The sequence below is a fragment of the Equus przewalskii genome, chromosome 1, assembly GCF_037783145.1.
Source record: "Equus przewalskii isolate Varuska chromosome 1, EquPr2, whole genome shotgun sequence".
NCBI classification, from domain to species: Eukaryota; Metazoa; Chordata; class Mammalia; order Perissodactyla; family Equidae; genus Equus; species Equus przewalskii.
Genome location: NC_091831.1, coordinates 52890158 through 53011582, shown reverse-complemented (window position 1 = coordinate 53011582; position 121425 = coordinate 52890158). Strand labels below are relative to the sequence as shown.

Below are 121425 nucleotides of genomic sequence, written 5' to 3'. Positions count from 1 at the left end.
TTTGTTTTTTAATCTACTTTAAAATTTGTACTGAGTAAATCTTAAATAGCAAAATCTCAGAGAAAGAAGAGAAGTCATTTACATTCAAGGAGACAGAACTGGTTAATTAGAACTAAAAAATTACAGCTCTACTGAGTATGCATTTTAATTTAGTCAGCCATCTAGGGCATTGTTATTCTGAAAAATCACAGAATGAACCAGTAGACAGGAAGTCATCATCTGTGGAGGGTTTCCTGTAGGTTGAGTGTCCATTAATAATAGTCTTCCTTTTCACCCTCTGGCCATCCTAACAGCATAAGAAATTAAAGACAGTTTTTTTGGAACTTAGTAAACATCTTGTGATTTTGGCAGTGGTGAAATCCACAAAAATTGAAGATAATAGTTGGATCTGCCAGTAGGGGGAGTACAAGCCAAATTAGCAATAGAGAGCTTCAGCAATGGGAGTTCAGGGGAGGATTCTAGGAAGAAGAGGCTTATTAATTAGGGCCTATAACAAAGTGCAGGGTAAAGTCAAATTATTCACGGTAGGGCTTATGTTAGTGCAATTGCATGAGCCAAAGTGCCCAGAGAGAAGCATCAGTAGCCTGTGGAAGTGGCACTTGGGTGTGGGGTACAACAGATTCCATTTAATGCGCATATCATAATTTATTTAACCCTTTATTTGCATGCCCTCCTCATTTTTTGTTTGTTTGGTTTTGTGTGTATGTGATTTTGTTTGTTTTGCTAGCACACTTAATACTGGGATGTTTGTCCAAAATAAAAATTTCAATTAAGTTGATTATTCATTTCTCCCACAGTCCCGTGTTTTGTAAATAATAGAACTCCTTGGCCTATAATTCTCACCCATTATAGTATCTGATGAACACTTGCAGATCTCAATAAGGATCTTTTGCTACCCAAATTATCGAAGTCTCACTTTAACACTCACACAGTGATTTACTCTAATTCATCAAGTATCGTTCCCTTTCCCTGGGGCTACACTCAGGCTTATTTCCAAAAAACCTTCCCCCTCTCTCTCCACAAGATTATAGATCCACCTATTTGCAAGAGAGCCCTTCAGAAATCTATACCAGCTTTCTCCCAATAAACTCAAGTCTTGATCTCTTAAAATAGTATTGTACATGAGGGAAGATGAGAATTATGCCAAACGCTACTTTTGAAAACACTCTCTTTTGCATAATTGAGAAAACAGCTAAGAAAAAAAAATGAGCCTTCTTGAAATGTTGCAGTATTTATTCTTCTTTTGTCAAACCCCACAGAGAAGCCCTTCAGAAGCAATGGCTTGGAGCCTCCAACGGTCCTAGGCTCAAATTCTAGTTTTGAATATACTGACTAGGAGACTTTGGAGGAGTTATCTTAACTCTCTGAGCCTATTTCATTATAAAATGAAGTCACAGTAACTACTTTTCAGAGTTGTTTGAGAGAAAGAGATAATATACGTCATATTCTGGCATGTAGAAAATGCTCAATAAATGCTTGCTATTCTTAGTAAAAAGGTGGCTAAATTTTATGATCTTCACAGACGTAGATCCCGAACTCCTTCTAAGGAAGAAGTCTAAGATAACATTTTCCCATGGTGAAACAGATAACATGTCTTCTCTATGAAGAGTTAGGCTGCTAGGAAGGTGAGAATTGAAGGTTATACCACTTTTCCCTGAGTATACAGAAAGCTAGCTTCAGCAATGCTACTCTGCTAGAGACCTGAACAGCTGCTTTCTAAACAAGGTAAAAGATTAGGCCAGGGAGAGCACATTATGTAGGTGCTGGGGCTGGAGAAAGAACAAAGGCTGAGAATATGAATGAGAAAGACCTACAGGAACCAAGAGAAGAACCAATCCCAGAGGAGACAGAAGTAATACAAGGACAAGAAGACTTCTTTAATGCTTATGGGTAGCCACAGAGAAATTAGAATGAGCACACACACGCACACAAACCAGTTTCTGCGAAAAAGGAGCAATCAGAAAAAAACAACAAATCCAATAGAGGAACTGAAGTTATTCAATTCTATGAAGAATGTATATGATCTGAAAGATATAGTGGGGCTCTTTCGCAGAACGCAGAACAAAAATTAAAAAATTAAATCTCTGAGATCAAATGGAGGATCAACCCAGAAGGTCCACATCTGGGCAAAAAGATTACAGAATGAGAGAACATGAAGCCATAGAGGCTGGACTGAGGAAGGCTCTAGTTCTAGGATTTAAAGGGCCCACCAGGAGCCACACAGGGTTAGTAGAAGAAAACCCACACCCAGACACTCCAAAGATTGAAATATTCAAGAATTTTTAAAAATTGTACAGGCTCCCATAGAGGGTTACCTTCAAAAGAAGAGGAATTCCATTCATGTTAGACTTCTTAGCAACATCACTAGATTTTAGAAGACAGTGGGAAAGGTTTTTGAAGGACTAAGGAAAATCTTTTTGGATCTAGAATTCTATACTAAACCAAACTATCAATCAAATGTGAGAGCAAAATAAAGACCCTTTCAGTCATGAAAGAACTCATAAAGTTTACTTCCCATGAACCCATTCAAAAAAATCCATGTGAAGACATACCACAACAAAACGCTAAAGGGATCTAAAAGCGAGAAGAAACAAGTGGAACGAGCTGGCTCAAAAGAACTACTAAAGAAATACTGCACATCAGGTTGGGAAATAAATTGCTCCAGATTAGAACGGAAAGTCAGAGTTCTGTGAAGAATGTCATTAGGCTGAAGGAGAATTCCATTACACAAAGCTATGATTAAGAATCGGAAAGTTCTTAGAGATAAAATGAAAGCATTACATCTCTGTTATAAAGCAGAAGAAGAAAAGCAATTAGAAATATAAGGAAAAATAAAATATTACTAGAGAAAGCCATGGTGCAAACTAAAATGTGACATATTTTGAGAAATCACTTGGCTTTGGGAAAAAAAAGAATCCGTTTGCCCTTAGCACTTGGAACATTCTCCTTCTGAGTGCCTTTATTAATGGTTCAACTGCCTCAATTTGCAGTAGGCATTGACTCCAGATACTTACATACTCATAAGTGCTGTTTCAGGGCTTTAAAATTTTAGAGTCAATCTTCATCAAAGAATGAAAAGCAAGTATACCTACAGAACAGAATGTAAACATTACTAACTTCCATAAGATTACAGGAATGCTACAGCTGGCAAAGGATATAGAAGCCAAAAGTGTGGAGAGCAAGTAGAGTGAAGTGTTACTAAGTTCTCATCTTCTATAGTGAAGTCAAAGATGATGTTTACATATCGTGGATCAAAACCAGATTTTAAGTACATGCTTTAAACCGCTAAGGCTACCAGTAGAAGAATTAAAAATAATTACACAACTAATACATTTGGGAGATAGAAAGGTAACAGAAGTGGGAGGTGTGTAAGGGAACAAAATCTCTGACAAATTAAGAAATTTGTATCCTACTTATGCTTATTAAACACAGAGAGGATTGAGAATTATCTATGAGGATTAAATCAGCAAAGTTGTTCAACACTAGGAGGGAAAAAACCTAAACAGTTAATAGTGATTATCCATGAAGACCGGATCTGAGAATAGGACATTAGGAAGAGTTTTACTCTTCATTTAAATTCTTCTGTAGGGGCCAGTCCCCTGGCCAAGTGGTTACGTTCACGCGCTCTGCTTTGGTGGCCTGGGGTTTTGTCAGTTCGGATCCTGGGTGAGGACATGGCGCTGCTCATGAAGCCATGCCAAGGCAGCATCCCACATAGCACAACCAGAAGGACCTACAACTATGTACTGGGGGGCTTTGAGGAAAAGAAGAAGAAAAACAACAGATTAGCAACAGATGCTAGCTCAGGTGCCAATAAAAAAAAATTTTAATAAATTCTTCTATAATGTTTGTTTTTCTTACTATGTGCATACTTTGCTCGTAAAATAAAATAAATACCTGTTTAAAAGAAGAAAATGAAAAGACTGTGGGTTGCCATGCTCCACGATGGCCGCTGGTGATCCCTTCTTCCCACTATTCACAGCCTTGTGTATTCTTCCTCCCAGATTGTACCAAGGTTGTCTGTGTGACCAACAGTATACGTCAGAAGTGATGGTAGGTCACTTCCAAGTTTAATAAAAGCCTATGGCTTCTGGGTGTTCTGTCTGGCTTTTGGGTGCTCTCTCTCTTGATAGATGTGCCTCTCAGATCACTCACTGTGTGGGAAGCTGGGCTGTGAACAGCGCTATGGAGAGGCCCACATGTGAGGAACTGCAGCCTCCTTTGAAGAGCAGCATGTGTGAGCTGGAAGCAGACCTCCCGACTTTCATACACAGAATCCCCAGCCCCCAGCCTCACTGCAACCTCAGGAGTGACTGAGCCAGAACCACCCAGCTAAGCCATTCCAAATTCCTGACCCTCAGAAACTGTTTGAGATCATAGTTGTTTGTTGTTTTAAGCTTCTATGTTTTTGAGTAATTTGTTATGAAGCAATAGATAACTAACACAGACGGCTACCCCTAGAGAAATAAAAGCAACCGAAGAACCGTCAATGCATGGGTCAGAAGCTACAATTGGGAGCTGAGAAACCTGGGTTCTAATCTCAGAAAAGCTCTAATTAGCAACATCATTGATATGCTAACTGGGCTTCTGTGACCAGAGTCCCATCTGCTGCCTCAAACTCAGTGTAACTCAAACTGAACTCATCAGCTTGCCTCTCATCCATGGTTTTCTATTTACCGGGTTTATCCCAAAAGAAGAGCCAGAGACAATGGCTTACATTCAAATACAGTCATGTACCACATAATGATGTGTCAGTCAATTATGGACCACATATACGATGGTGGTCCCATAAGATTAGTACCACAGAGCCTACGTGTGTAGTAGGCTATACCATCTAGGTTTGTACTCTTTAGGATGTTCCCACAACGACAAAATCACCTAAGGACACGTTTCTCAGAACATATCCCCATCATTAAGTGACAGACGACTATAGTTTGCTTGGTAGTGAAGGAGAACCACTACAAGGATGTGATATGGAATTGGCCAATACTATAGGCTACTGGGTGCTCAATCACCTTATGAAATGCATCTCCAGGATCCCTGCAAGGAAACAGGAAAAGAAGCATGCATCTATCAGCTCTCAGCTCCGTTGGTCAAGGGTTGCCCCACGTGGCAGTAACTCCCCAATATTCCACTATTACGAATACTGAGTGCCAGGTAGTTCCTCAAAGGCACAGAAGCCCCAGGGCAGGAAGCAAGAAGCACATGGTTCCAGCCAGAGAGTGTTATCAGGTTGAAACTGCATGAAGATGCTCAAAACCTGAGAGGAGATCTCTGCCCAGGCTCTGACTGGAATAAGGTAAGGGCAATGGAATTTGAAGCACTGTACAAGACAGGTCCAGTACAACCCACCTCCAAATATTGCCAAATCCTTTCTATTTTACAAACATCTCTTCTCCCATCTCCTCCCCTTTTCTGCATTTTCACAGCCACTCACTTAATTCAGACTCTCATTATCTCTTGCAACAGCCACCCAACTAGGGTTTTACTAAGGACAGACACCAAAATGGAATAACTCCCAATGTTGCTTGTCTTTCATCAAACAAACCCAGTCACCGGCCGGGCAAAGCTCTGTGTCAGAAAGTAATTATTTCTGTGCCTCCCAGCTCATTCCTGTGAAGCAACCCAGAGACGGGCTGGGCTAGTCACCCAGAGACCTCGGCAAGGAGAAGTCTCTGCTGGACCAGCCTGTCAAGCAACTGCACAGAATCCCAACCTGGAATTAAGAGGCATTTTCAGCCTCTTTTGTGGCAAAGAGGGTGAAGTTGTTACATAGTCTGGAGTCAGAAAAGGAGGCTACGGTGAATTCAGGGAAATTGGAGAATATCTTTCAATATTATTCACTATGACTTTTAAAAGCATTTCAACACTTCCAAAAAATAATCTATTCCATAACTTAGCTAATTGAATCCTCTGTATGTCATACCCTGCCTGGGGAAATTCATCCCCTTACATATTTTATGAATTAAAATATTAAGCAACATTCCATGATGTAACTTTTTGAAAAGTTGATGACAGATTATTTTTTTTAATTTTCCCTGGCAGATTTCTTGACTTGATTCCTGCTTATATTACAAACATGTTCATTGAATCTGAGGAAACTCGATTCTGGTTTCAAAGGTAGTTGTTCTATGCGCACTGCAAACTTAGTGTACCTTAATTGCTTGTGATTAGTTATATTTTAAACTCAAATCTGTTTGATTAGTTTTAATCAGCTTCATCATAAACAAAACAGTCTATTGTTACAGGTTGTCTTGTTACACTGATGAACACCTGAAATGGATAATTAGTTCCTCCAACAACAAATTAACTTAGACTACAAACTGTCATTAATGATTATTTAACCCCTTTCCTGGGAGAAGCCAGAGATTAAGATTATAACACAGAGTCAGAATAAAGTCAAACTGACTCTTCAAAATAGTAAAATAATAGTAACATGGTACTTTTTGTCTGTCTTAGTGCAACTCCTTTCCTAAAAGAGTATGTGCCTCTGTGTGTGTGTGTGTGCATGTGTGTGTGTATGTAAATATAAACATCTAGTCATATATACATATATCTCTCCACACATCTCCACACACATGACGTATCCATGTACATATAAACACACACATTTTAGATACTTTATTTACTCCAGCCATTATCTTTATGGAAACCAAACTAGGGCAAAAAGCAGTTTACTTGCCCATTTAATATAGAGTTACTTAGGGACAGCCTAAACCACCAAAGAGGCGTTTTTCCCATAACCTTGTGAAGAACAGAATTTTTTCCTTTCTGAGAATGAGCTTCCTTGGAGACACAGACTTCCTTTCTGGGTAAATTTGGCCACTAAAAGTCCATAGAGGGAAAGCTACATTATAATGTTAAGTGGAAAATGCAGGGTACAAAACTGGATCAACAGCACAAGCCCAACTATGTAAACATGGTGGGAAATAAATTGGAAAGAAATGTGCCAAAATGATAACAGTGTTTGTTTCTGGGTGAGGTTTTTTTCTTTCTGCATTTACAATTTCCAAACTCTTATATAACAATCTTGTACTAATTTTATAGTTGGAAAAACTCAACTTGAAAAAAAGTCCATGGAAATCTTGATTATAGAGAAACTCACACACACACAAAAACAGCCGCATTGACCGGGCAGCAAATGCCAAGGTTATTGCAAGGAACTATTTTTTACCTCAGGATGGAAAATTGAAAACTGAATTTGTTTTGCAAGACTTTGGTTTGGGAAACTTCAGCTGTGGAATCTGAAAACCTATTTGAAAGATAAGCCGAAAGAACAAGTGAGCTTTGAGCTACTGAAAAAGGTACTTTTTAGCGATGATGATGCTATTTCATGTTGGTGAAAGTTTTTGGAGTTTATAAAAAACTTTCACAGCATAAGGTACTGCAATGAGCCTTGGTTCAGGACCTAGTGTGAGTCTGGTCTCCATTACTAGGATACTATAATGGACTTAAAAGCATTTTGTAAATTAGAAAATGCTCTAAAAATGTCATTATATGGAAATACTGTGACATAGACAAGGAAAATGTTTTGATTTTATTTTATAAATGAGACAGAGGCACACAGAAGCTACTGTGATCGCAGCATTAATTGTAGAAAAAAATATGAAACAACCTTAATATTCATCAAGAGAATGAGTAAATAAGTTATGAAAATGAAACGAACTAGAGCTACACAGATCAGCAAGGATGAACCTCATGAACATAATTTTGAAGCAAAAATGAAGTTATAAAATAATACATAGAGTGTGTTATCATGTTTAAAAACATCCAAACAATATTCTATCCATCACTTTCAGTAAAAATACAAAGACATTCATAGGAATGTAAGCACCAGGAGAGGACTGTGGTTACCTATAGGGGGAGGGGCAGAGAGAAGAATACAGTCAGGGTTTCATGTTTTATTAATTACGCTCAGAGGTGAGTGCACTGGTGTTCACTGTATTATTCTATATACCTTCCTTATACGTGTAATGTTACATAACTATAATTGTTATTGATAGCCTGCTATGTACTTACCATTATGTAGTTTTCCATACTTTGTCTTATTTAGTCATCAAAAAAACCCCACAAAGAAGAGGTTGCTTTCCCATTGTAACAGGTGAGGATGCCAGCTCAGTTCCCTTCAATCATGTGCCCAAGGTCACTCAACTAGCACGTGGCAGAGAAGGGCCTAAGATTTGTCTCCATCCCGTAGCACTGCCCCTAAGAATCTTAAACACCAAGGATCCAATAATCCAGGGACTAGGTTTGAGAAGAGGCATTACAACAGAACTGCAACCATTCCTATAGTATGCATTCAATTCTGGTTTTCCCTCCCAAGCACAGGCATTTTGTTTGTTGGAAATACCATCTTAGAAGGAGTTACAGCTGTTTTTCCCAGTTAATGAACTTTCATCTTCTCAATGAAGAAGAAAGAAAACTTAATGCCACAGCTACCCTTTTCACACCCAAGTTCCCATCATGCCAAGCAGGGCCTCTCCCCTAAAGAACACACAGCATAGCCGGGTCTCTCTTCAGGAAGGGAATGCTTCTGCATGTTGTCATAGCCTCCTCACTTCTTGGTCAAGACTTTTTCACACTGTTTCCTGCCTGTGGTTTTATTTTTTGTTGTTGTTTGAATGGGAGGAATAAATAATTGGCATTGAGCAGGGAACATGCAGATTATGTGACACAAATCCTGAATTCTGGGTTCAGTTCATGGTCTCAGCCTGACTTTGTTGTACTTCCAAGGAAAAGAGAGTTGAGTGGGCTGTCATCACAGTCATACTTTCTGGAGGTTGGGAAAATTCTTATTTTCCGCCATCAATGGACTTACATCTTAGCGCCAGCAATAGGCTACCACTTGTAAGACACAGAGAGTGGGGTCTATAGTTTACTGTTCTTACAATACCACAGCCCAGAGTGAGTGTGATGTAGAGAAAAGGAATCTGTCCTGGAAACTAGGAGACCTGAGTTCTAGCTCTAGACATGTCTTCTAACCACATCTACCTCAGTTTCCACACTGCTGAAATGACAGAGATGGGCTAAATGAACTTCAAAGCTCTTTCCAGCTCCAATTCTATACCTCCAAGATACCATGTTGAAAGGATATGTATCTCACTACAACCCAGATCTCCTGTAGCAATGCTCCTGGCTTTCTCTCCTATGGTTATATGATTGCAAAGATGGTGGCCTGGAGATAGGTAAAGTTAGACCCAGGTATCACTGAGCATATGGGTCTTTGGGATCCTTGTTATGAGTCAGGCACCAGGCTGAGAACATCTGACCTTCTGAAACACAGAAAGTGTGGTCAAAATGCGTGAGATTGGTGCAGAGAGCTGGCACGGGAGACACACTGAACATTAGACAAGACTTAGGTTGGGATAGACTTCTCATACAAGTAGCCTTTGGAGGACAAAGTTCAAAGCATGGAGAGAGAAGGAGCTTCCATTTCTTAAGCACTTGTGGAATGACACTACTCAGTATTTTTATATGCTATTTCTAATCCCCTCAGCACTTGCATTGTTCCCCAAGATAGATATTATTAACATTGTTTGACAGAAGAGAAAACTGAATCTCAGAGAATAAATAAATCTTTGACCCCTCCCCTGATCTCTGTGACTCTGCTCAAAATTATCTTTCCATCCCACCTCTGGTCCTACTCTTCTTTGAAACTAAAGTTATCTCTGGACGACCTCCTTCACTCCTGCAGGGAATTCACCTTTTCCTCCTGTGTGCTCCCACATCACTTCCAGACCGCCCTTACAGCTAGTCTGTGTGTTCTAAACTCCTCCTCTTCACCAAACCATTTATCCAAGTCACTGTAAAAAACTTTTAACACACCCCAAAATGTACATTATTAAATTATACATAGATTACTGTACTACCATATAACATGGAGTAAAAAACATATACAGAAAAAAATATTTAAAAGATAGAAGATGTCATAAACAATACATTTCAAAAGATTTTTATTAAATAGTGCCAAGATTCTTTCATCATTAGTAACTTGTTTTAAATTAGTAATTATTAAAATAAATAATTACATAATCAAATTAAACTTAAAATGTGTAGTACTATTTATTTTATAGTGAGAGCAGTGAGACTGTACATGCTTCATCACTGGAACCCTAGGATAAAATTTTTAGTGATGAAGTAAATGGACGCTCTGGTTCTAGATTCAGTTAATTTCAATATTTGGTTTTAATATCAGTCATAGATGGAAAAAATACCCCACAAAAATTCATAGAGTCAAATGGAAGACGTGTATCATTGGCTATACTTACTGAATCATCATATTCAATTTTCAATTCCATGCATCAAACTTGAAAAATACCCTTGTTGAGATTTTCCTAGTAAATTTTCATCTTCTTGAAGTTTCTGAGTCATTTCCAAACTAATTGGGAAATGGTGCAATACGTATTTTTAACAAATGGGCTCAATACTTTCTGAAGTTCTTCCTTTGAAAGATTAAGACACAGGTTAGAAGATTTTGTTTCCAAGTTTAAGTGCACGGCTGTGAGAGTCTTTAATAGGTAAAAGTCACTACATTAATTCTGGCCACAAAATTGCTTAATGATGGATACATATTCAAATTCAAAATGCTCTCTCCTTAGCATGAGTTTCCTTTGCAAAGCAGTTTATTTCTCATTATTTTAAAACAATTTAGTGGTTTCCCTAAGGAAGGGAAAAATGTTCTTCCACCTTTTTTCTAAGTGTTCATCTATAGTTTTGATTCTGAAAAAATGTTAAGCATTTATATGAGGTAAAAATAAAAACTAATTTCATACTTTAAAAAAAACAGCTTTTAACTTGAAAGGATGCATTAAGCCTGTTTAATTTTTTTTAATCTCTTGAATAGAGTATACATGATAGCCACTTGACTTCACAAAAAAGAAAAAAAAGAAAATTTTGAGCACTTGTGTGTTTCATAAAAAGAAAAATGCCATAATGTCTTTAAGATTAGTTTTGAATCTCAAGTTTTTATTTCATTACATTTAAAGGTATTGTTTTTATAGTATGTATGACATGTAGCAGCACAAAACTTTGCAATTTGGCACAATGTGCCAAAAGCAAACAAAAGTGAGAACAATCTCTCAACATCTCTCTGCTGGGGAACTTCCCCTTCTCACCCTTCAGAATTGTTCTCTGTTCTAGATTATTATTGAGACCAAACATCTTAATCTCGAGTTTGTTTGCCTGATGCACAGCAAGCCAAACACTGAGACATCGTCGGTGCTTGGAGATGGAGAAAGGCCCCATTCGAGTTGGCCAAGATGAGAAGGTGGGAGCATGAGTTCACTCAAATCCACCTTAACCAGAGCAAAAAACAGGGGGTTTTATAGAGCTAAGGGGCTTGGCAGGAGGAGCATCAGAGAAACAAAGGGGTCACTCCCGATAAGCTCCAGGGCAATCTGCAAGGGCTGCTGGGGCAGACCATGGGGTGATCTGGACCTCCCCGAAGGCATGTTTTTTTTCTTATGCAAAACAAACTCACAAATCCCTGAGTCATTCCTCAAGTTAAGAAAGCAGCAAATTGACAAGATTCATCCATGTCTGTGTTGGGAACAAGGTCAAAAGGCAATCATGTTCTCACTGAATATCTCCAGTAACCCTCAGGGACCCTGCTTCATTATCAATACATAGATCGAACTTATTTTGTGTATTCTATGTAGAAATTTTCTTCCCAGAAACTAAAGATTTCTCTAGAGACCACAGCACTAAACTGTGATTAGCTTAAAAGCAGAGACAGATCTTCGTCTCCTTTGTACCCCTTCTGCTGCCAACACCTAAGGAAGGGTCTGGGACATAGTAGGTACCTTAGGAAGACTTAGGGAGTGAAGATTGTTAAGCCTTTGCTTAAAAGGCTTCAACCTTTTTTTTTAAGCCTTTACTTTGGATGATGTGACTGTAACATCTCAGCAACAACAACAACAAATTTACTCCAGATGTTTCAAATAAAGAAAGATTAATGAAAGGACTTATCATAGAGGTGAAGGCAGGGTTTAGGAAACAGAGGTGGTGAGGCACCCAGAGACTAGCAATACTAGTGGGAAATTGTTACCTCCCGTAGTACCTGGGATTGCTAAACCAGCTAGGGAGAAGGGGCCTAGTGAGAGCTGTCGTTGTGGGGAGACCCAGCTGCTGCCAGGGATGCAATGTAAAAACAGGGAAGAAACAGGAAGAGACTACCCCAACCTCCTTTTCCTGTCCTGCTATTGCCTTCTGTTGGCCAAAGTGACCTGGGAGGCAGCCAGCAGTTGTACAAGGGAGATGTAGTCTGACAGGTTCAGCCCGCTGGGCACAGAGCAGGGCAGAGTCAGGGCAGGGGGAGGCAAAGCAATGGGGCAAATGGAATGCAATGCACCCAGAGGAGAGCTCCAATCCTTTATCATCCACTTGGAGCCTCCAGACCAGCCAGCCCTTGTCCATACCATAGATAACATCCTTTTCCTCCTGAGCAAAGGAGAGGGTGTCCTGTTACTACTAACTCAGAGAATCTCCATCAAACCACTTATTTCCTACATCTGCTGTGATACTCACACTCCAATATATTTTATCTATGGAACCTGACAACATGCACACTATAATGTTTTGGATTTTTTGAAAATCTCTATTTTTTTCCATATTTAAATTTCACCTATCCTAGTGAAAGCAACTCTTTCAGACTGGTTTGCAAAGGTGAATATTTGTTAAAACATGAGAGTTTGTAGTGACATTGAAGTCCTATCAAGTGCTCAGATGTTTTCAGCTCAATACCACAAACACTGAGCAGTCTACTGCCTGCAAGGCATCATGGGGAATTCAAAGATGAATTACAGATGGTCTCCACCCCTCCTCACCAGGGAGAGTTCACTAGTATCTGAAGTGGACAGTGATAAATGTTCTCATAAAGATTGATTCTGGCAGGACTCAGAGATGGCCTCAAGGAAGTGGAACTTATTAGAATCTGGAAAGATAAGCAGAACTTTAACCAGTGAAGTTTTGGGGGGATGGCGAGTTAGAGGGATACTTACAAGTGAAGGAGAAATAATTTTAGTTGAGCTACTTTCTCAGACCAAAGATTTATATAGTCACTGACTTGAACTAGTAAAGACTCTGGTAAAATAAAAATGATGGCAAATACTAACCTCTGAGAAATTTGAAATGGTAAATGCAACATCTAGATTAAATTAATAAATAAACATCTCTCACATCAGAACTGCCACTACAGCTCAGATGTAGAGCCTCTCAGCTACAACATTCTCAGTGTCAAAGGCCTCTATTTGAGAAACAGTTTTGAACTGATTGAAACTTCTCTAAACTCTTCAGACAAGCCTTCTTCGACTTGTCAGGAGGAGGAAGCGGCAGTTTCATTTCAGTTTCAACTCCAGCTCAGCACTGCTCCAGAGAGCAAAACTGGAGAACTAGAGAGTGAGAATTGAATTTTCCTTGATGGTTGTCAATCCTGCTGTAAGAATTTATGAGAGAGTGAGAATCAAAGCCAAAGGGATACACCTAATGTTATAAACCAATATTACTGCAATAAAAAATAAAATAATAAAGCCAAAGGGAGCTATTATGAAGATGGAGTCTCTTGATTTCATTTTGAGATTACATTTTAAAGACAATACCAAATGGAATGCTACATGCAATAGCAGTGAACATTTGATTTTTAAAATGCCTCGGCAATCCTTAAGATTATGGCCTTACCACCAGCAACCTGGCATCAACCAAGTACAACCCCCATCTGAATAATAACAATTATTATAATAATTAACAGAGCACTTACTATGAATTGGTCACTGTTCTAAGGACTTTACATATAATAACCCATTTAACCATCCATTTATTTTATTTTGTTTTGTTTTGTTTGAGGAAGATTAGCCCTGAGCTAACTGCTGCCAATCCTCCTCTTTTTGCTGAGGAAGACTTGCCCTAAGCTAACATCTGTGCCCATCTTCCTCTGCTTTATATGTGGGACGCCTACCACAGCATGGTGTGCCAAGCGGTGCCACGTCCGCACCCGGGATCCAAACAGTGAGCCCCAGGCCACCAAAGTGGAATGTGCACACTTAACCGCTGTGCTACCCGGCCAGCCCCTAATCACCCATTTAACAGATGAGGAAACTGAGACACAGAGAAATTAAGTAACTTACCCAAGGTCATACAACTACTAGTCTACTAGGGCTGCCAGATAAAATACAGGATGCCCAGCTGAATTTGAATTTCAGATAAACAACAAATAACATTCAGTATAATTATGTCTCATGCAATATTTGGGGAATACTTATACTAAAAAGTATTCATTGCTCATCTGAAATTCAAATTTAACTTGGTGTCCTGTATTTTTACAGGATGTCCTGTATTTTGCTAAATCTAGCAACCCTGATAGCTGGTAATAGAGGAGCTCAAAGAACAATCCAATAATGGTGCATCAAGGATTTGCTGAGCCCAAGAACTACCAGATTTGTGGTGTCGATTTCTTCTTGACTATAATAATGACATTAAATTTACTGAGTGCTTTCTTAAGGCTCTATTATAAGCACTTAACATAGATCATCTCATCTAATCTTCACACGAATTCTACTATTATTAGGCCCATTTTGCAAATGAGAAACCTTAAACAGACATGCTAAGGTTCACAAAATTACTAAGCAATGGAGCCTGACTCAAATCGGGGTGTATGAGGGTGCAGAGCCCAGGCCTTGACAATAACTCCATGCTGCCTCGCTAATGAGAATTTGTCTGCTCTCTGCTATGTTGTTGGAATCATGGTAAGTCCAAAGACCTCTCTTTCAGAGTTTCAAAAGATAACTGAATGTTTAACCTTATCCCTCTTCGATTCTAAACCGGAAACATCTACTAAAAGGACTCCCTGACACCAGGGAAGTCACGCTCATTCTCTGCACTCCCTACAGGGTCTAGCACTGCTCTCAGAATACAACCGGAGTGCAATGCGTGTTTGCAGAGCACAACCAAATATTACCTTTCTCAGCATGCATAATGCATCAGAATGTCTGGGTTTTATTTTTGGACAATGACTATCAAGCTCTTGAATTCCAAGGTCCAAATTACCTCCTCTGTGAGGACCTTGCGGGAAGAGAATTAAAAATAGTACCAAAAAACGGTCTGTAAAATATTTTGGCCAGTCCTCATTCGGTTTCCGTGCTGCCAAGTTTACTAAACTTGAACAGCAGTCTAGGTCTTCTGAGGGTGCATCCTATAGATACTCGCAACTTCAACTCTGAAACCACTTTGATTACAGGAGTTTATTCCCAATTATTAAATATGCCTTTGTTATAGATTGAATGTTTGTGTCCCCCTCCCAAAATTCATATGTTGAAACCCTAACCCTCAATGTGATGGTATTTGGAGGCAGACCTTTGGGAGGTAATTAGGTTTGGATGAGGTCATGAGGGTGGGGGCCCCACAATGGGATTAATATCCTTATAAGAAGAGGAAGAGACACCGGAGCTCTCTGTCTCCACCACATAACGATACAGGGAGAAGGCAATCACCTGAAAGCCAGAGGGCCCTCACCAAGAATCAAATCTGCCAATACTTTGATCTTAGACTTCCCAGCCTCCAGAATTGTGAGAAATAAATGTGTGTCATTTAAACCCCCTATCAATGGTATTTTGTTATAGCACCCACGCTAACCAAAACAGCCCTCCACAGGAGGATCATTAGCATTTATTAGGTGTTTACACTAACTCAGAGGAAAATGTGTAACCCAGTCTACTTTATTTTTAGGTCTGACTCTTTGAAAAATTTTTGCTATGATCTTGCTTCCACTACTTGGCTCTTCAAAGAGGAACATCTCTTCAAAGTAGATGTTAAGGAGAAGAGAGAGAGAATCAGAGGAGCAGATGCAGAAGTGAGAGTAAGGACTGTCAAAGAGGGGAGAGAAGGGGAAAGAAACGAACTCTGACTGTGCCCCGTCACCCACACTGGACTGCAAGTTCACTTCCTGGAGCCATGGCTGCTGGAGGCCAGGCAGTGCCCAGTGTCAGGCTTTCACCTGATTCCAGCCCCACACAGAAGCCTTCAGGAATGAGATGCAAAGACTAGATCCATCTCACATATGGCATAGTGGAGCTTGGGCATAGACCAAGAGCCGGCCTTTCTGGGTTCAAGTCCTGGCACTGATGTTACTCTGTAGCAGTAGGCAAGTCACTTAACCTTCCTGTGCCTCAGTTTTCTCATGAGTACACGCAGCTAAGAATAGCACCTATTTTAGGGAGTTATTGAAAGTATTCAATGAGATAACGTATGTAAAGCACTTACAACAGCACCTGGCATATAGTGAACCTCAATAAGTTTTGGCACTTAGTATTACTATTATTATAATCCAAATGCTATGGTCTGCCCTCTACTCAGGACTCTCACAGATTCTGTAACTCTCCTGTGCTTACTGCAGACGTTCTGCAGAGCAGCCTCTTCTTTCTTCCTCATAAGCTTTAGCAAATAACATCACATACGTGTCAGAAAAGATTGAGAGACTGTATTAGTTTCCTATTGTGCTGTAACAACTTACCACAACTTAGCAGCTTAAAACCAGTCAAATTTATGATAGTACAGTTATAGAGGTCAAAATTCCTAAAATCGACATGTAAGTAGGGCTGCATTCCTGCTGGAGGTTCTCCAGGGGAATCTGTTTCCTTTCCTTTTTTAGCTTCTGGAGGCCATCCACAATCCTTCGCTCATGGCCCCTTCCTCCATCTTCAAAGCCAGCAGCATAACATCTTCAAATTCTCTCCCTCTCTCTCTCTTCCTCCCTCTCTCCCTTCCTCTCTCTGACATCTGCTTCCATTATCACATCTCTTCTTCTGACTCTGCTGCTCCTGCCTCCCTGCTCTAAGGACCCTTGTAATTACATGGGGCCCACACAGGCAATCCAAGATAACCTCCCCATCTCAAGATCCTTATTCACATCTGCAAAGTCCCTTTGCCACGTAATGTAACATATTCCCAGTTGCTGAGGATTAGGATATAGACATCTTTGGGGGCCATTATTCTGTCTATCACAGATATCTAATTGGTGCCTCTTGCTTTCCCTTTTCTTCACATCAACATACCGCTGTTTTTTCATCTTCTCCCCAGCACCAGAGTAAAAATTTCCTCTCCTCTCCTGGAAGTTAGCCCCTTTACTTGTTCGCTAGAATCCATATAATCTTACCTTCTCTGGGACTCCCAATTACCTCCTTTTTTTAAGCCATCCCTCTGTAAGGATCCTATCTCTCCTGCCCTTAAGCATATTCATTTCTTTCCACCCTAAACATGTGTATTTGATGCTGCTTCCCCTTTGCCACTCCTCAGCTGCTCTTCCTTTTGCTATCTAAGTCTTCAGTTGTAGTGAACACCCCTTTCCCAGAGAACTGCCTCCCCACCCATCGGCTGGACCCCAGCATTCTCATTTTTATTTTAAGACCCTTTGGCCCTGGCCATAGCTTATTAGACCATGGCTGGACATCTGAACCAAGTTGAGCTAATCAGATTCTTTCCCCATGAATTGGATAACTGGAATTGAGTCTAAGCTCCCAACTTGAACTGAGGACATTCAAATCCAGGAGCTGTAGGGTGGCTAGTTTGGCTACGCACACACCAGAGCACTTAAAGTCATCATGTGGAGAGAAAGAAGAATGAAGCAGGTTGATGGCTGCCCAGTTTCTTCCCCAGACTCTCACAGAGCCTGGCTGAACAACCTAACCGCAGGTTCCATGAGATATCCCTCCATGCTTGCAATACATTTCCCTTTTATCAGCAATAGCTAACTAAGAACATAGTTTAAATCAGTTTCCTCTGGTTCCTAGCCATCATCACCTCACAGGCTGGCTTCCACCCTACTAAAGCACGTCCCCCATATTAGGTTCATCCCTGTCCCATCCCAGGTCCTGTTCTATTTTCCCAGTCTGCTATTCGTCATTCTCCACAAGCACTAATAGAATCTGACTACTCAATCTTCTTCAAACTCTGTCCTCTGTTGGTTTCCATGACCTTGTGCTTTCTAGATACAGCCCCTTCCCATATCTTCTCCCAGCCACTTCTCTCTCCTCAGTGGCCAGTCCTTAATTGATCCTTGATCCTTGACTCAGTCCATGGGCTTCTACTCTTCCTTTTTTATAGTATTTCTATAAATTCTTTCTTGTAATGGCCTCACACAACACCAGGACTATGATTTTTAACTCTCTTCTTCAGCTCTTACTTGTCCTCTCAAATTCAATATGTACAAAGCAAACCTATCTCCTCATTCAAATTTTCCTCAGTTATCTATCGTTCATTCCATTTTCTATAGACAAGAGACCTCAGAACTTACTTCTGACTCTACTCTTTATTCCTTGAACTGACTCTGTCCTATAATCTTGCTGTTTTTCTCCTCCAAATACGTCTCAGATTTGTTCCATCCTCCTCATTCCAGTTCCATTGCCCTTGTCCTGGCATAAATTACTTCAACAGACTCTTAAGCGGCCTCTTGGTTTCCACATCCTCATAATCCTATCCACTCTGTACATCACTGCAACATCTCCCCCACCTCCCTGCATTGGACATGTAATTCCCCTGTTCAGAATTAGCAGTGGCCACACTGTCTCTATTATCTGCAAATACTTACTAAATTCTCACTATGGATGCTTATGTGTACAAATTCAAAGCATCATCCTCCTGGAGGAGCCTATAATACAATTATGCAAATTATGTGGGACCTAAGTTTTAAAAAATATAAAACTACACAAGGTAATATAAGGTATCAAATTAACAGTGCAGATAGCCAGAGCCAGAAAAATTCTATGGAGAATATTTTAAAAATCTTCTAATCACAAGATTGTGGTAGTTAGAGGAAGAGAAGATATAAGTAGAGGGGCAGAGGGAAAAAGCATTCTGTAGAGGGACTGGCACAAACAAAGTTCAGAAACTCTCAAGGCATTTTCAGGAAACATGAAGAGGTGGAGCTGGTGAAGACAGAGGGAAGGACATGCCATGTGGAGGAAACAGAATAGTCAGGAAGTCACCTAATATGTTTGGGGAAGTGTGACAAACAGACCCATTAGTCTAGAAAGTGGGACTACACATTCTGTCTCGTGTGAAGGCATTTTGTAGCGTGAATGCCAGAAGACAGGGTTGGAAATTTTGATCGGGAAGCCAGAGTTCATAGGGAGCCACTGAAGGCTTTGAAACAACTAAGGGAGGCCATCAAACAGATATTTCAGGGCCCTGAAAACAAAGACAAGACCCAGCATGCTAACATAGTGCTGAGCACAGCAGAAGTACTGAACACTCATGGATTGATTGATATGATACTGTCAGCGAGGAAAGTGATCCTTCAGGGAAGAGCTGAGATGAGGGTAAGAAGGATCATGACAGAAACAGAAGACTGCACAGGAAATGCCACCAACAAGAAAGAGCTGTGCTGGGCCACACTCCTTATTTATACTCATGACCATTCTTCAGGCACGGTAACAATGAGAGCAAAAGCTTGTGGGTAGGCATATGTATAGTTGCAATCATCATCACTATAATGTTCCTAATTTTTAAATAATAACAGGAACAATAACTTACATTTATTGAATGCTTACTGTATGCCAAACACTGTGCTAATGCTTTCTTCCAGGCTGAAATGCTAGCTATTAAAATACTAAAATGCTATCATATCCATTACCAAATAGCTATCACACTGAGCACCCTCAGGATGCCTCTACTGCCATGATCATCCAAGCTCCTCCCCGAGGATCCCCTGTGGCCCCTGCCCCCAGGAACTAAAAGCACAAAAGGAGGCCTCTAGGATGCATCTCCAATATTATGATGTGCCTCTTCTGACTGATCAATTCCCCTATTAAATATTTTGAAAATCACCCCTGTATTCCATGCATTAGCCAACCCGAATCTTATGTTATTCTTATATTCTTGGAGAGGAGACTAAGGCTCAAAGAGAGAAAATATGATTTCCAGAAACTTCCTGTTTTAGTAGGTCAGACGAATCACCAAACTCTGTTAAGAACATCATGCCCCTTAGTCCACAATCCTCACTAAATGCTAAGCCTGTGGGGTGAGCCTGCACTGCTCAGTTTATACAGACGGTAACATTTCCTTCGTTGGTGACATTTAGAGTGGACCGTTACATCTTTATCTAGCAGAAAATCCCAAATTCTTTTCTTCCATTCTTAAATTTAACTGATCTCATCCCAGATGCTGTGGTTATTTGCCTCTAGCTTCCAAAACAAAAGTAAATGGCAATACCGTCTGTTACAGGCGGCTATGTGAAAAGGTCACCAGCCTCTCCCATTGTCTCTTTACTCCAAGTTAAGAGTTAACAAAACAGAAAGATGTTTATTTAGCATGAACTCTTGAGTTTCTTCTGGTGGTAAAAGGAAGGTCAGAAAACAGAACTTAATTTAGGTTGTCATAATGTATGACTAAGAATTTAACAGAGAATTTAGAAAAAGAGCAACAAAAGCCTAAAGAAAATAAGGACTTAATATAGAAAAAAAGCAGAAATTAAGAAATTCAAAAAGCAGACCGATAAATAAGACCAACAACAGATTATATAGGGAAAAATATACAGATGGATAAATATGTAGACAAATACTTGTTTTCATTATTTCAGTAAGTCAATATGGAAAATGCTCAATACGTCATATGAGCTTTTCAAAGGACTCCAAAAGGCACTTGAGAAAAAGCAGCATTCATTCTTGCCGTTTTTTAGACAGATAATAATATACATACATAAAGAAATATCCAGAAGGATATCCAAAGGATATTCATCAAAATGTGAACAATATTTATCTCTGGGTGACAGAATTCAAAGCAATTTTTCTTTCTTCTTTATATTTCTCTATATTTCTTGAATTGTTTACAATGAGCATTTATCATTTTTACAGTCAGAATAAAAATTCTAAAGCCATTTTCATTTTTCTGACTGTCCCAAACATGATTTAATGTGAAATATAATACATGAAAAAAGCTACATAACATGTGAAACAAATCATAGTCATAGTTGCTTTGTGACAAAGCATGGCACATTTTGTATCACAATGGATAGTAAAAATACAGATCTCATAAAATTACCTACTACTCTCCTGTCGGATTATGTCCCAACACAAGGCGGGCAGTGGGATCCCAATGAGTGAATGAGTCCAATGGTACAAGAGAACCAATCTAGAGGTCAACTTCACCTCTGGGTTGCTAGAACTCATGGTGGACCTTCGTTTTAATGTCACCATGCTAGCACCTAAAACAATGCCTAATGATCACTATCAATTTTATATAAAACAAGTCTAATCAGATTGAAGGCTAGTGGATGAACTTGAGGTAGTCTCAACTACTTTTAAATTAACAAGCAGACTTGGGAAAAACACTCCATCTCAAATTTTTTAATGGATCCTTTTAGTCAATAATGGAAAGTGCTTGAAGCAGACATCTGTAAATTTTTATGCATAAATTCCTTCTTTATTCCGGGTCATAGGAATAGATAGGCATGTGACCCAGATCTGGCAAGTTACCTCATCCAATATGGGGATTGGTCTAAGAAGTGGGCACATAACAACAGGACCAATCAATATCCCACCATTAGACTAGAATATGGAGACTGGGAGACTCTGGGGTCACAAGCTTTAAGGAAAACATATGCCAGTAGCCTCTGGGGCCCATCCTGCCATCACTTGGAAGGCAAGCGCCTAAGAATGAAACCAAGGGGAAACAGAAAGTGTTGAGAAACATGGAGAGACAGGGTCCTAATGATCTCAATGATATTGTCTTAACCCCTAAATCTAGTGCTACCAGTTTGAGTTGTATTTCCTTATTTGCAATTGATAATGCTCAATAAATTAGCTATTAATTTATCAATCCCCAGATGTTCCCTTGGATTCACACTGAAACACTAGATTCTTCACTATTGGGAGGGAGGTATCATATCTGTTCATCTTTATAGTCTTGGTCCCTATCACAATACATGTGTTTTGAATAAATGAATGAATAATACAAACATACTTAAAAAAATCAAGGATAAAGAAGATGTGGTACATATATACAACGGAATACTTAGCCATAAAAAAAGACGAAATCGTGCCATCTGCGACGGCACGGATAGACCTTTAGGGTATTATGCTAAGTGAAATAAGTCAGACAGAGAAAGACAAATACTGTATAATTTCACTCATAACTGGAAGATAAACAAACTGACACATAGATAAAGAGAACAGATTAGTGGTTACCAAAGGAAAAGGGGTGGGGGGAGGGTGAAACGGGTAAAGGGGCACATGTGTATGTTAATGGATAAAAACTAGACTATAGTTGGCGAACATGATACAATCTATACAGAAACTGAAATATAATAATGTACACCTGAAATTTACACAATTTTATAAGCCAATATGACCTCAATAAAAATATATTTTTAAAAAAACCATTGGGTCTATTTCATCAAATATGACAAACAATGTATTCTTTAATTAAGTGATTAAACTGATAAAAGCAATAATGATAATTCCTTCAAGATACAGCACAGGTAAAGAAATGAAAAATTTTGCGAAACTAATGAGTAGAAGCAGTGCAGTGGCTTCCCCGAATCTTTGTCTATGCTTATATTCAAAACACACTGAATTAAGTCTAGGCAACTGGGAGAAGGATCACAGCATCTGGATCAGCTGGGTCTATGCAAACGTTTGTCTTTTTGTTAGGACAAGCCTCTGGTCAGACCAGGCCCGGGAAGAAGGCCTGGAGATGGAGTTAGCGGGTGATGTAGACAGAGCCAAGTATGCTAGACCCAGGAATCTGGAGGAGAAAATCAGAACAGGGTCTAGGGTAAACATGCAACAGGAAAGGAAGAAAGGCAGAAGGTTCTCACTTTAAAGAAGCTAGAAAAAAAGTTTGAATTAGAGGCAAAAGCTGCATGCAGGTCGAGATGCAGGCTGGGGGAGGGGATGGGATCAGGAGCCAACGTTCCGATAAAGCCGGAGGAAGCACACTTAGAGGCAAATTCTGACCAGGAGGCTTGACGAAGTTCTCTGGCCTCAGCTCAGGCATTGCAAATTGGCAGTCCTCAGGCTGAATTTGGCCCATAGAAATATGTTGTTTGGTCTGCACTCTCTTTCTTTAAAGTTTTTTTAGACCTTTGCATTTGAATGTCATGAGCTGGGAATAACACTGGCTGCAGCAGGTACTGTTCTCAGTGCTTTGCATATTTGAATTCATTTAATCTTCATAGGAACATTTGTGGAGTGCTTACAATATGCCAAGCACTATTCCAAGCACTGTATGTGTATTAACTCATGAATGCTTTCAGCAATCTTATCCCCGTATTACCTAGGAGAAAATGGAGGCACAGAGAATTAAGTAATTTGGGCAGCTAGTAAAGAATGGAGCCAGGATTTAGATGTGGGTTTTAGATACAACACTGCAGTTGTCTCCCCAGCTCAGACTTACACTCAGAAAAATCCGCACTATTTCCTGCTTGGCCCTTGTCAGTATTGTGGTATTGAATCCTGGTCTGCACAGTGGTGCAACTGGGTTATTGATCGGAGAACAGCCTATCCGTCTCTGCCAGGTTTTAAGCAGCCTTTGAGAGGGGCAGGTAAGAGGCACTCCCAGGGTGAGGCAGAACCCAGAGCATCCATGGCTGTGACTGCAGCTGTGGAGGGAGAGGCAGCACAATCACTGCATGGCCGACACCACATAGTTCTAACAGTCACCAGCCTACATGACACTCAAAATACAGGCAACAAAAGAAAAAGTAAACTGGACTTCACGAAAATTAAAAACTCTTGTACATCACAGGACACTATCAAGAGAGTGAAAAGCAACCCACAGAATGAGAGAAAATATTTGCAAACTCTATCTGACAAGGGTTTAATATCAAGAATGCACAGGGGCCAGCCCCGCAGCCAAGTGGTTAAGTTCATGCACTCTGCTTCAGCAGCCCAGGGTTTTGCCGGTTCAGATTCCTGGGGTGGACATGGCACTGCTCCTCAGGCCATGCTGAGGCAGTGTCCTACACAGCACAACCAGAAGGAACTGCAACTAGAATAGACAACTGTGTACTGGGGGGTTTTGAGAAGAAGAAAAGAAAAAACAAAAAAAGGATGCACAAAGAACTCCTGTAACTCAACAACAAAAAAACAAGAAACCTGGTCCAGAAAAATGGGCAAGGAATTTGAATGGACATTTCTCCAAAGAAGACATATAAATGGGCAACAAGCACATGAAAAGATGCTCAACATCACTAGTCATTAGGGAAACGTCAATTAAAACCACAATGAGATACCACTTCACACCCGTTAGGATGGCTATTATTAAAAAAATGGGAAATAAGTGTAAACATGTGGAGAAACTGAAACCCTTGTACTTTGCTGTTGGGAATGTAAAATGGTGAAAATGGCTGAAAAACGGCAGTGGCGGAAAACAGTTTGGCAACTCCTCAAAAAGTTAAAATAGAATTATGACCCAGCAATTCCATTTCTCGGTATATATCCAAAGAATCAAAAGCAAGAACTCAGATACTTGAGGTCAATGTCCATAGCAGCATTATTCACAATAGTCAAAAAGTGCAAAAAAGCCAAATGACTATCAATATTTGAATGGATAAACAAAATGTGGTATATACATACAACTGAGGATTACTCAGCCTTAAAAAGGAATAAAATTCTGAAACATGCTACAAAATGAATGAACTTTAAAAACATTGTGCTAAGTGAAATAAGTCAGACACAAAAGGACACATATTGTATGAGTCCAGTGACATGAGGTGCCTAGACTAGTCAAATTCATAGACAGAAAGCAGAGTGGAGTTTACCAAGGACTGAGAGCAGGGGAAACGGGGAGTTGCTATTTAATGGGTACAGAGTTTTTGTTTGGGATGATGAAAAAGTTCTGGAAATGATTAGTGGAGATGGTTGCACAACATTGTATGAATTATGAATCTACTTAATGCCACTGAACTGCACACTTAAAAATGGTTAAAATGGTAAAGTTTATGCTCTGTATATTTTACCACAACAAAAAAAATGCTTTAAGCCTCGAAGAAGTAACAAATCTATCCAGAAAATCTCTGCCCATTCAGAATCAAACAGTAAAGTTGGAAAAGGCTCAGGGGAACAGGGAAAAGAGGATCTATCCGGTTAGCCCAAAGGACAGAAAAAAAACATTTAGGCAACAAATGACCAGCAAAAATTGGTAAACATTCAGGAGACATGAACAAAGACTTCTTTAAAAAAGCAAAAAGCTTTAAAAACTTTCAGAAAGAATTAAATGCAGTAATGTTTACCAATTAGATATATGCTCCCAAAGACATATGCCAGGATAACAGAATAAATGTCCAAATTCTCAGCTACCGAGAAGGGTGGAATAGTGAAGTTAAAATGTCCTTGTTTCACGTGGATCTGAATGCAGACTAGAGCCTGAAAATTTTAATTAGAGCAAAAGCCTCTTTGGGGATACCTGCAATGTCCTTGAGAGCTTTCAATCCTTTCCAAAGGACTAACACAAAGATTTAAAACTCTAAGTCTGCCCTCCAACGATCCATTAGAGACCAGCATACTTTAAATAAAATGAGTTGCAAACTCTACAACTGCAAAGCAAGGTCATGGGATTGTAAATTATTCTGCAGTTCTCCCTCTCTCCAGTTGGAGCATTTTGAATTCCCCCAAACCTTGAACTTGGCCCACATTAAGTTAACAGTGACTAGGAGTCATACCACCACAGGAATATTGGTTTATTGGAGAGGAGACTAGAATCAATCCCAGGAAGTGCCATGAAGTCACTGGGTGATGTTGGGCGAGTAAAGCAACCTCTTTAAGCACCAATTTCCTTTGTGAGAAAGAAAGAGATTGGACAAAATAAACTCTGAAGTCTCTTTAACACACTATGAGTCACATTTTGTTCCATCTTTTCTTTTGGTGACATCTTTTTGCTTTTCTTTTCCAAATACGTCAGTATCCAAATTGAAAGCTGCAGAGTTTCATAAACCTTTCATAAAAAATCTTATTCATTCAATATCTCCAAACTTATTCTCTTATCTTCCAGCTGCCCACACCCAAAGACGATTAGAGAAACTTCTCTTCGTTTTATTTATTTGTACACAGTGCTTCACTCCATAAAAGGTTTGAGCCTATCTAATTTCATTTGCTTCTAAAAAATTTCAAAATTCTCTTGCACAAATACTGTGCATGATCTTATTTTAAGACTAAATCCTTTTCCAAAAAATTTCCATGCTTAAAAATGTTTACTTTTTTTTCTCTCTATTAAAACAGGAAGGTGACATATGTATAAAGAAGGATGCTAAATGAATGCAGATTTGATAAGGATGATTTCCAGCCAACTGCCACCCTTTCTCTCCTGGCTTGACAGCTAATCACCAAAATACATTCCAGAGCTGTTCTCTCTCCTCATACATTTCATTTGAGAATGCATTCATTTCTGTTTCAAGTTGTCCCATTTTGGAAAACCTAGATTCCATCAAAAACAGCTTGAGAATAAAATTGAGAGGAGTAGAAAAGCAAGAAAGAAGTCTTAAAAATCAAAATAATCTTTCTCCTGTCTAAATCCAGAAAAGAAGCTCTGCCTCTCAGTGTATGGTCAGTCTATGCAAGGAAGATTCTATTTTTTTGTATTAAGTAACCAAACAGCTTAATAACATTAATTAGTCAGGAGTGCAACACCAAAACTCCACAGTTGACCTCTTTCCACTAGTACAACCACAAATCCTGGCTGAGCTGTTAGCACATTCCTGGTTTGACATATGCCTAATAGACCTGCCATGCTTTAGTTGGAATTTTCTCAGTATAGACAGGAATTGTGTTTTGCAGAATTTAAAGAATAGGAAGACACCAGGTTTTAATGGGTCTGCATTATACCAGCATCTATTTTCTATATAAAATTTCTTAAATTTATATTACAATAACATTTTAAAGAATGAAGACTGCAAATCTAGCTCTATGGAAATACTATATGTGAACCAATCAGGGCCCGAACCAAAGCAGAACCAAGTACCAAAACAAACCCCATGAGTTTCATTCATTCATTTATTCATCAAACATGGATTGAGCAACATCTCTTTGCAACTATTTTAGGCACTGTAGGGGACCTATGAAGCTTATAATCCTCACACCCATGGCAGAGGATGGAGAGTGCAATTGGAGAGGCACAAAGACAGTGCCCTATTCACCCTGAGAAGCCCATTACAACGATTCTGATGACCTGACAAATAGAAGTGACGTCACAGCTTCCTTTAGCCTCTAACAAGGCTGGGCCAGAGCAGACTTTATAAGACCTTTGACCCAAAGGTGGACAATTGAGAACACTGGCATCCTCCCAGAGTGATACCAACATGGCTATGTGGCTAGAGGAAAAGCTGAGTTTACCTCTGGATGTAGAGCCAGCCCCTCAGCTGTTTGGCCCTCACTTGCCTTGGAATCCCAGAAGTTGGGAGAAATGAGACACCTGAGAAAAGCCATTACTAGAATAGAGAAGAATAGCAAGGCAAGAAAGAAGCCCTACGAATGAAATTTTTCTTTCCTCAGCCTAAGTCAGGAAAGGATGATCTGGCCCTCATGAGATCATTCCATCCAAGAAGCATGGAGAAAGTGAAACACAAACCCTGAACTCAAAGAAAGAGGACTAAGGCTCCCTGAGGGAGAAGAGGAAAGAGTATCAAAGTGAGCCATATTCAGGACCAGAATGAGTAATGAGTGGGTTCCACAAAGTATATTCTCCTGCCTAAACACTCCTTGGTGGGCCTGCTAAACTATGCCCCCCGGTGGCATTCAAAGGACAAATTACTCATCTTTTTGTCTTATTTCCAAGTTTTAAATAATTTTTCTTAAGTCCCTGATGCTTAATTTTGTAATAGAGGGTAGGCAAATCTCATTAATCACAGAAGCTAGAGAACCCCCCGCCTCAAATTTTTTAAAACTGGACTGTCCATATAAAATGTTGGCCTTGGCCTTGACCAATTGGCAAGAGGAAGGGCGTATGGGGAAAAAGAAGAAATTTCTGATTAGAAAGGTCACTCAGATGGCAATCGGAAACAAAGTACCCATGTAACCTTGGCCATCTGCCAGCCTGCCAGACCTCACTGACTGTCACACTGAAGTCTGGGGTACAGAAGGGGAAGTCGTGTTCACCCCTCTCTGAGCTGGATGTACTTGAGTGTGCTTCCCTCGAGATGGAGCCACTAGAATTAGAAATCCAAATGCACCCCCTGCAGAAGCAGCAGCTCCTCAGGTGGATGAGGGTAAAGTCTACCCTTTGAATGTGGCACAAAAAACAGCTTCAGGGGCCCCTCTAAGGGAGCAAGCAGCAGAAACAGCTGGTGTGGCCCTCCAGGAGACACTCATCCAAGAAGATGTTGATGCACCCAGCTCCGCATAGGACCAGGAGCAGTTAACTACCTCACCTAGACCCTACCCCCGAGAGAAGAATCCAATACATTACAGTGACGCTTCACCAAAACCAAACACTTCTCTCCTTTACTCTTAGCTCTCATACCTTCTTTCTGCATATGATTTTTTAAAAAGTATTTTCTGTTAAGAATGAGCAAAGGGTCAGTAAAAGACATTTCCATGCAAAGGCACACAGTTGTACCTTAGGAACAAGGTTGAGCCAGGCATGAAAGTAAGTGGCCAGGTATATAAAACAGGAGACTCAGAACAGCTTGGTGGTTCAAATGAGTTTTACCGAAGGATTTGCTTGGTATCTCTTGGCGTTTGTGTTGGGTTGGAGTGGTGGGAGTATGAAAGGTACCTTGTGACTGCCTAAAAGTAAGCATCAAAACCACAGTGAGGGGCTGGCCCCATGGCCGAATGGTTAAGTTCGCGCGCTCCGCTGCAGGCGGCCCAGTGTTTCGTTGGTTCCAATCCTGGGCGTGGACATGGCACTGCTCATCAAACCAAGCTGAGGCAGCGTCCCACATGCCACAACTAGAAGGACCCACAACGAAGAACATACAACTACGTACCGGGGGGCTTTGGGGAGAAAAAGGAAAAAAAATAATATCTTAAAAAAAATGTAAATGTAAATTAATAAAAATTAAATTTAAAAAATTTAAAAAAAAAAAACCGCAGTGAGGTATCACTTCATATCCACTAGGATGGCTATAATCAACAAAATGGAAAGTAACAAGTGTTGATGAGGATGTGGAGAAATTGGAACCCTCACACATTGCTGGTGGGAACATAAAATGGTGCAGTCATTGTGGAAAATGGGCAGTTTTTCAGAAAGTTAAACAAAGGATTATAATAGCAATTCCACTCCTAGGTACATACCCAAAAAAGTTGAAAACAGGGACTCAAACAGCTGCTTGTACAGTACATTCACAGCAGCACTATTTACAATAGCCAAAAGCAACCCAAATATCTATGGACAGATGACTGGATAGACAAAGTGTGGTTTACAATGGAATGGAATTTCATTCAATCATAAAAAGGAATGAAGTAGTGATATACACAGCAATGTTGATGAACTTCAAAAACGTTCTGCTAAGTGAAAGAAGCCAGTCACAAAATGTCACATACTGTATGATTCCATTTACATGAAATATCTGAAAAAGGTAAATCCGTAAAGACAGAGGGCAGACTGGCGTTTGCCAGGGGCTGAGGAGGGTGGGGCAGGGGAGTAACTAGTTAACGGGTATGGGGTTTTATTTTGGGAAGATGAAAATGTTTTGCAACTACATAAAGGTGTTGTTTGTACGACGCTGTGAATGAACTAAATGCCTCTAAATTGTACCCTTGAAAATGGTTAATTTTATGTTATTTGAATTTCATCTCAATAAAGAAAAAAAGAAGACACAGGAGAAATCAACAATTAGAATAATAGCATAGGTTTCAAACAGTAAAGCCCCAGTTTATACAATGGTCTTCAAAATGTGAAAATATCCAGAGTAAACTAGAGTTTGGACAGAAGAGGGAGCAAGAAACACACAGACATATAGAATTTACATGAAAAAAAAAGATTCAGAAAATACATTGGTTTTTTCCCCTGGATCATATCACTGCTCTTCTCTTTGGAGGAATTATCACCCCCTCTAGAAATAGAAGAGAATTTAACAAATAATAAATTTTTCAATACCAAGAAAGAAATATTGAAGACTCATAGAATTTGCAACATGAGGGGTTGGCCTGAGACATCATTCAGTGGAATCGCCCTTATTTTACAGATGGGAAACCAAGACTCAGAGAGACTAAATGCCTTTCCCAAGGTCACATGGCAGAGCTGGAGAGAGCAGCAGCCCGAGGTTGGTTGGAAACCGCGCTTTCCATGATGGAAGCTCCAGCTGTGTTCTCTGTGGTTTTATTTTTTTTCTCTTGAATCACATATGTAAAATGTTTCCAGGCCTGTAGCAAATCAGTGTCAGTCACCCCCTCCTCAGCTTTTCAGCATTCACATCCAAGGAAAACGAGGTTAAAACTAACATCTCTGGAGCAGCCTTAAATGGAAAAGCCCCAAATGCGCAGCCTAGCATGTGTAAGAAATCAGCAGAGTAAACTGGCACACTGCCCTGTTCCTGGGGAGGGGCATGCGTGGTTAAGAGGCTGTATATACATGCAACCTACATGTCATCTAGCGTCCCCACATCCTTTGAGAGTCAAACCAAAGGGCCTGAACTCGAATCCCAGATGCTGTCTTCCAGATCATTCCTTCCAGCCCTCGCCTTCCACACTGGAGGGCTGATTAAGCAATTTTCCCAAACAAATACCATTCTCTCCTAAGGCCAGCTGTCTAAATAACATATTTTTTTACCCAACTGTATATATGTCTTGGGATTTCTTTTGAACTTGCTGGTGCATTCCTTTCCTTCTGTCCTCCCTACACCAGTTACCAGGATAGTCACTTCTTTGTAGGGACCCTCAAAAGGCAAAGTCTGCATAGACGCCCTACAGATATTTCTCTACATTACAGGTTATGATGCAGATAAGTAGCAGTCGCAGCCAGAACTAAACCTGAAACCTTCCTACTCCAGGAGGGCTACCACAAACCAATACCAGCACCTGATAAACATCGCCATATAATTTCGCTAAAAGGGGCCATTTGTCTTCATTAAATTTTCAAACTCTCAGTTCCTGAAATACAATTTTCTTATTAAATGTGGAATTATGTCTGTGTTTTAGCCATGAGGAGCACCTAACACAGCACAATGTCATGCCAGAAAGGCCTCTCTCCCCAAATTATTTAATTTTGAATAAAATTGGGATCAAGAGTATAGGCTCTGGAGGTTGGCCCCATGGCCGAGTGGTTAAGTTCGCGTGCTCCGCTGCAGGCGGCCCAGTGTTTCGCTGGTTCGAATCCTGGGCGCAGACATGGCACTGCTCATCAGACCACGCTGAGGCAGCGTTCCACATGCCACAACTAGAAGGACCCACAAAGAAGAATATACAACTATGTACCGGGGGGCTTTGGGGAGAAATAAAAAAAAAATTTTTTTTAATTAAAAAAAAAGAGTATAGGCTCTGGAGTTAAAATATTCACGTTCAGATTTTGGCATCATTTACTACCTGTGTGGTCTTAGGCACTGTATTTAACCTCCCTCGTCCTCAGTTTGCTCATCTAGAAAACGAACCCAACAATGAGCACCTACCTCTTAAAGCCATTATGAGAAAAAATGAAATACAACATCTGAAGTACATATATGAGCTCCTGGCACATTCTTAGAGCTCAGTAAATGTTGTCTATTATTATCCTTCGCCAAAGGGGCGTGTTAGGCACTCTTCAATCATGGAGAAGAACCTGTCCCCAGTCAGGAGTAGACCACTGTTGACATATTTGGGCAACTGATCTTCAGGAACAGCTCATTCCCTGACCTGTCTGTTCGGAACTTCCCCAGGCCCAAAAAGGATGCAGGAGTAGGAAGCACCTGATCTAGAGCCCTATCCAGACTCAGTCCTTCTCCAAAACCCCAGAAATTCTCTGTTTGACTATCTCTAGCAACAGGAAATTCACCCCTCCACGCTGTCCATGTCATTTTTGGATGGCCGGTGGCTTCTATACCCACTGGTTCTACCTCTGTCCCTTCAGGCCACCCAGCAGAAGGCCCCCTACTCCTTCCACATGCCTAGCCCTTCAGACAAGTAAAGACACTACCATGTTTCTAGGCTGAATATCCCCACGTTCCTAACCTATAACCCAGGGGCCTGATTTAAGGTCCACCCCACAGGAGCTCCTGCTTGTTAATACACGTCAGAACCACCCAATGCCTGGAAGGGTGTCTGCCCAGCTTCGAGGAGAGGCCAGGCTGAGGAGAGGAATGGAAAGAAGACAAGGGGACCAGGTCTTTTCTTCATCCCTCCATCCATTAACCTCCACCCCTGTCACTCTACATTTTTGAGAATCTTCAGAAACATGGCATTGGCTTTTTTCAAACATTTCCTGAGTTGGATGAAATGTCAGTTATCTTTCAATGGTGCCTAATTAAGCAATTAATGCTTTCCATATAATTTTAGGAAGAGAGGAGAGAGAGTAAACAGAGAGTGTTCAGTTAGTATTAGGTCTCAAGTACCATGCTGTCTATTTTTCATACATTACTTCATTTACTTTTTTTTTAAAGATTTTATTTTTTTCCTTTTTCTCCCCAAAGCCCCCCGGTACGTAGTTGTATATTCTTCGTTGTGGGTCCTTCTAGTTGTGGCATGTGGGATGCTGCCTCAGCGTGGTCTGATGAGCAGTGCCATGTCCGCGCCCAGGATTCAAACCAATGAAACACTGGGCCGCCTGCAGCAGAGCACGTGAACCCAACCACTGGACCACGGGGTCAGCCCCTACATTACTTCATTTAAATAAGCAACAAACACAAGGAGAATTCTAATTATATTCTCTATTTTAAAGACGAGGAAACTGAGACTCAGGAAGGCATAGCACCTTGCCCTCAATCAGAGAGGTCACGCCAGGATATGAACTCAGGCCATCTCTGTGCTTTCCTCTGGACCAGGCATGTCTTCCAGGGTCCATCACAATGTGCTCAAGGTCTCAGCTACTGCAAAAACTATTCACTCACAATGATCCTGCAATCACTGGCCTTGACTCCACCAAGCTACTATAGTGATAAAGTATCCCCTAGACCAGGGCTCAGCAAAGCACAGCCTATGGGCCGTATCTCACCACTGATTATTTTTGTCAACAAAGTTTTATTGGAACACAGCCATACCTATTTGTTTTCATCCTGTCTACGGCTGGTTACACACTGCAATGGCAGAGTTGAGTAGCTGCAACTGAGACTGTATGGTCTGCAAAATCTCAACTCTTCACTAGGTAGCCCTTTACGGAAAAAGCTTGTCAACCCCTGCCCTAGACCTACATTGTGCTGGCAAATATCTCATTACCCCCTGGGCAATCCTAAAACCACTTTGTGAGAGGAACAGTGCAATCATAATCCTTTGAAATATTTCTCTCCAAGGATATTTCTTAAGTACATGTCTATGTGTTGATACTTTTTCCATATTAACCATAATTCACTTTTCTAGGAGAGGCTATACCACCTCAGAATCACTGTAACACCTGTTTCAATTTCCATTTTCATGTGGTAATTCCTTGCCTGCCACAACAATTGGTATGTGGACAGTAGTTTCCATTCTTCTAGCGTCCAGAGACATTGGCTCTCCCATCGTGCGCAGCTTTGGTAGGACTTTCAGTGAAGGTGCCCTGTCCTCCTCCAACCAAAGATGTGCTTGAGGCCCCAGTGGCCCATTAGGACTCCTCCCCCCGCAATTTCACAGCTTGAGTTGAATGACTCAGGGACAGAAATTTAGTGAGAGTTGCTTTGTACCTGCAGCAGCACTCATCCAAGACTCTTGATTCCTGCTGCTCTGCAAATCGCCCTCGTGAGCCTGGTTCTTCAGCTTTTCCTTCTGTCTTGTAAATTCCTTTTTAAGTTAAGTTGGCCAGACTAGTGTCTATCACTTATAACTAGACCCAGTTGACTGGGTAACTGACAAGATAGCAAAGCACAGCTCACCACTTCTGATTCCTGACATTCACATTGCTGGGTGTTGGGGGAACCTAGCAACCAAAATGACCCAGGAGATCAAAGCAAACCACCCAAAGACTCCAGGCCTCAACAAGTGCGCCCACAACCTCTGGTCTCAATGCCAAAAGGTCTGCCAGGCAGTGAGAAAGCAATGAGTTCCCAAAGGACAGAGGAAATGAAAAATATTCCAGCATGAATAGAACTGTAGGAAAGGACTCTCAAGGCCATTTAGTCCACCAACTATCTGATAAAGGAATCCCCTTCAAAAAAAACCCTGACAAATGGATGTCACTAGAGATGTCCAGTTGAATACCATCAGTGATGGTGAACTCATTTTCTTTCAGGCAGCTTGCTTCATGTTTAGACAGCACTAATTGTTCGAAACTTCTAATAACTCTGATTCGAATGAAGCTACACAAATTTCCCTCTTGTGAGATTTGTGCTCTCCCTCTTCCTTGTGGCCATCCTTCACATCTATCTTAACTTAGTCATATCCCACCTAAGTCTTCTCCACTCCTAACCTGACACCTCAGATGCTCCAAATCATTTTTCATATGGTGTGGATTTGGTTTTTACTTCCTTGCCTGTAGAGGTCAATCAGGTCTGGCAGGAAAGAGATGGCACACTCAGATTTAGTAACTTGAGGTCAGTTAATAAAGAGACCACTTACAAAGGTGTGAGCAGAGTGGAGGGAAACTAAAAGGGATTGTGCAATACCCCAGGAGGGTTACCACTCTGGGCTTGGAAGAACAAGGAAAGCAGTTAGCAGAACCTGAAGAATAGGCGAGCTAAGTGAGAGGGTCGCCGGACAGGAGTTGTGACCTTCGGTTTCGTAGGGTGGCCTCACAGGAAGGGGCTGGCAGAATAAATAACCTATCCTCCCTCTTCTTGACTCTCATCTCCTGCTGGAGCTCCATTGGCCAAAAGCAATTGGAAGCTTGAAGGAAAGGGATCCCATTGGTGCAATTTATACAAATTAGACTCCTGGAGATCAGAGTAAAGTGGTGAGTGGATCTGAGGGGCAAATGGAAAATGCCCAGCACAGAGGATATCTCACGTTTTGTCTGCCCAGCATGCATTCACTTTTGTTCTGACAACGGCACCCCAGATTTTTTTCTGGGGAACCACTCCCCCTCTCACTGTCTCACCACGTGATTTAAGCCCAGTTGATTGCACCTCTAACTCCAGGAGAGGTCATGTGACTCAGGACTCAGGCCTGCCCAATTATTACAACCTTCTGATCACAGTGATTGGCTCAGAGATAAACGTATAACCCAGTCAGAGACAATTAGAAGCAACCTCTGTACTCCTGCAGAAAAGGCGTGTTCTTTTTCCTCCCAGGATTGGAGGATATTAGCCTGGAGCTGCTGGAAGCCACACTGCCCCCCAAAGGAAGAGCCTCAACAAAGGGAAAGTCCATTCAGAGGAAGGCAGAGCTGAGAGGGAAAGACAAGGCCCTGCCTGAGTTCCTGGATCCAATTGTGCCTGAAATCTAAACTATCCATCTCAGCCTGAAATTTAAATGATTTGAAAAGACAAGATCCTATAGTATAAAGAGCACTGGTGGGACATAAGTTCAAACCCTGGCTCCATTACCTTCTAGCTGGGCAACTTTGGGAGAACACTTTGCTTTATAATCTTCAAGTTCCTTGACTTTAAAAAACAGGGAATTATAATGCCCTCCCAGGCTTATCGTGAGCACTAACCAAGATCACATATTTAAAGGTCCCTTGTGAACTGTAAGGCATTGTACAAATGTCACAGATTCTTCCTCAGGTCATCCCCACCTTCAGATGTACCACCCTCGGGACATTGGTAACACAGTGTTCCATAGTCAGGGGCACACAACGTTCTAAAATTACTTCCAAGGCTGAGTAATGACATATTGGAGAGCAGCTGTCAAGAACAGTGGCAATCTCGGCATTGCCAAATAGAAAAAAAAGAAAGAAATGGACAAAATTGGCCCTATTTTAGAGACAGACTGGAAACAGCAACTAAAAAAAAGAATAATGAGAAAAATTCTGCTGAATTAAAAACTATGTTTAAAACAATGTGAGGGCAGAGGAAGATCAGAAACAGGCAAAACTGAAGAAAAATGGCCCATGCTCCAGGGCGCTGTGATTCAAGCTGCAATAGCTGCAGCTTGAAGCAATGGAGTCAAAATCAAAAACCACGGAATAGACAAGATGGAGTGCTTCCCTGAGGACAAAGAACTGTTGAAAGGGCTTATGTGTCACAACCACGAAATCCCGGGAAGGAACAGAAGCCAAGAGGCCAGCAAGTGGGGCAGTAAACCCAGGCCAGAAAAACAGAAAGATACCAAAGATCTCGCAGCTAAAGCCGACCCTGATGGTAAGCAGGGAATCTGAGAGCGCTTCACCAAGTGGCTAAACCCCATGTGGAAACTTCAAAATTGGAACGGGAAAAATCCAAACACAGCTAGGAAAATGTCTTACCACAGAGCAAAAAAGAAAAACATATGTGCAGAATGCTTCAGAGCACTCGTCAGGAGCTCTCGCCTCACAGATACGAATACCAGGCTTGGATGCAGCACACAGCGTTTTGCTGGTTCAGCAACTCGATTCTACCATAGGCTAAAATCAAAGAGCAAAGGAAAAAGTAACCTGAACTTATCATCAATAAGCCAAATGCACTAGAGTTTCCCAACGGGTTAAAAACTGAACAAAGGGCTTGATAAACTCTAAAGGAAAATGAAATCTGTCCTGTCCAGTTGAAGAAAAAATACATTTCTTACAAAGTGCTCAAAAGAACTGTATTTCAAAAATTATTTTCAGCATCTGCTATGAGCAAAGGACTGTGCTCAGTGCTATGGAGGACAGGAGGTGAAACAACGCAGTCCTTTCCTTCACACAGCTAACAATCCAGCTGGAAAGGAAAGTCCCAGCAGATGAAGGCAGAACGTAGAGTGGAAGGCAGAATGTAGAAGGGATTACTGCAGGTGGGACAGACCAGGCTTAGGTGGCTGCACAGCAGGTGTCTGCTCAGCAAAAATCACACCAGAGACTCTTCCTCCCTCATTTCAGTGGGCAGAGGAAGTGAGTAAATCAATCAGGAAGGATTTGCTGATACCTTCCCCTCTCTCCCAACCCCTCCCCCAAACAGCACCATCAAGTCCGGCCTCTCCTACCTCCAGCCTGGACCTTCAGTCCTTCCTCTTCCCTCAATTCTCACTGCCACCACCCTTGCACTGGCCACTGTCATCTCCTGCCTGCACTACCCTGATTATCTGCTCGTTCTCATTCTCATTCTCTCTCTGTTATAATCAGTCCTCCACCCATCATCCAAAGTAAAGGCTTTACACACAAACTAGATCAAAACCTTCCATGGCTGCCAAGATGAAAATAAAATATCAAATCCTCCAAGATCCTGTAACTTCCGGCCTCTGACCACTCCTCCAGGTTCATCTCATGCCACTCTCCACCTCACTCACCATAGTCCAACTTTGTGACCTTCGCTCTGTTCCGTGAATGCCCCACACTCTCAACCACCAGAAGATATTAGCATATGCTGTTCTGTGTCTGCAATGTTTTTCCCTCCCGCTCTTCACCTGACTCTTATTCAGCCATCAAGTTCCAATTTTAAAGCCATTCTCTCAGAAAAGTCTTTCCGAGCTCCCAATAAAAATTAGGTCTCAGAGCACCCTAAACTTTTCTTTATCATAGTTGGTAATTATATATTTATTCTGTTTAATGTCTGACTCCCCACAATACTAAAGAGTGGGGAACTTTTCAGTTGGTTCCCCACTGCACACCCACCTCCTAGTATAGGTCCTGGCACCCAGCAGGAGATCAGAAAATACTTGCTGAATGAAGGAATATGCTCAGCACTAACATGGTGTACAAAAATAGAAATCACGTCCTCCTTTTAGAAAGTGCGTTCAATCTAATATACACAAAACAATAGGAAACAGAATAAAATAGACAAAAATCACATGTAGAACAGTCCTTACGGTAAGTGCCATAAGTGGTACATAGGTAGTCAGTGTAATTTACAAAATAGAAAGTGCTAAAAAAATTTTTTTTGAGGAAGCTTAGCCCTGAGCTAACATCTGCTGCTAATCCTCTTCTTTTTGCTCAGGAAGACTGGCCCTGAGCTCACATCCATGTCCATCTTCCTTTACTTTATATGTGGGACACCTACCATAGCATGGCGTGCCAAGCAGTGCCATGTCAGCACCTGGGATCCCAACCGGCGAACCCTGGGTCACCGAAGCGCAACGTGGGAACTTAACCGCTGTGCCACCGGGCTGGCCCTAGAAAATACTAAATTTAAAAACAGGTACTCTTATAGATCCTTTCTATCTTCAGGGGAATCCCCAGTGGTAACCACAATTTTCTCCTAATGGAGAACCAAGAATCAGGAAAAACAAATAAACAAAAACTACCTATCTGTCCATAAATCAAAACAGAAGAATCTCTGCTTATTAACCCAGGATTGCAACTGACAGAGAGCCACCTGCCCCAGCGACACTGAAGCTGTGCTGGCTGCCAGTGCGGGTCTCAGATTTGCACCGCCTGAGCAGGGCAGAAATCTGGAAGAAGAAACTAACCCAAAAATCGGTTCCACTTGGAGATATAAGAGAGTCGAGAGCATCACTCCCACACTTACAACAAGGAACAAGTGAACTCATCAGAAAGCTCAAGTCACAGAGCCAACAGCTAATCCAAAATCTGAGGAAGACAGGCGTCCACAGGGAGAAATAGGACCCAGGCCTTGCTTAGCTGGGACAGACACCTCTGGACACCATATTTAGCTAGAAATGTTTAAGAAATTGCCCAAGACCAGATGTAGGCTAGCTAAGGGCTGCAGTAATAGAGGAAGCTTGGCGAAGCATATGAGAACTTCCTGTACCATCTCTGCAATTATTCTATAAGCGTAAAATTATTTAAAACAAAAATTGGTTCAGGACTCATGAGCAGCACTATTGAACGTGGACAGAGGTAAAAAAAAAACCATCCCATGGGAGGCCTCCCATCCCAAGCATGCATGGGACTCTCAAAATAGACAATGGTCGTGAAGACGAGCTCATTCACAAAAAAATATGAAACAAAAAAGGAAATTCCAGCGACTAAATCAATCCACAGATCTAACAAGTACAAGTTTTCACACTTGAAAAACTATAAATATATTTACTTTGCATTTTTAGAAATTATCATTGAGGTTCACCTCACATGAATGAAAATAAATCCAGAAAGAAGGTTGGGGATGCACGGAGCAGTGCAATCACACGTTGGTAAATTTCAGTAAGAATCGACTATAAAAATAATGAGAATAAAAATAATGATGGAGCCACAATTAGAAGGACCTGCAACTAAGATATACAACTATGTACCTGGGGGATTTGGGGAGATAAAGCAGAAAATAAAATAAAATAAAATAATAATGTGGTCAGGGGGTATGTGGGAACTCTCTGTACTTTCTACTCAATTTTACTGTAAACCTAAAACTGCTCTAAAAAATAAAGTCTATTCTTTAAAAATAGATAAATAATGATGATGATAGCTTTTCTGCATTGAAAAACAAAATATAACTAAAATACTATATAAAAATAGGACAGAAGATGAAAAAGCTACTCAAAGGCAGACAGTGGAAAGAAGTTAAAGCATTTGAAGAAAGTTAAAGCATTCTAAAAATACTGGTCTTGTTCAAGAGGGAGATAGAAATATTGATTTACTTTAGACTTTATTTAAAAATATATGGTTAAGACGGCTTCTCTGGTGAATTCTACCAAACACTCAAAGATTAACGCCTATCCTTCCAAACTCTTCCAAAAAATTGAAGAGGAAGGGACACTTCCTAATTTATTTTATGAGGCCAACATTACCCTGATATAAAAACTAGAAAAGGACAACATAAAAAAAGACAATTACAGGTCAATATCACTGATGAACATAGATGCAAAAATCCTCAACAAAATATTAGCAAATCAAATAGAGCAGTACATTAAAAGGATCATACACCACAATCAAGTGAGGTTTATTGCAGGGATGCAAGGATGGTTCAACATTCACAAATCAATCAACATGATACACCACATTAACAGAATGAAGAATAAAATTCACATGATCATCTCAATAGACGCAGAGAAAACGTTTGACAAGATTCAGCATCTATTTATGATAAAAACTCTGAATAAAATGGGTATACAAGGAAAGTACCTCAACATAATAAAGGTCGTATATGACAAACCCACAGCTATCATCATACTCAATGGTGAAAAACTGAAAGCTGTTCCTCTGATAACAGGAACAAGGCAAGGATACCCACTTTCACTGCTCTTATTCAACATAGTATTGGAAGTCCTAGACAGAGCAATTAGGCAAGTAAAAGAAATAAGAGGGATCCAAATTGGAAAGGAAGAAGCAAAATTGTCACTATTTGCAGATGACATGATTTTTTATACGGAATCCACCAAAAATCTATTCAAAATAATAGAAAAAATACAGTAAAGTCTCAGGGTATGAAATTAACTTACAAAAATTAGTTCTGTTTCAGTACACTAACAACAAACCAGCAGAAATAGAAATCAAGAATACAATCCTATTTACAATTGCAACAATAAGAGTAAAATATCAAGGAGTAAATTTAATCAAGGAGGTGAAAGAACTAAACACCGAAAACTATAAAACATTGTTGAAAGAAATCGAAGAAGACACAACGAAATGGAAAGATATTCCATGCTCATGGACTGGAAGGATTAGCATAGTTAAAATGTCCATGTTGGGGCTGGCCCCGTGGCCAAGTGGTTAAGTTCACGCACTCGTTTTGGCAGCCCAAGGTTTCACCGATTCGGATCCTGGGTGCAGACACGGCACTTTTCCTCAGGCCATGTTGAGGTGGTGTCTCACATGCCTCAACTAGAAGGACTCACAACTAAATAAAATATACAACTATACTGGGAGGACATGGGGAGAAAAAGCAGAAAAAAAAGTCCATATTACTTAAAGCAATCTACAGATTCAATGCAATCCATAACAAAATCCTAATGACATTTTTCTCAAAAATAACCCAAGAATCCGAAGATTTATATGGAACAACAAAAGACCAGGCATAGCCAAAGCAATCCTGAGAAAAAAGAACAAAGCTGGAGGCATCACTCTCCCTGATTTCAAAGTATACTCCAAATCTATAGTAATCAAAACAGCATATACTGGCAGAAAAACAGGCACACAGATCAACGGAACCGAATTGAGAGCCCAGAAAAAAACCTGCACATCTATGAACAGCTAATTTTTGACAAAGGAACCAAAAACATACAATGAAGAAAGGAAAGTCTCTTCAATAAATTGTGTTGGGAAAACTGGACAGCCACATGTGAAAGAATGCAAGCGAACCGCTGTCTGACACCATGCACAAAAATTAACTCAAAATGGATTAAAGACTTGGATGTAAGGGGCTGGCCCCGTGGCCGAGTGGTTAAGTTCGTGCACTCCGCTGCAGGCGGCCCAGTGTTTCGTCGGTTCGAATCCTGGGCGCGGACATGGCACTGCTCGTCAGACCACGCTGAGGCAGCGTCCCACATGCCACAACTAGAGGAACCCACAACGAAGAATACACAACTATGTACCGGGGGGCTTTGGGGAGAAAAAGGAAAAAATAAAATCTTTAAAAAAAAAAAAAAAAAAAAAAAAAGACTTGGATGTAAGACCTGAAACCATAAAACTCCTAGAAGAAAACATAGGCAGTACACTCTTTGACTTCAGTCTTAGCAGTATCTTTTTGGATATGTCCCCTTAGGCAAGGGAAACAAAAGAAAAAATAAACAAATAGGACTACATCAGGCTAAAAATCTTCTGCACTGCAAAGAAAACCATCAACAAAACAAAAAGACAACCTACCAATTGGGAGAAGATATTTGCAAATCATATATCCAATAAGGGATTAATATCCAAAATCTATAAGGAACTTATACAATACAACAACAAAAAACAAACAATCCGATTAAAAAATAGAGAGAGGATCTGAACAGACATTTTTCCAAAGATATACAAATGTCCAAGAGGAACATGAAAAGATGCTCAACATCACTAATTATTAGGGAAATGCAGATCAAAACCGCAATGAGATATCACCTCATGCCTGTCAGAATAGCTATTACTAGAAAGACAAGAAATATTGAGTGTTGGAGAAGATGTGGAGAAAAGGGAACCCTCATACAATGCTTGTGGGAATGTAAATTGGTGCAGCCCCTATGGAAAACAGTATGGAGATTTCTCAAAAAATTAAAAATAGAACTACCATAAGATCCAGCTATTCCATTTCTGGGATTTATCCAAAGAACACAAAAACACTAATTCGAAAAGATATACTAACCCTTATGTTCATTGCGTCATTATTTACAATAGTCAAGATATGGAAACAACCTAAGTGCCCATCAACAGATGAATGGATAAAGAAGACGTGGTGTATATATATACATATACATATGTGTGTGTGTGTGTGTGTGTATATATATATGTATATATGTATATACATATATACAACGGAATGCTACTCAGCCATTAAAAAAAAGGTGAAATCTTGCCATTTAGGACAAAATGGACAGACCTTGAGGGTATTATACTAAGCAAAATAAGTAAGAGGAGAAAGCCAAATAACATGATGTCACTCACATGTGTAAGATAAAACAACAACAGCAAACACATGGATACAGAGAACAGATTGGTGGTTCCAGAGGGGAAGTGGGTGGGGGAAGGTGAAAGGGATAAAGGAAGACATTTGTACCGTGATGGATAGAAACCAGACTTTTGGTAGTGAACACCATGAAGTCTATACAGAAGTCAAAATATAACGTATACCTGAAATATATATATATATACATGGCTAAGCACTTACATTTTAAAAATCTGGTCCTGGTTCAAGATGGCAATTTAAGTGGATCCTGAACTCACCTCCTCCCGTGGACACCCTGAATCTACAACTACACGTGAATCAACTTTCTCTGAAAAAAACCTAAAACCTGCCTGAGCAACTCCTATGCATAGGGGTGAACAAGAGAAGGCCCACGCGGAAGAAGGTAGAAGAAATTGGGACAGAATTTCACCATAAACCCCACCCCCAGTGCAGCGACCTGCAGTGAGGTGGAAACTCAAAACATGGAACTTCTCCCTAAGGAGAAAAGGGTGAGAACCTCACGTCGGGCACCCCAAGTTTTAAGACCTGCACCTGAGAGATGAGCCCCCAAAACATCTAGCTTTGAAAATCAAAAGGGCTCATGTCCAGGAGACCTATAAGGCTAAAACCACCTGAGAAATGGCTCTTAACGGCCTCCGGGCTCCCACTCGCCTGCCTAGGTCCCAGCGCTGAAGCAGAGGATAGAAGATGCCCAGGCTTTGGGTGGGAGAGGCTCATTTGTTTGTCTTGGAGCTTTGACCTGAGGGGCAGGTATGGTGTTTGGAGGCTTGCTGGGGTGCTCTCTGGGGAGAGAGACTGGCGGACTCCATCTCTACCCTCATCCTCTGCCTTGCCCAGGCCGGTGGATGCCACCTTCTCCCTCCAGAGCGCCAGTATCTCCCTGGGGGGAGCTTTCACATGGGTCTGGTGCCCCCGTGTTACTTCTGGTGCCTGGGTCTTTGCGGCTGCCACCCAAAGGATGCCCCTTGATCACCTGGTTCTTGTGGTGATTCCCCATTGGCCAATAAAGTAGCCAAAGTTTAGAAAGATACATAATATGCCAAAGTCTCAGAGTTAGTAGTGATGGACAGTGGCAGAAACTCCGGAGGCATACCCGAGAGCTCAGCTTCCAAACGTGAATACAACCTTTCTATATCTGTTAACATTGGCGAAAGAACTTAAAAATGGGCATTTCCTTTAAATTTGCGATTCCCATCTTGGAGTTCATCCTAATTTACTCCAAGGAAATAATCATGGGCATTTTCAAGAATTTAGCTACAAAATATTCATGACAGTTTAGAAGTAGGATTAAAGATGAATTTTTCTCCCCTTTACTTATCTATATGTTCTATAAAAACATGAATTACTTTGGTATTTTAAAAAGAGGTTTTTAATATTGGGAATGGACTTAAGATATTAAATATTCTTTCATGTTCTAGCATTCTGTGATTCTACAGAAGGCAAATATTGAATTTTAAGTGAAATTAAGTTTCAAGCTAACACAAGCCTACTGAAAACATTACAGATTGACATTTTTAAAGCTATTAGACTTCATGGTCATTATTGTCCTGCTATTACTGCGCAAAGGGCACGATCTGCTCACCGCAAGGCAAAAGCCAATTATCAAGAGGTGAGATGGTGGCAGAGAAAGGGCATCTACTAAGCAATAAGCTAGCAAATAGGAAAACTCAGGGCCTAGTGTCCTAAAGAACATCTTAAGGCGGTCACAGAACCTTGAAGCAGCAATATAGGCCACTGGGTTATAGGAGAGGGGTTAGGAAAGTTGGCCTTCTGGTGTTACAGACTGGGAGTGGCCACCCCAGATCTTTCAGTTGTCGTTGATGATGGCTATCAGCATAGACTCTCTTTCCAAGGGTCATCTCATTTCTAAGGAACTCAAAAGAACAAAGTCATTGACTTATCGCAGCTGGGAGGTACATACGCAAGCAGGGGTCATAAAATCTACAGAGCATGTGTATATCCTGGAGGGTGCATATCCACTAGGTTAGTTAATCAGAGGTCATTCAAAGTTGCAACATGGTCTCTTTTCTACAATATGGCTTCCTTATGGCAACCTTGTGTTGAGCCAGTACCATTGTCTGTGTGTTTACAAAAATAAAGACGAGTCACCGATGATGTCCCACCCTACCACCACCACCACCCCTCCCACCCCACCCCCTGCCTGCTTTTTGCTTTGCAAACTTTCCCTCATCTCTCAAGTTTCTCCCCCTTCGGGAAGTGTTCCCTCACCCATCAGTCTGGTTTTTATGGCTATCTTCTGGACTTCCATGGGATCCAAGGCACACCTGAATGTTAGCCTTTAACCACACTGGATGTGTTGCTTTACCAGCTTCCCAATTAAACTAAAACCTCTGAGGGCAGAGACTAATTCTTAACAGACTTTTTATTCCCAGGTCCGAGCACAGGGTGTTTGTGAATGAAAGAGAATTAGACCCTCCTTGAGAATCAACAAAAGATAACTCTATTTCTTAATAGGATTCTGCACTCAGCTCTAATGTGTGGGTTTTTTCCCAAGACCAAGCTGTTCTCTGACACCAGCTGGGTGTCCTACAATTCAACTCAATTCTGACACTATCTACCCAGAGATAGCATCAGGTCCAATAGGCTAAGGGCTCAGTCCTACAAGATTGTCCCTCCTCCCCCTCTTCAGATTTCAGTCACAAGTCCAAGTTGTCACCTGTGCTTCGACCAACGAGCCATAGTCTGGAGGTTCCAATAATCCCCACCTTGGGTTTGATTAATTTGCTAGATCGGCTCACAGAACTCAAAGAAACATTTTACTTACTAGAGTACGGGTGTATAATAAAAGGATATAATTCAAGATCAGCCAGATGAAGAAATGCATAGGACAAGGTATGTGGAAAGGGTGCGGAGCTTCCACACTCTCTCTGAGCATGCCAGTCTCCCCAAATCTCCACGTATTCACCAAGCCAAAAGCTCTCCAAACCCCCTCCTCCTGAGTTTTTATGGAGGCTTCATTACATGCGCCTGATCTAATGATTGATTAAATCATTGGCAATAGGTGATGGAACTCAATCTCCAGTCCCCCTCCCCTCCCGGGAGGTTGGGGGTTGAACTGAAAGTTCCAGCCCCCTAATCACACAGTGGACTCCGCTGGCCACCAGCCTCCATCCTCCATCCTTAGGAGCTTTCCCAAAGTCACCTCCTTAACATAACAAAGGACACTTTAATCACTTTCATCACAGGAAATTCCCAGGGTTTTAGGAGCTCTGTGCCAGGAATGGGACAAAGACCAAATATACATTTCTTATTATAAATCAAAATATCACACTTAATACTTACCATTGCCATGAACAGCAATAAATTAAATATTTTCAGTCTTCATGCTCAAGTTTTTAAAAGCTCTTCTGAATTTCGGATCATTTCTAAATGAATTTCTCTTACATTAAGAGATAGTTTATTGACATTTCCTGTGCACTCTGCAAATTCTAAGAATGTGGGCATCACCATGGTTTTTTACCTGACTGTGATATGGTTTAAAATTGTTTTGAAAAATTTATCCGTATCTGTCCTAGTTGCATTCATTGTGCTAACAGAAATACCCTACATGAATTCTGTTTCCAAAGTTAATTTGGCACACATCTGCTCCAAGAAAATGCTCCAGATGGTTTTTGACATGTAGTGATAATAAATAAGTGGTCCTTTTCACATATTGCATGGTGTTTGCTGTAGTTTTCTATTAAAGGGATGTGGTTTTTAAAGGGGGGAAAAATCACTTAATTTCATGGCCACCCAAGGCACATGGAAACATATGTGACTCGTGTGTCTAAATGCCAGACCACGCTTTATAAATTCAAATGGGTCACATTGCCAGAAACATCTCATATGTTACTGACCCATGTCTCTCTGATATTTTAATATCACTTACCACATGCTTTACATGTATTATCTTACTTAACCTTTTCAACAACTCTATACAGTAGGTATTATCATCTCTATTTCTGGATAAAGAAATAGCCCAAGGTTCTTAGTAACTGGTACAGCATCTGACACCAAAGCCTGTGTTTCGAATATCCACGCAGCCTCCACACCAATGGCTTCAATGCATCCACTAGCAGGTTGCAATCCCAGTGGACACACTCCTGGGTAAGGTTTATTGCCTAGGCTTTCTTCACCTGCAAAATTGCACAAAGATGTCTGAAGCCCGTTGTGAGTCCTCTCCCCTCAGACAGAGCAGCACATTTGTGCCCATCCTCCAAGTTCTCAGGCACAGAAGAACCACACAGGAGTGCAGAGAATGCCCCCTCACCCAATCCAGTGTCCCTCTTTAACATCCAAACAGCAGTTTATCTCAATATCTCACAGAGCGTCTTCTGAAACACCTTCCTCTCTGCCTGAGATCCCTCTCTCCCTACACTGGACCAGGGGACTAAATCTGAGTGGGACACACTGCATTCCCCTCCCCGAAGAGCTAAGGTTTTTATCCTCCTTTGGCCAAAACCCACTAGCAAGCTGATCGCTGCACACTGAGCTGGGCTAAGAGGCAGGCAAGCACTAAGATATTGCAGGAGATGTAACCAAATAGAGAAGGCTGTATTTGCCAAAATTCCTTGCACAAAGAGTGGGATGTGGTTGGAAGGAATAAGCTAACAAGTCACTGGGAGACGGTTAGTAAGATCCCACAGGGGCGTGTAAAGGTGGCGGCTAAGCTGCCTGTCAAGGAGAGGGAGTCTACTTAGCCTCTGAGTTTGACCTGTCGGGGGAGGCGAGCAAGTTTGGGACTACAGTGGAAGTGCCCTTGAAAACAGCGAAAAGGTGAGGGCGCCAGCTCTGCCCCCACACAGAGAGTTTAGACTGAAGAGGTCTTGAACAAACACTTAGAGAACCGGAGTTGAAAGAGGCACTGCGTGAGAGCCTGGGAATGCCACGCAAACCTGCCCGAGAGCCTCCAGCAGTGGGTACGGGCTGCTGCTCTAATTCTTACCTTCCAGATAACTGTTTCTAGAAATGCTTAATTTTCTTAAATTTAACTAATTTTTTACTTTCAGTATTTATGGCACCTGCTTTAAATAAAGCCCCAGGCTATTGTTGTGAAAACACAAGAAAAACATCAGAGTCCAGGAAGCTCTAAAATGAAGAAAGAAAACTGTTACATACAAAACATTTAAATAACCTAAAAGCTTAATTCAAATAACATTAAATAACTTAAATAACAGTAGTGAGCATTTAGTACATCTGACACTGTGCTGAGTGCTTTCTATGCACTTCCTCATGTAATACACACACACACACACACAGCACCCTGAGGGAGGTGCTAGTATTACCTCCATTTTACAAATAAAGCTCCAGAACCCAAACTACAGCCTGCAGGACAAATCCAGCCCACCACCTGGTTTTGTACGTCTTAGTTCTGCAAACTAAGAATAGCTTTTGCCTTTTTAAATGGTTGGACGAGGGGGAACAAAACAAGAATAATATTTTGTGACAAAAAAGTAACAAGAAATTCTAATTTTAGGGTCCAAAAATTTCAGTGTCCAAAGTTTTATGGCACGTAGTCACACCCATTCCTTTACATATTGTCCATGGCTGCTTCCTGCTACAATGGCAGAGTTAAATAGTTGTAACAGAACGTGGCCCCCAAAACCTAAGATATTTATCATCTCACTCTTTGTGGAAAAAATTGGCCAACCCCTGGGCTACAACAGAGATGCCTCTCAAAACCACCCAGTGATGAAATTTTGCCAGTTCACAGGAAAATATAAAATGTAAGTATAAAGAAGATGATTTCTGGGGAGCCAGCCCCATAGCCCAGTGATTGAGTTTGGTGCACTCCGCTTCAGCGGCCCAGGTTTGGTTCTTGGGTGCAGACCTACACCACACATTGGCAGCCATGCTGTGGCAGTGACCCACATACAAAATAGAGGAAGGTTGGCACAGATGTTAGCTCAAGGAGAATTTTCCTCAAACAAAAAGAGGAAGATTGGCAACAGATGTTAGCTCAGGGCAAATCTTCCTCAGCGGAGAAAAAAAAAAAGAAGAAGAAGTAGATTTTTCATAAAATTAAACTTCCTCAATTTAAAGATTTTATTTTTCCTTTTTCTCCCCAAAGCTGCCTGGTGCATAGTTGCATATTTTCAGTTGTGGGTCCTTCTAGTTGTGGCATGTAGGATGCTGCCTCAGCATGTCTTGACAAGTGGTGCCATGTCCGTGCCCAGGATCCAAACTGGCGAAACCCTGGGCCACCAAAGCAGAGTGTGTGAACTTCACCACTTGGCCACAGGGCCAGCCCCTAAACTTCCTCCATTTAAAAGAGAGCCCTTTATTCTGAGGTGACATCCTTCCTACTTTTTGTTGGGGTGAAGAGATTTGCATTCTGTTATTCAGTGATTGTGAATGATAGTCTGATTCCATTTAATCTCTTTCTTTACTCTGGTTAGTGGGGATAGAAGGAGCAATGTCTTCTCTCCTCTCTCTTGCTTTTCCTCAGCTGTTTCTTTTAGCATCTGTCTATTCCACCCACCCACTCTCATTCTTCAAACTCCAACACTGTCCCTCTTCTGCAAGGTTAGTGACCTCAAAAAGAATTCACACTCCACAGAAACAGCAAAGGAGAGATATTACAGGTTATCTGCCATCTGTGTTTAAAGGTAAATGTCTAGTTTCATGTGATTAAGTCCCAAGCAGTTCAACTGCTTTATAAGCCAGTTTTGCTTCTCAGCAAAAGCAGCAGCTCCTTTATCTTATCATCAGAGCGCTGGCTCAGTACCTCTCCCACGTGGCAGGTACTCAATAAATGCCGGTGCTGAGTTTTTAGGGGTTGATTCTAAAAGTCTCAGTTACGGTCTCTTGAGTGATCCTGATGGAAATTTCCATCAAAGCAGATAGAAGGATTTCTTCCCAAAATCAAGCCAGAAATACATTCCTAGGCAAAATGATAATTCCTTTTTTTGAATGTTTTTTTCTCCCCAAAGACCCAGTACATAACTGTATATGCTAGTTGTAAGAAGATTCTAGTTCTTGTCTGTGAGCTGCCACCGCCACACCATGGCAACTGACAGATGGGTGGCACGGTTCCACAACTGGGAAGTGAACCCAGGCTGCCAAAGTTGTAAGTGCAGAACTTTAATCACTAGGCCATCAGGGCCGGCCCAATAATTCTTAAGTACATCTAATTTTTAAAACATACATTGTAGCTTTTTAAAAAACTTTTTATTGGAGTATAATATACAGACAAGTGCACAGATCATAAAAGTACAGCTCAATGAATTTTCACAAATTGAACACACCCTTGTAACCAACATCCAGGACATTTCCATCCTCTAGAATCCCTGTCTGCTTCATTCCAATCACTACCCCAAAAGGGTACTGCTAACAGCCTAGATCAGTTTTGCCTGTTTTTGTACTTTATTAAACAGAATCGTATAGTGTACACTCTTTTGTGGCGAATTCTTTTGCTCCAGTGGTGACGGTGCTGGAGGTGTGGGAAGGAATGGTCTGCCCCTGCAGGAAGGAGTATTTCATCACTAGTATTGTTTAGAAGGAATGCACATGGTGCAAATAAAAAAGAAAAACTGATTTTTAGTCACTTTTATTATTGTTTTTAAATTCTCTACAGACAATGCACACCCTTACTGTCTCCACCTGGGGTGAACGTCTTCTACAACTCACTCATGCCAGTACACCACTGGTTCCCTTACCATTCATTGCCATAATATTTAGAAGATTTATCTGTATGGTTGCACGTAGATGTAGACCATTCCTTTTCATTGCTGCATAAGATTTCATTGAGTGACTATACCACAAATTTATTTATTCACCTATTTTTGACGGGCATTTAGGTAATTTCTACATGGGGGCTATTATGAACAGTGCTGCTCTGAACATTTTTGTCTGTGTCTTTTGGTGAACATATGGCTGCATTTCTGTTGGATAAATACCTAGGAGTAGGCCTTCTGGGTCATCAGGTATGCATGTGTTTAGCTTTGATATGCTGCCCAGGAGTTTGCCAAATGGTTGTACCAATTTACATTTCCACCAGCAGTGTGTGAGCACTCCTGCTGCCCCAAATCCTTGCCACAACTTGGTATTTCTGTCTTTTCATTCTGGCCATTCTGGAAAGTATGTTGCATATACCCAAAATTATGAAATATAAGGGAATACCTGAAAGACCAGGGATATCAATGTCTTCAGAAGAGATCAAGAAGAAAGAGGAAAATATCAAATTCATACAGGCACAAGAAAGCCTAACAGATCAGCTCTAGATTATGTTAAGGGAAAATGACCATCAGAAATAGGGAGACCTATGGAAATGACTGATGTTAATTTAACAAATATTTATTAAAGACATGGTGTTATGGACTGAACTGTCTCCCCCTCAAAATTCATATTGAAGCCCAACCCCCAATGTGAACATATTTGGAGATAAGGCCTTTAAGGAGGCAATTAGGATTAAATAAAGTCATAATCCAATAGGTCTGATGTCATTATAGGAAGAAGCCCCAATCTAATTAAAGTGGTGTCCTTATAAGAAGAGACACCAGAGCTCTCTCTCCACACACACACAGGGGAAAGGCCACATGAGGACACAACAAGAGGGTAGTCATTTGCAAACCAGAAAGAGAGTCCTCACCAGAAAACAACCTTGCTGACACCTTAATCTTGGACTTCTAACCTCCAGAACTATGAGAAAATAGATTTCTTCTGTTTAACCCACTCAGTCTGAGGGATCCTGTTATGGCAGCCCAAGCAGACTAATACACATGCTCTACACCAAGCACTATCCTAGGAACTGGGATATCGTGAGGAATAACATTAGGGTCTGAATTTCAAAAACCTTGGGCTAGCCATCACCTTTTGCAAAAGGGTGTCCTGAACTTCTAGTGTGGACAGAAGAGTACCAGATGGAAGACCTCCTCTTATGATTTGCATTTGCTTCTATCAGTGCTGTCTCCTTTTATTTTCTACCTACGTAGACTTTTTGAAGCCTACAGGCTTAATTCTAAGACACGTTGATCTGTTCTTCCCCAGCAGTAATTGCATTTCATTGTTTCTATGATGCATAGTTGCATATTTTTTCATATTTTAATATCACTGAAATTGAGACATGGTTATTGTTAGTAGTCATATCAATTGCTGTCAGCCTGGATTGAAGTCAAGTTTTTCTAGAAAGGATTCGCATTTGCTTCTGCCAGTCACATGGGTCCATATCAAACTGAGACCACTTTAAATTAAATTCTCTCCTTGTTTTTTGAGCCATATTGGTGGAGTAAATTTAGACCAGAAAGCAGAATGAGAAACTGTTTGTGCTTCCAATTTTCAGGGGTAATTTAGTTTTTCCTCTTCCACCCAGGACAGGGTTGAAATATCCAAAGTTTCTGCCTGATCTTCTGCACAGAAGGTTTTTTTCTTACTTAGCTGTTTAATGAGGATGAGGCCTTTTGGTCTTTCCCACTTTTTGCTATGGAGAGAGGGGACCCCCTCCTAGACTCTGCATGTTGGATTTGTTTCCCTTTCTTAAGAGTGTGTGAAATACGGTGCCTTTCACAACAGAGGGGATTCGATGGCAATAAAACAGGGCAGTTATTCCCTCCTCTGTACTCCCACAGTGCTTTATGACATTGTGTGGTACTTATCCAATAACACATTTCTCTTTCCCAATGGCCTCTGAGCCTACGGGGATGAAAGTGAAGATAAAGAAACATCTGACCCAATTCCATGGCCCCAGTTCCTACCATGGTTCTTGGAACATAACTGACAATGTAAAATGTGCATTGAAGAAATGAACAAGTGACTGAATGAACCCAAAGATGAATCCTCTCCATCAATCTTCAATGCAACTGAGACAATAATACTAAGATATGCTTAAGTTTATACGTGCTAGAATAGGCTTTTTAAAACATGTTTATGAAAATGCTTGTTGGTATAGTAAATGTTAACAGTACAGTATATTGCTAGAGAAGATGTAGGTCAAAACAGTGTATACTGTATATATCACTTTTAAATGATTTCTATACACAACAATGTGCCAAAATATTAATAGATATTTCTAAACCATAGGTTTCTGGATAACTTTTTTTCTTCCTTCTGCTTTCATGTTACTTTGCTTCCTTCCACAACATACTAATACATATTGTGTTTTTTAAGTTTGAAAAACATGAAACAGGAATTTTGTGGTGTTTCTGTCCTCTGAAAGGAAAGTTGTCAGTTTCCTTAATAAAATAAAACTTTGATCCCCCCTATATGGGCAATTATAAAGAGACTCTACATATGGGAAGGAACAACTAGATCATGTTCCCAGTCGGTCATTCTCAAAGGAGAAGGAGCAAAAGTATGTCAGATCTCCAGACTGTTAAGTGTAGTTTGAAAGTTTATTTCATATCAGTGTGACATTAGGTTGGGGGAAGGCAGTGTGGGAGAACATACCATTTGTTTTCATAATTGAAACTAAAGATTGACCAAATCTTCTTAGCTAATGGAGCTTGAATTCTAAAAGGTTGAGAAAATCAACACTAGCATCTCAAGATTCATCTTCTCCTTGGAGATCTCTCACTAATTACTGCAGCCACTACCATGCCATCCTTGGTCACCCCTTCAACACTCGGGCCCAGAGATGATCACATATCACTTCCACAGGCATCCACAAGCTTGGGCCACCAAGATAAACCTTCGCTAATGATGAAAGGATAACAAAAGGGAATTATTCATGGAGCTTGATTAAAGCTTAATAATTAGTTTATAAAATAAGCCTTCTTCTCTGTAAACAGCAGACCCCATCCCATTCTAATGAGAATAGAGGGAACGTAGATGCTTTATTCATAAGTATACATGTGCTTCAAAATGTGCCTGCAAACCGAAATTCCAAAACCATGAAAAACGCTATCTTCTGCTAAGAAACATAGACAAAAATTCTGCAATCCAAAGGTAAATAGTTCCAAAATGAATTAATTTTTGAAAGAGTCTGACAAAATTTAGAAATAAGCGTATTTTTACTAAGTTCAATGAGGAATAAATTTCATCTTTGTGAAGCAAGAATTTGTGAAGCAAGAACAAGCAAAAGGGTAAAACAAAAAGAAAGAAAAACGTTATATCAGAAAGAATTTAATTTTAAATCATGGAAGCAAAAATAGAGTCATTGAAATTAAAAATTCAATAATCAGGAAAACTCTAGTCCAGACATACTAAACAAAAAAACTAGTGAATTGGAAGATATCAGTGTAAAACTTTCCCAGAACACAGCACAGACAGACAGACACACGATTATGAATGATGAAAAGATACTTAAGAGAAATGAGGGATAAATTAAAGGACTTTGACACATATTAGATAAGAGCTTCACAAGGACAAATTGGAGGTAATTTAAGAAAAACAATAGTTAAACAGATAATACTTAAAATTTTTCCAAAATTGAAAATAGATATCAGTCCTCAGAGCAAAACTTGAATTCAAATACCAACCAAAATGTATAAAGATAAATCTATACCTAGACATGCTGTAATTTAACTACATAACGTCAAGGATAAAGAGAAAATTAAAAGCTTCTGAATAGCAAAGACACATTTTTCATAAAGGAATGACAGACTGACAGCAAATTTCTCATCAGCAATAGATATTGCTCTAGAAATTTATTTCCAGTGAATATATCACAGAAAAATAAGAGCAAAATAAAAATATTTTCAGAAAAACACTGAGACAGTTTAATAACCACAGAATCTCGCTAAAACAATAATTAAAGAATACATTTCAGTAAGAATGAAAATGAAGAGGAAGAAAAGCGTAGAATTAAGAAAAAGCAATAAGCAGGAAAAAATGACAAAAAGTGTCAGTAATTTTAATTCATGAGCATGACAAATAATATTTCTTCTGTATGTTAAAAAAGGAACAAACAAAACATGTGCAACCACAACAAGATGGAGGTGGGGTTGATTAACGTGTGGCTAAAATGTGCAAAGGCCCATGTTATGTACAGGAGGGGAACAGAAATAGTGAATGACTTTATATCTGGTTAGAGGAGATAATTAAATATATGTTTTTAAATTAAGTATTAGTACTAAAATTAGAAACAAAATCTATAGTTTATAAAACAGCAAAGGGGGAAAAAAGGAATATGAAAAGCTTTATCAAGGGGCCAGCCCGGTGGCGCAGCGGTTAAATTCACACATTCTGCTTCGGTGGCCGGGGTTTCACCAGTTCAGATCCTGGGTGTGGACCTACACACCACTTGTCAAGTCATGCTGTGGCAGGCATCCCACGTATAAAGTAGAGGAAGATGGGCACAGATATTAGCTCAGGGCCAGTCTTCCTCAGCAAAAAGAGGAGGATTGGCAGCAGATGTTAGCTCAGGGCTAATCTTCCTTAAAAAAAAAAAAAAGAAAGAAAGAAAAGCTTTATCAATTCAATGTAGTAATAATAAGAGCAAACACATATAGTTCTTACCAAGTGTCAGATACCATAGTGGAGGAAAGGGAGGAAAAAGAAAACACAAAATAAGGTGTTAGAAATAATTCCAAATTTATCCATAATCAAATTATAATAACAATTGCAATTATTAGCAAAATGTTATCCTATTTTTCCAAAGGGATAAAAATATCCACTTACATGCTCCTTATAAGAAACATATTTAAAACAAAACTACACTAAAAAGCTGAAAATAAAACCCCAGAAAAGTGTAAAATGTGCAAATACTAAACAAAACAAAGTTACTATAGCAATATTAATATCAAATAGATTTTAAACAAATATATTAATAATGATTATGAAGGAAAATACATAGTATTAAAGGGAAAATCCTTTAAGAAGACACAGCGATCATAAACATGTATGCATCTAAAAACATAATCTCTAAATAGATAAAAGAAGAAATTTAGAAATCCACAATTGATTTGGGATATTTTTAATACATCTCTCTCAAGCAGAAAAGTAAGAGAGAAAGGATATAGACTATTTCAGCAACAAAATATATAAATTTGATCATGTACACAGTCAGCAGAGACTGGGGTGGAGGGAGTTTCCCTTGAGGATAAAGGGTACTGAATCTCATGGGTGTTTGGGCTTTTAACAGCCCTGGAGATTACATCATTAATGTCCAGCTCAACTCTTACAACAAAGTGATGAACTTGGAATGGCCATGTGCAACCGTAACGTCTGAATTCTGTGTTTACGATTTCTAGCTGTGCCATCGAGCCTAGCGATTTGAAATTGACATGAGGGCTTCCTTACATGGCATAAGGCTTTTCCAGCCTAGGGGCTTTCTGAGTGGACTTGCAATGACCTATCCGAAAAGACGTAAAAGGAGACCAGAATAAAGAACATATAAAAAGATGTTCAATCACATGAACAATCAAGAAAATGCATTTACAATTTAAAACAAGGTAATTGGCAAAAATTATTTAATCCAATAATAGCAAATGTTGCTGAGGATTTGGATTTGCTGGTGGTAGTAACATAAATGAGAAATCTGACAACACTAGTAAAGATGTAAATTAGCATAACCTTCAAGCAATTCCTCTATACTTCGTTTAGGTGTATATACTGTGGTACATAAGGAGACAAGTGCAAGGATGATGATTGCTGCATTATCGGCAACAGCAAAAAAAAAAAAAAGAAAAGAAAAGAAAATCGTTTAAATGTCCAATAGAGGAAAAATTTTTTTTTCCTGAAGAATAATCTCCCTGAGCTAACATCTGTGGCAATCTTCCTCTATTTTTTGTATGTGGGCCCACAGCACAGCATGGCCGCTGGCAGAGCAGTGTAGGTCTGCACCTGGGAACTGAACCCAGGCCACCAAAGTGGAGTGCACTGAACCTAACCACTAGGCCACCGGGGCTGGCCCATAAAATTTGAAATAAAATATATTATATTCATAAGTGAAATACTATAAGGTTGTTAAAAGGTAGAATTAGAGTTTCAGGTATCCACATGGATAAATTTCAAAAACACGTTAAGCAGTGTAAGCAAGTTGCAGAATGACGTGTATGCTAAAACATCATTCCCCTAAGCTTGAAAAACTACCTACAATATGTTCTTTATGGGTACACATACATATGGTAATAGTATTGCAATGGTCTGAATGTTTCTGTCCCCCCCAAAATTGATGTTGAAATCCTAATACCCTATGTGATAATAGTAGGAGATGGGGCCTTTAGGAGGTGATTAGGTCATAAGGGCAGAACTTTCATGAATGAGATTAGTGCCCTTTCAAAATAGGCCTGAGAGAGTCCTTTGTCCCTTCCACTAGGTGAGGATGCAACGAGGAGTCTGTGATCCAGCAGAGGGCCCTCACTTGACCATGCTGGCGCTCTGATCTCAGACTTCCAGCCTCCAGAACTGTGAGTAATAAATTTCTGTTGTTTATAAGCCAGCCAGTCAGTGGTATTTTTATTATAGCAGCCCAAATGGACTAAGACAAGTATTAAACATAGATGGCATTGAAAAACATCAAATTCAGGATGATGATTATCCTCTAGGTAGGTAAGGAGCCAGGGAGAATTGAGGACAAGTGCACACAGGGGACTTCAACTAAATCTGCAAATTTCTACATTTTTTAAACTGAGTGAAATTTAATAGGATGTGAAAAGAGATTTTCGTATTATCTTTGAAATTCAGCTAAGGCTCTGAACCCAAAGAAACTTATTAGACACATTTCTGTGAAATTTTATAAAAAATGACCAAGCTGATCCTTCAAATATCAATCCCCATCAGCCATCCCCAGACCTTTTAAGAGAAGGCTGTACATTCATTGTTGTAGTGCTTTGAAGAGGACTTTTTGGCTTTTTCCTCTCTCCCATGGTCGGATGCTTCACACCAATTGGCAAGACAATTGAGGGACCCCAAGCAAATCAGTCATAGGGCCTGGGAGTGCCTAGAAGAGAGAGAACTGGCATCTCCCTTCCTGCCTGGATATTTACAGAGCCCTGACATTGCAGACGCTGGTGCTGCTTTGAGACCAGAGAAGAGAGCAACAAGAGTTCTAAGGAAAGCAATGAGCATCCACAGGCATCTGTTGGCATCTGTACCTGGGATCTTGTGCCCCTCTAGAGAATTCTAAAGGCAGGAGACTGGCTGGAGCAGTACAGAGTTACAGGGTGGGAAGAGGGGGCTAATCAAATGGGTAAGCTTTTGGCAAGAAAAGGACACATGATGTTTTCCCATTGACCAAAATGACCTGTAGGGAGTAGCTAGGCATGAGCCATCTTGAAGAGACCTTGCCACCCAAGAACAACTGTTCCTGAGGCCAAGGGTCCTCGGCAGGAAGACGCTGTGTAGGGTGAAGTCCCAAAGATGTGGGCCAAAGGCTGAGAGTGGATTTCAAAAAGCCAGCTGGAGAATGACTTGAACAGCATGAAGCCCTGTTCACGAGTTCTCCAAATAACCTACATCTCCACCTGAAGAGCCTGTGCTTGGATGCTTAGATTAACGGAGGGAATGAGGTCCGGCCAGCATTAGCCAAGAGAGGACTATATACCTAAGTACAAAGATTTTTTGCTCCTCTTTAAGCCATTTGCTGGACCCTTTGCTAGAACACCTAAAAAGCAGGAAAGAGGCGAGAAAGAGTCAGAAAAATTATTGAAAGAACAACCATGATCTCCTTCCTTACAGAGGCAGCAGTAAGAAGAGTTAAGGAAATAAGGTTTGAGCTGCATATGGGATTGGACTAAGCTTTTTCATATCTGAAAATGGGAGTCTTCTTACAGCTAAATGCGAGTGAAAAGCTATGGGATCTACCAGAGATGTCAGTCACAGACGGAGGAAGGGAGCTTTAGCAGAGTGTGGTTGAAAGCCACTGTGGGAGAAAAGTTGTTTCCCATTTGTCTCTCTCAGAATTTAGCCCTGGGCTAAACTGATTCCCTGAGGCAGTTACACAAATGGGGTAAAATGTTACTATTTGGTAAAGCTTGATGGGAGTATAGTAGACAGCCTTCAAGATGGCCCCAATGATCGCTGCCTGCTGTTATTCACACCCTTGTGTAGTCCCCTGCCACATGGTACCAGGCCCAGTCACACCAGTTTGTGTGTCCAATAACATACGGTAGAAGTGAAACGTTACATCTGAGATTAGGTTCTAAAAAAAGACTATGACTTCCCTCTCTCCCTCCCTTCCTCTCTCCCATCCTCTTTCTCTCTTTCTCTCCCTCACACTCCCTCTCCTCTCTTGCTCTGGGGAAGCAAGTCCTGTGAAGAGGCCCACATGTCAAGGAACTGAGCCTCTGGCCGAAAGCCAGCAAGAAACCGAAACCTGCCAGCAACAAGAGTGAGCTTGGAAGCCAACTGTGCAGCCCCAGCTGGGCTTTGAGATGACTGCAACCCCAGCCCACAGCTTGCCTGAAACCTCTCGAGAGGCCCTGAGCCAGAACCACCCAGCTGAGCCACTCCCTGATTCCTGACCTCAGAAACTGTGTGAGGTCATAGATGTTTGCTGTTTAAGCTGCTGCATTTTGAAGGAATCTGTTACACAGCAATAGAAAACTAATACAGTGAGTACACAAATATTTGGTGTATTATTCTTTATGTTCTTGTGAATGTCTAAAATATTTCATAATAATTTAAATATATATCTTGAAGATTTTTCCCATGTTTAGCATGTTGAAGCTAAAGTAAAGGGATCTTTTAGGGGTGAGCACATGCGGAGGATTTAGACGCTGTCTCTAATTTGGATGAAAATTCTTATGGTCCCCTGAGAGCATGCTCAGAAAATAAACCATGCTTTGGAAGTGAGACATGTCATGAAACGAGTTACTCTGAAATCAAATAATTAAAATAGTCGGCAGAATCAGTGGTCGGTGGTAAACAAATGAAACAGTACCGCCTGGGAGTGCAGGTTAATATTGATACAGATACGGAAGGAAGTTGCCAAAGGAAGAGGGAGAGAAAGGCAAGATTACTGCAGTGTTCCGTCCTGACACTAGATGGTGATCGAGTTTTATCATGCAATTTCAGTTAGACAGTTTGGCCAGGGTAAAAAGACTTTTAACGAGCAGAATTCAAAAAAGCCAACGAAACCCTTAATTATTACTTAGTTAATACTTTTTTTAATTATTATTTCTAAGTGGGAATTAAAATTGAGTTGCTTGTGTTGATTCCTGACCTGAATTCATTTTTGAAAGGGGATAGGTTAAAGTACATGTGTTTATTATTCACTTTATAGAAATCAATAGCTTAACAATTTTAATCACTGTACTATTAGCATTCATTCAGCTATTCCTCAGCACATCTGAAATTCGGGATAATTTAGGCAGAGCTGAGTCATAGTTTACTTGTGAAAGATTGGTACTTGTAAATCAAACTAGGGAAGCACTGCAATAATTACAATACATTTTTCATTCCTTTTCTTCAAATCATTCTCTGTTATAAGAGATTGTCTAACTTAATAACGAAGAGCACAAACCCTGGAACCAGAGTGTGTAGGTTTAAATCCTGGCTCTGCTTTGGGTTATACCTCAGTATCTACCTCATAAATGAGTCATAAATGAATTAGTACGTGTGAAACACTAGGAATAATACCTGGCACTTAGAAATGCTATTCAAATATTTATTATTATTATTCCACGTAAGTTCTCTGTATCTGAGGTACAAAGTGCTATAGAAACATCTCGAAAAAACTGAAGCGTGAAATCTGGGTCAATTTCCCAGTATTGCACAATCAACAGAATCAAAGTCCACAGATAAAAGAGAGAAACTTTTGCGTTTGCACTTTACTATTGACATAGAAGGTACGCTTCCAAAGGGGAAAAAAAACTAGGACCAGAACACAAACCTTTTAAATCTCAAGCCAATGAACTTTCTACTGCACCATGATAAATAATTTTTGTATACTGAAGAATCTCCTAAAAGACAAGTATTTGGCAATATCGGCTGCTCGTTAAATGACAGATGAAGTTTTGCAATATTAACAGACACTTCCCTCCATCTATATTATTCTAGTTATCACCACCCTTCACCTCATGAGATATTCTGCCTTAACTGCCTAGAGAAGGAATGACACAGCAGAATTCGGAAAACAAGATATATTTAAAGCTTAGGCCGAGGCATTAAAGCAAAAGCTTTAGAAGGAAAGCTGACATATTAGGACAAAGCTTCCTCTGCTCTCAAGAATCAGGAAAATTTCTCTGATGAGGAGGAGTAGGTAGATTTGAAAGAAAAGCAAAGCTACCAGTGGGCTCCTGAGAGGGGGCCCCCAGTCTGATCCCGCTCCCATCCTAAGCTGAGCCCTCTGGTTGAGGTCCGAGGGAGGACTAATAAAATGCCCAGATAAGTTTGGGTATTCTAAAGCAGAATATTGTGCCCCTCTCCAGGTGGAATCTGGGAACTATAGGACTCTCTAAATTCTTGTGTCCGGCACATAAAGCAGTAGATGAAAAATCTGTATGTAATGTCTAAGCAGATGGTCCTTTAAGAGTCCCACAGAGTTCCCAAAGCCACAAAGTGGTATGGTGGCAGCAAAATGATGCCAGAAATCTAAGACAAGCACAGAAACAGAATTTCTCACAGTGCAGCTTTCTCATAGAGGAAGAATTAGAATATTATCAACACAGAGTGCTACACTAACGAGGCACCAAGAAGCAGCAGACTGGAAGAGGCTTGGCCCTCAGAAATAAGGGAGCACACAGCAGGAACTACCTTGGAAAGTAGGTGGATCCTTTAAGATATTGGTTCAGCTGCTTTCACAGAGACCAAAATCACAGAGCTTTCAGCAAGATAGAACACTAATTTCCATCACATAGACGTGCAAGGTAGTAGTAGTCCAGGGAGAAAGACCTGCTCTGCTCCACCAGGTCATCCAGAAGCCCAGGTTACCTCTGTCTTGTGGCTCCACACGCACCCCCTCCATTGCCCTCATGCCTTCACAGAAACAAAGCTGGCTCACCATCAGCATATCTTCATTCTAACCTATGAAAAAGAGAAAAAGAACCAGCAGACTTAAGGGCACGACCCAGAAGACACACCATTCCCATTCGCCACCCGTTGGCCAGCACTTAGGCACATGTCCATACCGAGTTTTAAGAGAGCCTGGGAAATGCAGTTACTAGGTGGGTAGCCAAGTGCCCAGATAAAAATAAGGTGGTTCTTTGACTAAAGAAAGAGAAAATGGGTATCTGCAGATTAGTGGTGATCTCTGCCATGGTCAATGTCCCATGAAAACAGTGGGGGTGTACAGAGGGCAAGATTACACACTTTTCAATGCCTTGATGCTACATAAACCTCTTGAATCTTATATGCAATCCTGGGCAGGTGGGGGAGGACTGAAATTTAACAAAATTAAGTTTATGCAACTCCATGGAATGGAGACACAAAATAGGCCTTAAATTCAGCTTCTGAAAATATTAAGAAAGTTACATTTTTGTACACCTTAGTTTGTGGACTGACATATATAAGCTAGTCTTAACTCATACTACTTGAATAAGGTTGAAAAAATAAAGCCTTACTTCTTTACAAAAATTTTGACAAATTTTTATTTTGCAATTATTGTAATGTAGTAACAATTCAATAACAATGAAGACATTGTTAGATGTTCTTTTAAATCATCGCTATTCAAAATGGTTCTGCCAAATTTATTTATTCATTTTATCTCTAAATTCCTAGGCAATTTATTCCCAAACTCCTTTCCACAGATGGCTAAAACAGGTGTGGGCACATAATCAAGAGCAGTCTGTCTATAGACTGGCCAGTGCATTTTAGATAGCTTTAAACAAAGGTTCTGTACAAATAATGATGACAAGCCAATCAGAGTGTCCCTCTTGGGCATCTGAACCAGATAGAGATTGGAGAGAGTATGACAGAGCTAGTGAGAGAAGCAAAGAAGTCACAGAATCAGGCCGTGACTCAGCAGCAAAGGTCTCAAGGCACCATCAGTTCGATAAATGTGTCATGTGAGGTTGAAATCACCATCACTACATGGGCTGCAGACTCACAAAACGATTGATGTGCTCCCCTACATTTTCCACTCTTGCAGTTAGGTTGGAGCATGTGTCTAGTTCTGGCCAGTGAAAGGTAAGCAGAAGCGTCATGTATCACTTGTAGGTCAAGGTGGGTGAGAATCACGGGGAGCCCTCTTCCGTCTCTTGTGCAGTGACTTCGGAATCGATGCACTAATACGGCAGCATCACAAGATGGAGAGGACTGGGGACTCAGAGTGGAAGACAGTCTCTGCTGACATCACCACTTTGTGTGAGCAAGAAAAAAAATTTTAGTTGTGTAAAGCCCCTAACATTTCAGAGTTGGTCTATTGTGGCAGCTAGTCGTTAGTTATCCAGACTAATACAGTACTCAAATGTTTCAGAGCTTCCCATACTATAATTATCCTAATGATAATAATCGCACAGTTGCAACTTGTTAAAAAGAACCAGTAAGTCTGGAATAGTTGTTTACAGCTGGCATTTGTCCTGACCATGTCCAGTGTCCATTCTGATTGTGCCCACGCCATCTCCTTTGGTAAATATTTCACACATTGCCCTGCTTACAGGGAAACCCTATTTACTTGCATCCTTCACCTTATACACACACACACACACACACACACGTTTATATATATATATATATATATATATATATATATAAAATATGGTGTATGTATATATACACACACTATAAGTGAAAGCTTAAAAGTGTAAAACATTTTTAAATTTTAATTCACATGCTATAAATTAATGGATCAAATCCAAGACATTTAGAATACACACAGGCAAAAAGATAAAAAGCTTAAATACAGGAAAAGAAAATGAGTCAAACACTAGAAGAAAAGAGAAGAAATAAAGTCTTTCTGTCTTTCTTTCTTAGGTTACTCAGATCAAAGATAGAAAAATGAAAAGAGAGGATTATTATCTATCCGTGTAAACAGAAATGTTTTTATATTTAGGTACCACTTCAATTATTTTATTCTGTAAAAGTATCATTCTGTCTTGTTTCCTAATAATTACCCATGCCTATTTGATACTCAAACGTCACTTGAATAAATTTAGAACAATTGTGATGTATTTCATATACATTCCTGAAATTAAAATTTGCATTCCTTATATAGATAAAATAGGAAAAGAGGCAATCTAGCCACTAACGTGAATGTTTTAAAGGATTAAGTCCCATTTCATCTGAGTCTCTCTCTCTCAAGATAAAAAGACTATGCCTAATATTTTAGTTTGAAGAGAACAAAACTTCCCTCAATTTGCTTATCTTTTGAAGACTTATTATTGCAATTATTATAGTACTACAGAATACCTATGTACCCAAATGATAGAAATATCAACTAAAATGTGTATTATCTTATATAAATCTTTAACATTCAATCATAAACTAAAATGATATTTTCGTTTAATAAACTAATAATAACAAAAAAAGCCACCATTATTACAAAATGTAAAATAGAGTTCTGAAATTTAAATATATTCTTCATTATAGCCTACTTTCCCCACAATTTTATCATGGAGGTAAATATTAGAAATTATTTTTAACCAATAAAAGAATAGAACCATTAATACCCAGGCCAAGAGTGGATTGGAAACCTGAATATGAGCAAAGTTATTTTCCTAAAACTTAGCCTCTGGAACAGTGGAATATTTCCATACTGAAAATATGATTGAACAACCTATGCATGTTCTACCCTTTGGGTCTATAGTACTTCACTGCAACTTCAACACACTATCAATTCTCTGAACAGCTGTGTGAGATAGAGACAACAGAAATTCTACCTTCTCAAGGTCCATGAACCCAGCAAACTGACCCTCGTCAAGATGAATTCAGACCACAGACCTATTTTTCTGTTTTGTGAAACCCACAAGCTGTTTGTTTTAATTAGTTGCCAATTTTTAAAGTTCAGAACTTTTAAATTTAAAAAAAAGAACTGGCTATCCCAGTGGCGCACATTCCCAAGTGGCAACAGCTAGCCTGACCTGAGTTGGGTAGATACTGCCCCTTTTTTGAGGCCTCTTTCTCTCCAATTCACAATACCCACCACTCTCTATTACTCCCTAAAATTGAGATATGGGCTCAGTGGCCATTGATCACGTTTTACTGGGCCTCCTTCCCTCATAATGTGGCCTTCCTGGCCCTGGGGGTCTGTGGGAAAAGGAACCAAGTCACCCCAGGCACCCCAGGAAGAGTGAGGAGGCATTACTCATAGATGAAGCTTGGGGCATTCATTGGAAATCCATGCAGCTGAATTTTGAGATAACTTAGAATATGGAAAAGACCTTCACAGATCATCTCTAACTCTTCACTGCTTAGAAGAGGAAACTAAGTTCCCGGGGGCAAAGTGACTTGTATCATGCCACATAACGAATTTACAGAAAAGCCCAGCCCAGAGCCTAGGGCTCTTAACTCCAGGCTCCTTCCACTGAAAAAACAGAAACAGGAAAAGAAACAACTACAGAGAGAAAGGAAGGAGAGGAGAGACACACTCTCCCTTCCCCCTCCCCCAGGCTGGGGCAAGCAGCCAACCGCAGCTTGCTGCATATTTAATTTAAACCTTTGTCTGCCCTGGCAAGGACAAAGTACAATCTGTTTTATGTAAAAAGTCTTCCCTGAGGAAAGCCTCGGCCTCCAGCTGCGAAACTGATTGATGTTCTTAAAGCCCCCAGGAACCTCTGCTGGGATCCGAGGTTGGGGTTTCCAAAAAAAGAGTTTGTGAAAAGGGAAGCACTGAAAACATTTTTTTTTTTTCCTTTATTGCGTTTCTCTCAATCTGGGAGAATTAGACTGAAACATGAGGGGGGGAATATGCAAATAAAGACTATATTTTAAAAGCAGATTTCAGAGTTCCACATGGGAAGGGCTCAGGATGGCAGCCTGCTGGGGGAGGAAGATGGGAGACTTGTCTGGGAGCTTTATTTGCATAGCAAGCACTCTGCTTTTACTTAGATTGCCCTTTCCAATCAATAAAGATACCAGAATGTTCCCAAAGATGCTCTAGCCACACGTGGCAGGAGACTGAAAGCATCGATGTTTTTATTTGGAGTGCTTGTGAAATGCTCTAATAGAGATTAAAATCTATCTTATTTTGAGAATTTTATGGTTTTCCTGATAGCCTGTTAGGGAGACCCTGATTTGCGGGTGACACTCTTGCAAAGCCACGAGTTTTGAAATCCAGTCCTTGAGTTGCCTCTGAGTATTCCTGGATTGGTCAGGGTCAGGGTCAGGGTCGGAGTCAGGGGAATCTCCGCCGGGTTTCTGCTCCATCCCTTGTGATCTCTACACCAACGTGGGGCCCATTGCAGGGAGAGCAACACTGAAGTGCTCTCCTGAGGCCGGCAGAAGGCAGAACCACTACAGTAGCTCTGAGAGTGACCATGATTAAACCTGGAGGACTGGCCCATCCCACTGGCCCCTAGCTGTGCTGGAACAGGCTGCGTGTCAGTCTGAGAGGAGGGCATGGGTTAGGGTTCAAGGGCCTGCCTTCGCTTTCTGGCTCAGGGAACCAAACTTCAGCTTGGAGACAGAACAAAGCCACTGCCAGGTCAAGGCTAAGGAGCTTGGGCTGGCCTTGGGATGGAGCCAGGACCCAGAAACCATTGCCATGAGCCACCAGCTGGCTCTGATCCCAGGAACATGTGCAGCTGCCGTGCAAGGCCAGACCGGGCCTGCAGACTGTCGCTGTGCCAACTGCTCCATTAGCCTCCCAGTCTCTGTGCCCGTCAGGCTCACACCCAATGGCCCATGTACTTTGGCATCAGCCTGCCTTTAGGTGTGTCCTGAGATAATTGAATAAACCTTTGGAAAAACCACTCGACCTGCTGGTTCTTATCATTCTGGACATTGATGCGGGGTCAGTGAGCCGAGGAGTCGAAAGAAAGATTTCTTAGACTCTTAAGATCTGGCAGTAGTGCTCTTTTATTTAGAGAATAGAATAGCATGGGGACAGGACCCATGGGCAGTCAGAGCTTCTGCTGCCGCTGCTTCTGCTGCCCCCGCTGGCATGGGGACAGGGCCCATGGGCAGGCAGAGCCATTGCTGCTGCCCCCGCTGGCATGGGGACAGGATCCATGGGCAGGCAGAGCTGGTGCATGGGGACAGGACCCACGGGCAGTCAGAGCTCCTGCTGCTGCCCCGAGTTGAGGGTTAGGGCTAATTTTATAAGGCATGGGTATGTGAGTCATTTCTTTACAAGACAAAGGAAAGAACATGAAAAAAAGTTAAAATGGTATCAGTGCAGGTGGGGTTTGGTCGTTGGGTGATCCCATGACTTTTAGACAAGAATCCAATCGGATTAAGTAAAGGTCAGAAGCCACCACCCTAAATCAGTTACATGAGATTGCCAGACAGCAACCAACTTAAGTTCTTGCCTTCCCCATTAAGAGTTTCTAGGGATAAGGTCATCTCTCTTCTTCCTGGTACAGAGAGGGAGGCACCTTTTACAGATAGAGATTTACCTTACAAATGTAAATGTGTCCCAACAAGGGCAAGTTCCAATCCCCAGAGCCTCCATCCCTGTCCCAGTTTATCAAAAGCAATCAGCCCAAAACAATCCCGATGCCAAAGAGACATATCTTGGGGTGGCCAATTTCAGGTCCCTACAAGGTCATCCCCCCTTCCTTCACAAATGCAAATATCTCTCAAAGAGCAAGCAAATTCCAATCCTAGGAGCTTTCCTCTCATCTGCAGTATTTTAAAATTAACCAGCCTAAAATCCTCATCATAAACCGTTTTAAAATTAACCAGCCTAAAAATCCTCATCATAAACTACACTGTTGTTCTAAAAATCCAGAGAGGTCAAGGTGTGTAGTTGCAAATCTTCTCTGAAGTAAGTTGGCCTGATGAAAATGAAGGACTTAATTATTTGTCTTAACTCTGTGAGATCTAATTTAAGTGCCTGTCATTAGTACGCTAACAAGAACAACCAAGGAGCCACGGCTGCGGAAATAGAAATCTCAGCTCGTATGCCCTACAGTTGGGGCAAATGAATGAATGGCCACATTCACAGCTGTTCTGGGAGTGCTTCCTGGCACCTTGAGTATTAAGCTTCAGTAATAAACTTAACAGCAATGCAATCATATTGAGAAAAGGTCAAAAAAGGGTAAATCTTTATTTTAAAAAAATACACTGTTCGTTTTATATACTAGATTATCTTCTGCTATCAGTGGCTGTTCTCCCAGGCGACTGGTCTCACTGATCCTCTGGGAACTTGTTCTAAAAGATCGAGCTTTTCTCCTAATTTTGTTCCCTCCCGAACTTGTTTGACCCTCTCCAGCTTGGGTACAAATTCCAGCATTTGGATGGGCCACACCTAGTCCATCTTTAGATTCTCTTATTACCAGGGAAAGTCCTGTACAACTTCTCAGTAAACTTTGGCCTTAAGGCATGCTCCCTAAAGAGAATTGAGATCCCACAGTGGGGCCAGTGGGATCAGTCCCATGGAGAACAGCCCAGTAGGGCTTAAGCTATAAAGACAAATAAGACAAGATCCTACGCTCGGGGAAACTCATAATCTAGGGGAGGCCACGGATATGTTGCTTAACAAGGTGATAAGTATAAGCTAGCAGTGTGAACCAAGTGCTATGGGAACTCAAAGGCAGCAATGATTAATTATGCTGGGTATGGGGATTAAAGATCTGGGAATGTTTCCCAGAGAGAGTAACAGTTGAGCTGAAACTTAAAGGATGAGCAGGCTTTGATCATGAGGAAATTTAGCGGGCAGAGTGCTCAGCAAGATGCATTCCAGGAAGAGGCATGGTGCCTTCCAGACACTGAGAAGTGATGATGTATGAAATGTTTGGAGCGTAGAAGGTCATCTGGTATAGCTGGAGTTTATGGTACAATGTAGGGGTGACACAAGAAAGACTGAAGTGTTAGGTTAGGCCAGATGTTGACTGTCTTGGAAAACAAACTCCTTGGACTTTGTTCTGAAGACAGCAGTGAAGCATGTGAAGGATTTTAAGCGACCAGCTAGGTCAAGAGTTTAGGTTGGTGTGAGTGATGAGCAAAACTGTGTAGAAATGATTCTAGCAGGTCACTACGTGGCCTGGACAAGCCAACTGGAACAGAAGCCTTCCCCTTCTCCCAGTGGGATGGGATGCCCCAAATTCAGCTTCCTATAGTACTGGTGGCTTCTTCCCCACTCCAGTCAGACAAGCTACAGACCTCCCAGCAGGCCTCAAATCTCCAGAGCTGCAAAACTGACTTTCCTGGAAAGCTCCCGAGAACATCTAACACCTAACTCAGATTGCCTGGTGCCCCAGTATCTGTTTGTACCCCTACTGACAAGTTCTCTCACTTTCCCTATATGGAAAGCAGCAAGGAGGTAGATTCCTTGCCTGGAACATAAAACTTCCCATATTCTAGTAGATGCCTTTCCTTAGATCCATGAGAGGCGGAGATCACAGACTTCTGCTCCTCCTGCCGACACTTTCTTAGTAAGTTTCTTCAATGGAGCCTGTTTCTAAATCCCTACCATAGGGTGTTGTGGAATGCTTTCTGCTCCTGTTGCTTTCTGAGCATGGTGACCTATGAAGGCATCCACATGGCACCAAAATGAGATGTCCTACAAATGGAATAAGACATTTCCCCATTGTCAGTTAAGACTCTTTATGTTGTAATGGAAAATCCAACTAATATTAAAATTGAAGGGGATTTTGGCTTATGCAACTGTGGGGTAGACATAGAGTAGTTAATCCAATGTTTTGTTGATGTTATCAATGGCCCATTTATTTCTGTCTCTCTGCCTTCCCCACTCTAGTGTCAGCTTCATTCTAAGGCTGACTTGCTAACAGTTGTAGGAAAGCAATCAGTCAGTCAAGTCACAAACATTCACATCCAATAGCAGAGTGGGCTTCCAGATCAGCATTCAAGTCAGTGTCCTGAAATTCATCTTAATTGGATAAGCTCACATCACGTATCTATTGTTCACATCACTTCACATATTCATTTAACACATATTTGTTGTGTATCTACTACCTGCCAGCCACTGTTTTAGATTCTGTAACACTGAAATTACACTGAATACTGACTGGCTTAAAGCCAAGTGGTACCCACCACTAGAGCTGGGAGTATGTTCAGTTCCCACCAAAGCATATGGGCTATATGGGGGCAGGAGTGAATATTTGAATAAAGACCTCGGTGCTATTAGGAAAGGGGGAGGAAGGAATGGATATTAGGTTAGCAGACAAAAACCTCTTCTACAGTCTTACTACTGAAAGTGTGGTCCATGGACTGGCATTATTGGCATCACCTGGGAGCTTACGATAAAAGCAGGATCTCAGATAATACCCCAGTTCTACTGGATCAGAATCTGCATTTTAACCAGATCCCCAGGTGATCCACATGAACATAAAACCTTGAGAAGTACTCATCTACAGCATAGATAAAAACATTGTTATGATTGGGGCTGTAGGGGAAAGAAGTTGGAGAACAAACCAAATGGTCTCTGTCGCAGACACAACTTGGGATGACTGCCAGCTCATAACAGTTCTCCCAGTGGGTATTGTGCAGCAAGCGCCTCTGTCAGAGATGATTCATCCAAGGGGAGATACACCTGCCAAGGTGGGCTAATTAATGGATCATTCTTCTGGGCATTTGAAACATAAATAGTGAGAAACAGATATAGAAGGCTGTTGGAGTAGAGCTGCAAGTTGTCAGAGCCTTAACAGGTCCAGAAATACCTATCTGGGGACCCTTCCAAATGCTCTGAGGCTTGGTTATTTAGCAACTCCTTTGATTCATCCATGCCCTAAAATATCCCCTTTTTACCTTAAGTCAGTCAAAAGGGGTTTCTATTGCTTGCCATTGAAACAACCTTAACTTATAGTGTCTTGACTTTCTCAATGTAGTTATCTACCAAGGCTGAGAGCATTTGGCCTGCCATGAGGGGAAGACCAAAGTTAATCCATTTCACCACACAGTGTCTGAGAGGCATCAGTTGTTTTTCTCCTCAGCTTCCAAACTTGACCCCCAACACAAGCCATGAACACTAAATCTCATTCACAATTAACATAACCATAAAAAGCCATTGTTACAGTATTTTTTTAAAATTCTATATATTCTGAAAACGTTTGTGGGTTCCATAATAAATGTCCCATTTTTGGTTTGCTTTATGTATATAAATTAATGTATCTTTCTAGAAAAGTCAATCCCTGTGTCCTCTTTAATCTGACCATCTATTGTTAAATGTTTTCAAAAGCAGCTGCCTTTTATAAATATATCTACCAACTGATTGAATTGTTGTTATACCAATTTTTCTTGTTTTACATGCAAAATGTTTTCAATCAAATGTTGGCTAATAGCTAGGCTGTTTGGAAATTAACAGTCCTAATAGCTGGGAACAACAATATGGGCATTTAAAGCTTAATTACTCCTTCAAGCTCATTGTGAGAAAATCAGGCTTTATTTATTAGGCTGATTCTGTATTCCTTGGGGTATTTCATCTTATTCTACAATATTCTCATTTTCTTCTTAAAAAAAAAATCCCAACCGTAATACAACAAAACAACGAGGAGGTCAAATCTTACAAGGAACGAACATGACATCACATAGGGAAGTGAGTCACTGTGCATCAGACTGGGAACTGAGTCAGGATTAAACTGACTCACATCTTTCTGGGCCAAGAACCAATTCTAGTTATATCATGCTGGAAAATGACTCATTTACTACCTTTATTAGCTCCCCTTAACATCAAATCAACTGCAAATTGGAATAGGTCTTATGAAACTCAAATGGCTCTGCTTGAGACATGACTGTCTGCTGGTACAAAGAGGATTTCTGTGTATGAAACTAACTGGTTGTGTGGCCGAAGACCTCACAAGCCCAGCCTTGTCAACAGTGTGTTGCACTTATCTGAGCTGACCACATCTAAACAAAACAGTATCCATAATCTTTGTAGTCTCTATACAGTAAGTGCATTTTTTTGATCATCTATTGGTTGATTGCAAATCAATACTCAAGTGTTTTTTTAAATGTTTGTTGCAGAAAATAATCTGAAAAAGCAATTACTCAGTTAGTACTTTTGTCAATAGAAGGTCAAAGTTCAGCAATAGCTAATATCACTCTTTTCTGCCCTGTAGTTACCTCTGCAACTAAACTGAGTATAACAGAAAGTTGCACTAACAAAGTATTTCAGTTAAAATTGGAGAAGAAGACAGGGAAAATTAGAGCTCCAAAATCATGAGATAATTCCCAAAGCATCTTAAATAAGTACCTTTTTAAGAACCATAAATATTATTTACACCTGGAAATCTAAAATGGATTCTTTTTTGATGTATGCATTGTTTTTAGCAGAATTCTCTAACTAGCTAATCTAGCCAGAAACATACAGAAATTCCACACACAAACCCAGAACTTCTGACAACACTGCTGCCACTCCCCCGTGTGACAATTGACTAGGACAGAACGGCAGCTGCTCCCTTTAGAGAGGACGTTTAAAGCTCTCTCCAATAATCTCCAGTTCTCCACAGTCCCCACTATTCCCTATTGTCTTAACCAGGTTCATTTCTCGTTACTTGCTTGATCCCTGGTAGGCATTTGAGTTTGCAACTCCTGATAAGCAAATTCCTAGCGTTGTTTTTACTCCTAAATATAATGAAAAGAAATAGTAAATTTTAAAAGAATATAGACATTTTGAAAGCTTACTCACATTGCAGCTTGGCCAACCTTGTTTTCAATTTTTCAATCAGATCTGTCTTTACTAAACATGTACTGAGCATCTTATTTGTGCAAGACAATGTGCTAGATGCTATACCTCAAGGCATAAAATACTGTCCTTGCCCTCAAATTGCTTGTGATGTAATTGGACTAGTCATAGAAGCATGTTCTTTACTTAAAATTCTATCTTAAAAAATATTAAAATGAGGCTCGGAGACTTTATATAACTTAACGAAAACTGCAGACACTAGAGCTTATCTTTCTCCTTCTAGGGACCTTTATTTTTCAATCAAAACATTGCAAAACCTAATATTTGAGTAGCACTATGTTATGGGGTATAAAATTTTATAGGGCACAGTCTTTATCCTAAAGAAATCTATATTCTATTAGGATTGCAAAGACATTAACCAAGTAATTCAAACATTTGGCAACATGTGATGACACGTGGAGCAAAGAACCCACCACAGCACTCAGAGATCACTTCCTGTGTGGGTGTCTGGAGAAGGCCTGATCCCACCTCTGAGGGTTTAGTCTAATCCTAAACCAAGGCTGTGAGCCAGCTGAAGAAGGGTTGAGGTTTTCCACAGAAAACCTACGTAGTTCTGACTAGTGGCCACAGGGAAGGTTTAAGCCAGGAAGTAGTGGTAGGATGGGAGGGAAGGGAAAGAAAAACAAAAAGGCCCAAAGAGAAACGAGCTTAAGCAGGTACTCCAAGAGCCACAGGCAGGCTCTGGCTAGATAAACTTCAGATTCTATAGTCCCTGCCCCTTGGATTTATAAACCTGCACAAAGATTTTGCCAGTGTTGGGGGTTAAGAGAACTCAGTTAGTCAGACAGTCACCTTCGATTGGGGGTCCTGAGCCTATTCACTATATGTTTCATTCTCCTCTCCCTTCCCCTTGCATCTCCCCTCCCCCATAATACTCTGATCTGTGCTGGGGGCAAAAGGGAGCTGAGCCCCACAGTTTGCTTTTCCTGAGCTCCAGAGTCACTGGCTGCCCTCTGTGACTGGCCAACACTGGCATGAGATTGTGGAGGAGATGGGGAGTGGGGAGAAACCTGAGGCCACAGTTCCCTCCACCTTGGACTGCTTCTCAGACGATGGATGGGTCTCTTCTCTGGCTTTAGCTCCTGCTGCACAGGGCTGTCTTGGTTCCCACCACTGCTAGGTGAGTCCCGGAGCTTTACCCGTAACTCTGCCTCCTTCACTTCGCTCTCTGGCAATAAACCCTTGTTTTGCTCCTGGCTTCTCCATCACCTGTGTAAATAATTCCTGTATTGAATTTCTTCTCTTGTAAATACTTAAAGTGGTTTCTGATTTCCTTGCTAGATCCTGATTGATACATATATATAAAGAATTGATATATTAAAACAGTGACTTGCTGAGTAGTGCAGTTAAGAATATTCAAGAGTAGAACACAGTTACTAAGTCTCTCCCCTTCCCAATATGCGGGACTTGCATAAATAACTATTCAAAGAGAAGATCTGTCTCACTAAGCTTCAGGAAAAACTAGGCCACCAGCTGAGTAGGAGCAATCGTAATATGAATCCATTGTCCTTAAAGTGTGTTCTAAGCAACCAAGTGCTCCACAGTTGCCGTATCATTGGCTTGCGATTTATGAGAAACTATGAGTATGTAATGGGCATGCAGCTCAGCCCAGAAACTTGGGGGTGCCAAGAGCTCTTGCAATTTTTGAGTTCATTTAAATTAACAGAAGAGTTAAAGAGGTAGTGAGAGAAGATAAAAGCAGAAATGTTTCTATTTTGTAAAAAAAGAGGAAGGCAGAGATGAAAGTCAGGAAGAGATGGGGTGAAAGGAGCTAACTCGTGGGGTCTCGAGGTCAGAACAGTGATGTACTCAAATCCCCATCATGGAACCAGGGACAGAAAGGAAATGAGCAAGGAGCCAAATGAGGAAGCAGACAAAGTGCTAGTTCCTCCTTAATTTAGTCTAAATGTCCACATTTTGGAAATATCGATACTCTCAGACAAATGAGAATTCAAGACTGCATTTCACAGTAAACAAAGAATGATTTGCTGATTGACTTTCTTAAAATACAAAAAGTTTCTCTCCTTTAACATATATATAAAGGATGGCTTACACACTAAATTTCTTCTCTCTCAGATTATAATTTAAGAAAAATTATACAAATTACACACACAAAAAAACATATGCATATGTAAAATGTATCTATATATACAAAATTATACAAATTATACAATTTCTAAGTCACTAAACCAGATCTTCTACGTCTCATCTTCCAGAGCCTGTTATTTTTTAGAATACAAACACACAAACCCTCCAAACACTTCTCAAGATATTTTTTAACAAATTCACTTTATTAATATAAATCAGGCTGAGATTCTTTGTATTCTATATTCACCTGCATTGTTCCACTAAAAATGTAATAAAAATGCAGGCACATGCTGCAAATATTAAATTAGAAAAACAGCTGTGCTTTTTACATTGTCTTGCCCTAGAAAAAAGGCACCCAAGACAATCCCAGCAGCTGGCATCCTCTACATGGTGTGCTCATTACCACAAGTAAATAAAGTCAGTAAATTACTGGCAGAGCACAGGGGGCCACGATGAGTCTAGGAAACAACCCTTTCATCAAACTCTCTGCACATTGTACATTGCCTGAGCAAAAAGCAAATAATGATGATCAATGGAGAATTAATATTTTAGTCAAAGAGGAATGGAGATGAATGCATACTATAAATTATTAACCAGCACTTGTACTCTGTCCCCTTGGCACAGCGTGAACTAAGCTTCTAAAGAAACAGGATACAGATCTTCTACTTACCTAGCAATATTTTCCTCAGCCAATGAATAATATTCATAAAGAGGCACACTTCTGAAATATTCAAGAGGGAAATTTATACCTGAATTTCTCTACCTTTCTGCAACAGAATGTAAGCAAAACATAAATATTTCCCTGTGTATAGTTATATAAACATACATGCATGTTGTGTCCCATGTCTATATATATTACTGTGCTGTGCAGGGAAACAATCATTGGGCTGGGAAGCAAGACTCATCAGGACCAGCCATGACACGTTAACCTCTCTGGGCCTCATTTTTCTCAACTGTAGAATAAGGAGTTGGATCACAGATGACATTAAAGGACGTTTTTAGCTTTAAAGCTCTCCATAAGGGCTTCATAATAAGCAAATAGTAGGAAGAACTAGGAGATAGTTGCAACGAGAGCTTCAACATAAAAATTAAAAACAAATATAAAAATTGTTCATTTCTTTAGGCCAATAAAATAGATACTGGCACAGGGGGAAATGAACATGTATATATAAAATCACATGCACATACAATCATATGTTGTTCCCTTAATGAAAAATAATAATAGCTGTTAACTAATAATCATACACTTAAGTGAAGACGTTTTATATTTGCATATCAGTAGCACACCACAAAAGTTACACAAGAAATTGTTAAATACTTAGCATTCAAAATTTGAGGAACAGTAATACTTGAAATATTGAGCAATAATAGACATGCAATTTCCTGGATATGCAATTCTACTAAACAAAAGGCAAGGCAGCATTCACTGTGTGCTGTAGGAGACCCTAAAATGAATGACTTGGAACCTGTTTGCCAACAGCCCACCACAGGAGAGAGGGGAACATGTGCCACTCTTAATACTAGGAATCAGGTCATGATGAGGTGACTTAGAGGAAGGTGTTCATTAGCTAAAGAGAACACAGGGCCAGGGCAGAGCAAGACCATGGAGAGAGACAGCCTTCTGATCCTTTAGGATTTGTTTTGAAAATTAAGGAGAAGCCTCTGAATCACTGCTGTGACACAGGCGAAGTCGATGTCAGAGCTTAGAAAAGTTGAGATCATCTAGTTCTATCCTCCCACCCTAGAGATAAAGAAGTTAAGGTCAGAAAGGATATGCACTCCGTCCTGCACAAGTATTTGGCAGAGTTAGACTAGAAATGAAGTCTTCTAACTTCCTGTCCGGCCTGCTTTCCCTCTCTGCTTCCCTTTTCTCTGTGTGGGTCCAAAACAAATTCTTCCCTGACTGACTTATGGCAAATGGTCCTCCTGGGATGAATAGAATATACTGTTACTTCTCCCTCCCTGAGAAGAGCCTCCCAAGCCATAAAGTTTTTCCCAAGCTGACTAATGCTTTGCTTGGTCAGAATTGTTTTTAAGCCATCATTCTAAATATCATCTCCCAGCTGAGCGATCTGGGAACCAAGCTCTTCATACCCACTGACTTTACTGTGTTGCTCCCAGAGTGGAAGAGCCAGCATGGCCTGTATGATGTAGGTCAGTGACTCACAGACAAAGCATCACACAAGGGAACAGCAGTGCTCTGAAGGACTCGGGGTTTGATGTTAAATGGGCTATAAATCTCTTTGGGTCTCAGTTTTCTTATCTGTTAAACAGGGACAAATATTCATTTAAATTTCCAAGATTACAGAGATAGAAAATAATTGTTAATATTTTTTTAAAATCTAGTTTCATAGGCACAGATTTGATTCTTCAAGTAGGAAGCAGATCTTAAAAATTACCCAGTTTATTCTTCCTTTTATGAGAGAATAAAAGGATCAGAAAGATCTTGATTTGTTCAGCATCACCCAGCTAGATGGTTCTAGAGTTGAGCCTAAAAACTGGGCCTTTTGACACACAGTTCAGCGCTTTGGACTCTATGCCGTATTGCTCACCCTATTCAAAGTGCTTTATAAATGTGACCATATAGAACATGTAAAATAATACACTCAGACTGAGTCTTGGTAAGACACAAGATGGCAGTCTCCTACACTACAAAGTCATAGTTAGCCCCTCCTTCCCCCTAAATTAATTGTGTTTCTCGTAAATTATATGGTAGGCCTTACCATATAATTTCAGATACAGAGACGGACTGGGAGTCAACTCTTACAACCCAACAATTTTGAGATGATCAAGCTGGGTCATGATGAGAGAGGAAGCAAGCAGAGGAAGGGCTGACTGTACAAACAGAGTGCTTTATAAGGCTGGAGGTTCACAGGCCATAGAGGCAGCACTGGCCCCTCCTCTTCCATTCCCTCTCAGCAAGGGGACTGAGTAGGCCTCCCTCTTGCCCATGTCCACACATACCACTTGAACTTTAGAGTACTTTATGGTGATTTAATTCAGGCTCCTAATCACGTGACAATACCTAGATGAAAATCACAGATGTGGAGAAACAGACCCAAAGCTTCAAGGTTTTAACTCTCCCCTGGGCCTGGTCCTTATTTGGTACTTGCCTGCAGGCTGCTCCACTCTAAATCCCTCAACCATAATATTCTCTTGAGGAATAAATTCTACTCTGCTAGTCCCTGCCATTTTCTGCAGAAAAGCGGTTTGAAACAACGTAACCGAAATGGTTTCTGGAGGAAACATCACCCAGAGCTCTGCTATTGGGGGAGGAGAGAGGAAGAGGGTGCGAAGAGGTGACGACAGGGTGAGCTGTCCATGGAGTTTCTGGGAAGACTAGACTAGTATAGGGTGGAAACGCCTGGGAGGAATTGAACTCTTTCCCGGTGTTAGGTTGGGCTCAGAGGCCAGAACGGCCTCTTAGGCCACTCTTCTCTGGACAAAACGACAGCAACATTTTAAAATAAGAAAAGATGGACTCTTCTCAAAGACAGGAGTTATTTCACAGACTTGAAATCAGACCACACGGAAGCTCCGTCTACAAAAATAATGGTTTTTCCTGACATTTTAAACAGCACAATTTAACAGCTCAATGTTTCATTTGACATTTAAGAAGATATCCATCTCCAAGAAGCTTATTGGCAAATCTTCGCAGTTCCCAGAATTAGCAAATGTAGTGTGCGTATGAACACATTCTACAGGAACCCAAAAGACTCTTTGAAAAGGAAGCCGGGGCCACTGAGAACTAGATGTTACCTACCCTGAGCAGGATCCGCCCCTAACCTCAGGCCCTGACAGTCCACCTCTTAAAAACCAGTTACCCTTTCTGTTAATCAGCCTCCTCATGACCAGAAGAAAGAAAAATTATAGTCTCGGATTTGTAAAGTATTGTAGCTGAGGAGATGGCTATACTACATAAAGAGACGTTAAATTACTTGGTGCACCCAAGGGAGAAGCAGATATTGAGGAATGAGATTTCCTCAGTTGGAATTGTGGCTCCTCTGCAGGTTACAAGCTGTACGACCTTGGGCACATTACTAAACCTCTCTGTAATCTGGTTTTCTCACCTCTAAAATGAAGATAATATTAGTATCTATCTCATTGGGTTGTTAAGATGACTAATGGGCTAATATTTGTAAAGTTCTTAGAACCACCTAGCAGAGTAAGTGCTATACAGTTGACTCTCAGTATCTTTCTGCAGGACATTGGTTTCAAGCTCGCCTGCCCCCTAGCCCTGACGCCTCATACCAAAATCCATGGATGCTCAAGTCCCTTGGTTGGCCGACCTTCCTTATCTGTGGGTTCCGCATCCGCAGATTCAACCAACCATGGATCAGAAACAAAGTAGTGCTACACAGTTAGTTGAATCTGCAGTTAGTTGAATCTGCGCTTGCAGAACTCCCGGATATAGGGGCCAACTATATAACAGTTTATTAGAAAATAATAAATGACATGTATGTATTGACTTTTTTCAAATCAGTTGTGTACTGATTCTCACTGTATGTGACCCAAGCCTAAATCAATGTATCACATTTCACCTGGCCTCTGTGATTGCTTGGTAGATGGCACATAGTCCTAATCAGAGCAAATAAGGTGAGAACAGTCTACTTCTGGCACCCCTGGGTCTTTTCTACTGAACTTGAATCTGAGAGGATAGAATCTGGTGCTGCCACCATTTTTCAATTAAAGAAAGAAACTGTTTGAGAATAACAGAGTGAAGCAGATCCATGATGGATAAAATGGGTTCTGTTGACATTGTTTGAGCTGCTGGATCATGGGATGCCTGAAGCTGAACTTTCCCCTAGACTTCTTAATCACATGAGCCAATAATTTTCTCCTTTTCCTTAAACCAGTTTAGGCTAGGTTTTGTTGTTGTTGTTGTTTTTGTTTTTTTAAACACTTGCAACTGAGATAAACCAAACTGGTACAACTCACAATGTATCTCAGGCCCATAGTAAATATCATAGCAAAAAAAATTATAGGCTCACTAGCATTTAAAGTGTCAAGTTCTGGTTATGTGATTTTTAGCAGGTCACTTAAATTTTCCAGGTCTCAGTTTCCTTATCCGAAAATTCAGAAATTTAACTAAACAATCTTTATGGACCCTTCCAACTCTCAAATTTTATGATCATGCCTTAAATTAAGGTCTTCTTGGCTACCTTCAAGATTGCTTTTAAGTTCACTTTTTCCACTCACTACAAAGCCAAGAAGAATAATTCCGAAAGAATGGTGTGTTTGTTTTTTGGTTGTTGGGTATTTTTAGGGCAGAGAGTGGAAGGGAGTGGAGGAGAGTTAATCTAATGATGGCTTACATGAGTTTTCAACAGCTTTGCCTCATTTCATGCATCATAATTGGTATTATGCACCTACTTTCATCTAGGAAAGACACTGGTTAGGTTAAAAAAAAAACTTTTAAGAAAGTTGCTAGTCCAGAATGAAGCAGAGAGGTATGGTAGTTCTCTGCAATTAGCAATAAAGAGCTGAGCCCAGAAGAGATTGTCAAGCCATCATCTACCGTGATATATATCCATTCCTCTTCCCCTTAGCCCAACAAATTCTACGTTATCCCAGAATGATTGCTATTTCATGTACTTATTTGTATAAATGGGGAGGAAAGAGTAAAGAACTGTAATACTCAATGCAGAATATATTTACAGAATAAAAGATAGTATGATAAACCCTGTTAACTACAGAACATTTAGCAATTAAACTCAATTATTCAGAACATAATTGACGATTGGAAGAGGAGAGAAAAGGACCATTTCTGAGCAGCTTAGATAGATATCTTCTCATCCAAGAACTAAAGATCATATGCGTGATTCATAAGAAGGATCTTCAAACTATTCAACTTAATTTTAGACATAACTCTAAGAAGCCAATAGCCTCATTTCCTAGGCCACCACAAATCAGAACATCTACTTAATAAGGGAGGGAGGAGAGGTACTAGAAATGGACTCAACTGGCAGCCAACAGAAAGACAGGAGGCAGAAGAAGTGTAAAACGCTGATATAACTTAAAATGAGAACCACAGCAGTCCAACGTCATTTACATACACCTCAATAACACTTGCTGAAGTGTATTTATTTTTATTTAACAAACATAGAAATAGTGCTTATTATGTGACAGGCACTATTCTAAGCGTTCTACACATATTACCTCATTTAATCCTTATAATAACTCTGTAAAGTTCAAAGGAATTAAATAACTTGCCCAAGGCCATACAATTCATTATTGGTAGAATCAGAATTCAACCCAGGCAATCTAGCTCCTGGGCCCATTCCCTTCACCACCACACCATGCTGCCACACCTACCACCGCCATCCAGCCAGCATCAGAACTGCTTTTCACTATTCATGACAACGGCCATTAACAAATGTAGAATAGATAACCAACATATTCTGTGCAATAAAGCCAAGAAGCGAAAAATTCAGTGTAAAATATTTTCTTCCAAAGTAATGATACTAATACTACTAATATCATAGCATTGGCCTTTGAAAGTAAAAACTTAAGGGGCCGGGCCAGACCAATGGTGTACTGGTTAAGTTTGCACACTCCACTTCAGGGGCCTGGGTTCATGGGTTCGGATCCCAGGTATGGACCTACACCACTCATCAAGCCATGCTGTGGCAGTGACCCACATACAAAATAGAGAATGATTGGCACAGATAGTAGCTCAGGGACAATCTTCCTCAAGCAAAAAGAGGAAGATTGGCAACAGATGTTGGCTCAAGGACAATCTTCCTCACCAAAAATGAATAAATAAATAATAATAATAATAAAACTAAAAATAAAAACTTAAGGTATCTGGAAGTCCATTAACCTGAACCTCCTCATTCCCTGTTAATAACAGGTCAGTAAAATAGCAACGTTAGATTTCAAATTCTTTCCATTCTAAGCAACAAACATTATCTTGAATCTCTATGTTGAAATTTGCTTACCCTACAAAGCCTTTAAATACCAAGGCAAAAAACCACAGTCAAAGGAGAGAAATCATTAATTCGCTGTCACAGAAAAAGTTGTGGGAGGCTTAAAACTCAATCTCCACCTGGTAATGAGATTTATGATCATCAGAAGTGTTTTTCTAGGTAAAATATTAAACCTATCATAACTAGCAATATAATTTAAATACTTAGGTTTAGGCTATGGGAATGAAGAATATGATGGAGAATATGATAAAGGATAAGAAAAAGTTTTGGTCCCAGTCATCTCTTTCTTTATGGAACAAATAACTTCTTGGAATTCTCTGGAACATTTTTGTTCACTCGTCATATTTATACCACCTCTTTTACCCTTGTATTAAATTTCACTTCTAAGCCACTAATTGTAGGGTTGGCCTTATCCAATGTTTTAGGAGTAGCTGTGTGTATGTGTGTCTATGTGTGCATGTCTACACATGAGAGAGAGCGAGTGAGAGAGAAAGAGAGAGTTTACATTGTGTGTGGCCAAAGCAAGAACTATTTACTTGTTTAAAAGAAATATCAACAATGTGCATGCCAAGACAGCAGCCAAAGGAAGAGGAAGCCCAGTACTGGCTATAGAAGCAAGCTAGAGAAAGTAGAGCCAAAACAATCAGGCTGCAAGAAGGAAAGACGACAGAAACAATGAAGCTGGTGAGTGTCCAATGCTGAGAACATTTAACCTTTCATTATTATCGCGTATGGATTTCCTGTAAATTCTTCAAGACCCAAATTCCACCCACAATTCACACATGTGAACTGAGGACCTGATTCTAATATATAAGTACTGAATTCTTCCTTAAATTCACCTCTCCTTACTTTATCCGTAATTTTGAATTTACATGAGAAGCTTTATACTTCATATTTCATACTACTCTCAGTCAGTATTTTTGGAGTTGACTCTTACAAGCCCATAGTCTTTCTTGAGCAGTGACTATTTCAGAAATTTGTGTGAATTAACAGGATTCAGTTAATCACGTCTTTTCAAGCACCTTAGAACCATTGGTTCATGCAAGGCTCTTCTTTCCACCACCACACCCTTTGTTCCTTCATCTCCATGCTCAATACCAGCCCCATCTGTGGCACCTGATGTCTTTAATATATGTATTTGAATATTCACTTATCTTTGTAAAATGTACACTATTTTGTGTTAAAAATAAATGTTTATAATCTATGTAACTGGTATTATTCTATAGAAGTGATTGTTCCTGTTTTTTTCACTATATACTAATTTTTTAGATCTATTTGCACTGCAGGGAGATGTACAAAAATATCCAGAGAAGCATTGTTTGTAATAAGAAAAAAGGCAACAACCTAAAAGTCCAAACAACAAAAGAACATAATAAGTTATAGTATAGTCAAGTAATGGAATACTGTATGGCTGTGAAAATAAATGAACTAGAGCTAAATGTATCAACATGGATAAAGTTCGCAAAAATAATTTTAAATGCAAAAGAGGAATTTACAGAAGGATGCTTACAGTATGATTCTGGGTCATAATTTGGTGCTTGTAGTAGTTAAGTAATATCCCGTGGTAATCATGCACCACAAATTACTTATCCATTCTCCTGGTGTGGTTCCCTAGGTTACTTCCAACTCTTGCCACCGCTATGGATAATGCTGGGATAAACATTTTGATATATCAGTCCTCTATAAAAAAGTTTTCTAAATCACAAACAGTTTCTAACACTTTCTTTCATCACCGAGGACCCTACATTGAAAGAGGTTAAGAATTTTGTAGCCTGCATCTGAAGAAGAGAAATCATCATGTTGCAGAAAAGTAGTTACTAGCAAGGGCAGGACCAAGACTAGTTCTCTCAACTCTCAGACTACATGCTCTGGCGCACTTAACATATTTACCAGGTGTATAAGATACAATCTTTTAAAATTAAGTATTTTTCATCACACAGGTATTTAAAGTGGGTATTGAAGTGGCTTGTCCAGGTAAATTCAATATCCTATATCCTAGAAATCCTAAGTTCTGAATATGTTACTATATTCTACTAACTCATAAAAAGAAGAAAATCACAAGCTAAGAGGAAATATATTGGCATCAGTGTGCGCTGGTACATAGTAGGCTGCAGTTATGTAATGGGTTTAAAACTAAAATGTTGGGAAGTAACCCAAACTCTACTTCCGACCAGCTGTGTGCTTTGTTATTTTTGTTAAAAAAGGTTTCAAAGGGATGTGAGTCTGGTATCTTTGGGGAAACGTTCTGTGCTTCTGAGCTCCACCACCCGGGGAATGGCCTCATTTGTCATTTTGCATCTTCTGCATTAGGCCCTCTACAGAGCAATTGAACAGAGTCATTTTTGGAACTGTCGGTGGGAGGCTGGAGCGATAGAATGCAAATAGCTGCTTCTCCTTACTTCTATGAGCCTCTGTTTCCTCGTCGAAAAACAAGGGAAAGTCTGGTATGTAACAGACAATGAATAAAAGGTATTATTTTTCCTTATCTTTATTTTTAGCTAAAGTCCATGCATTCCACTATACATGATAGCAAACATGCTTTTAGTCTTTTGTTATGACATGAAAATTAAATATAGGTGCCTTTATTTTCTGTATTATATTGCTTCTTACAATTAGTGAAATAATGTGCATGATGTGTGCAGAAGTGGATTTCCCATGAAGCTGATGAAGCCACAAATGCTGATTGTTGCTGGGAGCTACAGAGTGTTCTCTGTGGGGAAGGAAAGGCAGACTGTGCTTGGAAACATCAATACAATAGTCTCCTCTTATCCACAGGGGGTACATTCCAGGACCCCGAGGAGCTGCCTGAAACTGCAGATGATACTGAACCCTACATAGACTATGTTTTTTCCTATACATGCATACCTGTGATAAGGTTTAATTTATAAATTAGGCACAGTGAGAGATTAATAACAATAAATAATAATAAAATAGAACAATTATAACAATAAACTATAATACAAGTTATGTAAATATAGTCTTTCTCAAAATATCTTATTGTGCTGTACTCATCCTTCTTTTGATGATGTGAGCTGATACAATGCCTATGCAACGAGATGAAGTGAGGTGAATGACATAGGCATTGTGACGTAGCGTTAGGCTACTATTGACCTTCTGACAATAGTCAGAAGGAGAATTATGTGCTTCCAGACCATGGTTGACCGAGGGTAACTGAAACAGGGGAAAGTGAAACCATGGATAAGGGGGGAACTACTGTGTGTATGTCACTGGTAAACTGCCTAAAGAGATCTCAGAGGAAAGGGACTGGAATCTCTAAATCTTCAGTAATTTGTTGTGATTTTTTTCTATTCTAAATAAACAGTCCCTTTTATATTTAATTTTATATTTGTGATTCTGTGTGCTTCTTTAAAAAAAAAAGCCCCACCCAACTGAATTACTATAGACTCCATAAAACCTGGACCTGCCCATGAATATTTGTACAATATTTCAATTTAGCAATATGAGAAAAGCGTATAGATAAATCTCAATTCACCTAGAAGAGTTTTCGGGGGCAGAAGGGGTCCTCTTCTTCCAGTAACTTCCAGAAAAAGTTTCTCTTCTGTCTGGACCTTAGCTTTCTCATCTTAAACATGCAGATTTGACTGGCTCCACTAGATCCCTTCCAACTCAGAAAATCCTGACTCATATCTGTCTTGCCATACATAATATTTTCCCATAAATAATATTTTAAAGGCTGTCCATAGCAAATCCTCATTTTAGAAATGTTAAGTCTTCAGTCCTTTGAATAGTTATACCCACCCTCCTAAGTATTTATTTCATAAATGTAAATGAATGAATATAGTTCTTAAAATAAAGCACGCTAGTTAGAGCATGTCACTCTAGAAGGAATTTGCTTTATAAGGGCAGGGACAGTTCTTCCAGCGGTTCTAGTTCAAACTGACCACGACAAAACTAGACGCTGATTGTCGTTTACATCGCTACTCAAAATAATCCATTCTGAAAGAGGAAGAGGGATTTTTACAGTCCCAATGAGACCAACTGAAATCTTTATGTAAACCAAGTTGTTTTAGAAAGTATGAACAAAATAGATGAGACACTTAAGAGAAATCAATCATTATTGTCCCTCTTCTGAGCTTAGATAGTTGACAAAATCTGAGAAGACTTTAAAAGGAAAACAAATTGACAAGCCAATTTAGGCCTCAAACACAAGAATAAAAAAAGTCAGGGGTTGGAGACATTCCTTTTCCAGTGGTGAATTCTACAACATACTGCTGCTTCCTGGGCACACAGGGTAGGTTGTTGGAAATATGGCAAAACAGGTATGATGGAGTCAGGATTTTCTGAGTTGGAAGGGAACTTATGGAATCAGATTTACATGTTTTAAGATGAAAAAGCTGAGACCAAGACAGAAGTGTGACCTGCCCAAAGCCACATACCCAGATAAAGCAAAACTGAGGCTAGACCCTGTGGACCACAAGCCTGGTACAATTTCTCCCTCACCAATCTGAGTTTGCAGAATCATTTGGAGTGCTTTCCTGCCTCGGTACCCAACTGGGAGCTTATGATACAAAACATGGAGCAATTTTTGCTCTACCCAATATTAAATTTTTTCTTTTCTTTTTAGGAAAGTTAGCCCTGAGCTAACTGCTGCCAATCCTCCTCTTTTTGCGAGGAAGGCTGGCCCTGAGGTAACATCCATGTTCATCTTCCTCTACTTTATACGTGGGATGGCTACCACAGCATGGCGTGCCAAGTGGTGCCATGTCCGCACCTGGGATCTGAACCGGTGAACCCCGGGCCGCCCGAGCAGAATGTGCGCACTTAACTGCTGTGCCACCGGGCCGCCCCCCAATATTAAATTTTATGATAAAGTTACAGTAATTAAGATAGTAGATATTGATGCATAGCTAGACAGAGACTCTGGAACACAATGGGGTGCCTAGAAATTAGACCCACACACATATGGAATCTTGATGCATGAAAGTGATGGATACGTAGAGTAGATGGTAACAATGGCCAATCAATAGTGCTTGAACAAATGGTTATCCATATAAAAAAAACTGGATCATTACTTCAAACTCTACACAAAACAACAATTCCAGGCCCATGAAATATAAAAAAATAAAACTACAAATTGTTTAGAAGAAAAATAAGGGAATGTGTTTATGACATTGGGATAGTGAAAGATTTCTTAAACAAATCACAAACCATAAAGGAAGAGATTTGTTAATTAAGCCACATTTTTAAAATGTGTCAAAAGACACATAATATATTTATATAGGTATATTTATTTGTAAAAATTTATTGAACTGTACCTTTAAGATTTGTGTACTCTATTTGTATCTATTCTCCTTCAATTTTTTTAAGTTTACCAAAAACAAGATACTACAATAAAAGTGACGAGGCAGGCCACACTCTGGGTAAAGATATTTACAACACCTGTAATCAACAAAAAATTATTATTCAGAATATATAAATTACTTCCTCAAATCTAGGAAAAAAGATGAATACTCAAATAGAAAAATATGCAAAAGATATGAACAGGCAAGTCATAGAACAGGCATCCTGAATGGTCAATAAACGTGAAAAGATGTTCAGCCTCACAGTCACATATAAACGAAAAGGAAAATCATGAGAAAACATTTTACACACATTTAATTAGCAAACTTTAAAAAGTCTGATAAAACCAAGTATTAGTGAGAATGTAGAGTACCAGAAACTTCTATACATTGCTGGTGGGAGTAAAAACTGGTAAAAATTACTTAGACAATTTTGGAAATATCCATTAAGTTATACACAAACACCATAATCCAGCAATCCCTCTCTAAGTAAATACCAAAGAAACTCTTTTGCATGTTCACAGGGAGATGGGCAAAAATATTCATAGAAGCATCATTTGTAATAACAAAAAAGTAAACAACCTAAAAGTCCAAACAACAAAGGAACAGACTAATAAATTGTAGTCTAGTCAAGCAACAGCATACTGTATGGCTGTGAAAATAAATGAACTAGAGCTATCGTATCAACATGGGTAAATTTCACAAAAATAATGTTAAATGGAAAAGAATAATTTACAGGGCGAGCCCCATGGCCTAGTGGTTGGGTTTGGTGCACTCCACTTTGGCTGCCCAGGTTCACATGTTCAGATCCCGAGTGCAGACCTACACCACTCATCAGCCATCCTGTGGTGGAGACCTATGTATAAAATAGAGGAAGACTGGCATGGGTGTTGGCTCAGGGCTAATCTTCCTCAAGAGAAAAAAAAGAGGAAGATTGGCAACAGATGTTAGCTCAGGGTGAATCTTCCTCAGCAAAAATAAAAATAAAAAAGAAGAATTTACAGAAGGATGCTTACAGTATGATTCTGGGTCATAGTCTAGCTTTATCCTCACGGAGAGTTTACCAAAGCCCTTTGGGGAGGCAGCAGGCCAGGCCGTGAGTGAGTTCTGAGAAACACTGGGCTCACCACAACTGGGACATTTGGCAGGGCATAGCATGGACCAGGTACTGGACATCAGGCAGGAACATGGTCTGTATTTGCTGCTTCTGATCGCACCTTGGCTAACCTCCAGCTCTCAGGAACAGGTCCAAGGAGAACATATATCTGGAAGAAACGAGAGTCCTTAGCTGACCCAAGCAGGAAGAGAAGAGGTGGCACTTCCTCTGCACAGGACCCGAGAAAGCCAAGTACAGATAAGCACAGGGCCAGGCTCACCCAGCCATTTTTAGGTCAGAAAGTCAATGACACACATGCCTCTGAGTCACATTGCTCCAATCTGGACTTTAAGCTTCATGTACAGTTGTCATCCTGGGAACTCCCTGCACCGTCATCCCGGGGAGTCCCTGCCTCTTCCCCCTGAGTTGTGTAGCCTGTGTTTTATATCCTATGTCTTGCTCTTTCTTCATTTACTCATTCATTTCGGTGGAACATCTCATTCCACAATTTTCCAAGGAATTATTTTTGAGAGATAAATGTTTTGAATCTGAAAATGTCTTGCCTTGACACTTGATTAATAGTTTGGCTGAATACAAAATTCTAGCTTAGAAATCATTTCCTTCAGAATTTTGAGAGCATTTCTCCGCTGTCTTCTAGCTTCCAGTGTTGTTCCTTAACGTGAATCTCTTTCAATCCTTTGTGCTGAGAATTCACTGGGCCTTTTCAATTGAGAAAGCTCATGTCTCTCAGTTCTGAGAAATGTTTTTGAATCACCTTGCTGCTAATTTGCTCCCTTCCATTTCCTCTCTTACTGCTACTTCTTTTATTCAGATTTTGGAATTCCACCCCTGGTTCTTTATTTTTCTCAATCTCTCTCTCTCTCATTTTGTTTTTATTTTTTTTTTTGGTCTACTTTCTGGGACAATTCTTCAACTTTATCTTGCACTGCTGTTGAGTTTTCATTTCTTTTATCATATTTTAAATTCCCATGAGATTTTTTGTTTTCTCTTAATGTTGCTTTTTATAGATTTCTATTCTTATTTCATGGACACAACATCTTCTCCTAACTCTCAGAGGATAATAATGATCGTTTTCTTGAAATTATCTTTACTCTGCATGGCTACCATTTCCTTCAAGATGTATTTTTTCATTTGTTTATTTAGTTTCTAGGTTTTACGTTAGACACTCTCCTTGAGTATCTGTAGTCTTTGGTTATCTGCTCATGTTTAAAGGTGAGAGGGGACAAGCTGACTGGAAGTTCTGAGCGTGTGGGTGAAGCTTCACTGTACAGTGGGAAAGGGGGCTTCCATGTCAAGTGATGTGGCTGGACCTTCTGTGGGAAACCTATGATGCAATATCTTTAGGTTTTGCTCCTTCACTCATCAAATTCCCCAGACATGTTTCTTTCACTCTCCTGCCTGCAGAGGAAGGCTTGGCTGCTTGTATTTGGGGAGCTGAGTGGGAGAAAACAGCTAGGGGGGTTCAGCAATTAATACATACATTTATTTAATCAATCTCTTCTTTCAGGTACAGTATCCACACTCTCAATCAGTTGTGCCTGGTTTTCTCCAGTTCGGACACTTGGTGTTATCATCTCCAGAGAACAAATGTTCACAGTTCTGCCGTGGTGGTAATGGGGGGCCTCTGGATCTGAAGGCTTCTTACCAATCCTCTTAAGCCTTCAATCGGTCCTCTTTAGGTTAACCCCTGCTTCTTCTCTCCCCTGCATCCCTGATGCCACCAATTTTGAGGCTTTTCAGGATTGTGTGGTGTAAATCCAATTGGTTCTCGTCTTTTCCCAGTATGGGTTTAGGATCTGGCTTTCTCAGGTTTACTAAGTCAATTCTCACTCATGCATCTGTTTTTCAACTTCGAAAATGCTGTTGCTGTGGATTTCCCTTGGCGTGTGAAACAAAATATAAACTAAGCTTGGATGTAAAAAGATGAGATCAACTAGGAAGCGTCTGCTATGTGTGATTTGTAGGTAGGGTCTCGCTGTTCAGTTTGGGGAGACAGTCATATTCTCAATTTTATGCCCTCTATTAAAAATTCCTCCGTGTGTAGCTCAAGTGGGAGTTCAGGAGGAACTAAAATGATATGTGTGTATTCAAGCCCCCATCCTTACCTGGCAGTTTAAATATTAATATAACTACTGTTTAATTCCTTATATCTTTTATATTTCTTATGTATCACAGAATTAATGAAAAGTTTGAGAAACTACGCTAAAGTCATGAAGTTTAGAGAGAGGCATCATCCTGCCTCTCTATACGCAGATATCTTGAAAATTTCATCTAAGTTTAGACAGGGCAGAATTAAAGAGCTTGAGACCATAAAGTACAACTCTCTTCCCCTTGTTTTCAAGAACAAACTGTCGAGGGAGCTGACGTGATTTGTTCATGAACATTTGTAGCAGAACTAGAATTATTAGTAAAATCTCCTGATTATGGGTCAAAGTTCTTTTGCTAGGTATCGAGAGATCTCACTTTAGTGTTTTTTCGGAATAAACTAAACTGTTTCCCCAAATATTCAGTTATTCTGTTTAGTGTTTTTCCTTCTGATAAGATTCAAATCATTCGAATTTCTTAAAGGTTCCACCAATCACATCATAATCAAGAGGAACTAAATTTACACACATCATTTGAAACAATCAACCAACCAGATATTTTTGTGTGAAAAATCTATTTTTAAATATGTAACAAAATGGGAAAATCTTCATCAGTTTCTCATGGTTGGTTAATCCAGACTAGCTCAGATCTCTTCCTTCACATTATCACTTAACTAGTGAGATATATCTATAAAGACACGGTTTGCCAAGAAAGACCTGGGTGTTTCACTTGGTCTGGGGCACTAGATGTCAAGTCACACGCTTTCATTGTGTCTACAGATGTCTTCAATTTTATACTCAGACTTAGATTTCCATTCTCATGGGTGATGTGTTGCAACGTCCACGTCGCCTTGGGAACATAGCCATCTTAGGGATTCAGGAAGCACACACCCAAAAAAGGATTCAATTATGAAAGTTCATTCCATTTAAGCAAAGTTGGTTCCCTGCCTCTTCTCCTCTGCAAGCTAATGTGCACAATAGCTTATATGGTAATTATGTATTCATTTTAAGACTTCAAGAATTGGGGACTCAGCCAGATTTTTCAAAGCAAAGAAAATAATCAGATAGTTTTAAAATCCCAGAGTTTTAAAATTCTGCCAAATAACTCCATAAAAATGTCTAATACACACACACACACACAAACTGAGCTACTGGGAAAGTATTTCTGAATAAATGAATCTTCCAGAATGTTTTCACTTATTATCCTTTTTTTCCACAGAAAATTTTAAAAATCCACTTACTCACTTTCACTCAAGAATCTAAACAAAATTTGTAAATGCCTGCGTAGAAAGCAGATAGGACAAGCAGAGGAAGATTCCATTCCTCAGACAGACTTTTAAACTAGCAGCAGCAGCAGCACTATCCTCAAATGCACACCATTCTCTATTGATTGTGTTAATGGATCTTAAATATTCGATTGTTTGAGATTAAACATAATGCTAGAATCTGAAGCCAGAATGCAAGATGATTTGCAGATCCTTGATTTGTGATTTTAAATGTTGGCACAAGGTAACAACTGACAGGGTTTTATTTTTACCTGTGCCCGGCGTGGTCCAGAATCACTTGATGCAGTGAAGGAGGGTAAGTGGTTGGAGAGGAGCTGCCTGCCATTAAATTCATCTGCTTCTCAAAACCAGCAGGAAGAGTTGAGAATCCTGCAAACTCAGCCTTGTGCTTTCTCTTAGTTCAGTCTCTCAGGTTCAGCCCAGTGTCCCCAATCCCCATCCTTCTGGGAATGGAGAAAATATTCCTTTCCCGAGAGCCTTATGTCCATTATGAAGGAAAAACAAAAACCAGGGGAAAACCAGATATGTATCTACACAGACTGGCTCCTGCCTGTGTTCTTCCTCTTCCACATCTCCACGTTCCTGTAAGGGAGGAAACCAGAAATAATAGCTAATAGTTACGAAGCATGTTCTACATCCTAGGCTCTTTACATATGCTGTCTCATTTAATCTTTGCACGCACTATAACATGGAGACCATTATTATCCCTGTCTTACACATGAGAAAATTGATGCTTTGGAAATTAAGTAACTCTCCCAAGGTCACTCAGCCAGCAGATGGTGAGCTGGAATCAGGTCCTGACAGCCTAAATCCAGAATCATCACACTTATTCCATCATCATTGACTGAGAAAGAAACACCTCATAGCAATTGCTAGAACAGCTTCCTCCAGTATCAGTGGCCTAGTTTTCATTAAACTATAAAAGTGTTCCCTGGGGCCAGCCCAGTGGCGGAGTGGTTAAGTGCACAAGTTCTGCTTCGGCGGCCCGGGCTTTGCTGGTTCAGATCCTGGGTGCGGACGTGGCACCGCTTGGCAAGCCATGCTGTGGTATGTGTCTCACATATAAAGTGGAGGAAGATGGGCACGGATGTTAGCTCAGGGCCAGTCTTCCTCAGCAAAAAAGAGGAGGATTGGCAGTAGTTAGCTCAGGGTTAATCTTCCTCAAAAAAAAAAAGTGTTCCCTGTTTTACTAGTGGGCCCCATGTTGAGACTAATATAGATCCTCTATGAAAGAATTATCTTGTGAAAAATAACTTTGGTGCATAAATCATAATAAAGTATTTTTCTTTTTAAATCAACTTGATTGAGGTATAATTTTTGTACAAGAGGTGTCTTTTATATGTACCAATATGATTTTCGACAAATGTGCAGACCTGTGTACCCTCATTCCAGTCAAGATATACAGTATTTCCATCATCTTAAGAAATTCCCTTTGCAGAAAAGAAATTCTCTTTTGCAGTCAATCCCCCCATAACCCCTACAGTTAGTCCAGGGAACCACTGATCTGCTTTTTACCATTATAGATTAGTTTTGATTGTACCTGCTACTTCAGATAAATGGAATCATATGGTATGTGCTCTTTTGTGTCTAATTTTATTAGTTTGGCATGTTTTTGAGATCTATCCATTCTTTTTATTGCTGAATAGTATTCCACTGAATGACAATATACCAAAATTTTTCATCCGTTTACCTGTTGACAAACATTTGCACGTTTATGTTTGGGCTGTCATGAATAAAGCTGGTAGAAACATGCATGTATAAGTCTTGGAGTGGAATTTTCTGGGTCATATGATGGATGTGTGAGTGTTTCAGTTGTTCCATCTCTTTACCAACACTTGGCATAGTGGTTTTTTTTTTCTTTTTTTAAAGATTGGCACCTGAGCTAACATCTGCTGCCAATCTTCTTTTTTTTCTCCTTCTTCTTCTCCCCAAAGCCCCCCAGGACATAGTTGTATATTCTAGTTGTGAGTGCCTCTGGTTGTGCTATGTGGGATGCCACCTCAGCATGGCTTGATGAGCGGTGCCAGGTCCTCACCCAGGATCCAAACCAGCAAAACCCCAGGCCACCGAAGCAGAGTGTGCGAACTTAATCACTCGGCCACTAGGCCAGCCTGATATAATGTCTTTTTAATTTTAGCCATTCTAGTGGGTAAGTAGTGGTATCTTGTTATTTAAATTTACATTTTCCTGGTGACTAATAATAACTTTGAGCATCTTTTCACATGCTTATTGCCCAAACATGTATTTTGTTCTGTTTTATATTTTTAATGTATATTACAAAGCAAGCAAACACTGATAGTATTTTCTTGACAAATTAAAGAAACCCAAAGGAATGTTACCCCTATACTTTGTGTCTCTCTCTGGAAGAGGTTGTTCGTGACCTTTCCAGTTGTAATCTGCTTTACGAGACACTGGGCTTCTCTTCTAAGTTTGGGCAGCAGCTGCTGCTTCCTATCTCTGAAACCCTGGTGCTCCAGCACAAAGTGGACAGCCCCCAAATGTTTGAATTGAAATGAATTGAACTGAAGTAGCTGTACTTATACTTTTTAGATGGAATTTAAAAAGCTGCTTTGGAGGGCCGGCCCGGTGGCCAAGTGGTTAAAGTTCTGTGTGCTCTGCTTTGGCAGCCCAGGTTCGCAGGTTCGAATCCTGGGCATGGTCATATTCCACTCATCAGCCATGCTGTGAAGGCATCCCACATACAAAGCAGAGGAAGATTGGCACAGATGTTAGCTAAGGGCTAATCTTCTTCAAGCAAAAGAAAAAAAAAAAAAGAGGAAGATTGTCAATGGATGTTAGCTCAGAAAGAATCTTCCTCACCAAAAAAAAAAAAAAAAAAGCTACATTGGGGTGGGGAGGATGGAATTCTATTTTACCAAGGTTTATTTACAATTATCCAATCTGACAAAAGCATCATTTTCTGTATATTATACTGTGTCACATTTCATCATTAACTATTTAATGTCCTTGCACACCATGATGACACAGACTAACAGACTATATTTGCTTCAAAGTAAAATCAGTTACAATCTATCAGCTTCTGTTAGGTTAAAAAAAATTCTACTTTAATTGAGGCCTGCGCAGGTCCCCACCTGTCCATGGTTTTGGGTTGCTATCTGCCTCATAAGGCAACGTAGAGGGTTTGTCTTCTGGGAAGACGAAGTCGTCTTCTCTGAACAATCCTCCTCCATACCCGGCTTTGGCATCTTCCAGGAACAGTAGCGCATGGAGTGGAGCCTCTCAGGTCTGGGTTTTCAGTTGAGGTAGAGAGAGGACAGTGGTTATAACCAGAAAGTCCAGAGTCGGGTGTAGTTACCTCCAGAATTCATCCCTGTTAACTCAGTCTGGACTTCATGACATAGAAGTGGATGCCTTAATAATAAAATAATACAGTTTCAAAGAAAAATTCTACTTTAAGTCTTCATCATAGCTTCTATTGGACTCATTTTTTATTTCACAAATTGTTTGATCTTCTGTGAAGAACACAGGATGGACTAAAGTGCGAGTGTTTATCTGTGGCTTACTCCTGACTTCTAGTTTTCCTTTAGCCTTCTAACTCCCAGAGGCCCAGTGAGTTCACGCTGCTTCTAGCCTCTTTACTGTAGATCTCATTTCTATCCAACCTCCTCAACCTTAAAGCACATCCAGCAGATGAAATTTAAGATGATAAATGAATACAAAAATCTTCACTTTCTATTATTTTTATCTAGCACCCTTACTGGATAACATTTGTTTTTTTAATGGTAGAAATAGATCTCTTATTCCAAAGGAGTAGAGATTGAAATCCACAGGCCCTGTGGTAGGACAGGATGTTGGGGAGGAAAGTTATTGACTTGAGCCACCTTTTTCCCATCCTTCAAATGTAACATGAGTGCCCCAGGATATGCCATGTTCAAACTTTCCACATAACCCCTTGTTTTTGAAAGACAATAATCAACCCCTGGGAAGATACATAACAGCTTTAGTTTACTCCATGTGAATATTTCAATGACCTAAAAAGAAGTGTGAAGGACAAAACTCCAGTGGTATTCAACACATCTGCCAAGGTGGGCCAGTCATGATGCCGTAACCCAACACTGCCTAGCATTTCATGCCATCTGCAATTTTCTAAACAAATCTAAAAATAGAGCCAAAATCCATTTGAAATTGTTAAAGAAAACCTAGGCAAAACTTCTGCAAATAATAAGACAATCTATAATGAGGCTTCTTTCAAATGTCTATTATTATGTTATGAAAGCATGTTCTTATGATAACAGCAACAAAATCTACTACAAAGACCACTAGGATGAGAATCAAGACGCTGGAACCACTGTCTCACTTCTGCCACACACTAACTTTGAAACTCTGGCCAAATCATTCCTTCTCTACCTATGGAATTGGAATGTTATAAATGTTTCTCCCTCTTGAGAATAGTAGGAAGATAAATATCTGCAAAAGTGTCTTGCATTACAACATAAATCGAGGTATCATTATTTTTAGTACAGAAAACCTAGAAATAAATACCATTCTATGAATAGAATGTTCTAACATTTCTATCATTTTAATTGGTCCAAATTATATGTTTTTTGGGGGACTTTTATTTGGCTCTTTGTACAAGAGATACACAAAAAAGAAAAAAGTCACGTGAAAACAGAGAAATAAGAAGAGGAAATAAATGAGACCACTTTGATTAATGTATTGTGCTAAAAATTACTGTGAGATATGAAAGGGCGATTCTAAGTTAGACGGCTACAAGACATGAAATCCCCTTCCTGAGCTACTTCAAAGCCCTATGAGAGACAATGAAGCTATATGTAGAACATGTCACTGTAAGAATGAAGTTACAGAAAGCTCGAATAGCTGAATGGTCTCCATGATTAGAAATAAAGAAGACATACTAGTTAGTGGATCCCACTGTCACGAAAGTATATGGATCTCCCTAAGGATCGGGAAGTTCTTTTCTGATTCTCCTTCAAAGCGAAAGGTGAAGCATCAGAAGTTTCTGGTCCTTGATCTAAATCTGAAATCTTGTGAGACCTGGGCCTGAGATATTTAGCCGGGGGTCAACTACTGAACCTCAACAGTTTGTTTCATTTTCTATCACTAAGGACAAGGGCCTGAAAGGTAAACAGCATCAACCCTAAGATTTTCTATCTAGTTGATGAAAACCCATTTAGCACATTTTAGGATTATGAACAGCACCTATTATTTATTTTCATATTTAAAAATATAAAAAGATTCAGTGCCTTTTGTCTGAAAAACGTAAATGCTAAAAAGGTACAAAAGTTAATGAACTGTATGGCTAAAAAATGACTCTCCTCAACTTGCTAGGATAAGAGATTCCCTCTTGAAACTTGAGCAAAGGGCACTTAGGACAAACACAGCGAACTTCTACTTTGAACCACGGGAGTTGTAGGGAGAAGGTGTCATACCGCTTATCACACAAGTACTATAATTTTACGAGTACTTGTGTAAATATTCAGTTCCTTGAGGGCTGGATCTTAGTCACTGCTATGTCCCTAGCAACTTAGCACCAGGCACATGGAAGGTGCTTAATAAATCTTAGTTGTCTTATAGGGCCCTTCCCAGGCCCTCTTCTCTCTTGGAGAGTCTGAGGTCTGTGACCCAGAAACTGAGATTTCTTCTAGCATGGGAAGATTGTGCAACTACCGTCAAGTTCCAAGGGTTGCTGGAGACAAGGAGAGGAACAAAGAAGCAGCACATACTTTGGTCACTTCTGTTTTATTTGTTTTCTGTTTCCATAACAACGACACTTCACCTCTTGCTCTTTATGATATAGAGGATCTGGTAAATAGCTGTGCTGAAAAATGCAATGTGCAGTTTTCAGTGGGCACCTTAGACATTATTTTCTTAATTTCTGAAGACGATCAAAGTTGGTCTTTAGCTTACATTTATTTAACTAATAATGCTAATTATAAACACTACTCTTATCCCAAATAATCTTCATATTAGAGATATTATTCATAATACCAACACAAGGGCACAACATAACAAAGATTTAAACAATTTAGAGAAAACCTGAGACAGTTAAAAATTACATAAAAGACCTACATCTGCAGAAAATAGCTCAACTATATATTATGTATGCAAATATAGAAATACATATACATACACATACATATATAAACAGTTTATAATCTAAATCATGATTAGAATGCCATGGACAGATAAACAAAATCAACTCTCGGTAGGAGAAATAGTTAATAGATGCTAAGCCAATGATTCTCAAAGAGTGGTTTCTGGACTAGCAGCATCAGCATCACCTGAGAAGTTATTAGAAATGCACATTCTCAGACCCCACCTCAGACTTACTGATTCGGGAATTTTGGAGCTGGAGCCCAACAATCTGTGCCTTAACCAGCACTCCTATTATCAAATCAGCACATTGTACACCTTAAACTTACACAATGTTATATGTCAATTAGAACAAAAACTAAAAAATAAGCCCTCCAAGTGATTCTGATGCACACTACAGTTTGGGAACAACCGCTCTAATCTATACATATTGCTCTCTTTATTTTACCAATGAGGGAACATGGGCTCATACATAACCCAGCTAGTGGAGCCTGGGACAAGAGCCAGCCCTTGTGACTTTCAATCCTGTGTGCAGTATTGGAAGAAAAAAACCAACTTAAGAACCAGAAAATCTCTGAATCCTAAGATGGATGCTTTTTCAACTGAAGTAGAAAAAAATTAGTTAAAACTCCTTAGGTTTTAGGAACTTCATCTGTGATATGAGGATACTAATAATACACTAACCTCAAAGAGGTTTTGGTGAGAAATAAATTAGATAATGTGTAACCATGATTTTAGGCCATAAAGAGTCATAGCAGTTTGGTCATCATTATTTCTGCAGCCTTTTGACCTTATGAGAAAATACATTCTCAGCTGCTATTCTGCATTTCTAGCTACAGGATATACATGAATTTTAAACATGATCTACTTCTAATTTTGCTTTCTGCTATGATGTTTTTCCTCCAACTTGCAAAATTATGTCAGCTATAAAATTACTATGACCCATATTTTTGTATAGAGAAAAGAGAGTGCTATGCGGCATTTTTCTAGAAAAGAATCAAGTGATTCTAATTTTACAAAAAAATTTCTCTAAGATTAGATTGATGTATATCTTATGCTTTTCAGCTCACAGAAGTAGCTTTCACAAGCTAATTACTATTCTATATTTATGTTATACAACTGGCATTTTTAATGTATCATTTATTGCATCCTTGGTGGCCTTTATATAATAATCTCATAAACTACATATGTGTTCACTTTTTAAAAATAACTTTAATTTTTTATAAGGTGTTATAATACCATTATAAGTGACTGTGAAATTACAAAAATATAGTAAAAAAATTTTTTGAGACCTATATTGCTACTAATCAGCAATAGCTGCTTTAACATTTTGGTTTTCATCTCTCCAGAATTTTTTATATGCACACATCTCACTAATACATAGTTTAACAAAATAGGAGCATCTGATTTGAACATTTATCAGCATATTGTGAAAATATTTCCAGGTAATCATTTTTGCTTCATCAGTTCAAATGGACCCATTGTATTCCACTGGATGGATGGATAAGAAATTAACCAATCATTTATTATTGGACATTTAGATTTTTCTAATTATTTCACTTTTATAACCAGTGATTCAATGAACACTGCTTACTGATCTAATTTTCCTCTCAGAATACATTCTTAGAAGCAGAGTTCCTAGATCAAAGAGAAGCACATTTTTAAGGCTTTTGATTCATATCTCAAATGGCCCTTACAGAAACATTGTACTAACTTTTATCCTTATCAGTAGCATATGCTTTCCAACATCCTCCTCTTTAGAAAAAAAATTTTCCTACTCTAATATGACAAAATTATGTCAAAATATGTCAAAAATAATACTTTACTTTGTTAATTTGCATGTATTTGGTTACTAGTGAGACTGAACATCTTTTCATATGATGAGCAGACACTGTCAGGCCCTCCTATGTCCCTCTGTATCCACCTCTACAGCCTCTAGCTGCTTACTCCCCTCTTGAGGGTGTTTCTTTGGTTGTCTAGCAGTGGGGAGCGTGCAGGGCTAACAGGAAGTGCCACAGAAGTAACACCTCCAGGAGCAGCCTCAACCAAGTTGAAGGATAAAACTCCAACTGTACCTGTTCGGTGGGATAACTCTGTTCCACACTCGGTCCCAGAGTTTTCCCACGGGACTGAGCCCTAGTTGCCCAGAGAGGAAATGGATTTATGACTCACCATTTGTTGGCTTCCTTCCCCTCCTTGTCTCACTTCTCCACTTCCTATCAGTGTTTTCTAGAATCACCTCCCAAATAAACTACTTGAACCTGAATTTTTAAATCTCAGGGTCTTCGTCTGGGCTGGGGAACACGAACCAAGACAATATAAGGTTTTTTCCCCCCTTATCTAGTCAATTACCTGATCATTCATGCATTTTTTCCCATTTTGATATTGGAGTCAGAATTATCTATATTAAGAGGGAAAAGATATTTGTGAAGGGCAACCTGATAGATCACAACCCAGGAGTTTAATACGTAATTAGTTACCACCAAATTGTCTTAATAAGCAAGTTAAGATTTAAAGTATTACAAGTTATCAATAATAATTATTATATTCAAAGTTAATTACCCTCTCTTTATCTTAAATGTGCCATATTGCGCTAAAGTTTTTCTTGGAGGTATAAATGAACTAAAATATAGGAAAAGGGAAAAAACTAGCAAACTCTGGTGAGGAGAGTATTTTAGCCAAGGTGTGCTAAATGTGTTAATTGAGTGCTATAAGAAAAACGACATTCAACAACATAAATATGCTCAAAATAGCAGATTGCCATAAATTTTAGGGAGTGATTAGGGCTCAGTAGGAAGCCTGTTGAGAAGGTTCAGAATGGAGAGACATTTTGGGCCACATGACATTTCCTAGTATCTAAAATCAATACGTTCTTAATTAAAATACCAATCTCCCAAGATGAGTCTGAAAGACAGTAAACAACGTTAAGCTAAACTGGGTCAGAGCCCAGAACATCGGCTAGACTAGAAGTGCAAGCAGCTAGGCAAAAAAACCAAACCAAAACAAAACAAAAAGAAGAACTTTCAAAAGCAATTAACTGTTTGGAATGGAGGGGAAGGGACAGGGGAGGGGATGCAGAAAACAAAAGAAAATTACCAGTTTGCATCTTGCTTTGGCCCAGGAATCAGATAGCATCACTCCAGCAAAATCTGTCTAGGGGCCATTCTTCCAGCTGCTCACTTTAAACTAAGCCTTTGCAAAGGTAAAACAAGGACAGTCTAGACAACCTAACTTGCCTTGTATGGACGATGAAAGTTTTTAAAGAGGACACACAGAACATAAATCCACAAGAGTCAAGTTTAAAAGCCTGTTCAGGGCTGTGACTGCCCCCAACTTACACACTATCTCCAGAGAAGTTAAATGAAAAAAATGTGTGACTCGGTCATGTTAACATATTTTGTTAGGACAGATTATAATGTTTTTCTGAACTTACAAGATACATTAAGGCTATGTGTCTATATATAGCAAACATTCAGAAGAAATGTAGAAATTTCTGTCCAGATTAAAGTCAGTGCAAATGATGGCTGTTGGATCTCAAATCTGATGTGTGAAATACAATAAAAAATAAATGCTCAATAATACATCAGCTCTGTGCTAATCAGATTCAAAGAACTGAGTCTAACTGGTCGGGAAGAGATTCCTCTGAACATTTCTGTTTCAAACTAAAGATTTGTTTACTTAAATAAATATATTTTTATTTTTATTTATTTATTTTATTTACATTTATTAGGTGTTCATCTAACCATTGTCACTAAACAAAGACAATTTATTATATTGCCAGGCTCAATATAGACTGAATTCTCTAAGGCAGTCAGCAGCCATCAATTAAATAAGCAAGCATAGAGATGGCCTTGGGCAAACTCCATTACAGCACAATACCACTTCATATTAGTCAGAATAGACTTGGTTTTTCTGTGATAACAAACCACTCCCAGATCTCAGGGGATTAACCCAACACAAGTTTATTTCTTGCTCACACTACATGCTCCATGTGAACCAGCAGAAACTATTGCACCCAGTCACTAAAGGACTTAGGCAGATTAAGCTCCATCAGCTTTTAGCCGTACCTTCTGGAACACGTGGCCAGGAAGAGGCCATGGAAGGAAACACAGAGACTGGAAAATCCCACATATGTGACTTCTGCTCATATTTCGTTAGCCAGAATTAATCCCATGGTTCCTGCTAACACATCGAGGTTGAGAAGTGCTATGTCAGTTCTGCCTGGAAGATGAAGAGAACTGGATATTGGAGTAATTTCTACCTCACACCTCAATGACCTGGAACTGTGGATGATTTCCTAGCACAATGTAAGGATAGAAACAGACACTGAGAGGCAAAGCTAAAGACATAACAAAAGGCATGAGTCATGGCTCAGAGGTTCTAAGCCAAGGCCAAGAGTCAATGAGTAAGGAGATTCAGAGAGCTATAAGCAAAGGAGGGAGCAAGCATCAAAATCCTGAGAATGTCTTGAAGTGGCAAAGGCCAACCTGTCATAAAGCTTTGTTAATTAACTTCATTTTGACACAAAGTAACATCTTTCTCAGGGCATCTTAATATGTCACTTGATATCTGACATCACCCCACCTGCATTTCTCAAAGTATGGTCCTTGCATCATCAGGAACAGATATATGAGGGGCTTCACAGAAATACAGATCCCTATGACCCACTCTAAAGCTTTGGATTAAAATCTCTGATGATTTTAGGTCCAGGAATCTGCTTTTAAACAGGTATCCCTTCAGTAATTCTAATGCATTCTAAACTTTTGGAATCTTTATTCTAGACTTCTACCAGAATCCAGGGCAGGTCTGAGACCTGAGCTGTGTTTGGGCCCTGGGAGAATGCCTCCACTTGTCCTAGTCACCAGGTAGAGCCTGCATATTACCTGAAGGCATTTGATAAAGTCCAGACTGTGCATTTAGGCTAAATGGGGACTTTCCTGGGTGAGGAAATTTCGGGAGCATGGAAACTAGGTTGATTTTGCGATTCCTTTGGGAAAGACTGGTTGAACACAGAGTAGCTTCAAGGATAACAGAATTTGTAGGTAGATTTGCCAACAGATTGACAATTATGGGGATGGAGAAGAGCCCAGACTTTCTGTTGTTGAGGTTTTGGAAATGGTCAGGTGGAGGAAATGAGGACCTTGGGATTTCCCAGGCATATGCTACAAGGGCTGCTCCTTGAACAGGCTGTGCTGGGCAGAGAGGGGAAAGCTGGTAAATTCTGTACCTTCTTTGCTGAGATTGGGAGGAGGAAGGTGCAAAATGCTGTTATGGTTATTAGGAACTATGAGATAATAGAAAATATATACATTGGTCTCTGCCCTCAGTTCCTGGCACAGAGTTCCTAAATCCCTTGGAATTTCCTGGTGGTAGCAGTGTCTTTTGTTCCAATGAGGTGACTCTTGGTGGGTTCCTGGATGGAGGCTAGTCACCAGAAAGACCAAGCCATGATTAGAAGCTTGGAATTTTCAGCCCCACCCCCATTTCTCCAGAGAGGGGAGAGGGGCTGAAAATGGAATTAATGATCTAACATGCCTACACGGAAGAAGCCTTCATAAAAATCCCACTACTTGGGGGTTTGGCAAGCTTCCAGGTTGGTGAACATGTGGAAGTGCTGAGAGAGTGGTGTGCCCAGAGAGGGCATGTCAGCTCTGCATTTCTTCCCACATACCTTGTCCTACCACCTCTTCCATCCAGATGTTCATCTGTATCCTTTATCATGTCATTTTATAACAAACTGGTAAATAGCAAGTAAACTCTTTTCCTGAGTTCTGTGAGCTGCTCTAGCAAATTAACCAAACCTGAGGAGGGGCTCTTGGGAACCTCCAATTTATAGTTGATTTGTCAGATGCACAGGTGACAAGCTGGACTTGCAACTGGCATCTGAAGGGGGTGGGGCAGTCTTGTGGGACTGAGCCCTTAATCTGTGGGATCTGTTGCTGTCTCCAGGTAGACACTTTCAGAATTGACTTGAATTATAGGACACCCAGCTAGTGTTGAAGAATTGCTTGGTGTGGGGAAAAAAACCTACACATCTTTTGTCTGAAGTGTTGTGAGTGTGGTAGTAGTGTGAGAGTAAAGGAGAAGTATAGGAAGAAGACTGACTTTTTCCTAACACGGAAACTTTTTTTAAATAAAAAGAAAAATGGGGGTCGGCCCTGTGGCCGAGTGGTTAAGTTCGCGCACTCTGCTTCAGCAGCCCAGGGTTTCGCCGATTCGAATCCTGGGCACAGACGTGGCACTGCTCATCATGCCATGCTGAGGCGGCATCCCACATGCCACAACTAGAAGGACTCACAACTAAAAATACACAACTATGTACCGGGGGCCTTTGGGAAAAAAAGGAAAAATAAAAATCTTAAAAAAAAATTTTTAAAAGAAAAAGAAAAATACACACCAGGTAATTATAAAATAGAGCTACTTATATAGTTTACGGGAGGGAGTAGTGAAAGTAAATGGACACACCAGAAAGTTTTAAAACTTCCACAACCTAAGATTAATGGTGACTCGTGGGCTAATATTCTCTGCTCTGAAATATTGAGAGGAAATCTGATACCCAAACAATATGTAACTATGAATCTTGGGTTGAAAAATAAGAACATAAAAAAAAAGAATGATGGAATGTATTATCTGGAGGAGATTTCCAAAATGTAAAATATCTTTTCATAAAGAATTGTTTTACTGTCTCACAAGAAATTATTTTGCTTGAATGGAAGTATTTATTACCTGCGGAATAAACAAGCCCTCTGTGAGCTCTTCAAACCTATAATCAGGAAGCAAGCTATTTTTGGAAGTATAACATCATGGCCTACACAATATGGGGCCTAGGGTCAACATCAGAGGTCCAGGAGTGGGTAAGAAGGTCAGACAATGATGTAAGAACCAGAGACAAGGTACTGAGCAAAGTGGCTCTGGGTAAAGAAAATGATGGAATGGCATACCAAATATCTGCAAACGATATTATTCTTTAGGGTAATCAATATTAGCAGCTATTGATATGCACCCCCTCAAGTCTTAGTGGCTTAACAATAAACATTTCTTTTTTGTTTGTTTGTTTGTCTTATTTTGTTTCAGTTTTATTCAGGTGTAACTGACAAATAAAATTGTAAGCTATTTAAAGTGTACATCGTAGTGATTTGATGTACATATACGTAGTGAAATAATTCCCACCATCTAGTTAAAAAATTTCTCTCTTTCTCTCCTCCCTGCCCAATACAGATTGGGCAGTTCTCCTTAGAGGCTGTCCTCAAGACAGTGACTCAGGATCTGGGCTGCTTCTGTATTACGGCTCTGCCATCTCCTAGTGCCTCCATGGACTCCTCTGCTTGGTCATCACTCAGCCATCAAGTAAAGAGAGAGAGAGCAAGGAGGATCACCCAGGATGTTTCATAGACAAGTCTGGAAGTGGTGTACATTACTTCCCTCCACATGCCATTGCCCAGAACATGGTCAACTAACACCAGCCTAACAGCAAGCAGGACTGGGACACGAGTCTTATCCAGAAAGAGGAAGTGGAATTGGTGAGCATCTAGGCAATCTCTGCCACATGACGACTACTAACCCATAATCTGCCTCTGTTTTAGTTAAAATCATACAATTTCCTAAAGTTCTTTAAGCATGTTTTACAGTGTAGTTCGTAAACTATATTATTAAAAACTGTGGTAAATATTTGAACGTCATTATTGGAATAGCTAAGATTCTCGAGGAAATTTTTGGAAATGCAAGACTCTCTGGTAATGTGTGAATTGAAAAATAAGCATTCAAAGATCAAAGTGGCTAAGTTTAGCAATTCCATACTGGAATTTGGATGGTAGCTAAGCCCTCATTCTTATAATATGCCTTGTGAGCCCATTTTCAAAAGGAGTATATGATAGAGAACAACATGAAGAATGTTTGAGTTGTAAATTCCAAATCTTATTTATGAACTTTTAACACATTTATAATCCCAGATCCATTCTAATACTGTATCTCTCTGCACACTCATGGCAGAGCCAGTAGAAAATCTGTTGATTAATGACAGCTAGTTTTGAGCATTTCTCATGTACCCCCTCCTCACTTCACATACACTTCATCATCATGCCTTTTTTTTTCAGATTCTTATTTTTTAACCCAAAAATCATGGTCCGCATTTTGTTTAAATATCAGCATTTCCTCTCAGTCTTCTAGAGCAAGGAATTTCAACCCATGATTCACCATTAATTTTTGTGAGTTGTAGAAGTTTCAAAACTTTCTGGTGTGTCCATTTTGCTTTTAACTCTCTCCCTCCTTCTTTCTCTTCTGTCTTATAGACTATGTAATAGCTCTGTTTTATAATTGCCCAACATATACTTTTCTCTTTATTTAAAAAAATTTTCCAATAGCCATGGCAGCATTTTAAAGTTTACACTGAGGGAGGCTATCTAAATATGAAACAGATGAATAAGTATATCTTGGGCAAAATAACTTACAGATATGAAAAGAAAATTAGAGGGGCATATGTTTGTGGTTGAGAAAGTATGTCTGTTCAAATGTATGGGAGAGAATTAGCATGGAGAAAATCCCGCTGTACAGAAGGGGATTGTCTGGGGTTGCATGAGGAGCTGAGAATTCTGGGATGACCCTCAAGCTCTTTGGCTGACAAAGTATCCTCAACTAGATGCCTGGAGTTGGGAACAATTGATGCCAGGTGGGTAAAAGAGAAAGTGGATTCCATTTACGTTACCACCTCATTTACTTCTGGGGCAAGACAGACAAATAATAAAATATATATGTATCTGCATTAAATGACCATCACGTTTCATTTGTTTTCAAAGCTGTCTATGGATATTCGCACTGAAAACATTTCAAAATCTAAGTGAGAGCAGCCCTTTGTTAATGTAAACAATAGATTAGAACCAGTGTAGAAACTATTAATATTACCATGTTTCAAACAGCAAGCAGAAAGGAAAACTATGAAAAGAAAAAAGAATAGTTATAGAGGACCCCAACCATGAGATCTTATATTAAAGTGAAAGACAGTCCTACTATTTTGAGTCAAAAATATTGTTACTTACAAAGCTTTGGTCAATAACAGCCTTTCACATAAAGCATCATTTTTGTTTTTCTCTGTGAACGTTTTTCATTTTACATTTGTCATGTAATCCATTGTATTAATAGTTGTTTAAAAGCTGATTTACTTTTCTCCTAAAACAGACTCACTTTTGTGCACCATCTTCATGCAAATGGTGGAGCCCTCCTCAGCTGGAACTGCCCTCAATAAGTCATCATGTGGACTTTGACCTCTGACCACATTTGGAAAGTGACCAAATCAAGACAGAAAAATCTAACTTGCCAAAGACCACATAGGAAGTTCTTGGCAAACTCAGATGAGAAAACAGAGTTCATGAACTTCAAGAGCCAACATTTTTAACCACTGCCTCTGTTCCTTGTTTTGGGAACCCTTTTCCAATAAAAAAAAAAAAGTAGAAAATTCTAGAATTTTCTTGCTTTTTTTCCATGACCAATTTAATGGAGTGGTGGAAAGAGCTCTGCACTAGGAGTTAGAGACTTAGACTCTTTAAAAAAAACAAAAACAACTTTGTACAGTGCAACATTTCAATGAATCCTTTGTCCCATCGCTCAGCTTCAAGAATCTTAAACTCATAGCCTATCTTATTTCAACTATATCCCACTGAATTCCTTCCTCTCATGTAATTTTGAAGCAAATCCCAGACATCATACCATTTCATCCATAAATATTTCAGTATGTATCTCTAAAAGATGTCTTTTTTTAAAAAACATAACCACAATACCACTATCATACCTAAAGCATTTGATAATAATTATTTAATACAATAAAATATACAATCTATATTCAACATTCCCACTATCTCATAAATATAATAATTTTAACAGTTTGTTTGAATCAAGATCCAAATAAAGTCCACTCATTGTGATTCACTATATGTCTGTAGGTCTTTTAAAAATTTCTAGGCTTTCTCTCCATATCTTTTTTTGATTTGTAACTTATTTATTGAAGAAACCAGGTCATTTGTCCTGGAGGCACATATTAAATTTTGTTGATGGCAACCCTGTGGTATTATTTAACATGTTCCTCAATTCTCTGGTTTTAAATTGGTAGTTGAATCAACAGGTCTGAAAAGATTCAAATTTGGCTGCCTTTGGCAAGAGTCTTTGATAGATGGGGTGTGTTTTCATCAGGAGGCGATAATGTCCGTTTATCTCCTGTTTTATCATGTTAGCACATGTTGGTGCTCAAGGTCTAGGTTCATTAATTCATTAAGGATTGTAGAATAATGATATTATAATTCTGTTAGTCTGTCTTCATTCCTTAGCCAGAATAAAAAGAAAGTTTCTCTGGTTTACTATATAGCTCCCCAGAAGTACAATTCATAAAGCAAAGGCAGGATAAGTGCTTAATTCTTTCCTCTTTTTCTTTTTTTTTTTTTTGGTGAAGATTGGCTCTGAACTAACATTTATTTCCAATCTTCCTCTTTTTGCTTGAAGAAGATTGTCGCTGAGCTAACGTCTGTACCAGTCTTCCTCTATTTTGCATGTGGGACAGCACCACAGGATGGCTGATGAGTGGTGTGTAGGTCCTCCCAGGATCTGAACCCATGAACCCCAAGCCACCTGAAGTGGAGTGCACAAACTTAACCACTACGCCACTGGGCTGGCCCCTTAAGTCTTTCTTTTTACTATTAATTTTCAAAATAATGAATTGGTTTACTAGTATCATACAATGATGACTAACTAGTTGTTATTTTTTAGTATCATTATGAACTCATAGGAGTTTATAGTTCACTAGAGGAAGTAGATGTACATTGACAATTATAATACAACACGATTTTGTGTTATAGTAAAAGTAAGTAAACACTTCTATGGGCATCCAGAAGTGAGAGTATCTAACTCTGCTTTATGGGGTATGACAAAGGCCTCAAAAAGGAGACAGTACTTGAGTTGAGTGCTGAGAGATGGAGGTCACCAGGCACAGAAAATCAAGAATTTGTTCTCCCATGACTAATAAAACATTAGCTGAGTCCACTTCTGCAAATGGCTCCAAGCTTTTTTTTTTTTTTTTTTTTTGCTGAGGAAGATTCACTCTGAGCTAGCATCCACTGCCAGTCTTCCTCTTTTTGTATGTGAGCTGCTGACAGATGAGTGGTGTATGCACATGCCTGGGAACCGAACCTGGGCTGCCAAAGCGGCGCATACCAAACTACACCACTAGGCCATCGGGGCTTGCCCCAGTTCCAAGCTTTTTATCTAGCACAGCTGATGAGGTGGAAGGAAATGAATGAAATTCACTAAGTCAGGATATAAAACGGGTAAGGAGGAAGAGTCATGTGGTGGGATGGGAACTGTAGGGATGGGATGAAGAAATCAGCTCTTATATGTTGAGTTTGTGATGCCTTTGGGATATCCAGGTAGAAATGTTTGGCAGACAGCTGGAAATAAGGTATAAAGCACAGGAAAACCAGCTGTCCAGACAGATCAATTTAAGATTAACCAGCATGTAACAGTGAAGTCCTGCAAGTGGGGTGAGATCATTCAAGGAGGGTAGAGTAAGAAGAAAAGGGGCACTAAGAAGAATCTACCTCCATATTTAAGGAGTCTGCAGCGGAAGACAAATCTACAAGGGATCCTGAAAAGGAGCAGAGAAGTAGGAAATAGCCTGTAAGCCAAAGGAGGGGACAGTTCGAGAAAACACAGAGAGGTCAGGGAAAATATCAACTGAAAAGTAAACCACTGGGCTTTCCAATTAGGTGGCCACTAGCGATCTCACCAAAGGCCGTTTCATGGATTGGTGAGGATAGAAGCTACATTTCAACGCATGCACAGTGCATAAGAGGGGAGGAAATAGAGACAGAAATGAAATTACTGTTTTCAAAAAGTTTGGTAGGGTCTGACAGTGTGAAAACTCATTATTCTAGATTGCGTCCCATATGTAACATAAAATCAACTAATCAATAAATATTTATTGTAAGCTTATTACTATAAGCCATTGTGCCAAAGTATTACTAGTGTAAAAAAGATATTTATGGCATAGTCCTTGTTGTAAAGGATACAATTGTGAAGGAGAAAGTACGCAAATTCATAAATGCATGTTTAAAAAGAAAGTTCTTCAGAAACCCTAAGAAATCAAACTAAATAAAGCATTTTTTAAATATGTTGGCCTTCATTATCTCTTTAAAATTGTACAAAGATTGCATGTTCATGATTCTAAAAAGCAAGGAAAATGTGTGCTCTTAAAAAAATAAATATAAAATAAATTTGATGCGTGAAACACATACAATTCTGTGAATCAATGTATTTAGAAGTCTTTCAATTAGTAATGCAGCACAAGATTCTTGTATCTATTCATTAAAAGATCAGATTCAGTCTCTCTGAATGTAGAAAGAATAATCACATTATCTTACCAGCCACGGCTCGGCTAATATATGTATATGGATTCAGCACAGTGTCTGTGAAGTATTACAATAAGTGAATTCTTTATTAACAGTTCAACAAAGTCAGCAGTGGCTATTGTCATTACAACTTCCAGTGCAGGACGACCCCTCCTCAGCCTATTATTTCCCCTCCATTGACCTTCAGTGAAGACTTTCCACACTTAACGAAAGTACTCTTATAGTCCTAGAAGTGGTTTTTCACCATCCTGGTTTTTTTCACCAACCAAAGCTGTTTTGATCAGCTTTCTAATCAGATCCTACTTCAGATTCAAGAGGAGACTAAAACTGACCATGAAAAAGACCATTGGGTTACATAAGTGCTTCCCTCTCAGCAGCATCCTGAACTTTGAGAAGTCTTTCTTTTGCTGCCTCTCATGGCAGCACTATGAAATCCAGAAATCAAATCTTAACACAGGCAAATAAGAATGCAATGATGGGCAGCCAGATCCAAAAAAATTCATATCCTCATAAGAGGAATCATAGTTGGATGGCATCAGCTCCTTCTCTGGGGAGGGAATGTTTCCATTTACATTTAATTCTATTATCCACAATAGGGTTACAAATAAGAGGTCAAGGATGACAAACAAGCAGAAAGACCTTACACAACACTGGATACACGTGTCTTCTCCTTTCCTTCTTAAGACTCAATCCTGGCCTTGAGTTGCTCAGGGTGGATGTAACAGACACTGTGCCATGCTTGAGTGCTGTGGCTCCCACTGAGTGGGTTCTCCATGTGTTCTGGCAGATGGCTCACCTCCAGGTGGGGCCTTTTCCCTGCTCCCCATTCCCTAGAGAAAAGAAATCTCAACGGATGGTTCTGAGACTGGCCTCTACCGGTGGCCCAGGACTAGTGGCTCTGCAGTCTGACCAGGTAGTGGGCCTTCTTGGGCAGCGGGTGGGCCCTAAATAAAACTGTCACATATATTGGTGCAATGAACTGCAGGTTCATCTGTGCATTATATAACAACCTTCTTTCCTCTAGTGCCTGGGACCAGATGGCTAAGCAAATAAGTAAATTACAACCAAGTCTGTTCCAATGTTATGACTGCGGAATCTGAGATAATTCCTTTAATCAGCCTTCCAAAGAGTTGAGTCTCCTTTGTGTCCTGACCTAGAAGTGGTTATCTTTCACCAGGACTTTCAGAGTCCTTTGGTGATAAAAGACTTTCAGTATCAGTGAATAAGTTTTATTTCTGAATTTTCTGGAGGTGAGTTAATGAAAACCTCTGGATCCCATTTCACTGTGGAAATAACTGATGCCATTTAAGAACTGTTGAAGAATTTGGGAGAAAAATATAAAGCCATATCAGGGTTTTGGTTTAAAATAGAGATTTCAAAATAAGCCAACTTATTAGAATGCAAAAGGGAACTTCAAAACTCAAATTCCCAACCCATAACCTTTTTTTTCCCCAGACAGCCAGACGTTCATCTTCCTTTCTCATTAAAAATATCAAGTACTGGGGCCGGCCCAGTGGTGCAGTGGTTAAGTGCACATATTCCACTCTGGCAGCCTGGGGTTCGCCGGTTCGGATCCCGGGTGCGGATACGGCACCGTTTGGCATGCCATGCTGTGGGAGGCATCCCACATATAGAGTAGAGGAAAATGGGCATGGATGTTAGCTCAGGGCCAGTCTTCCTCAGCAAAAAGAGGAGGATTGGCAGTAGTTAGGGCTAATCTTCCTCAAAAAAAAAAACAAAATGAAACAAAACAAAAGAGTGACAGGTACAGTTGTAAAATGTTATTTTATGATAATTTATTCTAAATCACTATTCTCTAAACATAATGATTTAGAAAATTGCAATTACTAAGGAAACATAAAATAACATCTACAAAGTGTTTACAACAAGTAAAAAATATACGTATGTGTATAGATGAGGTACAGAGGAGTCACAGGTGACTTTTATTTTTCGGTAAAGTTGTTTGTAAGAGCCTTAGAATGAAATCATAGAATTTTCTATCTAAATACCTTACTGAGGATAGAGGTTGGTAACTTCCCAAGGTTCACCTCGTTTATGACAGGTGCTGCTTAGAATCCACATCCCTACATTCTCATCCTAATATTCTTTCAAGTATTTTCTTGATTTCACTTTTTAAAAGTAAAGGTTACTTTTTGGGAATAATAAAAGAAATCACAACCAATTATCATAAACTTAAATAAACATTAGAGGCAGTTTATAAAATATTTGTCAAGATTGTGGACTCTGGAATAAAGTAAAATACAGCCTAAGCACAACTTCAACATTTACCACCTGTGAGACCTAAACCTTTCTGAACCTCAACTTCCTCACTGGGAAAATAAGGACATTATAATATAATAGCATGTGGTAGAAAAATGGATGAAGGCAAATTTCTCTCCTGCTTGCATGACATTGTTTCCAGCCTGAAGACCTTAAGGAAAAGGAGGGTAAACTCAGGCTTCTCTGTTAAATATGTTAATAAACAAACACTAAAAGCAAACCACATATCTGATAAGGGGTTAGGATCCAAAATAAATAAGAAACTCATACATCTCAACAGCAAAACCAATCTGATTGAAAAATGTACAGAGGAACTGAATAGACATTTTTCCAAATAAGACACACAGAAGGCCAACAAATACATGAAAAAGTAATCAACATCACTGATCATTAAGGACATGCAAATCAAAACCGCAATGAGATATCATCTCACATCTGTTAGAATGCCTAGTATCAAAAAGGGAAGATATAATAAATGCTGACAAGGATGTGGAGAAAAGGAAACCCCCGTGTACTGTTGGTGGGAATGTAAATTGGTGCAGGCATTGTGAAAAACAGTATGGAGCTTCCTCAAAAAATTAAAAATAGAACTACTATATGATCCAGCAATCTCACTTCTGGGTATATATCCAAAGAAGACGAAATGACTATCTCAAAGAGATATCTGCATTCCCATGTTCATTGCAGCATTATTTGCAATAGCCAAGACTTGGACAAAACCTAAGTGTCCGTCAATGTATGAATAGATAAAGAAAATGCGGTGTATATATGTTACCAAAACCAAAGTGGGTTCGCCTCCTGCTGAGTTAAGTAAGACTCCCCACCAACTCGAAGAGGTAAGTTGTCTCACAAAGTAAAGTATATTTGCAGCAAATAGGAGACCAGGCAAAATCATTTCCAAAGTCGTGGCGTCCCCGAACAAAGGGAAGCAGGGACCTTTTATTTTGGATGGGGGATGAATATTCAAAAGGGATAGGTGGGTATTCGCTTGTGCAGGCTCAGTTGGAAAACATGCTTCCACATACACTGCAGGTTATGGTAATAAGGCCTAAGCTCCTCCTGGAAACACCTTAGCATTAAAAATAAGTTGTAAGTCATAGGCATAGCTCTTTTGGTGAGGGTTGGTCTGGTTCAGGGTGGTTGGTGATTGCATCTCCTTAACATAACAAAAGAGGGAAAAATCCATTTGGAAAAACAGTTAAATGCTTCCAAACTCACCCTTGAGTTCCTCAGGGCAATTAGCTGGTGACACATATACAATGGAATATGATTCCGCCATAAAAAAGAAGGAAATCCTACTACTTACAATAATACTGGTGAACCTTGAGGACATTATGTAAAGTGAAATTAGTCAGAGAAAGGCAAATGCTATATGATCTCACTCATATTTGGAATCGGAAAACATCGAACTCAGAGACAGAGTAGAATGGTGGTTGCAAGGGGTCAAAGGGTGGAGGAAATGGGGAGATGTTGGTCAAAGGCTACAAACTTTCAGTTATAGGATGAATAATTTCGGGGGATCTAATGAACTGCACGGTGACTATAGTTAACAATACTGTGTTGTATACTTGAAAGCTTCTACGAGAGCACAGTTTTAATGGTCTCACCATAGCAACAACAACAACGACAACAACAAAACAGTAATTATGTGAGGTAAAGGACGTGTTAACTAACCTCATTGTGGTAAACATTTCCCAATATATAGGTGTATCAACTCATCACATTGTGCATCTTAAACCTTTACCACGCTATATGTCAATTATATCTCAATAAAGCTGGAAAACAAACAATACAGTTCTTTACAATGGCCCATTCTCTACATTCGTTCTTCCACATACATTTCAAAGGCTGGCACGCTATAATGGGGTATTAAATCAGGTAACATATGTGAACCATATAGAGCCTAGTATATAGTATGCACCCAGCAGTATTGCATTAGTTGCAAGTATTACGCGTTACCTAGTATTGCTCAGTGAAGCAGATGGGAGTTTTTGGATTTGGGAGGTAAGTAAATTGTGTTTGCATCCTAAATAGTCTGTATTATGTGAAACATTCTTCCATGGAGTCCAAACCACTTCCTGGTGCATAATTAGTAAAAGTATAAATCAATCAGGCTGTCAGCATATGAGCGCAAAATTGCAAAGGAAGATGACAACATCATTATCCTCAAAAAACAAATAACTAAATGAAGAGGGAGGGAAGGAAGATGAGCTCTGCTGGCCGAGTGAAGTACCAGGCTGATCAACTCATTGAGCTTTTTCGATGTTAGTCTCCCCCCATGTTACCTGCTCTATTCCTCAGACACGAGCTGGGTAGCATTTAGAGAATTAGGAGAAATAGTATCTGCAGGTTTATTTGACATATCTTTTCTATTTATACTGTATTTTAGGGGAAAGAGAATTAATTTAACCAAGAAAAGAAATATTTTGATGCCCTTACTCATCAAATAAGCCGACTTTCTGCCAAATGAATGTGATCACAGGCCAAGGGTGAGCTTTCCAATCAGGAAACCAGCAAAGGACAAGACGACATCAGGCTCATTTTATAGGCTTTGTGTTTGATTAATAGCACTGCGAGAGATTTAAAAAAGAAAAAGGATAGTACTAAATGATGTCATCTACTTACAGGAAAACTACACAGTAATACACCTATAGTAATATCAAGGTTACAGCTGACGAAACATATTCCAGTCCTAAAAAAGGAAATTTATCATCTTACTTCTTTAATTATCTTACTTTTGCAATCAAAGATTGAAGCTATTCTATTTCACGTTTGTGAAAAATTTCTGCAAATTGTTCTAACTGCCTGTAATTTCATTCGAGGCAAATGAAACTTTCAAACAAAAAAGTGACTTTACTATATTCATTAATTCATTTAACAAATATTTATTGCAAGGCTATTATGAGCAAGGCACTGTGCTATGGAAAATAAGACAGTGTCTCTGCCCTCACGGACATTACAATCCAGTGGAGGGAAAGGGACAATATAGAAGTCAAAGACCTAATAAAAACACAGAGATTATTAATGAAATACAATGAAGAAAGTAAAATGGGACTGTGAGAGAGAATAATAGAGGGACCTGCTCTAGATGGGGGGATTGGGGAAAATGTAACACCTGAGCCGAGACCTAAGTGATGAGGAGACAGTCCCATTGAAAGCCAGGGAGTTATCTATGCAGAGAGAACTACACAGGCAAAGGTCCTAATGCAGAAAAACCTCTAGTAACTGACAGATGGGCAGATGACTAGTATGAAGGAGCAAGGGAGATGGTGGCATGAGGCTTGAGAAAAGACAGGGTTATATCATTTGTAGAGGCCTTGGACCATGGTGAGGCGTTTGAATTTTTATCCTAATGGCAGACATCGGAGGTGCTTAAGCAGAAGATGAAACATTCTGATGTATGTTTGGAGTGTGTGTGTTCGATTGTATCTTTTACTAAGAAAAATCCAGGTCTCCTACAATAAGTGTGAAATATCAGAGAAATATCAACATCGGTATAACTCAAATGTAAATAAGATTTTCTTTCTTGCTTGATTTAATTCTTAACTATTTGTGGAATCCAAAAGTCAGGCAGATGCTACACTAGTGAAAGAGAATAGAGATGTAGCACAGAGGCTAACAAAAGAACAATCTAGGAAAAAGGCATCTGAATGTAAGAGTTTTCCAGACTGGCCCGGAAACTTGGGTCTAGACTGAGGTGAAATCCTGAAAATTTGGTCCCATGTTGGAAAGCCATTCTGCAACTCTTGGTCTCATAAAGTCACTTACTTCTCCCAGGGTCTTTCATTATTGGTATGGAAGGGTGTAGAGTTATAGAAACATGTAATCTCAGGCTTAGAAAGAAACTTAGAACAGTGGTTTTCAAACACAAGATCACCCTGGTAACTTGTTAAAATGTAGACTTTGCTTCTGGTGGGGCATGAAACTGCACTTCTAACAAGACCCCAGGTCAACCTTTACACTGTGAGTAGAAAAGTATGACATTGTGTTCAGCCCCTTTTTTGTCCCATCTGCTCTACCATTCATACCTGAGTCCTTGAGATTAAGCTCCAAGAGTTTGTATCTCCTTGTGGATCTCAGCATGGAATCCTCCATTGTAGCAAATATTGAGCATATAGTTGGTGCTCAATACGTTTTTGATGACTAGGTCAATGAATGGGTGGACAAATGAACACCTCTAACATATTTATCAACCTCTGATGAAAACCTCAGGATTACTAACTAAAGAGGCATTTTTTGGAGAGTTTTGACCACCGGGAATTCCTTGTCTGTACTGAGCCAGCATCTGTCTCTCTATGATTGAAATCATTGGTCCTAGATCTGTCCTCTGGGGAAATACACGGCAGTCTTCTTTTTTGACACATTGGGTCTAGCAGTTGCTTAGTTAACAATAAAAATTCATTTAAAGTAAAGGGTCCCCTTTTAGAAAGATACCTGCATTAAACGTTTGATTTTATCTTAAAACATATGAATGCACATTCATTCACCAATCTTTTGTGTAGATGTGAGACTGAGAACATGGGTCCTTTGATGATCTTTATCAGTTTATATTGCCTGTCAGCATAAACCACACCTATAATAACACATCAAGCACCTGTGAAATAATGCTGGAATGAGAGAAAAGTGCATTGAGGGGGAGAATTAAAAACCTAGCTTGGACCAGTCTGCGATGATATAGCTTGTTCCTAGCAAAGGCATTGTATTGGAAGAGGTGGAGCAAAAGCTACAGAGAGCAGAAAAACCTGGAAGCAGTGGCCCTACAGCCATGTCATGGAGGTCTCTCTTTACTTATATTAAGTCAAGGTGATTCACTACCTGCAGTAAGTGAGGAAAGCACTCATGGTGTTTTCAAACTGTTCTACTCACATCAGAAGTACTAATCAGTACATAAAAATAATCTCAAAGCTCCTAAAAATCAGGCCAATATAAAGTACGTGGTTGTCAGTTTCCCCTTTCATCAAGAAGACGTTTCAAGATTTACCAGTGCACGGAATGCTCAGGCACTTCTTTGGTTTCCATTTTGAGAATCAGCTTCTATCTCTGTCCAATATATTGACTTTCATTTATTGTAAAAGTTTCATTATATTCTCTAATAAATTAATCAGTCCTAAGATGTCTCTTTTCCTTGAATTTTTGGATTATATTTTCCTTCTATAATTCTTCAAAAAGAGTTCATCTATCTGTTACTGCTCAACTTAAAATTTAAAGACCGAAAAGATATTTTAAAGTTTTTATTTGTTCTTAAAATACAGTGATATGTTTCATTTAATAGGTGGCACCTATCCCAAAGTACTCCTCCTCACATAAAGAATTTAACAGTCTTATATTTGTACGGTACTGTGTACTTTCACACTCATTATCTTGCTTAAGTCTCACAGCAACTGTGGGAGGTCGGTGGTATCATTTCTGTTTTGAAAAGACAAAATGAAACTTAGAGGTGGTCAGTGTCTTGTAATATATATAGGCCACCCAGTGGGAAAGTGACAGAATAGGGCTGGAAGGAAGCTAGCCTTTTGACTCTTTGGCCCTTCTTTTAAATCTCCCAATTGTATCAACTAAGGCCAAGGAGCAGTAAGAGCTTCTGCCCTTTCATCCCATGGCTCTGTGATGCTCAAACATATTGACAGGTTCAGATAATGTTATTTATTTGAATTAAAGACTCTCTTCCTCCTTCCAAAAGTATGTTAAAGAGCTGCAAGATTACAGTGAAATCAAATTATTTGGGAAATCTTTTTTTTTCATTAGTTAGTTAGTTTTAGAATTTTGTAATATATCTGGAAATAGTTCTAGATAATATTCACAGTGTTTTGAAGCTAGGATTGAAAATCCCTGTCTGATGTTGATTTAACTCTGGGGATGTCATTACTGAAGCATGGCATCGTTACTGGTTTATGGTAAATAATCATCTATTCATTTTGTCATAGCAGAATATACATTAAAAATTAAAAGACTATTTAAAAAGTAATCTACACTACGCATTTTTATCTAGGTCAGTGGATAAATATAGATAGATCACAAACAGAAAGAAAAAGTATTTTCAGCAACCCTGAATCATAGTCTGATTTGGATGTCTTTGGTAACAACTTTAATGACCTTTCTTAACACTCAAGGTGAGAAATTAAAAATTTGGAGGGAAAAATGTAAAAGCAATCCTACAAATCATTTAGTGTTGAATTTGGTTTAAATTTATTCCACCTGAGAGAAGTTTCATTATTACGGTCAAAAGAGCTGCTCTTAGTTTCAGACCGTTTCTGTTTATAAAGAAACTTCCTCATATTTTTAGTTATAAGAAAAACACAATCTCTAATTGTATACATAATCCCTGCAGAGTTAATTCAACTGTGAGTATCTTTTTTGAACTCCAAATAAAGAGTGAAGTAAGAAAGGCCTGAGAAGTTTATATTCACCAGAAGATTTTAGGTTCCTCTCTCAGTTACTATACGTGTCATTTTCTCTGTAAGGTGAACACGCTTGGCGAGCTTTTCATGACTCAAATGACTTTCTTCTTGGTCAAGATGACCTTCTGGGCCTGCACCCCCAAAACAGTAAGCATAAACTGATATGACCCTAAATCTTTTAAAAAAAGAACATATCGTTTATGTTTGACTAAAGGTCTGCGTCTATCATCATTTTCATGTGGTTTCTTTATTTGTCATACATACTCAGAACTTGTCTTTCTTTTTTACTTATAAGATACAGACTGATTCCTACCCCCACCCTCACCCCTCACCCCACCAATGGTTTCTACCACCTGGGGGATTAAGCTTTGATTTGTTTAAGAGGTTGTTACCCTGCCAAATACATCCATGCGTATCTTCTTACCATACACTGTTAACTGTAGGGCAAGAAAAAATATGATGAATATTGTAATATGTTGTAATATATGATGAATATTGAATATAGTGTAAACTATAATTATATCTACTTCAATTTTCTAAGATCACAGATTTGCGTTACAGTGATCATAACTAAACAGAATGAGTCCACATGCCCATTTTCCAAGTCTAAATGAGAGTACAAGAAAAAAGATGATGCAGATACTGATGGCACTTTGCTTAAGACTCTTTGTTTAAAGCTGGGAAGGAGGTGGACTCTATGATACTCATACCTCAGGTGCTCAGTGACATGGTGCTGTCTGCTGGCTTCCTGAGATACTACACTGCTTGTTAAATGGAAAGTGGAAAGGTGAGGACTCCAAGAAGGAAAGTGAGGTCCCCAGTTAGAAGACTCTTGTTTAGTTCAAGTACAGATGACAGTGACTCAGTTTAGGGTTGTAGTGGTAATGGTCCTGGATAACAGTGGTAGAGATGGAAAGAGTGGAAGAATTTGGGATAGATTTTGGAGGAGAATTAATAAAATGTACTGATGAATTAGATTTAGGGGTTGAGGAAAAGGAAGAATCAGGACACTCTTTCGGTTATTTGCTTGAACTACTGGGTGGATGGTAGAGGATAACATTTATTTAGATTAAGAAGAACAGGATTTGAATATTAGAGAGGTGGAAATTAAGAGTTCTGTTTTAGACATGATATATTTAACATACCTATTAGCCATCCGACTGGAGATTAGAGTTGGAATTTGAGGCTGAGAAGTCAGATATTTCGAGTAGGTAGCCCTCTCAGTACCCATTCAAATCCTTTGACATAAGATGTACCCATGGCATGATGGCTCTGGCAGAGTTAAGATATCAGGTGGGAGACAAGAGTTTCTCACACATGAGTGCTTGAACTATAGACCCACAGCTGATATTTCCCAGTGTTGGCTGTGCCTAGTTGCCTTTAAACCACAAAATCACTTTGATGCTTGGCTTGGAATTCTGAAGGTTGATCAGCCTGGTTTCAGAGGGTGGAGGAGGGAACCAGATGGACCACTCGACCCTCTCTGATTGAGGCTTTGAGTACTGTCTAAATGTCCTTGGAGGATTTGGATTTTCCTTATTGGATCTCTCATAGCTATCATGGCTTTTCTCTTCCTCTGGAGGAAGGTGAGGAGAGCTGTCAGACCTCTGTCACTGCACGTTTGATGCATGATAATTTAAATGGCTGGAACCCACACATCAGTCGACTACTCCTCCTCCAAGATGGTTCCCAATGATTCTCATCTCCTTGTATTTATTTCTTTGTGTAGTCTCCTCCCACACTGAATCAGGGCTGAGGGCTTCTCCAAGTTACCAATAGGCAAAGATGGATGACTTCTAAGGAGAGGTCATAATAGCATCGCAGCTTCCACCTTGTTCTCTTAGATTGCTCGCTCTGAGGGAAGCCAGTTGCTATATCCTGAGGACACTCAAGAGAGCCTGGAGAGCTCAGGCAGAAAGGAACTGAGGCCTCCCACCAACAGCCAGCACCACCTTGCCAGCCATGTGACTGAGCTCCCTTGGAAGTAGGTTCTCCAGCCTCATCAAGCCTTCAAAAGGCTTCAGCTGATGTCTGACTATAACCTCTTGAGAGACTCCACGCCAGAACCACCTATCCAAACTGCTCCAGAGAAACTGTGAAAGATAATACACGATTCTTATTATTTTAACTTTTGGGGTAATTTGTTATGCAACAATAAACAACATCCATTTCATCCTTTAACAAGATAGCATTGTTGTTGTTATGAACAACCTTATGAGTAAGAACTTTCTATTTTGTGATGTTAAAAACATGGAAAATAAATTCACTTGTGAGTTTTCCGGAAGAGAAACAGCCAATCAATTCACAGACTTTCTTAAATTCCAAGCTCTGTGCTAAGGAACCAGTATAGCAGAAGTTGTGATTATTTGTGAACAAAGAAGCCAAATGACCTAAATTTGTTAAAACGTGGTGATTTAGGAACTCAGCCTGCATGACAAAAGAAAGCACAAAAATATTTTGGATCTTTTGTTTTTATGTCACAAACAGTTTCAAAGTTCAGAGGAAGGAACATTGCTGTTTCCTCTGCAGCAAAGCAGACTGAGCTGAGTATTTTATTTGTCTGAGAATAAGAAGTTTTGAGATTTTGAATTCTGAATATCAGCCAGAATTATTCACAGCAAATACCTCCCAGGATGTAACTTCTAACCAAAACCTGCCAGAACATAAGTGTTTTTGTTTTTGGTTCCTAGAAACCTGTCCACCTTTAACAGGAATCTGAACTAACAGAATTTGTTAAATCATAAACTCATTTTCTGTGCAAGCACTCCCAAAACTTAAAATGTTACCCTGTGCTGTACTAGCCTGACCCTGCTGTTAAGAGTTGGAAGTCCCTTCTCACCCACAACATAGTGTCAATTGGCTAAACACGGATAATTTTGTACGATTGTAATCAGTTTCAAGTCTATTTTGCATTCATTATCTCATTTGAATCTTTTTTTCTTTTTGAGGAAGATTAACCCTGAGCTAACATCTGCTGCCAATCCTCCTCTTTTTGCTGAGGAAGACTGGCCCTTAGCTAACACCTGTGCCCAGCTCCCTCTACTTTATACGTGGGACTCTTGCCACAGCATGGCTTGCCAAGCGGTGCCACGTAGGCACCCAGGATCCCAACTGGCGAACCTGGGGCCGCTGAAGCGAACGTGTGAACTCAACCACTGCACCACCGGGCCAGCCCCTCATTTGAATCTTAAAACCACCCTGTCGGTGGGCATCTCATTTAAGAAAACTGAGGCCTAGAGAAGTTATTCACCAACCTCATTTCCTTGAACAATTTACCAAATTAATTTACCTTTCTGAGAAATGAGTGAACTGGACTGTTTCCTGAAGTCTCTTCCAGTTCTTAAATTCCTTTACTCCAAG

General features: G+C 39.8%; 2 long non-coding RNA genes and 1 pseudogene across 3 annotated transcripts; 1 reads left to right on the top strand and 2 right to left on the bottom strand.

The window, feature by feature from the left end:
• Positions 1–54111: 54111 nt before the first annotated feature.
• Positions 54112–61407, bottom strand: LOC139074168 (uncharacterized). Its single transcript, XR_011523700.1, has 2 exons — positions 61313–61407; positions 54112–54873 (listed from the first exon to the last, which is right to left on the bottom strand). It is a non-coding gene; the product is annotated as an uncharacterized lncRNA (long non-coding RNA).
• Positions 58430–107045, top strand: LOC139074167 (uncharacterized). 2 transcript variants are annotated; one of them, XR_011523698.1, is made up of 4 exons: positions 58430–58992; positions 83450–83583; positions 104220–104521; positions 106173–107045. It is a non-coding gene; the product is annotated as an uncharacterized lncRNA (long non-coding RNA). The 2 variants fall into 2 exon arrangements; XR_011523699.1 differs by having other exon boundaries at positions 58631–58992; positions 83450–83608.
• Positions 107046–109536: 2491 nt separating this feature from the next.
• LOC139083456 (STARD3 N-terminal-like protein pseudogene) lies at positions 109537–111469 on the bottom strand (annotated as a pseudogene).
• Positions 111470–121425: the final 9956 nt, after the last annotated feature.